Source organism: Moschus berezovskii, chromosome 24 (assembly GCF_049115385.1).
Source record: "Moschus berezovskii isolate FMDL1 chromosome 24, NW_MosBer_1.0, whole genome shotgun sequence".
Classification (NCBI taxonomy): Eukaryota; Metazoa; Chordata; class Mammalia; order Artiodactyla; family Moschidae; genus Moschus; species Moschus berezovskii.
In genome coordinates this window covers 38085992-38230170 of record NC_142483.1, presented here as the reverse complement: position 1 = coordinate 38230170, position 144179 = coordinate 38085992, and the positions used below count along the sequence as shown (strand labels likewise).

The 144179-nt window shown below is 42.8% G+C and overlaps 1 long non-coding RNA gene across 3 annotated transcripts; it reads right to left on the bottom strand.

The window, feature by feature from the left end:
* Positions 1 to 63310: 63310 nt before the first annotated feature.
* On the bottom strand, positions 63311 to 135957 carry LOC148774034 (uncharacterized). 3 transcript variants are annotated; one of them, XR_016036156.1, is made up of 3 exons: positions 135820 to 135957; positions 100414 to 100571; positions 63311 to 63352 (listed from the first exon to the last, which is right to left on the bottom strand). It is a non-coding gene; the product is annotated as an uncharacterized LOC148774034 (long non-coding RNA). The 3 variants fall into 3 exon arrangements; XR_016036154.1 differs by lacking the exon at positions 63311 to 63352 and adding an exon at positions 98010 to 98097; XR_016036155.1 differs by lacking the exon at positions 63311 to 63352 and adding an exon at positions 99909 to 99999.
* Positions 135958 to 144179: the final 8222 nt, after the last annotated feature.

The window sequence follows — 144179 nt, the reverse complement described above, 5'->3', positions numbered from 1 at the left end:
GTAATGGCTCTCTGTGTACTTCATGTTTAGAAGTGTTCAAGGGTGGTCAACAGTCTGGCTCTCCCAGGTTAGTCATTACCTCTGCTGTTACTAACTTTTCAAATCAACCCAGTCAAATGAGTCATTTTTATCTCAATCCCTCCGCCATGGATGATTGATTCCGCTCCCGTATTGTCTCTAATTTCATGTAATGTCAGATTACAATAAAGAAGTATTCAATGCAAGTCTCATGTAAGAGTCATTACAAATAGGTTTATTCCTCAGCTCTAAATACGAATGGGTGAAGGGTTTTATATCATTTTATTGAAATAAATGTCTCACCAGAAGTAAAATGCTTTATCACTCCCCAAATTGACAGAATAATATGAAAATCCCAAAGAAGTCAATACGAGGACCTAATCATCTTTAAATATGCTAACAATGCACATTTATGATTTGCTTTCATTTACGGTACACAAATTAGAGCATCAGTTCACTGGAAAGCACCCTAAGTATTAGATATAATTCCTCTCACTAGAATTCTTGGACTGTGTCTGTTGGATTTCTGTGGTATTTGCTCTTATTTGAAAATAATATCAAGAGTTCCCTACTGATCTTGGGGACACACCTTGACAGATATAAAGTAGTGCAAAAGGAATGGGCTTTTAGACTAGTGAGTATGTGAATCCCTGGCAATAAATTAGGCCTGTGGATGGCAATCCCCTTACTCGGCTTCCTTGGGGTCCTCCCACTTACTGTGTGCCAGGAGAGCAGTGGGGAACTGGAACGCTGCCTTTCTCATCGTGTGATTCCCCTGCAGCATGACTGTCATGAGCTAGTTAGGGAGAGACAGTGGTAGCGCTTGGGCGAGTCAGGGGTGGGCGAGGCGGTGAGGAGACCGTTGACTGCACTACCAGGTGGCGTCCAGCTCCAGGGACAGGGATCTGAGTTCTCTTCAAGATCAGAAATGCTCTTTCCCAGAAACTGTGCATTGGTTTTAAGGGCTGAACCAAAGGTTAAGCACTAGGATTCACTATGTTGAAAAAGCCGTGATGAGGTGTTTTTCTTAGTCACTGTGTGGCCACAGTCTTCACCTGGCACAATTACACGGTCATGTAGAGCGTGGATTCTGTAACCAGACTGTATTGGTTCAAATCCTGGTTCTGCCTCATACTGGCTTGTCATTTGGGCCAGTTACTTAACTTCTCTGTGCTTTAATTTCTCCCTCTGAGAAAAAGAGGTAAGGTAATAAAACTTTCCTCAGGTTTTGTAAGGATTAGATCAAATTGTGTCATTTGTCTAAAATCGAGCCTCGTAAATGTTATGTGATGTTGACAGGAATATCCGTAATCTCTGTTTTTTTTTTAAAAAAGGTAAGCTTCCACTAAGATCCTTCTAAATAGAGTTTCCAGATTCAATCAATGAAAATGCAGGATGCTCTGGTGAATTTTAATTTCAGTGCCCTAAACTATAATCTTTTACTGTAAGTTTGTTCCATGCAATATTTGAGTGTACTTTCACTAAAAAAAAACAAACAAGCAACTACTACTGCTGTTGTTTGTGAGGCAGTAATAAACTGTGGAAAATTCTGAAAGAAATGGGAATACCAGACCACCTGACCTGCCTCTTGAGAAACCTATATGCAGGTCAGGAAGCAACAGTTAGAACTGGACATGGAACAACAGACTGGTTCCAAATAGGAAAAGGAATACGTCAAGGCTGTATATTGTCATCCTGCTTATTTAACTTATATGCAAATGTACTTCATGAGAAATGCTGGGCTGGAAGAAACACAAGCTTGGAATCAAGACTGCTGGGAGAAATATCAATAATCTCAGATATGCAGATAACACCACCCTTATGGCAGAAAGTGAAGAGGAACTAAAAAGCATCTTGATGAAAGTGAAAGAGGAGAGTGAAAAAGTTGACTTAAGGCTTAAAGGTCAACATTCAGAAAACTAAGATCATGGCATCTGGTCCCATCACTTCATGGGAAATAGAGGGAGAAACAGTGGAAACAGTGTCAGACTTTATTTTGGGGGCTCCAAAATCGCTGCGGATGCTGATTGCAGCCATGAAATTAAAAGACGCTTACTCCTTGGAAGGAAAGTTATGACCAACCTAGATAGCATATTAAAAAGCAGAGACATTACTTTGCCAACAAAGGTCCATCTAGTCAAGGCTATGGTTTGATGTATGGATGGATGTGAGAGTTGGACTGTGAAGAAAGCTGATCGCCGAAGAATTGATGCTTTTGAACTGTGGTGCTGGAGAAGACTCTTGAGAGTCCCTTGGACTGCAAGGAGATCCAAACAGTCCATTCTAAAGGAGATCAATCCTGGGTGTTCACTGGAAGGACTGATGCTGAAGTTGAAACTCCAATTCTTTGGCCACCTCATGCAAAGAGTTGACTCACTGGAAAAGACTCTGATGCTGGGAGGGATTGGGGACAGGAGGAGACAGGGACGACAGAGAATGAGATGGCTGGATGGCATCACTGACTCGATGGACATGAGTTTGAGTGAACTCCAGGAGTTGATAATGGACAGGGAGGCCTGGCGTGCTGTGTTTCATGGGGTCGCAAAGAATCAGACACAACTGAGCGACTGAACTGAACTGAACTGAATCCTTAAGAGAGTGTTCTAGTCACTTCATTGGTACTTTGGATGGTGTAAAATGATATGTTCTTCAGTCATGTCTCATAATACTTTTTTCTGGCCCTCATTTATAAACAGCTTCCTTCCATCCTTACTAAAAAAATATGCAATTCTTCAAATACTGCCAAATACAGACATAGTTCCTACCTTCTAGAAAATCTCATGGTAAAGCTCAGTTCTTCAAATAAGCTTTTTCTTGTTAATTCCGTCTAGCTCATTTTCTCTCTGCAATTTTTATTCTGTTTTATCAATTAGCAGACAGTTAAATGTTTTCTTGAAAAGTTTTCTTATATCTCCCATGGACTTCTAATGTTTTGTTTTACAACTTGAAGCAGGAACTGTCCCATAAATATACATGTGAATATTTCCCAATTGCACAGACACTGTGTGTTCAAAGGGCTAGTGAATAGGGCACATGCATATGATGACACAAATTCCCATCAGTCCAGTGCCTCCTGACTTGTTCACGTTTGAGTTATATTGGCCTGAAAGGCTTTGAATAAAGTGGCAGAGTGCAGATTATCAGTCAAATTGCAACCCTTTAAGAAGGAAGGATTGAGATGAATTTTTTTCACGTAAACTTATATTTCATGGCTGCAGTCAGCATCTGCAGTGATTTTGGAGCCCAAAAAAACAAAGTCTGACACTGTTTCCACTGTTTTTCCATCTATTTCCCATGAAGTGATGGGACCAGATGCCATGAAGAATTGACGCTTTTGAACTGTGGTGTTGGAGAAGACTCTTGAGAGTCCCTTGTACCGCAAGGAGATCCAACCAGTCCATTCTAAGGGAGATCGATCCTGGGTGTTCATTGGAAGGACTGATGCTAAAGCTGAAACTGCAATACTTTGGCCACCTCATGCGACGAGTTGACTCACTGGAAAAGACTCTGATGCTGGGAAAGGTTGGGGGCGGGAGGAGAAGGGGACGACAGAGAATGAGATGGCTGGATGGCATCACCGACTCTGTGGACATGAGTTTGAGTGAACTCCGGGAGTTGGTGATGGACAGGGAGGCCTGGCGTGCTGTGATTCATGGGGTCGCGGAGAGTCGGACACAACTGAGCGACTGAACTGAACTGAACTGAACTGAAACTTATATTTCACAGAGTCAGATTTGTTTTTGGAAACCAGAAAGATATCTACAGTCCATAGCTTGACTCCTGGGCACATTATACTGACTTATGCCCCACCGTTTATGGTAAAATTGCAGTGTCATTTCCCTAGAGAAGCTGGCAGTGAAATGAGTATGTGGATCTCTTAACGCTGTTTCAGTTCATCTTCTGCTTCTTTTCGATAAAGGATCTGTTGAGAAGCATGAAGTGATTTTTCTGTGCTTGTCAAGTGACATTGAAAGATTCTCGTATGAAGGAGAATGAATTCTCTCCCACCCTATTTGTAGACAATGGTATTCAATATCAACATTTTATTTTGGAAAACTGTGCAGTCAAGATACTCATGATTTCACATTATGCCTCCCAGTCTCATTAATGTCAGGTCTCAGACTCCTGCCTCATGTTTCTCCCTCTGTTTTAACACTTTGGAAAATGGTTTCTCTGAGGTGTGGGATGACTGCCCAGGGTTCGCACAGCTTGGGAGGAGTATCTGTTTTCCTTCCTCCTTATTGGAACAGGGTGAAGAGAACAGAAACATATGCTAGATTCTTTGGCATCTTTAAAGAAAGCTCCGTAGAAATGGAGGCCTGGTTATTAATAACATTTTCTGTACTGTGCTTGCGGTAGTGTGTGGGCTCAAGATTCACAGAAGCTTCAGTGCAGTGTTGTGGGTGGCTCTAACTGCCTCTGAGCTAGGTGTTGACAGAAAGAGAGCGCAGCGCAGCAGGAAGACTCGGGGAGTAGTCTCATACGGAATGTGGGACACGCTGGATCCCTCAGCAGCCTTTCAGTTGTGACAGTGTATGTTTCAAATACGCTTAAGTGAGAAACCCAAGTGTCAGATTCCGCACACTTAGATCCGTGGGCTAAACCCACGTCATCCAGGCCGTGTGTCTCTATGTCTAGACTTTGCTTTCTTCTCAGATGGATTCTCTCCATACAGTGACCACGTGGTCACCAAAGCGCCCAAGCTCACATCCTTCTCACGATTGCATTTGTTACTTAATCGCTAAGTAGTGTCTGACTCTTTGCGACCCCCATGAACTGTAGCTCCCCAGGCTCCTCTGTTCATGGGATTTCCCTGGCAAGAATACTGGAGTGGGTTGCCATTTCCTTCTCCAGGGGATCTTCCTGACTCAGGGATCGAACCTGACTCTCCTGCATCGGCAGGTGGATTCTTTACCACCAAGCCACCCCAGAGGCCCCCATAAATCTTGAGGGAGGCTATTCACTGGTACCACCAGGAGAATTCATAGAGGAGTCTCTCAATGACCTAGCATGGTACAGTCTCATATCTCTTGGTCAATTACAAAAGAGACGAATGGAGTAATCTGATTGGCTAGACTTGGGTCCTAGCCCTGGAGATATGAAATCATTGCCAAGAGTCACACATACAATGAAGAAAAGATTGGAGTTTTCCCTAAAAGATGGGACAGTATACAAACCACAGATGTTTTGTCTATTGATTTTCTTACACACAGACTCCTATCGCTACTACACTTGTTCTTGATTGTAGCTTAATCCAATCCATGGATTCAGTAGCAGAGTCTAAGGTATTTATGGATGGTGCTTAGAGTCAATTTCCCATCTCTCTCAAGATTCTTTAGCTCCATAAGGGTCTGTTTTCCTCCTGTAGTAAAATAGTGAGGCTATTTTCTGTGGCTCTTGGTTGAGGTATTCTTTACATACCATTTGTTTCCAACTGTACAGCTGCAAGATTCCCTTGGTCTTATGTAGTTGTGTCTGCAAAAGGAAAGGAGGATATAGGGTTCATGGAATTAGTCCTCAGAGTCAGAAAGCCTGAGACCTAGAATCCCAGCTGGATTATCATTTTTTTTCCAGCTGGGTTATTAAAACCTGAAGGGTAGTGTTGTTCTTAACAGAGTCTAGGAGACTCCTTCATTTATTTATGAAATATTTCTGAGTACACTATGCACCAGGCATGGTTTTGGGCATCAAGTTCAGCGAAGGAAATAAGGCAGACAACAGCCTGGTTCTCATTGAGCTTGCATTTTAGTGAAAGGAGGAGAATATTATCAAATAAAACAAATAGGAAAATCAGAGTGAGAGAATATGAGAGTCCCTGAGAGGGTGGCTCTTAAGAGGAAGGTCAGGGAAGAACTCTGGGGAGACCAGTCTTGAGCCCACATTTGAATGACAAGGAGGAGCCACAGGCTCAAAGATTTGGGGAAGGAACATTCCTGGTCAAAGACTCTGAGTTGGGAAGAAGGCTGAGTGATGAGCAATGGAAAGAAGTCTCTGTGAACCAGGAGGAAATTAGTCGGCGCATCCGAAGCCGTGTCCAAAAGACATCAGTCCAGTGTGAGGGATCAGGTTTTTGTAATGAGTGTAAATGAGAAGGTAGCTTATTTGCACGGGTGCTTCTTGGTCTGATTTGAGTACAGAAAAGACCATTTCAGCTGTTATAGGAAAACCAGATCATGTATAGCAGTGGTTCTCAAAGTATGGTCCCTAGACCAACAGCAGCAGCATACCTAGGCACTTGTTCCAGATACAAATTCCCAGACCTGTTCCATCTGGGGTGGACCCTGAAGTCTGTGCTCTAATAAGGCCTCAGAGGACACTGACACACTATCAGGTTGACAACCCCTGGTGTTTAATTGAGAGCCACAGGAGAAAGACTCCTTGGGAAGGATTGCAGCCATCCAGGCAGGGACAAAATAGTTTATCTTAGACCTGGGTGTCAGCTGTGTAGATCAAGAAAGACAAATCCAATGCAAATTTGATAGGAAAAATTGAGAGGACCTGCTAATGGATTGGAGGCAAAGAGATGAGAGAGAGATTAATTCCTGAGTTTATGGTTTGAATTGCTGCTGGACATAACCTTCGCTTCCCACATACCTTGGGAGTACAGGCAAAACCACAAGGGCATGGATGCCCACACTGGGAAGGGTGACAGGAGCCACACAGCTCAGTTACATCCTGGCTCTGCACTTGGTACTTCTGTTTCCACAGTAAAGTCACCTCCACTGAGTCTTAGTTTTCTAAACTGTGAAATAGGGTTATTGATAACCAGCTTCAAAAGCTGAACATTAGAGTAAGCAAGGACTTTGTGATCAATTAACCACCCTATTCGTGGAAATTGTTGCCATTAACATTGTTCATCCTGGAAGGTGCAGGTGTTAAGGCAGGACCGTGGAGCCACACACTGTTTTGTGAAACTCTACTACACAGCCCCCTTTAATGATATCTGTTCATCATCATGGTGAATTCCAGTTTATAGATAGCTTGTAATTCTAGCAAAATGTCTTCTTTACCTGAGGGGTATGTGTGATTAATTTTCTGTATTTAGAAGTTCTTCCACACACAGAAACACACACACATAAGACCCCATGCTAAATGTTCCATGGTGGTGGTGGTTTAGTTGTTCAGTCGTGTCCAACTCTTGAGACCCCATGGACTGTAGCCTGCCAGGCTCCTCTGTCCATGGAATTTCCCAGGCAAGAATACTGCAGTCAGTTGCCATTTCCTTCTCCGGGGGATCTTCTAGACCCATGGATCGAACCCAGGTCTCTTGCATTGCAGGCGGATTATTTACTGACTGAGCCACCTGGTTAGCTCCGAACATTGGTAGAACACAAAAATACATAAAAAATATCTGCTATTCTTGGAGAGCTTACACTCTAATAAAAGATTAAGTGTATATGGAATAACAGAAAGAACATAATCACATTCTACACAAGTTCAGAAAGATAAAGACTTCCAAAAGCCACCTCATTCTCCTTAAAACTTGCTTAGAATTTGTAATGTGTTACCAATGCACCAGAAGTCCTAGTTGGAGTCCATACCCTAACTTCCATTTGAGAAAGAGAATCTGAAACATCACAAGTCTCAAAAGAGAATAAACAATGTGGAACTTCTTTCAAAACCTAAAGATGAGCAGATCTAGCTGTGAATTTTGAAAGAGAAGTAGAAAAGTGCCTTCTGTGCACCCCAGACCATTGTGTTAATTATAATCTCAGGCAGTTTTCTAGACCATAATATCAAAAGAAAGCTAAGGCAGGTCTGAAACCCTGCTCTACAGAAGGAGTCCATGCTTGAGAAATTTATCTTAAATTTACCCTAACCTGGCAGTGAACACTGAACTGTGCTGGTCCTGCTTTCTATTAATTAATTGCACCTGGTGAGTAGGTGGCTTATGTCCAAAATCTTAAGGCCAGTTGGAAGGCAAGGAGGATATAACGACCTTTGAGAAATGAGATTGTGCAGCCTTCTTACTTGTGGAGGACGCAACACTGCATGAATTACGTAGCAGCTGTAGTTTCTGTGGAGAATCCAGGGACCCCTGGCAAGCCAAGAGCATGCTCATTACCTCCTACTTTGAACATCAACTTAAAATGGGTATATAAATGTCATTGTCCTTTGCGATGAAAGAAACCTTGCAGCTTTTTGCTCTGTCTGTTGTTATCTTTCCATGAATCATGTCCATTGCAACAAGCACATAGATGGCTTTGGAGCTGTTGTCAATGGAAGGAGTTAGCAGCAACCAACCACTAGGCCTGACCAAACGCATTTTCCTTTGTTAAAGGGCTGCCAGAACAGAAGACAAATAAACATAGAGGTAGCACTGTATTGAAGTTCTAGAAAAGCATTGACTAGTTATTTCATCATGCGAATAACTGTCCATCACCTGTCCATCACCAACTCCTGGAGCCTACTCAAACTCATGTCCATTACGTCAGTGATGCCATCCAACCATCTCATCCTCTGTTGTCCCCTTTTCCTCCCACCTTCAATCTTTCCCAGCATTAGGGTCTTTCCAATGAGTCAGTTCTTTGAACATTCAGGACTGATTTCCTTTAGGATGGACTGGTGGGATCTCTTTGCAGTCCAAGGGATTCTCAAGAGTCTTCTCTAACACCACAGTTCAAAAGCATCAATTCTTTGGCACTCAGCTTTCATTATAGTCAAACTCTCATATCCATACATGACTACTGGATAAACCATAGCCTTGACTAGACAGACCTTTGTTGACAAAGTAATATCTCTGCTTTTAATATTCTGTTTAGGTTGGTCATAAGATTTCTTCCAAGGAGCAAACGTCTTTTAATTTCATGGCTGCAGTCAGTCACCTTCTGCAGTGATTTTGGAGCCCCCCAAAATAAAGTCGGTCACTCTTTCCATTGTTTCCCCAACTATTTGCCATGAAGTGATGGGACCAGATGCCATGATCTTAATTTTCTGAATGTTGAGTTTTAAGACAACTTTTTCAGACTCCTTTTTCACTTTCCTCAAGAGGCTCTTTAGTTTTTCACTTTCTGCCATAAGGCTGGTGTCATCTGCATATCTGAGGTTATTGATATTTCTCCTGGCAATCTTGATTCCAGCTTGTGCTTCATCTAGCCTGGCATTTCTCATGATGTACTCTGCATATAAGTTAAATAAGCAGATTGACAATATACAGCCTTTATGTACTCTTTTCCCTATTTGGAACCAATCTGTTGTTTCATGTCCAGTTCTAACGATTGCTTCCTGACCTGCATACAGATTTCTCAGGAGGCAGGTCAGGTGGTCTGGTATTCCCATATTTTTAAGAATGTTCCACAGTTTGTTGTGATCCACACAGTCAAAGACTTTGGTGTAGTCAATAAAGTGAAAATAGATGTTTTTCTGGAACTCTCTTGCTTTTTCAATGATTCAGCAGATGTTGGCAATTTGATCTCTGGTTCCTCTGCTTCTTCTAAATCCAGCTTGAACATCTAGAAGCTCACAGTTCACGTACTATTGAAGCCTGGCTTGGAGAATTTTGAGCATTACTTTGCTAGCGTGTGAGATGAGTACAATTGGGCAATAGTTTGATCTTTCTTTGGCATTGCCTTTCTTTGGGACTGCAATGAGAATTGACCATTTCTAGTCCTGTGGCCACTGCTGAGTTTTCCAAATTGGCTGGCATATTGAGTGTAGCACTTTCACAGCATCATCTTTTAGGATTTGAAATAGCTCCACTGGAATTCCATCACCTCCACTAGCTTTGTTCGTAGTGATGCTTTCTAAGGCCCTATAACTTCGCATTCCAGAATGCCTGGCTCTAGGTGAATGATCACACCATCCATCATGGTTATCTGGGTCATGAAAATCTTTTTTGTATAGTTCTTCTGTATATTCTTGCCACCTCTTCTTAATATCTTCTGCTTCTATTAGGCCCATACAATTTCTGTCCTATATTGGGCCCATCTTTGCATGAAATGTTCCCTTGGTATGTCTAATTTTCTTGAAGAGATCTCTAGTCTTTCCCAGTCTATTGTTTTCTGTTTTTTGCATTGATCACTGAGGAAGGCTTTCATATCTCTCCTTGCTATTCTTTGGAACTCTGCATTCAGATGGGTATATATTTCCTTTTCTCCTTTGCCTTCTCCACACATACTCACAAAATCAAAATGCAAATATAGACAGAGACAAAAAGCTTGCATTAGAGAACAGAACACATTGAGAGCTTCATGAAGTTATTGAAAAGCCAGTACGTTTGGGTGCAGATGAATGGACTTTCCCTCATTCCAAGCCCGTGCTTGTGGCTTTGTACAGGATGATTTTTCCAGTGTCATATGACAGGAGGGAGGCAGTCTCAGGAGACATGCCAACTCAACACCAAGTAAGCAAAAATTACCGTTAGTTTGGTTCTGTGAAATGGGAGGTAGCATCTTGCATAGGTAGTTTTACAAGTGAGGAGTCAAATAAGATACACTGTGAGGTACTCCAAGCTAGTTCACAGGGAGCCTAAGTCTAAAGACCAAGGGTGCAGCATCAAATGTACACAAATTGACAGAAATGAAGCAAGGTTTGATCAAACAGTTGGTCAAAAAATAGACCCAAACACATTTCTTGGTGCCCCAGACAACTTTTAAATCTGTCTTTTTTTAATTTATTTTTATTGCAGTATAGCTGAATTCCAATGTTGTGTTAATTACTGCTGTGCAGCAAAGTCACTCTTATACACATATATATGCAGGCAGCTTTTACCTGGCCTCTCTCATGTGGCAAGTCTTTCCAGGGGCACCTTAAAGGTGCTTTAACTGGGGAGCGGAAGTCCTGAAGGGAGAAACCAGTAGAGGAGTAGAGTGACTAGTCCTCTCAGGTTGTCTGACATTGAGAGACCTTCCCAGGATGTGGACTTTCACTTTCAAAACCAGGATAAGTTGGTCACCCTAATAATAAAGGGACTCAAAACCATGTCACATGAAGACATATTGCAAAGTTTTTCGTCAGAATCATAGTCATAATGTCAGTAATAATAGCTCGCAGTTACTGATCACTTGTCATTTTGGCAAGCTCTCTGTTAAGCACTGGGGCTTCCCTGGTGGCTCAGAGGTTAAAGCGTCTGCCTGAAATGCGGGAGACCTGGGTTGGATCCCTGGGTTGGGAAGTTCCCCTGGAGAAGGAAATGGCAACCCACTCCAGTATTTGCCTGGAGAATCCCATGGATGGAGGAGCCTGTATAGTCCATGGGGTCGCAAAGAGTCAGACAAGACTGTGCGACTTCACTTCACTTCACTTCTGTTAAGCGCTTAGGTGAGAGTTCTCACTTTAATCTTCACAACTTTGTTCATTAAGGAGTTAAGTGAGGCTTGTATGTGTACTGTGTGCTCAATTGTGCCTAACTCTTTATGACCCCATGAACTGTAGCCCGCCAGGCTCATCTGTCCATGGGATTTCCCAGGCAAGAATACTGGAGTGGGTTGCCATTTCCTTCTTCAGGGGATCTTCTTGACCAGGGATTGAACCTGTGTCTCCTGCTTCTTCTGCATTGACAGTTGGATTGTTTACCACTGTGTCACCTGGAAAAACCAACTGAAGCTTAGAGTGTCTAAATAATTGCACAACGATGCTTCTGGTAAGTGACAGAAGCCTGACTGGAACCTGAGTAGTTGAATTCCAGAGCCTGCAGTCTTGAACCTTTCAGAAAACTGTAAAGGATTCCAATAGCTGCTTCATTATTTGCAGGGATACAATGGGAGAAGGACTGGGCTTATATTATGAAACTGCATTGTCAGCGTGTATATAGTCAGGGAGTGAAAGAGTTCTAAATGCCTGAACTTTCCAGATTGAACAAGCTTCTCAGAGGAAAGAATGCCCTGCATTTGGTGGGACTGCTTAGAGAAAGCTCAAACATTGCATAACTGGCTTCATCTTTAAACTCCCTTTAATGATGGGATGTTGTTTTTTTCAATTTATATTTCTAGCAAGGTCAAAATCAAGAAAGGACTCCTCCACACATAATCACAAAATCAACTTTAAGAACACAATAAAAAGGCAACTTATTTTACAACAAAACTTATGATTTATCATAAATCCCCATGCTTTGTTAATAAACGCTGATGTGCCATATGCCCCCTTGCGTTCAAGTTTGAGTGTAAATCATAAAAAGTCCATAATATCCAAAACACTTTATGTGTTTTTATGATCACAGAAGGCTGCCTTGCCTTCTATTCATGATTAATTTTTTTTGATGGCTCCCTCTAGATCTTAGAAAATAATTACAACTAATGAACGATCTGCAGTTGCAATAAAGCGATGAGCATATTGTTTCCTGTCTGGGCTCCAAGCTTGATCAAAGGGAAGGCTCCCTGAGAAGCAACTCACTGATGTTTTGTTCTTCACTTCCTGACCACCCACTGAGACCATGTGACAGCACTGAGGGAAATCATGAATTAAGATTTTTTTAACACTCAAAAATACAATTAGTCAGTATAAGCGCTGATTCCCCAACAGAGAAGGATTCTAAGAGCTGCACTTTTTATTTTCTCTTACTAATCTTCCTGTATCAATGAGATCCTGTTTTCATTAAACCAGATCTGCTAATTACAAATATCATATAAAGCAGAGCCACTGATGTGCCAAGGCCTTCCTTGGTGGTACAGTGGTTAGCATCACTGTCTTCAGAGTGACCCATGTTTAAAAAACAAGAAAGAGAGGCACTCATAAATTCTATTGTATCATATTTTTTCCAAGATAAATGATGTGTTTTAACAGATATTATATTGAATATTTTATTCAGGGCTTATCTAGTCAAAGAAAAGAAGAAAAGCAGACTTCAGGTTAAATAAATCCTTTGGAGACTAGAAGGTTGAATTGTGAGGCGTTTCTGCAGAAAGTGAAAATCTTGGAGAGAATCAAATTCATTCTCTTTTGTGTATTCTGTGTCTACATCAACGAAAAAGTTCTTGACATTTTTGGCTGGCTTAATAACTTAACTCTGTTTAATTTGACCCAGTCAAGCAATTAAGAAATCATAGTCAATCAAAATAGAAGCTTTGTCTTCTTTTGCTTTTCTTCTGCAAATGACTTTTAAAAAATAAATCCCATACATTAAAGATACAGCCAGAACGAATTAGCTTTTAGCATCAACCTCAGTGGGGATTTAGATGATAATAAAAATACAGTCAATTCTTAATTGCTCTGAAGCTGATTACATTTGGGGCCTTCTAAAGAGTTTCTTCCTTCCTTCATTTCCTGTTTTTCTGTTTATTGGCTCCAAGTGGGAAGGAAGAAACCACAGATGCTCTAGAAGCACTTTTAAAAAGACTTTCATGTAGAAGAGTTACTGAGAGTTGGTTAGATTTCGATCATCCAAGTTTGCTCCACCGGTTCATTGGTCCAGCAAATTAAAAGTTGACAATACACTTCCAGAAACTAAAGTTAGGAAGCTTCTGTGTATTTGCTGTCAGTATTGACTTCTCCGATGGCTCAATGATATAGAATCTGCCTGCAATGCAGGAGACAAGGGTTCAATCTCTGGGTCAGGAAGATCCCCTGGAGGAAGAAATGGCAATCCACTCCAGTATTCTTGCCTGGGAAATCCCATGGACAGAGGAGCCTGGTGGGCTATAGTCCAAAGTGTTGCAAAGATTCGGACCAACTCAGCACACATACAATAAGGTAGTGAGAGAGCTGAGTTCTGCCTTCAGAATGCACTCAATGCACACACCTTCTGTCTTTATTATAGAATCTTACAACCTCAAAGATGGAAAAGTTCAGCTGTGTCCTCCCTAGCCCCTCAGGTCAAAACATGCTCTCAGAAAAGGATCCCACACCTTTTAAAGATAGTTTTTAAAATCTTATTTATTATGTAATAAAAATGGTTATGGATTGAAAAGGGCAGGAAATATCTGCGAGTGGATTGAGGAAGAATCTTATGGGTTGGCAGGCATTCAGAGTTTGAAACCACCTCAGGAGCTAAGTCATATTTTATAAATAAAACACTCACTTAGCATGTATTCAAGATGTCTTTGTCCCTTATACATGAGGGCAGAGTTCCTTTTTTCTCCACTGTATTTTCTATTTTATTTTTTATGTCTCATATTTTTTAATTGAAGTATACTTAATTGACACTGTTGTCCCAATCTCTGCCACTGCAAAGTGACTCTCTTATCCACATATATACATTCTTTTTTTTTACACCCTTTTCCATTATGGTTTATCACAGTTACTGAATATAGTCTCAGTGCTATGCATTAGGACCTTGTTGTCTATCCATTCTAAATGTAATAGTTTTCATTTACTAAACCCAGATTCTCAGTCCATCCCTCTCCCTCTCCCCTTCAGCAACCATGAGTCTGTTCTCTATGTCTGTTAACCTGTTTCTGTTTCAGAGATCTGTGCCATATTTTAGATTTCACATATAAGTGATGCCATATGGTATTTGTCTTTCTCCTTTTGACTTACTTCACTTGGTATGATCATCTGTAATATGATATTCTCAAATGGCATTGATTCATTCTTTTTTTATGGTTCAGTTCAGTTCAGTTCAGTCGCTCAGTCGTGTCCGACTCTCCGCGACCCCATGAATCACAGCACGCCAGGCCCCCCTGTCCATCACCAACTCCCGGAGTTAAGTGGTATTTATTGTGTATATGTACCACATCTTTATCCATTCATCTGTAGATGGATGTTTAGGTTATTTCTGTTTTGGCCACTGTGAAGAGTGCCGCTATGGACATAGGGGTGCATGTATCTTTTAAATCATACTTTTGTCCAGGTATATTCCCTGGAATAAGTTTGTTGAATCATATGGTAATTCTGTTTTCAGTTTTCTGGGGAATCTGTATACTGTTCTCCACAGTAGCTGTATCAGTTTACATTCCCTCCAGCAGTGCAAGAGGGTTCGCTTTTCTCTGCACCCTCTCCAGCATTTGTTATTTGTAGACTTTAATGATGGCCATTCTGACCTGTGTGAGGTGGTACCTCATTGTAGTTTTGATTTGCATTTCTCTAATAATTAGTGATGTTGAGCATCTTTTCATATGCCCGCTGGCCAACTCTGTGTCTTCTTTGGAACCGGGCTGACAATACAAACAGAGGCTTGAAAAGTTCTTACACAGTTGGGCTCATCCTCTCTGCCATCTCTGCCGTTGACTTGAGAAAGTCATGACCCAGTTGACCTGATGGTTCCAGAGGAAGATGATAATTATGGACAGCATAGCCAGCCTCGACCCAGCCATCCTAAAAGGACCACTCCAGTCAGCCTGCAGACTGATGAGAAACCAGATGTGACTGGTGTCTTATGTCTTCAGGTTTTAGATCGTTTGTTACACAGTATAAATCATTTTAGGGAGAAAAATAGCTAATTAAATCCAAATAACCCTACTCAAGTATGTTTATACAACATTTTTCACTGAATTCAAGATTTTTTTTTCAAGTAAGTTATTCAGAATTCCTAACTCCAAATTTCCAAATTTTTCTCTCCTTCCACTCACTCTTCTGACTTTAAATCTTCTTAAGCCATTTTTCCTGTAAGCTCCACAAGCTTCTCTATTGGATAGAAACAAGATATTGTGCCTTGCCAGTGAAAATTCTCTTTGGGATTCTCTTAAAACTCATCTGCCGTCAAAGGGCACCACATGTGGTTTGCATAGCCATGGAAGCTGAAATCAATTTCCAGACGTCCAACTCAGTGGGCGTCTACAGAGAAACGGAATGGAGGAGCACTCTGAGTTCTACAGTATTTGTGAGCTGGAGATGTTTTCCTTCAGGGGAGAAACAGAATGAAACAGATATAGGCACTCATATATAAACAAAGTTTCTCTTCAAAGGGAAAGCTTTTTTATAGAAATCCATATATTAAAGCTGAGAGTAGACATATAGGATTGAAATAGTGTATGTAATTGCAAGTCAAGATGTTTAGCCTTTGATCCCAGATGGCTTTGGTTTCTAAATGGGCTCGGCAGTCTGGGATCAGGCTGCAGTTTACAGCCAACTGAAGATCATATGAAGAACTGTCTTCTGAGAAGGGGTACTGACCAGCATCTACTCTTCTACCCTGCCTTCTAGGTGGCCCTTGGGGTTTTATTGCCCCATGTCTCTGAAGCAGCAGTATGGAACAGTGGTTAATAGCACTCACCCTGGAGCCAGGTTGCCTTGTTCAAATCCTTGTTCTACTAGTAGTTAGTGTATAACTTTAGTTATACTAAGATTGAGGTGATACTGAGGACTAGATTAGTTAAAATGCCTAGAAGAGTTCTGAGCACATATTAAGGAGACTTTATTTTTTGGGGCTCCAAAATCACTGCAGATGCTGATTGCAGCCATGAAATTAAAAGACGCTTGCTCCTTGGAAGGAAAGTTATGATCAACCTTGATAGTGTATTAAAAAGCAGAGACATTACTTTGCCAACCAAGGTCCGTCTAGTCAAGGCAATGGTTTTTCCCGTGGTCATGTATGGATGTGAGAGTTGGGAAGAAGACTGATAGCCGAAGAATCGATGCTTTTGAACTGTGGTGTTGGAGAAGACTCTTGAGAGTCCCTTATACTGCAAGGAGATCCAATCAGTCCATTCTAAAGGAGATCAATCCTGGGTGTTCATTGGAGGGACTGATGCTAAAGCTGAAACTGCAATACTTTGGCCACCTCATGCGACGAGTTGACTCACTGGAAAAGACTCTGATGCTGGGAAAGGTTGGGGGCAGGAGGAGAAGGGGACGATGGAGAATGAGATGGCTGGATGGCATCACCAACTCTGTGGACATGAGTTTGAGTGTACTCCGGGAGTTGGTGATGGACAGGGAGGTCTGGCGTGCTGTGATTCATGGGGTCGCGGAGAGTCGGACACGACTGAGCGACTGAACTGAACTGAACTGAACTGAAATGTCTATTGTTGCTATCATCCTTGTGATACACCTATAACTATTAATACTATTTTGGTGCAAACCCTGATTGTCTTCTAACAACCCACCCCTTCCTTTTCTTGAGTTTATAGTCTACAAATGGTGGCTCCGCCCTCCTTGGTCCAGTTAAGAGTCGTCATTACCTGGCACAGTGATGCAATGAGGTTTGAGTAAGTGACTCCGTCTAACCAGGGAGTTAAAAACTTTATTTTTTTTTTTGAGGTGGGGGTACTGTTATTTATTTATTCATTTTTGGTTGTGCTGGGTCTTCATTGCTACCTGCAGACTTTCTCTAGTTGTGGCAAGTGGGGGCTACTCTTCATTGTGATGCTCAGGCTTCTCGTTGTTATGACTTCTCTTATTGCAGAGCACAGGCTGTAAGTGTGGGGACTTCAGTGGTTACAGCAGCCGGGCTCAGTAGTTATGATGCATGGGCTTGGTTGCTCCAGGGCATGTGGGATCTTCCTGGATCAGGGACCAAACCTGTGTCCTCTGCACTGGCAGGAAAATTCTTATCCATTGCACCACCAGGGAAGTCCCAAGCTGAAAACTTGAGGTTTGGCGAGGTTGTGAGACAGAAGCATGCTTTCTGTTCCACTGGAAATCAACTTATAAGAAAAAATATTAGTTTGGAGCCCATTACAAAGAGCAGAGCCAACAAATGGAGCAACAGCAGGTCCTGATGACAATGTTTAGACCCCTAGACTATGCCCTTCCTCCTGTCCATGGGGTTTTTTTCTTTAATGTGAGGCTATGAATTTCCTTTTTGTTTAAATGAGTTCAAGTTGAGTTTAACAGAAAGAGACCTTACACTCCTTAAAATTATTTTTTTCAGGAAGTTTTATTGAAACTTTGGTTCCTTCTTTGAAGTTTTTCTTATAGATTCAAGGTCATTTCCGGCTTCCTAGGTGGCTTGGTTATAATGAACCCACCTGCCAGTGAAGGAGACACAAGAGACACACATTTGACCCCTGGGTCAGGAAGATCCCATGCAGGAAGAGATGGAAGCCCACTCCAGTATTCTTGCCTTGAAAATTCCATGGACAGAGGAGCCTGGTGGGCTATAGTCAATGGAGTTCAAAAGAGTCAGACACAACTCAGCCACTGAGCATGCATGGACTTACAAGGCCATTTCAGGTCAAACTTGAATGAGCAAACATAAATTAATCAAAATATGGCAATCTCATTCAGATTGAACTATGAGGAAGTCATTTTAGGGTAGTTTTATAGGGTTTGGGGGTATAGCAGCTTATAGTGGAAATCACTGCCTTGTAGCTCTGCCTTTAGTTCAGTTCAGTTCAGTCGCTCAGTCGTGTCCGACTCTTTGCGACCCCATGAATCACAGTACGCCAGGCCTCCCTGTCCATCACCAACTCCCGGAGTTCACCCAAACTTATGTCCATCGAGTCGGTGATGCCATCCAGCCATCCCATTCTCTGTCGTCCCCGTCTCCTCCTGCCCCCAACCTTTCCCAGCATCAGACTCTTTTCCAGTGAGTCAACTCGTCGCATGAGGTGGCCAAAGTATTGGAGTTTCAGCTTTAGCATCAGTCCTTCCAATGAACACCCAGGACTGATCTCCTTTAGAATGGACTAAGTTGTGTATTAAACTTTGTCAAATCTAAGAATTCATGGAATATAAAACTGGCAAATAAAACAAAGAAGCTGGGATCTCCCCCCACCCCCATCTTTCATGAGATACATTCTGACAGTTTGCAACTAGATAAAATAGTGGAAGTCCCTTGTCAGTATAACTCAGTTTAAATGTATTGTCAGATTAATAGACTTAGTTATCTACTTTACCGAAGGACCATAAAAGGCAAGGCTTGACATCATTCCTTCTCATTAACATGGAAAGGGATTAAAAAGTCTTTCTTTCTTTTATTAATTTTTATCACATTATAGTTGCTTTACAGTATTGTTTTAGCTTCTACTGCATAGTAGCATGGATGAGTCATACATATACATATATCCTCTCCCTTTCAGATTTCCCTCCAAGTTAGCTCACCACAGAGATTAAGCAGAGTTCCCTGAGGTATACAGTAGTTTCTCACTAGTTACCTGTTTTATACATAGCAGTGTATATACGTCAATGCCAGTCTCCAATTCCTCCCACCCCACCCCTTTCCCCTTTGATATCTGTGTTTGTTCTCTATGTCCGTGTCTCATTTCTGCTTCACAAATACGGTCATCTATACCATTTTTCTAGAGTCCACATGTATATGTGTTAATATATAATATTTGTTTTCCTCTTTCCAAGTTACTTCACTCTTACGATTTTATTTAGGTCCATCCATAACTCTACAGATGACCCAGGTTCATTCCTTTTTATGACCATGTAATATTTCATCATCTATGTGTACCACATCTTTATCCATTCCTCTGTTGGTGGATATTTAGCTTGCTTATGTGTCCTAGCTTTTGTAAATAGTGATGCCATGAACATTGGGGTGCATATTTCTTTTTGAATTATGGCTTTCTCGGGTATATCCTCAGTTGTGGGATTGCTGAGTTGTATGGTAGTTCTTTTTTGAGTTTTTTTAAGGAAACTCCAGTGTTGTTTTCCATAGTGGCCAACAACAGTATAAGAGAGTTTCCTAAAAAGAATTTCTAAGGAGGGTGGGATTCCTAAGTATATGAGATTGTGAAGTGGCAAAGTTTGCTTTCAGTGAGCTATTTCCTACTGCCCCTTCTTAGGCATGGATTATTTTTCCTCTTTATTCTACATCCTCCCTCCTGAAATGCTTGTGTTTATACCTTTAAAGAATTTCTGTTGCCTTTTCTACTAATGGTCCCGTTTACATGGTCCAAGGATTGGGGGCGTGAAGAGAAGGGGACGACAGAGAATGAGATGGCTGGATGGCATCACCAACTCAATGGACATGAGTTTGAGTGAACTCCAGGAGTTGGTGATGGACAGGGAGGCCTGGTGTGCTGTGATTCGTGGGGTCGCAAAGAGCTGGACATGACTGAGCGACTGAACTGAACTGAACTGAACTGAGGGTGCATACATAGTCCAGGCTGGAGTAATTCCAGTCCTTTGCCTCCACAGCCGTAATGACTGGTTCAAGGTGTGGGCATGTGAAACAATGTTAGCTAATCACAATCCTTTGGCAGATTTTCTCTTTAATTGAAGCTGAAGAGGAAGATTCTTTGCTTGTGTGGTAACATCTATTTAGGGTGTGAGTCCATAGATACCTGTAGCCATGGAGAAAACAGATTAGCAATCAGCAATAGTAACAAGTTAGTCTTGGAAACATTCAAGGCCTCAGTCCTGTTTACTCCTGAGGGAAGCTTTATCTCTATCCTGCCCATGAATTTGTTACATAAGTAAATAAATATGTCTTCATTTCTTGAGACAGAGACTTTGGGTCTCAGTTCTGACATGTAAAGAGCTGGGAGACATCTTCTCATCCTTAAAATAAGAAAACAACTCAACAAAATGAAAATCAATTAATTTTCTTTGGCTTTTATTCCCAAGAACCAATAGGCTTTGGAGAACCCACTCTTTCATGAGCATAACTCCCAGGAACCCCACTAGATTCTCTCATGGCTCTGGAAGAGGCAGGGGGAAATTAATCACAGTAAAATTCACCCAGAACTTGTATGTAACAAAGATGTCCTCTCCAGGAAAAAAGATTTTGCCAGAGCATTATCCTAGTAGGGGGAGAAACATTCCTGTACCTGCAGACCCTCAAGCCTTCCTGTTTCTCCTCTGGGGAACTGTGGGGGCTGGAGCAAGTGGCACATTGAACAGGGGTCAAGATTTCAAGGAAATTGATAGCAAATGCTATAGGCAAGGAAGGAAGTAAGAAGAAGAAAATTTTATCCCCCTGGAAAAACTAGTGAAGGTGACAAGCCTGAGTTTCAGGCTTCTAAAACATTGTGGTTGATCAGATACTCCCCTCTCTAACAGCTGATCTTGCCATAGAAACTCTTCAGGCCAGAAGGGAATGGCAGGGTATATGTAAGTGATGAAAGATAAAAACCTACAACCCAGATTACTATACCCAACAAGGATCTCATTCAAATATGAAGGAGAAATCAAAAGCTTTACAGACAAACAAAAGCTGAGAGAATTCAGCACCACCAAACCAGCTCTTCAACAAACGCTAAAGGATCTTCTCTAGACAGGAAACACAGAAAAGTTTTATAAACTCGAACCCAAAACAACAAAATAAATGGCAGTGGGATCATACTTATCAATAATTCTCTTAAATGTAAGGGGTTGAATGCCCCAACCAAAAGACGAAGACTGGCTGAATGGATACAAAAACAAGACCCCTGTATTTGCTGTCTGCAAGAGACCCACCTCAAAACAAGGGACACACACAGACTAAAAGTGAAGGGCTGGAAAAAGATATTTCATGCAAATGGAGACCAAAAGAAAGCAGGAGTAGCAATATTCTATCAGATAAAATAGACTTTGAAATAAAGGCTGTGAAAAAGGACACTGTGTAATGATCAAAGGATCAATCCAAGAAGAAGATATAACAATTATAAATAATATGCACCTAACATAGGAGCACCACAATACATAAGGCAAATGCTAACAAGTATGAAAGAGGAAATTAACATTAGCACAATAATAGTGGGAGACTTTAATACTGCACTCACACCTATGGATAGATCAACCAAACATAAAATTAGCAAGGAAGCACAAATGTTAAATGATATAATGGACCAGTTAGACCTAATTGCTATCTATAGGACATTTCACCCCAAAACAATGCATTCCACCTTTTTCTGAAGTGCACACTGAACATTCTCCAGGACAGATCACATCCTGGGTCATAAATATAGCCTTGGTAAATTCAAAAAAATTGAAATCATTTCAAGCATCTTTTCTGACCACAATGTGTTAAGAGTAGATGTCAACTACAGGAAAAAAAAACTATTAAAAATGCAAACTATATAAAAATGGAGGCTAAACAGCATGCTTCTGAATAAACAACAAATCACAGAAGAAATCAAAAAGGAAATTAAAATATGCATAAAAACAAATGAAAATGAAAACACAACTATCCAAAAAGTATAGGATTCAGTAAAAGCAGTGCTAGGGGGAAGATTCATAGCAAAGAAACAAGACAAAAATCAAACGAATAACCGAACTTTACACCTAAAGCAACTAGAAAAAGAAGAAATGAAGAACCCCAGGGTTAGTAGAAGGAAAGAAATCATAAAAATTAGGGCAGAAATAAATGAAAAAGAAACAAAGGAGATGATAGTGAAAATTAACAAAACTAAAAGCTGATTCTTTGAGAAGATAAAATAGAGAAACCATTAGCCAGACTCATCAAGGAAACAAAAGGGAGAAGAATCAAATCAACTAAATTAGAAATGAAAATGGAGAAATCACAACAGACAACACAGAAATACAAAGGATCATAAGAGACTACTATCAGCAATTATATGCCAAGAAAATGGACAACTTGGAAGAAATAGATAAATTCTTAGAAAAGTATAACCTTCCCAAACTGAACCAGAAAGAAGTAGAAAACCTTAACAGACCCATCACAAGCACAGAAATAGAAACTGTAGTCAAAAATCTTCCAACAAATAAAAGCCCAGGACCAGATGGCTTCACAGGTGAATTCTACCAAAAATTTAGAGAAGAGCTAACACCTATCCTACTCAAACTCTTCCAAAAAATTTCAGAGGAAGGTAAACTCCAAAACTCATTCTATAAGGCCACGATCACCCTACCACCAAAACCAGACAAAGATGCCACAAAAAAGAAAACTACAGGCAAATATCACTGATGCACATAGATGCAAAAATCCTCAACAAAATTCTAGCAAACAGAATCCAACAGCATATTAAAATGATCATACATCATGACCAAGTGGGCTTTATCCCAGGGATGCAAAGATTCTTCAGTATTCATAAATCAATCAATGTGATACACCACATTAACAAATTGAAAGATAAAGCCATATGATTATCTCAACAGATGCAGAGAAAGCCTTTGACAAAATGCAACATCCATTTATGATAAAAACTCTCCAAAAAGCAGGCATAGAAGGAACATACCTCAACATAATAAAAGTCATATATGACAAACCCACAGCAAACATTATCCTCAATGGTGAAAAATTGAAAGCATTTCCCTTAAAGTCAGGAATAAGACAAGGGTGCCCAGTCTTCACCACTACTATTCAACATAGTTTTGGAAGTTTTGGCCACAGCAATCAGAGAAGAAAAAGAAAAGGAATTCAGATTGGAAAAGAAGGAGTAAAACTCTCACTGTTTGCGGATTACTTGATCCTCCATATAGAAAACCCTAAAGACACCACCAGAAAATTACTAGAGCTAATCAATGAATATAGTAAAGTTGCAGTATATAAAATTAATACACAGAAATCCCTTGCATTCCTATAAACTGACAATGAGAACACAGAAAGGGAAATTAAGGAAACAATCCCATTCACCATTGCAACAAAAAGAATAAAATACTTAGGGATATCTACCTAAAGAAACAAAAGACCTATATATAGAAAACTATAAAACACTGATGAAAGAAATCAAAGATGACACAAATATATGGAGAAATATACCATGTTGGTGGATGAGAAGAGTCAATATAGTGACAAAGAGTGTACTACCCAACACAATCTATAGATTCAGTGCTACCAACAGTATTTTTCACAAAACTAAATAATTTCACAATTTGTATGGAAATACAAAAAACCTCGAATAGCCAAAGCAGTCTTGAGAAAGAAAAATGGAACTGGAGTAATCAACCTGCCTGACTTCAGACTATACTACAAAGCTATGGTCATCAAAACAGTATGGTACTGGCAAAAAGAAATATAGATCAATGGAATAAAATAGGAAGTCCAGAGATAAATCTGTGTACCTATGGACACCTTATCTTTGACAAAGGAGGCAAAAATATTCAATGGAGAAAAGACAATCTCTTTAACAAGTGGTGCTGGGGAAACTGGTCTACCACCTGTAAAAGAATGACACTTTCTAACACTATACACAAACATAAACTCAAAATGGTTAGAGATCTAAACTGAAGACCAGAAACTATAAAACTTATAGAAAAAAGCATAGGCAAAACACTCTCTGATGTAAATCACAGCAAGATCCTCTATGACCCACCTCCCAGAATAATGGAAATTGAAAGCAAAACTAAACAAATGGGACCTAATTAAACTTAAAAGTTTTTGCACAATGAAGGAAAATGTAAGCAAGGTGAAAAGATAGCCTTCAGAGTGGGAGGAAATAATAGCAAATGAAGCAACTAACAAATAATTAATCTCAAAAATATACAAGCAGCTCATGCAGCTCAATACTAGAAAAATTAATGACCCGATCAAAAAAATGAGTCAAAGAACTAAACAGACATTTCTCCAAAGAAGACATACAGTTGGCTAATAAACACATGAAAAAATGTTCAACATAACACATTATCAGAGAAATGCAAATTAAAACCACGATGAGGTACCATTCTCACGCTGGTCGGAATGGCTGCTATCAAAATGTCTACAAACAATAAATGCTGGAGAGGATGTGGAGAAAAGGGAACCCTCCTACACTATTGGTGGGAATGCAAACTAGTACAGCCGCTATGGAGGATAGTGTGGAGATTCCTTCAAAAATTGAAAATATAACTTCCGTACAACCCAGCAATCCCACTTCTGGGCATACACACTGAGGAAACCAGAATTGAAAGAGACATGTGTACCCCAATGTTCATTGCAGCACTGTTTATAATAGCCGGGACATAGAAGCAACCTAGATGTCCATTGGCAGATGAATGGATGAGAAAGTTGTAAATATTCACCATGGAATATTACTCAGCTATTGAACACATTTGAATCAGTTCTAGTGAGGTGGATGAACCTGGAACCTATTGTACACAGTGAAGTAAGTCAGAAAGAAAAACACCAATACAGTATATTAAGGCACATATATGGAATTTAGAAAGATGGTAATGATGACCTTATATGCCAGACAGCAAAAGAGACACAGATTTAAAGAACAGACTTTTGAACTCTGTGGGAGAAGGCAAGGGTGGGATGATTTGAGAGAATAGCATTCAAACATATATATTACCATATGTGAAATAGATCACCATCCAAGTTCAGTGCATGAAACACAAACTCAAAGCTGGTGCACTGGGATGACCCTGAAGGATGGGGTGGGGAGGGAGGTAGGGAGGGGGTTTGGGATGGGGGGGATACATGTGTACCCATGGCTGATTCATGTCAATGTATGGCAAAAACCACAACAGTATTGTAAAGTAATTAGTCTCCAATTAAAATAAATTAATTAATTAAAAAATAATACTCCCTTCTCCCTAATGTAGTATCACAACAACAGGGCCTCAGTATAAAAACAGTAGATTATAGCTGACAGTGGTACAAGATGCAGACTCTGAGGAAGTATACTTCAGTTCAGTTCAGTTCAGTTCAGTCGCTCAGTCGTGTCCGACTCTCCGCGACCCCATGAATCACAGCACGCCAGACCTCCCTGTCCATCACCAACTCCCGGAGTTCACTCAAACTCATGTCCACAGAGTTGGTGATGCCATCCAGCCATCTCATTCTCCATCGTCCCCTTCTCCTCCTGCCCCCAACCTTTCCCAGCATCAGAGTCTTTTCCAGTGAGTCAACTCGTCGCATGAGGTGGCCAAAGTATTGCAGTTTCAGCTTTAGCATCAGTCCCTCCAATGAACACCCAGGATTGATCTCCTTTAGAATGGACTGATTGGATCTCCTTGCAGTATAAGGGACTCTCAAGAGTCTTCTCCAACACCACAGTTCAAAAGCATCAATTCTTCGGCGATCAGCTTTCTTCACAGTCCAACTCTCACATCCATACATGACCACGGGAAAAACCATAGCCTTGACTAGACGGACCTTTGTTGGCAAAGTAATGTCTCTGCTTTTTAATATACTATCAAAGTTGCTCATAACTTTCCTTCCAAGGAGTAAGTGTCTTTTAATTTCATGGCTGCAATCAGCATCTGCAGTGATTTTGGAGCCCAAAAAAATAAATCTTGGGGAAGCCCCAAATCTATAGATTAAATAAAAACATGTTCAATAAATACTGATTTCAACAGGAACCCCTGGAAGCGATCAGATCATCTTTCATGCTGCTGCTGCTAAGTCACTTCAGTCGTGTCCGACTCTGTGTGACCCCATAGATGGCAGCCCATCAGGCTCCCCTGTCCCTGGGATTCTCCAGGCAAGAACACTGGAGTGGGCCGCCATTTCTTTCTCCTAGGTATTTGGAAACATCTGGGTGTAAACTGGGGACGCTTATTGTGACAGGTGTTCTTCATTTCAGATGAGACCAGCTCTCATCCAAAGTTCAGTTCACAGGTTCATCTTCATGGTTAATCTTTGCCCTTTCTCTCTAGCTCCAAGCTGGAGACAAACTTAACATCAGTGGCAGTGAGCCAATGGATAATCTTCTTGCCAATTAAGTCTATTCAAGCCCAGGGTTGTATGTATGGGACAGTGGTCTATTTCACATATGGTTGTATGTAAGCAAGTACAAGTTTAGCCTTTACCCACCTAGCATAGCCCCACAAACAGGAAAAGGTCTGTTAACAGACAAGTCATGCCCTTTATAGTATCAGACAATTTTAGTATGAAATTTTACAAACTAGTGAAGGGATTTGGGGGCTTCCCTGGTGGCTCAGATGGTAAAGAATCTACCTGCAATGCAGGAGACCTGGGTTCAATCCTTGGGTTGGAACGATCCCCCTGGAGAAGGGAACAGCTACCCACTCCAGTATTCTGGCCTGGAGAAGTTCATGGACAGAGGAGCCTGGCAGTCTGCAGTCCATGTGGTCACAAAGAGTTGGACATGACTGAGCAACTTTCACTTTCACACTTAGGGATTTTCAGTCTCTGCAAAACGGATATGTTCCATCACTAAATTAGAATAATTGCTGGGTTTTTGCAATTTTCAGAAAATATAACTTACTGGATAAAATTTTCTCAATTTTAAGCTTTTCTTTGGTAAATTTTTTCAGCCTTTTTGCACCTGCTACTGCTCATCTGCTGGTGAGTGCTAGCTGGTATCAAATCAAATGAATAAGTAGAAAGCAAACATTAATGCAAACAGCCAATCACTCTTAATTCAACAGCATGTTTTTTATGGATGTGTGTTTGTGGTTATGATTTTATATTGTAACATACAATACAGTCGTATTTTCTGTGTGAAGTTGTTCCTGAAATTAAAAGTATCAATATTTCATGGTGTTCTATGAAGAACATAATAAGCTCCAAGTGTTCAGTTATTATGAGCACTTTTTAAAAGAACAAGAAAGTATTATTTTTGTAGGTCATATGCCAGATATGGAAATCACATCTTTGGACATATATGGCTGGTAATCACAAATCTCAGCTCAGTGAAATAGCCAGAAGAGGGAGCACTACAGCAGGGCCCCTCATCTTACATTTTCAGTTATCCATAGGGCAAAATCATGAGGAAATGCTAAGAGGAGGAAGCCAGCAAGGGAGGAACGTTTATGTGGTGTGTTCATGCAGCCGTTTTTTATTAGTAGCAGCTGTCTTAGCCTGCTTGAGCTGCTGTAACAAAATACCATAGGCCTGTGGCCTACTCAGCAGGCATTGATTGATGTTCCCCCAGTTCTGGAGGCTAGGAGGCCTAAGATCAAAGTGCTGGCTGATACAGCTCCTGGTAAGAGCTCTCTTCCTGGCTGGCAGATGTCTGTCTTGCTGTGCCCTCACATGACAGAGGGCAAAAGAGAAAGTAGGCTCTCTACTCTATTTTTTTTTCCATGTGAATTAGAAACCACTCATTTTTTTTTTTTTATTGAATATATCTGACATAAAACATTCTGTCTACTCTTTTCTTATAAGGATATTAATCCAATGATAAGGGCCCCACCATCATCTAACCGAAATTATTTCCCATAGGCCCATTTCCAAAAACTGCCACACTAAGGAGTTAGGACTTCAACAGATGAATTTCAGAGAACACATTCAGTCCACAGCAGCAGATATCTGTGCCTTGCCAGAAATACAGCCACTCTCCATTTTCTCCAGAATTCCTATCCCAGTTGTGTGAGAACATTCTGCCCATCACCTTTTTTTTCCTATTTCTTTTGTTTGTTTAATTAATTTATTTTAATTGGAGGATTATTACTTTACAGTATTGTGATGGTTAAATATCTGCTTCTGTACAAGGAGATAAGAAGCTTAAGTCCAAGGACCAGGTCAGATGTTCAGATTCATGCTGCAGTTTGTGTTTATCAAAGATGCCACAACTTGGGATTCCGTATTTGCCAAGTGACTACTAAAGTTATGCTTCATTCCCCATTCTGTGAATTATTCTTCCTTGGATGTAAACTTCTTGCCTGAACAACCCTGGTGGAGAAGAGGTATCAAGGCAGGACTCAGTTCCCCAAGTTCTTAGCATCAACTGTTTATTTTTTTTTAATCAGAGGATATTATATAATTTATGTACCAAATCATGGCCTCCAACTTTAATTCAGCCATTTCTTTGTTCTGTGTTCTAGTAAATGTTACTGGTGACCTCCTGATTACTCAATCAATAGACTCCTTGCTGCTGCTGCTGCTAAGTCACTTCAGTCGTGTCCGACTCTGTGTGACCCCTTAATCGCTTATATTATTTGAACTTTCTAGGTCACTTAGTATTATGGGCTACTCCCTTTACTAAACCTTTTCCTTCTCCGTTCATTTGCAGCACAGCACTATCTTTAGTATCTTCCTGATTTATGACCACTTAGCTTACTGGTTCGGAGAAGGCAATGGCAAGCCACTCCAGTACTATTGCCTAGAAAATCCCATGGATGGAGGAGCCTGGTAGGCTGCAGTCCGTGGGGTCGCTAAGGGTCGGACACGAATGAGCAACTTCACTTTCACTTTTCACTTTCACACATTGGAGAAGGAAATGGCAACCCACTCCAGTGTTCTTGCCTGGAGAATCCCAGGGACGGGGTAGCCTGGTAGGATTCCATCTATGGGGTCACACAGAGTCAGACACGACTGAAGTGACTTAGCAGCAGCAGCAGCTTACTTGTTCCCCTTCTTTTGTATTCTCTTTTAAGGTTCTGCCTTTCATTCCCTTTCTCTTCTCACTCCACCATGCTGTGCATTCATCTGTCACCTGCATACACGTGGTCCCAGAACAACGTCGGCAGCTCCTGGCCAGTTTCTCCGAGTATGCCTAACTAGATGACCCACAGGGGCCCCAGAGGAGATAGCCCAAGTGGAATTTGTCTCCAATTGCATTAACTTGCCCTGAATTCTTGCTCTTGCTCCATGCTCAACTATGGTGATGGTGGTATTAACAAAGGTGAAGGAGAAGGTGGAAAGAAGAGGAAAGCAAATGATTATGAACATTCTCTGCCAGTGCAGTTCTGAGTGCTTCATGTATGTTAAGTCATTTCGTCCTTACATTATTTCTATGAGGAATGTGCTCTTACTGTCCTCATTTTACAAATAAAGAAATGGAGGCAAAGACATGGGGAGTAACTTGCCCAAAGACACATAGTGAGTAGTGTCAGTGTCAGAGTTCAAACCCAGAAGGACTGGCTGTCAGTGCCACCTTGCATACCTCTTTTCCCTGTCTCTAAAGATAGCACTGATGCCCATCTGGTCCCCTGAAAATGAACCTAGATACTCCTTCTTCCTCAGTATCCAGTCAGCCACCAGCAGGGAACTTGGTTTGAACGCTCAAGATGGAGGGTTGTAGAGAAGGGAGAGGAAAGGCCCTTCCATTTATCTGGAGTTCTGCAACATGGTAAATAGATGCTGCTGCTGCTGCTGCTAAGTCACTTCAGTTGTGTCCGACTCTGTGCGACCCCATAGACGGCAGCCCACCAGGCTCCCCTGTCCCTGGGATTCTCCAGGCAAGAACACTGGAGTGGGTTGCCATTTCATTCTCCAATGCATGAAAGTGAAAAATGAAAGTGAAGTCGCTCAGTTGTGTCCAACTCTTAGCGACCCCATGGACTGCAGCCTACCAGGCTCCTCCGTCCATGGGATTTTCCAGGCAAGAGTATTGGAGTGGGTTGCCATTGACTTTTCTGGTAAATAGATGAACAGGCACTAAAAATCACTCATAATTTTGAAAATTCCTCATAATGCAGTGTGGAATGTCATGTCCTTTTTCTGGCAATTTTTTCACACATTTATTCTACACACACATGACTAATATAAGAAATGACTTGAAAACGATGCTTCAGTGGCAAAGTGAAATTCAGAACTTGTGCCTTTGTAAGATGAGATGTGTTAGTCTCATTCCAAAAGCGATTTTTGCTTAATATGAAATCAAAACAAAGGGTGGAGACTTTGGGTGTCTAAATTCCATCACTGGTGGGCTCGGTATGGAAGGATTATAACATAGATAACATGCCCTTATTAATAAAATCCTTTTGGTCCAGAAATCAGGACCAAAAGGAGAAGCCTGTCTTCACCTGAACTTTTCTCTGGGTGGAGAACATGAGCAGACTGTGCGGTATTCTTCATGATTTCCGAGTTGAACATTGGGAACACTCTAAACATTTTGATTCTTCTAAGTGTTACAAGAGAGAGATAGGAGTGAGCTTATCTGAAAGTCATTTAGTAGAGACTATTTTGTGAAGTTTTCCCCAATGTTTGAGGAAGGTAAACTAACCTAACTACTTTATCTTTTAATATGAGCTATTTTCCTTTAAAGACATATTTGATCTAAGGCACTATGTCAGGCAACAAAGTAGGTGCTAAGAATACAGCAGTGATAAGACAGATGTGGACTTTGCCCTCAAAAAGCTGAGAGGCAGTTATAAATAAATACATAAATAAGTAAAAGCAGAGGAGTGAAATAATTATGCTCTAAGAGTGTTATGAAGAAAACAAAAATAGGTCTAATATGAAACATAGTTCACAAGATCTCTCTCGAAAAGCTATCAAGGAAGACATCTCCAAGGAGGTGATACGCAGACTGAAACCTGCCCTCTCCACCCAACTCACCCCTTGCTCCAGGATAAGGATAGAAATGCTTGATTTCTCCTGGGCCTCTCCCCTTCCATTTATCTTCCTGGTAATGTTTATCATGCAGAGTGCGTTTCCCAGCAGTACGTAGTAGCTCCAAAACCCAAGGCCACATTTTGTTCACCAAAGGGCTCTTGGCACTGCTATTGAAGTGATACCACTCAGTTTAAAAATGGGCTAATGATATGAATAGACATTTTTCTGAAGAAGTGAAAAATATGGTTACCAAACACATGAAAGGGTACTCAACTTAATTAGCCATCAGGGAAATGCAAATCAACATCACAAGGAGATACCACTTCACATCCACTAGGATGGCAATAATCAAAAAGAGACATAAATATTGGCAGGGATATGGGGAAACTGGAAGCTTTGCACCCTGCTGATGGGAATGCACAATGGTGCAGCCACTTTGGAAATAGTACAATAGCTCCTCAAAAAGTTAAAAAGAGAATTACTATATGATCCAGCATTTCTATTCCTTGGAACATACCTTAGACCAACAAGAACATGTGTCCACACAAACACTGTACATGAATGTTCGTAGCAGCTTATTCATAGTAGCGCCAAGGTGGAAACAACCCAGATGCCCATCAGCAAATGAATCAGTAAATGAACATGGTATATCTATACAATAGACTGTTATTCTACCATAGAAAGGAATGAATACCTAAGTGGATGAACCTTGAAAACATGATGCTAAGTGAAAGAAGTCAGTCAGAAAAGAACATGTAATGTAGGTTCCATTTAAATGAAATTTCAGACTAGGCAAATCCGTATACACAGGAAGCAAATGAGTGGGTGCCTAGGACTGAGGAGAGGGGAGAACTGGAGGATACCTGCTAAAGGGTCTTTTGGGGGTGATTAAAATAGTCTAAGATTGATTGTAGTGAAGGTTGCACAACTCTGTAAATATGCTAAAAACCATTGGATTATACACTTAAACTGTATGGATTACACAGTGTATGAAAACATATCTTAATAAAGCCATTACTTTAGAAAAAAATAAGGTGACAGGAAATGGAGACTTGAAATGGAGGGCGGGATACAAGTGTAGAAAAGGATTATTTTCTCCATGACATCTCATCACCTTTAAAGACACCTCTTTCTGCCTTTGTCCAAGAAGAAATTGCTGTATACACAGAGTCTGTTATGGCGGTGATAGATGGTGACATCCTAGCTCTAACACTGAGAAACAATGTCCTTCCACACATGGGGGAAAAAATGGCCTCTTGGCTAACTTCACCCTAAGGTAATTTTTATCTCTCTTGCAAAAAAAAAAGGAAATGTGCTAGGAGTAATCATTTTATATACTCTGGAATCAGAAATCTAGCATGAGTCGTGCCTAGGTATGGGTCACAGTACAGTGAGACATGGAGATGTTTAATTGACCCCTTCATTGAAATTGCATTTGTTTAACAACTGTATTAGAACTCTGTAATGCAACAGAAACCCAACCCAAACCAGCTGCCTGAAGGAATGGCGGGAATGAAATATACTAGCATGTGCACCTGGGGAGTCCCAGTGTGCGTTTAGCTCCCGGCCTCGGGAACGTGGAGTAGGAATGTTCGCTGACGCTGTCCGTGTCATGTTCCTCATGTGTCTCTGAGAGCCCGAGCCTGTGTGTTCACAGCTTACGAGCTAAAACTGAGAGCATGCTATCTGTCTGACTCATTTGATCAAGTTTGAACATGAACTCTAATTGATCTGACTTTGATCACAGGCCTGTTCCTGAGCCAGTCACCACCTCCAGAGGGGAAGTGTACTGTCTGGCCCAGCTTGGTCTTGTGCCCAGTCCAGTCCATAGTGTTGAGGAGGAATAGGGCATGATGCTTGACACTCTCAAAATGACCACCTGTGGTGATGGAGTTTCTCAAAGGAAAAGGGGGTTCTGTTACCAGAAGGGAGATGGGTATACACACTAAGCAGATAGAAACCACCACCCACTGCAGTGCACATCACATGTAGAAGGTTTTACTGCTAAGCTGTGGAGCACAGTGAGGCAGAAACTCCAGGATCATCTACCTGCCCCAGGTGGCACATTCAAGGTGGCAGCTCCCGTCTCCACTGTATTTTACCCTGTATCCTCCCTTTCCCTTTGGAAGTCCTCTCTCATCACAGGGGAATGGCAGACATTTGATGAACTGCAAGCACAAATGAGGTGCATCATCTATGCTGCCACCTGAGTACAACTAAATTAGGTATCACAATACACTCTATCAAACATTTTAAATGGCGCAATCAGATGAGAGGTTTATGGTTCCAAAAGCACTCATGATACATCTATACTTGCTGCAAATTGTTGTTTTATGCAATGAGTTTGTCATACCAGCTGCTGTGTTGTATGAACTGCTCCTTTTTATCTTTGACCTAAAGGTACTTCAATCAAAGGTTCATTGTACTATAAATGATGACTTGCCACCCACCAAGATTGGCCATGGCTTAGAAAGTACATGTAAGAAGAATTGCTTGAGTCGGGTTTCTTTTGGTCCCCAAAAGTCTTTGTCAATCTGGTTGAAGAGAGGATTTTTTAAAAAAATTATTTCCAAGATCCAGATGTGTAGGAAAATGGCAAGTATTACTGCAAGTCAGACTTAAATATCTAAGTTGTATTAGTTAAATGTAGAGGTGGTTCTGTTTTTGCTTTTGTTTTTAATGAACTCAATGTCTTGATCATTAACTGTCAAATATAGTACAGTGAGCCCAGCTGGTATCAGAAATAAAGGAAAAGAACTGCATTATTCACATGTTATATGATAGTAGGAGCTACAGAGCAAATGTTTATTATGATCCAAGTGTGTTTCTACCCTGTGCTCACAAAGAGGTCTTATACAAATTAATTCAGGGAAGGAAAGGCCATTCTCTATTGTCCAACTCTGTAAAGGCCTTGGTGCCTTTGGTGGAAATGATGAGACTTCAGAACACTGATCTCCATGGATCTCCATCATGGAGAACATCTTATTGCTATTAGTAACCAGAAGACTGAGATGGAAGTAGTAGTTCAAAGAAGCTACAGAGGCATGGAGCCAGGGGCTGTGCTGGAAGACAGGATAACTTCAAAGACATCAAGGCATGCAATGTTTCCAAATGCCACTTAGTGAAGGAAAGATGAGGCAACCTGAAACATTTATAACTAAGCTTGAGGGAAATGGTGGGCTCATAGGGGGAGGCACCATTGTGCAGTCCTTGTGAGGTTGATCCACCAGAGCAGAAAGTGATCCTTCTCCATGTGGACCCTCTGAAATTCCATCTGTAAATGGCCTTACCAGTACTCCAATCCTTAGATTGCTGAGGCAAAGAAAATTGGACTGTGGTTATGTAGATTCTCTCTCTAGGTGAACGCCTTTCCTTTATAAAGCTCTGCAGAGTTATAAAACACTTCCACAGGCAGGGTCTCGTTATTTTGTTGTATAGATAAGATTTTATTTCATTGTTAAATTTTTAGAGTATAATTGCTTTGCAGTGTTGTATTAGTTTATGCGGTTGCTGCTGCTGCTGCTAAGTCACTTCAGTCGTGTCCGACTCTGTGCAACCCCACAGACGGCAGCCCACCAGGCTCCCCCGTCCCTGGGATTCTCCAGGCAAGAACACTGGAATGGGTTGTCATTTCCTTCTCCAATGCATGAAAGTGAAAAGTGCAAGTGAAGTCACTCAGTCGTGTCCGACTCTTAGCGACCCCATGGACTGCAGCCCACCAGGCTCCTCTGTCCATGCGGTACAATGAAGTAAATCAGGGGTACGTATACATACATCCCCTCCCTCTGGACCTCCCTCTCTCTCACCCACCCCTCTCGGCCATCAGAGAGCATAGAGCTGAGCTCCCTGTGTTTTATAGCAGGTTCCAGTAGCCATCTCTTTTACACATGGTAGTGTATATACGTCAATCTGAGTTTTACCATCCAGTTTACAGGTAAAACTAAACCTGCAGAGATAAAAACCACACACCAACCTAACAGCAAAACCAGGGTTGGCAACATTATCATGTGTTCAGAGTCCTCTGCCCCTTCTACTATCATATCAACATTGGTCTCTGACTGTAGCTCTGTGTATTCTTATCTAGTCACCATTCATCCTGTCTCTTCTCTCTCTTCCCATTGCCTCTTCGTCAGTTTGGACGACTGTCCCTGCATATCAGCATTAGAATATTGCCTATGCATTAACCACCCTGTTTTCATCTTGCTCCCTTCATCCTTCAGAGAGCAGTCAGAATTATCTTTGAAAAATCCAAATCAGATTACTACCATTATCTTGCCCTTTGAATCAAGTTTAAACTCCTTCAGGATCTAGACCTTGCAGTTTCCTCTTCCTTCCGCCTGAATTTCATTCTCTACTCCAGTCACAGCTGGCCACAGTCAGCCAGTCCCTCCTCACTGTCTCCTCCAGGACTTGGCATGTTTTTCCCCCTCTGCTTGAAACGCTTACCTTCCACCACCCACTTTCTGCATTCCCTTTCGCCTTCCTTGGGCCCTTCACCTTGGTATCCACTCATCACTGAGGTGTTGCTGGATGCCTTGTCCCGGTTGAGATGCTTCCCGAATCTTTCTTACTCCTTTTCTAGTGTCTCATTCCATTTAACACTTCTCTGTTGACCTTGGCTTTTGTATCACAAGTCAGTCTTACCTTCTGTGATATACAAACACAAAAATGTCAGTGGCCATTAGGATATGTGTTTATTTTTTACTGAAACCACATTCTGTTGAATCTTAACAGAGCAGGTTTCAACAAAGCAGCCTTTCCTGGGGATTCGGGAACCCAGGCTCCTTCTGTCTAGTAGCTTTGCCATCTTCCACAGTTATTGCCGGAGAGAAAAAAGACCTATTTTTTTTATTGTTTTTTTATTTTTTGGACCTCCTTCTTGACTTAGCTTAAAAATGATACACATCACATCATTTCCATTTTATTGGCAAAAACTCATCATGAGGCTGCACTTGGAAGCAAGAGGGGTTGTGAAGCATTGCTGGCAGGACAGCTGCTCCCTCGCAGCAGTGCTGCTCTGTGGGAAAGGAGCGTGAGTCTTTGGTTAACTGACTGTCGATGTCATTCTTTGGTTGTTTGTCTTCCTTGATAGCTTGAAAGTAGGAGCTGTGTCCCTTCACTGTCACCTAGGCAATATTTGTGAAATTAATGTCATGTATCTATTTATAATATAGACAAATATTAGTATTTTGTGGGTCACAGACACCATTGTTTATATATCATATAGTCATGTACATGTTCACCTGAAACTATCAAAACATTGTTAAACAGCTATATCCCAATACAAAATTTAAATAGTTCAAAAGAAAAATTAGTCATGTACATTTTCTCCAGGAAAAAAAAATATGCAGATTCATGACATTTTACCTATAATTTCGTATCTTCCATGTCACAGGATAGGTAAACTCATCACCTATTCTCAGGTAGAATGAAGCAGGCCCAGTAGAAAACCAAGCCCACTCATGAAATCTGTAGGGGGTCGCTGGACTCCATGTAAAGAACTATAGTGTGGGATACATAGTGTATTTGAACAGGTTATTTGCATCTGGCTCAAACATAGATTTTTATTTCTGGGAAATGACATATAAGGTGGCTGTCTTGCTCTCATGATTAGGCACTCTTTCTTCAGTGTTCCTGTTTTCTGTATCCCTGTATCAGTGCCCAGTGTATTTAGAAGTTGGTCTCCCATCAAAGTTGATTAACTCTGTCTTTGTCACCTCAGGGCCCTAGCGCACAGTAGGGCACACTAAGCATGTCTTGAATAGAGTGAACTGAATCAGTTGAGCACCAACCCTCTATAAAGCATGTCTCAAGGAAAGTCAGCGTAAGGTCTGCCCTTAGAGAGTAAACACCAAGCAGAGCCCAAGTAGCAACTGAAAGGACAGTTACACACCAGAGTGACTCATCCCCAACTACAGGGGAAGGCGGGATCCATCTGGAAAACAGATGGACTGCTCCCTTTTAGCTGCACATAAATTAAATCTCACTATCTGCCAAAACAGAAAGTTAACATTGATTTTTGTGGGGTTTTTTTCTCCTTAAAGAAAAAAATCCATTTGTTTATGAGTTAAAACTTCATGACAAATTTTTGTTCCATATTGTGATTATAACACCTAATTTCCTAATTAAGAATGCTAATTGCAAGTTACCTCACACAACTACAGAACACAGAAGTATAATTATGTAATAAAAAGCTTTTATGAAACTTTCGAGGGGAAGAGGGCTGCATGCAGAGGCAGCTGCTTAGCAAGAACTAGAATGGTGTGACCTATGGGCCCCCTGTGTCTGAATTACCCATGGGTAACAATTACAGATTGGCTCCTTGCTTGTATTTCTCAAGTTTTAAGTCTGAGAAAACCTCTTTCTATAATGGAGGGCATGGCAACAAAGCTGCTGTGTGATGAGAAAGGAGAAACCTCTTCATGGAAAAAAGGGATTCTTTCACTTCCAGGTTGATTCTGGAATAAGCCACAACCTTCTCTGTGGTGTTTTAGGAACATGGGATTGTTCCCTGTGCCCCCTCCCCAAACGTACACATGCAGCTTCCTCTATCATCTATACCCACTTAGAGAGTCTTAATGACTCCTGTTTCCTGATCTTTTATGAGACAGAATCACAAGCAAGAAGAAGATCAGGGTAGGGGCAAGCAGAAGGGTCAAAATGGTAGAGTGTGAAGACCCTGAGCTCATCTTCTCCCAGGGAAACATGAAAATCACAAGAAGCAGATCAGAGGCAAGAGGACAGCTAGTAGAATGGACCTACATGATAAAGAACTGGGGAAAAAGGAATAAGAATAGAGGAAGAAAACCCCTTGAGCTTAGGCTTAAGAGTGTTTGGTGATTTGATATAATATAGGAAGGACGTTTGGAGAAGTGTTGCTGATCAGTGTGCATGGGATTCCTTTACTGTTTTCAGAAGGCACAAGTAAGGAGTGGGGTTTCATTTAATACCCTACAGTGCCAAGACCATGATTTTTAGGGTGCACCTTTGCATAGATACCAGACCATGTGAGGCCCACAAATATATTTAGACTCCTCATTATCGTCTGATCCATATTCATTCCTCAAGAACGAATATCTTTTACTTCTGTTCTTTTTCCCTCCTATATACCCTATTCACCTTCAGTGCGTATGTGTGTGTGTGTATATACACACACCCACATATATATACACACACCCACATATATATACACACACCCACATATATATACACACATTCTAGCTGCCTTTTTCTTTTTAGGTTGTCATGTTTTAAATTTTTTAGTTGTATACATGTGTAAGGGTTACTTTCCATATATAGTTACTACAAAATATTGTCTGTATTCCCTGTGCTGTATCATACACCCTTGAGCCCAGTAGTTTCTGCCTCCCATTCCCAACCCCTACTCTGCCTCCTCCCGACAGTGGTAACCACTAGTTTGTCCTCTAAATATACAACTAACTGGTGACTGTTTTAAAAAATTAGAAGTAGATCCACAGATATAGCTGCTTTTTAAAAGAAATCCTTATTATTATCATAATTGTTGCCTCCACAATTATTTCCAAATCCTGTAAGATCTTACATTCTTCCTGTTCTCTTGGCTCTTGGGGTTTTTGTTTGGTTGTTTTGTTATTTCATAGCTCATTGCCATCAGATCTGTCAAGTGGGCCTTAATTTTTCTCATCAGCAGTCCAAAGTTCAAGGCAAGTAAACACTTGAGCTGAAGCACTGAAAAGAAACTTAGAGAAAGGTTGAAACTATGTCATGTCAACTGAGTGGGCTGCAGCCACTGTAAGATCCCATAATTGTGTTCCTGTTACTCACTGCAAGATGCTGTGTAATCCTCTCATCAAATCGTGCATTAGGGATATTATCCGTGAGCACAATTATCAAGTTAGATTGATTTTCCCATCCCATGTTATGTACATAATTGCAGCTATAGTCTGGCATCCATAAATCAAGTCACATCACATTGAAGTGACCTAATTCATGGTGCGATGTAGGAGACACACTTTGATGGCACCTTGTCAAGATTCTGCTCCTAGTTCTTCTCTCCTGTGATGTGAGAGACCAGCTAAGCTTAACCTTTCCCAGGCTGAGCGTTGGGATAGCATGTTCTTATTTATTTACCGAGGAAACATACAGGCACTAAAATTTATTGTTCCAGAGTAGAATATAGTGAAAATTTCCTGAGCCCTCACATAACCTGTGGCATCAGGATAACACTTGGAAATAGAACCACCAGCAGCCACCTAGGGCATCTTTTGGTGGCACAAGTTGACCAGAAACAGTTTCTCCAGAAAAAAATAGATAGGCTTATGTCTAGAAAATTCTACTTCATACCACAGAGAGATTTTAAAATGAAGGTCATACATATATAAAAGACAAAAATATATTTTGTGATAGCATATTACCTAGCTCATTGTAGGAGATCAATAAAGATTTGTTGAGTAAATGTTTTTAAGTTAACACATGTTGGTGGTTTAATTTTTCTTTAACTTTTTGTGTTTATTTTGGTCAGTTCCATACACAATTCCATTAAGTTTCATGAAAGGGGGAAAATGTTTTCTTTACATGCCATAATGTAGAAAACTCTACTAGGCTTTGATTCCAAAAGTTCATTATTTAAAACTTTTATTTTGAGATAATTTTATACTTAGACAAAAATCATGCAGAGTTCCCACATTCCCAGCTTCCCCTTGGGCTAACCCCTTACATATCATAAAACAACGATCAAATCTAAGAAGCAACCTTCTCAGTTCAGTTCAGTTCAGTTGCTCAGTCATGTCCGACTCTTTGCAACCCCATGAATCACAGCACGCCAGGCCTCCCTGTCCATTACCAACTCCCGGAGTTCACTCAAACTCATGTCCATCGAGTCAGTGATGCCATCCAGCCATCTCATTCTCTGTCGTCCCCTTCTCCTCCTGCCCCCAATCCCTCCCAGCATCAGGGTCTTTTCAGTCAACTCTTTGCATGAGGTGGCCAAAGTTCTGGAGCTTCAGCTTTAACATCAGTCCTTCCAATGAACACCCAGGACTGATATCCTTTAGAATGGACTGGTTGGATCTCCTTGCAGTCCAAGGGACTCTCAAGAGTCTTCTCCAACACCACAGTTCAAAAGTAACCTTCTACACTATTATTAACTAAACTATGGAATTTTTTCAGATCTCAATAGTTTTCTACAACTGATTATTTTTTTTCTGTTCCAGGATCCAATTAGGATCCCAAATTGCATTTAATTGTCACATTTCCTTCAGTTCAGTTCAGTTCAGTCACTCAGTCGTGTCCGACTCTCCGCGACCCCATGAATCACAGCACGCCAGGCCTCCCTGTCCATCACCACATTTCCTTAGTCTCCTGTTATCTATGACAACTTCTTTATCTTTGTCTTCATGACTTGGTTTCTTTTTAAGAGTACTGGACCTTTGTTTTAAAGACAGCCCCTTCCTTTGTATTTGTCTGATGTCTCTTCACTGTTCAAGTGGGGATGCACAAGTGAAAAGGATACCACACAGGTGATGTACTTTCCTCTGTGTGTTAAATCAGGGGGTACATGATCCTTGCTAAGTATCAGGGGTGATAACTTGGTCACTTATCTAAGATGGTTTTCTAGATTTCTTGAATATAAAGTTACTTTTTTCCCTGTGTGTTATTACTAAATATTTGAAGGAGAACCTTTGAAACTATCCGAACACTCTCTTTCTACTTAAAATTTCATCCATCCGTGTTAGCATCCATCAGTGTGTCTTCCCAGTGGCATTGGTTACTGTGGTGTGCTTAAGATGAGTTTCTATTTCACTCTGTTTACATTTATTAATTGAAATTCTCCTTAAAGAGGAGTCATTGATTCTCCCTCACTTTTTTGTTCATTCATTTATATCACTGTGAGCTCCTGGGTATTTATTTTCTTCTTTGGGTTATAATCTGTCACTTATTTGATGCTCACATTGTTCCACCTTTAGCCATTCAGAACTCTTTCGGTATGTGCCCTTGTAATATGCCCAACTCCTCTGGTTTTGTTTTGTTTTGGGGGGCCCTCCCTTACTATCTTACACTCCACAATGCTCCAGGTTCATCTGTTTTCACTGCCCTTGCCCTAGAATCAGTCAGTTCACCAAAGAGCCCTTAGTTGCTTTTGTTGGAGAATGGTGTTTAAAATGGTGTTATCCTCTCCGACATAAATCACAGCAGGATCCTCCATGACCCACCTCCCAGAATATTGGAAATAAAAGCAAAAATAAACAAATGGGACCTAATTAAAATCAAAAGCTTCTGCACAGCAAAGGAAACTATAAGCAAGGTGAAAAGACAGCCTTCAGAATGGGAGAAAATAATAGCAAATGAAGCAACTGATAAAGGATTAATCTCCAAAATATACAAGCAGCTCCTGCAGCTCAATTCCAGAAAAATAAATGACCCAATCAAAAAATGGGCCAAAGAACTAAACAGACATTTCTCCAAAGACATACAGATGGCTAACAAACACATGAAAAAATGCTCAACATCCCTCATAATCAGAGAGATGCAAATCAAAACCACAATGAGATACCATTTCACACCTGTCAGAATGGCTGCTATCCAAAAGTCTACATGCAATAAATGCTGGAGAGGATGTGGAGAGAAAGGAACCCTCTTACACTGTTGGTGGGAATGCAAACTAGTACAGCCACTATGGAGAACAGTGTGGAGATTCCTCAAAAAACTGGAAATAGAACTGCCATATGATCCAGCAATCGCACTCCTGGGCATACACACCGAGGAAACCAGAATTGAAAGAGACACATGTACTCCAATGTTCATCGCAGCACTGTTTATAATAGCCAGGACATGGAAGCAACCTAGATGTCCATCTGCAGACGAATGGATAAGAAAGCTTTGGTACATATACACAATGGAGTATTATTCAGCCATTAAAAAGAATACATTTGAATCAGTTCTAATGAGGTGGATGAAACTGGAGCCTATGATACAGAGTGAAGTAAGCCAGAAAGAAAAACACCAATACAGCATACTAACGCATATATATGGAATTTAGAAAGATGCAAATGATAACCCTGTATACGGGACAGCAAAAGAGACACAGATGTATAGATCAGTCTTTGGGACTCTGTGGGAAAGGGTGAGGGTGGGATGATTTGGGAGAATGGCATTGAAACATGTATGTTGTCATATGTGAAATGAATCACTAGTTCAGGGTCAATGCATGTTATAGGATGCTCGGGGCTGGCATGCGGGGATGACCCAGAGGGAGGATAAAGGGAGGAGGGAGGTGGGAGGGGGGTTCAGGAGGGGGAACTTATGTAAACCCGGGGCGAATTCATGTCAATGTATGGCAAAACCAACCAATATAATATTGTAAAATAATTTGCCTCCAATAAAAAATAATTACAAAAAAAAAATAAAATGGTGTTATCGCAGTGTCACCAACTCATTGTTTTTAACATTGATTTGACAGGTCAGTGCTTCAGAAAGCCTCTGTTACAGACTGAAAGTGTCCCTCCAAATTCATATGTTGAAATCCTAACCCCGCAGTGTGATGGTCATAGGCGGTGGGGTCTTTGGATGGTACTGCGTTCTGAATGTTTGTGTCTTCCTCAAAATTCACGGGTTTAAATCTTAATGCCATTGTGATGTTATTAGTAGGTGGGGTCTTTGGGAGGTACTTAACTCATGAGGGTGGGGCCTCTTGAATAAGGTTAGTACTTTTATAAAGTACTCCCTCATCCTCTCTGCCAGGAGAGAACACATGAGAAAGCTATGAATCAGGAATAGAGCCTTCACCTAAAACCAAATCTGCCAGCACCATGACTTTGGAGTTCCCAGACTCCAGAACCTTGAGAAATGAATGTTGTTTAAACCACTCAATCCATGGTATTTTCATTATAGCAGCCCAAACAGACTAATACAGTCTCCTAGCCCATCCACTTAGAAAATAAAGACACAGACCCTCAGCCTTCAACGTGTATAATACACTGACACACAATCCTGTTGACCAAGAGTAATATTTGTTTTTAAATTTGTTAGAGTCCGGAGTCGCCCTTCCCTCAAAGGAACAGAGGACACTCACGATAATGCAAGACACACAGCGAGGTTTATTTCCAGCTAGCTGGGGTCCAAATGTCTGCCCGACGCAGCGGGTTTCAACAAGGACCCCAGCTAGCTGGAAATAAACCTCGCTGTGTGTCTTGCATTATCGTGAGTGTCCTCTGTTCCTTTGAGGGAAGGGCGACTCCGGACTCTAACATTTGGGGGCTCGTCCGGGATCCCAAGACCCCTCCTCAAAGAGACAGACAACCTCCGATACCGAGGTTTGCACAAAAGCCGCGGCAGGAGGTTTGGCCACCTCTAGAGGGGAAGACTGAAACAGGTCCTCGACCAGAGAGTCTGAAACAGGTCTCTGCCCGGTCCCAACTGAGAATTCTCGTGGAAGGGAAGGAGCGGGTTACGACCCTGGAGGCTCCATTACTGGAAGTCGTGGGAGACGTCCCCGACGAAGGGGTGCCTGAACGACGTCCACAGTGGACGCCGTTTGGAACCCTAGGTAAGGGTCCTGAGTGTTGTGTGAATGAGACGGTGCCTGTCAATGTGGTGTGGCAAACCGGCCAGTGGGTGTTAAAAAGCTCGGTTCGAACTTGTGTGTTTGCTGGCATTGTGTCCCTTGTCTTTTTCTGTCTTCTTTTTGTAACAATAATGGGACAGACTCAGGTAACGCCTAAGACCCTGCTCCTGAACCACTTCCCTGAAATCCGCGCCATGGCTCGCAATTATGGCGGAGTGGAAATAAAAAAAGGTAAGTTTGGTACCCTCTGCTCGGCAGAATGGCCTACTTTTAACGTGGGCTGGCCACCCCAGGGGACCTTTTCCCTGGACGTTATTAAGAAGGTCCGAGACGTAATCAACCGGCCCGGATTACAGGGCCACTCGGACCAATATCCCTATATTTTGATATGGCAAACTTTGGCAGAAAATCCTCCCTCCTGGCTGAAACCCTTTGTCCCCGAGAAGCTAGAGGATCCTCCCAGGGTATTGACCGTCTCTCGGGCCTCCTATCAACCGCCCGCCCCTACATCCTGCCAAAAACCCCCAGGGGACCCATCCAAGAAACCAGTCCTACAAGAAGAATCAAGCCTGTACCCTTCCCTGCTAGACCTAGATTTTGAAAGAAACCCCCCTCCATACGCACCTGTGGCACCACTCCAACTTGAGGAGGCTGCCTCCCCTGAGCACCCTCATTCGTCCACCTCCCCGCCAGCTCCCCCAGCCCCAGCCCAAGGTCCAACAAGGGGGTTAAGGCCCCGCAGGCACCGGGAGGAGACCCCAGAAGAGGAACCATCCTCCTCCACCTCAGCCAGGGCGCCCATTCTCCCTGTGCGGGGCCTAGGAGGTACCGGCCCAAATGGGGAACAATCTTACCAATATTGGCCTCTTTCAAGCAGTGATCTGTATAACTGGAAGGTTCAAAATCCCCCTTTCTCTGAAGACCCAAGGGGTCTGACTGATCTAATTGAGTCCATCATGAATACTCATAGCCTCACCTGGGACGATTGTCAGCAGCTCCTTAAGACCTTGTTTACCACCGAAGAGCGAGAACGAATCCTCACCGAGGCTAGAAAGAATGTCCCCGGTGACTCCGGACTCTAACATTTGGGGGCTATGCTAACCTATTCTTACAAAATTCACAATCATTGTGGCAAGGATAGCAACAAATCAAATTCTATGCTAGCCTTAACCCTGGGGGAGGGTCCAGGCCTGCCCCCCATGACGAGTATTTACAACCCATTGCTTCTAGATCTTGAGGCTATACCACAAAGTAGAGAGTGTAAGGGGGGCCCAAAGGAGGAGCCCTGGCAGCTAAGACCAAGCAGTAGGCACACAGGGGACGTGGCAGTGACAGTTTCCCACGTGTTGGATGGTCTCTGTAGTTTAAATGTAGGTAGAGCCATCATGATATTCTGATTCATAATGAGAAATATATATTTGGTTTTCATCTCCATTTCTGGCACACAGTTCCTAAAACCTTTCAAATTTCATAAGTTTGAGAGTGATAGAGGAGTCTCTTTCTTATTATGAGTTGAGTTTGGAAAAGCACCCGAGACTGCTGGTTGGCAGGGGACCCAACCTTGTGAGTAGAGGGTTCAAGCTTTCAGTCCCACCCACTCCCAACCTCTTCCTCCTGGGAAGGGGAAAGGGACTGGTGATTGAATCAGTCACCATTAGTGAATTATGTAATGAAGCCTCTATTAAAAACTCATAGGATGGGGTTCCAAGAGCTTCCAGGTTGGAGATTCTAGGAGAGCAGTGCGTCTCAAGGGCATGACAGCTCCATGCCCTTTCCCCCTACTTGCCCTGTGCATGTTTGCCAGTTGGCTATTTCTGAGTTATATCCTTTATCCTTTCTGAGTTATATCTGAGTATGTATATCCTTTACTATATAATAAACTACTAATCTAGCAAGCAAAATATTTTTCTGAGTTCTGAGTCACTCTAGCAAATTAATTAAATCCAAGGAGGAAGGCATGGGAACATCAAGTGTATACTACCCAATTGGTCAGAAGCCCTGGTGGCAACCTGAACTTGTGACTGGCATCTGAAGTGTGGAGGGGCAGTCTTGCAGGACTGAGCCCCTAATCTGTGGAATCTGATGCTGTCTTCAGGTAGATTGTGTCCCAATTGAATTGAATTATAGGCCACCCAGCTGGTATCCAAGAATTGCGAAACATACACAGACAAATGAGAATGGGGTGACATAATTTTTAGCCATTCATGTATATAGCAGCTAAATATCAGGCTCTCTGTTGACACCTTACGGGGCCAGTCCTCTACAAACTGGATGCTAATCCTGACTGGCTATACTGCGTATGAGTCGCTTTAACCTCTTTGCTGAGGGCCAGGGCTCTGGAGTCAGCTCAAACTGCATTTGAATCCTATTTCTACTACACATGAGCTGTGTAATCCTAAGCAAGTTACTTGTCCATTCTGAGCCTCTGCTTCCTCAGTAGAAACAGATAATGAGAATACCTATCTCACAGCATTGTATACATGATATAACTGACATGGAACATGGCATAGTGCCCAGAACAGAGTATTTGCCTGACAAACAAGAACATTGTACTGCTACTGCTATTATTATAAATAATAATGTTAGTCATTATTTGATCTATAATTGAGTTTACTTTTTTCTACTCTCCGTAGAGCCTGTGAACATTGCAAAATATTCTCTGCACAAGGGGAGGGACTGTGCAATTTTGTCAACAATGAGATGGAGCATCCCACCTCCCATTGTTAATTACCTGGCATAGTTCACAGAGCTGATCAACTTTGCATGGTGTGGTAAGATAATGAATTTTTGCATCACTTTGTCTTTACGAAGCCAGAAATGGTAATTACATAGAAATTTGATCTCTGTTGGCATGATTAGGTAGATTTAATTAGTCTTAATGCTATAAATATCTTGGACACAATTTTAAGGATTGCACCACCTGTAATTATACTCATAGAGCACTAGAGGCAAAAGTATTCTTAATGAAATTTTAGTTTGATAAAATCACTGTGTGTAAAAGAAAATTGAAAACCAGAACAGTAAAGTGACTTTCCCAAGGTCACACAGCAAGAAAATGTGTTTACCTCAGATTCCAATGCCTTCTTTCAGATACAAAATACCATTCTGCAGATAATTAATTAGCACGCACTGCTTGGAGGTGAAAATTGTGCCCTGGTGAGTCTAGTACTTAACTGGCTTGTGTTGTGTCCCATGGCTTTAAGCTGGAAGCATCTAAAGAGGTGAGCAGAGAAAGTTTCAGATACTGATAGCAGTGTCGTTTCAGATTCCACAAACATTACCTCAGTTTATGGTCAGAACATCCCTGTGATCACAGTAGTATAGATAGGGAAACTTATGCTCCTGGATCTCAGATTTGGAATAATGCACTCCTCTCATGCATTCAAGGAAGACTTTGTAGAAGAGGTTGTGTGGTAGTGAGTTTGGGCTGCTAAAACAGAATACCATACACTGGGTGGTGCAAGTCTCACAACGCTGGAGGCTGAAAGCACAAGTTCGGGGTGAAAACATGGCTGAATTCTTGGTGAAGGCCCTTTTCCTGGTTTACAAACGCCTGTCTTCTCATTCTATCCCCACATGGTAGAGAACAGAGAGAGAGGAAGCAAGTGCTCATCTTTTCTTATTAAGGGCACTAATCCCATTCATGAGGGCTCCACCCTCATGACCTGATTACCTCCCACCTACCTACTAATTAGGTCTACCTACTAATACCATCATATTGGAAGTTAGAGTTGCAGCATATGAATTTCGGGGCGACACAAACTCATTCCATAACAGATGGCATTTAATCTGAAACTTGAAAGATAAAGTAGAATTTTACTCATTGAATCATAAAAAAAGGGAGGGAGACATTCTAGGCAGAGAAAATACAGTGAGCAAAAACAAGTGGTATAGTGCTCCCCTGGTGGCTCAGTGGTAAAGAATCCAGCTGCCAAGACAGGAAACACACATTTGATTCCTAGTCCAGGAAGATCCCACATTGCCACGAAGCAACTAAGCCTGTGTGCCACAACTACTGAACCTGTGCTCTAGAACCCATACTCTGCAACAGGAGAAGCCACTGCAATGAGAAACCCATGCATTGCAACTAGAGAAGGCTTGTGCACAGCAACTAAGCCCCAGCACACCCAAAATAAATAAATAAAAATTATTTTTAAAAAGCAGATATACAGTGGTATATCAGGGTGTTTGTTAATGAACTCCCTCTTATGCCTTGATTTAATGTATTAAATCCTACATGGTAGGTACCAAATGAAAGAGATATTTTTATTGGTTGTAGAATTTCACGGGCTTATCAGTTAATGAGCAAGAATTGTGTATATTTCGTGGCTACAACTTTAACTAATAGGCAGAAGGGGAATTTGAATTTTATCTTCCAGTGTCCATAAAATAGCATCGTGGCACTGTAATTATTAACATAATCATTAAAAAACAGTTTAGTTAAATTTAAGAAAACCTAGAGACACGAAGACATAGTGTCTTCATCAAAGCAGCTCCAGTCCAGATAAAGCAAGCCTTCTAAATTGACTTTGATGCTTTGAAATAAAATCCTTGGAGCAGCAATTATAGTGGGTTCTGAAAAGCAATTATTATCAGCTGCCACAGCTTTCTGCCACGACTTCTAATTTAATTACATCTCCTCTGTTTAAAATGTGCTGTACTTTGAGGTACAGCAATGGGAAAGGAGTTTAAGTTACTTAAAAAAATAATAATAGAGGTATTTTTTACACCTAAGGTAATTAGTCTTGGACATAAATGCTTCCAAGAGAGACACAGGATTATGAACTCATTAATTTCAAGTGGTCATTCCTACAAAGGGATGTTCATCTTCAGAGGTGGGAAAATAGCTATCCTGGATGAGACGAGTATAGAGGGAAAGAGACAGACCTTGTTCATCTATTCACCCTACCAGCTGCTCAGTGCCTTCCAGAGATCTCTTTCAGCCAGGTTTCCTTATTCCAAGAGAAATGAAGTTTGCAAGTTTGTTTTATTGATTGTGAATATTTAACAATTGTGTTTGGCTTCCAACTCCTGTTGATGAAACAGATTTTGCACAACTTGTGAATTCACTTTTCTCATTTGTGATGTTGAGAACAAAAGTGACTGTGCACTTCTCTGGCAGAAAACCATATTGACTTTTTACAGAAAAGTTTTTTCCCATCATTTTTACAACACATTGCTTATCTGGTTGCATGAAAATTCCGCCTGTTTCTAAATTCACCATCTCCCTGGATGGTGGCAAAGAACCATTGCTTTTTGTGGGTGGGAAGAGTTCTTTTGATCACAGGCTCACTGATTTATTATACAGATGATGTGATGGAGAGCTATGGGCTTTAAATGGACTCTTCAAGGTCCCCAAAATGCCAGGCAGAGCAGGGACTAGATGACAGGTCACCAGTCCTTCAATTTCATTGAGGTAGATAATAATATTCTATGGGAATGAAATTGGCATTTGACCGTGACCTATAGAATGAAGTTCATCTCCACCTTACCCCGCATTTTTTTAACCTATGATTAATCACTGCTTCTCACAGTCTTCCTAACAGTGTTTTAAATCCCCTGTATGAACATTCCTTTACAACAAATTTTAATTGCATATGTCTGAGTTCTATGACAGACCTATTCAATCAGAACATATCACAGAGAAGTTTTAAAATATTGCTCTTCCCCAGTAGCTCTTAATCTGGGATTCCCTGGTGACTCAGTGGTAAAGAATTTGCCTGCCAATGCAGGAGTCGTGGGTTCAATCTTTGGGTCCAGAAGATCCCCTGGAGAAGAAAATGGCAAACCACTCCAATAATCTTGCTTGGAAAATCTCACGGACAGAGGAGCCTGGGAGGCTGCAGTCCATGGGTTCACAAATGAGTTGGACATGACTAAACAGCTACTGGGTGGAGGAGCTTGATATAAAATTCAAGAAACTTCTATTGAAGCATGCATAGCAAGCATTCCCTTTATTACTGTCCCTGGTAATATACCTAAGAATGGACTCTGAAAAAGAATATTCCCCTGTATGAAAACCATTACTCTGAAGAGCACTGGCAACAAAACTATCCATCTGGCATTAGAATGAATGCTTTCTGTGTACTTATTTCTCACTGCTTATAATGAAAGACACAAATAGAATGACTAAAATCAAAGAAGAAAAAGAAAAATCAATGAAATAAAAATGTCTTGGGAGAGAAAAACTGTGCAGAAAATGGAGGTTAATGGAACTAACTAATACAGAGCTCATAGCAACTTCTGAGCGTCCTGGCAGCCAGTGCAAAAAGGAAAATACAAAATGCTCCTGTGCTGTCATAATCTTACAGCTGTCCAAGGGAGTACTAAGTTTTTTCTAAGCATGAAATTCTGAGAGAATTTAATGAAATAACATTGAATATCTCAGGAGCAATGTTTGTCCCTTTGCATGCTTATTCTAGCACCTTCTGAGTACTGTGAGCCAAAGTAATAAGACTCTGACTCCTATATATCCCTTGGTCTCATCTCATTGCACACCGTGGGAAAACAAGAGAAGAAGAGGACATTGTGGAGGAGTGATAACAGCATACCTGGCTTTGCCTGCATCACGCAGATGCAGACTTTCCACATTAAACTTTTGCCAGGCACAGGGAATTGGGCAGCTGCCACATCAGCCTCAAGCTAATGACTCCTGTAGAGACCCATACAGGGCAGCTCTGCATTAGATGCAGCCCTGCAACTCACAAATGCTCCAGCCCCAAGAACGCAGCCTTAAAGGCTCAGACATCCAACCAATCATATACTTTGGAGAATTGGAGAATTTGAGCTCTGGTTCACTCTAGGAGCTCACTGCAGCACCCCTTAAATTACCACCTCCAGTGTGTCAGCATGAAAACCCAGCTGCCGTTCCCTGTGGCTGAAAACTCTATGACTTGAGGGGTGTTGTGTCAAAATATTTCTCAGACCATTTCTTGAGGCTATAAAAGAAAACTGAGCCAAAGAGCTTATCTACAGGTCAGTCACTCTGCGGAGAGCCATAAAGGTAATTTTTATTTATGTAAAGGGGGAAAAATGATTAAAAACAAGACCACAAAACCTGGCCTACAGGTTTTATCTGACTCCTTTTGAATGCTCTGATGGAACTCTAAAAGATAGTAAGTTTGCCCTCCAGAGGAAGAGACTATCAAAAGTACTGCAAGTAGTCTATTTTAGTCACATTTTCTTGAACAAGTAGGACTCATGTGATTTCATTCTTCTCATAGTGAGGTGCTATATTTTTAAAAAACCTTGTTTTTAAGCATTCAGCCTATCACACCAGGAGGAGGAGGCAGCAGGCAGCTTTGTTTGAGGTGCCAAGTGCTCTGGAAAAGAGAAAAGTCACCCCCTTACCAGGGGAATTTCACTCTGGACCGTGACTCATTGCTAATTGCTCGTGTGCCTGATTCTCAGGTCATGCTTGAAATCATCCAGTTCAAAGTGGAGCTCCTTGGAGATTATTTTTGTTTTGCAGATTTGACACTCAAAGAACAGAAGTTGCAGGTCTCCAGGCTTCTCCTTTCTTTACCCATCTTTGTGAAGACTATACTCCTCCCCTATTCCGTCTCAGCCAGAGAAGACCGAGATCCGATATTCGTCTCGAAACACTGAAGGTCCACCCCCCCACACACACCTGGAAATTTGTATACCTGAAAGCTAGGCCTGAATTCTGCATCTTCACTCAGGGTTTGACTGAATGAAGAGCTAAATGGTTGTCAGAACTTTTGGGAGTAGAAGGAGATGGTTTCTGAGTAATGCTGAAGCCTGGATCTTGTAATCTAGTCTCCACTCCCCAAATCATCTGGGGCTTCCAGGTAGCATTAGTGGTAAAGAACCTGCCTGCCTGCCAATGCAGGAGACATAAGAGATGCGGGTTCAATCACTGGGTCTGGAAGATCCCCTGGAGGAGGGCACGGCAACCCATTCCAGTATTCTTGCCTGGAAAATCCTACCAGGAGCCTGGTGGTCTACAGTCCATGGGGTTGCAAAGAGTCAGACACTACTGAAGCAACTTAGCATGCACCTCAAATCATAGAATCACTGACTATGCCACTGATTGTCTCAGATAAGAACATTGTACTCTCTGATGACCCACGTCACCTGCCAGAGACACAGAGATTGTCTCAGATAAGAACATTGTACTCTCTGATGACCCACGTCACCTGTCAGAGACATAGAGAATTTCTAGAGAGGATTCTAATGATTCTTAGCATCATTAGATGCTGGAGAGGGCCCCATCTAAATACACTGCCCCCATGCTTCACCTTGGACTGGAAATGCAACTTCCTGCATTCATTTTGAAATGTAAATAAGTTCCTATTCCTTCCTGAGAGCAGGCTTGTGTCAGAGGACAAAGGACATCATGACAATAGACCAGAAAAGGGGAGGTCCTGTACCCAAAATTTGGCTTTTGTATCTCAGTACCGAGTTGAATCTCTTGGATGAAGTATTGTAGAAAAGAATGCTTTATTGCTTTGCTAGGGAAAGGTGGCCACAGTGGGCTGATGTCCTCAAAACTGTGTGTTGCAACCTGGAGAGAGAAGTAAGGAGCTTCATAGTAATGGTTCAACCAGGAAGGAGTGATCAGATTGTGAACCATTTTTCTGATTGGCTCATGGTGAGGTAATCAGGAGTCAGCATCATCAACTTTCTGGTTTCAACCTATCTGGGGCCTGCGTTGCTTATAAGCAGCTTGCAGTTACCATCTCCCACCTGGTGGGGGTTTCACTATCTGCAGAACAGCTCATTGCTATGTATATCTCTTGAGGGGGAACCAGGAGCCTGCCCCAAGGCTGCCTTCTCCCTTGTCATCCCCTCTCTTCCTGGATTCAGTTCAATTCAGTTACTCAGTTGTGTCTGACTGTTTGCAACCCCATGAATTGTAGCACGCCACGCCTCCCTGTCTATCACTAACTCCTGGAGTTCACTCAAACTCATATCCATCCAGTCGGTGATGCCATCCAACCATCTCATCCTCTTTTGTCCCCTTCTCCTCCTGTCCGCAATCCCTCCCAGCATCAGGGTCTTTTCCAATGAGTCAGCTCTTCACTTGAGGTGGCCAAAGTATTGGAGTTTCAGCTTCAGCATCAGTCCTTCCAATGAACACCCAGGATTGATCTTCTTTAGAATGGACTGGTTGGATCTCCTTGCAGTCCAAGGGACTCTCAAGAGTCTTCTCCAGCACCACAGCTCAAAAGCATCAATGCTTTGGCGATCAGCTTTCTTCACAGTCCAACTCTCACATCCATACATGACCACGGGAAAAACCATTGCCTTGACTAGATGGACCTTTGTTGGCAAAGTAATGTCTCTGATTTTTAATATGCTATCTAGGTTGGTCATAACTTTCCTTCCAAGGAGTAAGTGTCTTTTAATTTCAAGGCTGCAAGCAGCATCTGCAGTGATTTTGGAGCCCCAAAAAATAAAGTCTGATAATGTTTCCCCATCTATTTCCCATGAAGTGATAGGACCAGATGCCATGATCTTAGTTTTCTGAATGTTAAGCTTCAAGTCAACTTTTTCACTCTCCTCTTTCACTTTCATCAAGAGGCTTTTGAGTTCCTCTTCACTTTCTGCCATAAGTGTGGTGTCATCTGCATATCTGAGGTTATTGATATTTCTCCCAGCAATCTTGATTCCAGCTTGTGCTTCTTCCAGCCCAGTGTTCCCCATGATGTACTGTGCATATAAGTTAAATAAGCAGGGTGACAATATACTTATACTTTTCCTATTTGGAACCAGTCTGTTGTTCCACATCCAGTTCTAACTGTTGCTTCCTGACCTGCATACAGGTTTCTCAGGAGGCAGGTCAGGTGGTCTGGTATCCCCATCTCTTTCAGAATTGTCCACAGTTTGTTGTGATCCACACAGTCAAAGGCTTTGGCATAGTCAATAAAGCAGAAATAGATGTTTTTCTGGAACTCTCTTGCTTTTTCAATGATCCAGCGGATATTGGCAATTTGATCTCTGGTTCCTCTGCCTATTCTAAAACCAGCTTGAACATCTGGAAGTTTACAGTTCACATATTTCTGAAGCCTGGCTTGGAGAATTTTGAGCATGACTTTACTAGCATGTGAGATGAGTGCAGTTGTGCAGTAGTTTGAACGTTCTTTGGTATTGCCTTTCTTTGGGATTAGAATGAAAACTGACCTTTTCCAGTCCTATGGCCACTGCTGAGTTTTCCAAATTTGCTGGCCTATTGAGTGCAACACTTTCACAGCATCATCTTTCAGGATTTGTAATAGCTCAGCTGGAATTCCATCACCTCCACTATCTTTGTTCATAGTGATGCTTCCTAAGGCCCACTTGACTTCCCGTTCCAGGATGTCTGGCTCTAGGTGAGTGATCACACCATCGTGATTATCTTGGTCATGAAGATCTTTTTTGTACAGTTCTTCTGTGTATTCTTGCCACCTCTTCTTAATATCTTCTGCTTCAGTTGCGCTTAGAGACCATACACACACACACACACATATATATCTATACATCTAGTATTCAGAATAGCTAAATGTCATCCTCTTATTATACATTTTACTAAGGATTTCTAAGGGCAATAATTTATTTGAGTTTCCCAGTAATAAGACTAGTCAATATTATTATCTTCTTTTTTTATGAGAGTGCTGGCATAATTTTCACTTCATTCCTTTATGGATACTGGAAGAAAAAAAAATCATCAAGCCAATATTAATGGAAAATGTTCAAGTTATAACATGATGGAAGAAAACTGAAATTTATTGATATTAGGGGAATGGAAGAAGAAGCTAAGACACTCAGAGAATAAGAAAAAGGATGTCATAAATGGGATAACCTCTGAGCACCTTACTGCCCTCAGCATTCCAGATCAACATTATCCAAAGTGGTGTCCTATAGATACAAGTGTTCCATGGTCAAACATGTTTGGGCAACTATCAAAATAAAACAGAATTCGTCAGTGAAGGTCTTCCTTAGGGTTATTGACATGTATAAAGTGCCTCCTAAAGGTGGATGGATAGTAGGCCTAGCTTACCCACCACTTTTCATGTTTTCGTAGGCCACTTCCTTGCTGCTTTTTGTTGGGTTAGTTAAAAAGTTTGTTCGGGTTTTTCTGTAAAATATTAGGGAAAACCTAAAGGAACATTTTGGCCAACTCAATGCATCAGGAATCCAAGATCTATGGCTCTGAGCTACTTCCATATGATGATGGCATCATCAACTCAATGGACATGAGTTTGAGCAAACTCCAGGAGATAGTGAAAGACAGGGAAGCCTGACGTGCTGTAATCAATGGAGTAGCAAAGAGTCGAACAAGCCTGAGTGACTGAAAAACAACACTTCCGTATAGTTGATGAAGTATCTCAAAGCACTAACACTGGGTTATTGCGTCCTTGCTAGTGTCTGCTCTGAAGGACTGGGGGTAAGTGACACCTGTAAATAATACAGGAAAGAAGAGCCAGCTGCAAATATGTGGGCTAAGTCAATGTTCATCAGTTCAGTCAGTTCAGTTCAGTCGCTCAGTCGTGTCCGACTCTCCGCGACCCCATGAATCACAGCACGCCAGGCCTCCCTGTCCATCACCAACTCCCGGAGTACACTCAAACTCATGTCCACAGAATCGGTGACGCCATCCAGCCATCTCATTCTCCGTCGTCCCCTTCTCCTCCCGCCCCCAACCTTTCCATAGCCATCCCTAAAAACACAACTTCAATCTAATTCAAAGGCTTTGTGAACTCATGTTCAAAACAGAAGAAAAATCCACGGTCTGTATCAGCCAGTGATATTTGGGTCTGAGGCATCGTCACTGGAAATTGCACTTTACCATAAGGAGCCAGTGATTCCAAATTAGTAGGCATTGGAAATCTTCCCTCCAACCCACTCCACACAGAACTTGAATATCATAAAAAACAAATGCCAGAATTGCATTGCAAACACACAGATGTGATTTTAAGAAGCTGTTCTGTAGATCTCCCATACTTTATTCTTGGCTTAACTAACTTCCCCTAAGTCACTGAGAATCAGCTCTCAAAACCAAACATGGAACTCCAAGGTTTCTGTGCCAGGAAGTCACCAGGGTGATATGAAGTAGTAATCAAGACAGGTGGGAAGGGATTAGTGAGATGTTTTCAAACTTTCTAGGTGAGCTTCAGTAGTGATCATCAATGCAATGTTACTGAGCAAAATTATATCAGGCAGACCAAATGGAACAATCCTTTAAACAAGAAGAAATTGTTTGCAGGTGCAAATAAGCATGAAATAGAATTCTGCTAATGAGTTTCCATTACTAGTTAAATACATAATCAAATTATATAGGCTCAACTCATGACAGTGAGAAATCAATTATTCATCATAAATCTGGTGCTGTGTATTGACCATCTTGGTATGTGTCTAATCTGGTCTGTAATGAACAAATGTTTCAGTTTCAGGAGTATGTTGTCATTAGTACATAGGTAATGAAAAATCAAAACCAGTTGAAAAGTTCTGAAGTGATAAAAAATCAAAATAACTAAAGTGTTTTCCTTCAAGGTCTTTTAAGTAATAAATATATAAGGATAAAAATTGCATTTCTTCTTTTCAAGAAATGGTCCTAGAACAATTGGCTATCTATGTTCAAAAAAAATAAGCCTGAACCCAGATTTGTTAAACACAAACTTAGCACAAAATGGTTTATACATCAAAATGTAATACATAAACCTACAGAATTTGTAGAAGAAAACACTGGAGAAAATATTTGTGACCTTGAGTTAAGCAAAGATTTATTAGGACACAAAAAATTAGTTTTATTAAAGAAAGACAGTGATAAATTAGATATCATTACAATTGAAATCTTATTTTCAAAAATACTGCTAAAGAAGGTGAAAATAAAAGCCATATGCTGAAGGAAAGTATTTCCTAAATGCCTATCTGATTAAAGACTACTATCAAGAATATATAAAGAATTCTCAAACTCAGTAAGAAGAAAATAAACAACTCAATTTTTTAAATAGGGAAATTTTCAAACATCTCACAAAAGAAGGCATATGATGGTCAAAAAAACCCCCGAAAAGATGTTCAACATTATTAGTCATTAGGGAAATATGATTTAAAACTATAATGAACTGTGACTGTATAGCCATTAGAATGACTTAACTTTTGAACTGACAATAGTATATGCCTATGAGGTTGCAGACCATGACTGGCAGAATAATACCTCACCCCCACAACCAAAGAAGTGCATGTCCTAATTCCCCATGCTTGTGAATATGCAATGTCACATCAGTTCAGTTCAGTTCAGTTCAGTCGCTCAGTCGTGTCCGACTCTCCGCGACCCCATGAATCACAGCACGCCAGGCCTCCCTGTCCATCACCAACTCCCGGAGTACACTCAAACTCATGTCCACAGAGTCGGTGATGCCATCCAGCCATCTCATTCTCCGTCGTCCCCTTCTCCTCCCGCCCCCAACCTTTCCCAGCATCAGAGTCTTTTCCAGTGAGTCAGCTCGTCTCATGAGGTGGCCAAAGTATTGGAGTTTCAGCTTTAGCATCAGTCCCTCCAATGAACATCCAGGATTGATCTCCTCTAGAATGGACTGGTTGGATCTCCTTGCAGTATAAGGGACTCTCAAGAGTCTTCTCCAACACCACAGTTCAAAAGCATCGATTCTTCGGCGATCAGCTTTCTTCACAGTCCAACTCTCACATCCATACATGACCACGGGAAAAACCATTGCCTTGACTAGACGGACCTTGGTCGGCAAAGTAATGTCTCTGCTTTTTAATATACTATCAAGGTTGGTCATAACTTTCCTTCCAAGGAGCAAGCGTCTTTTGTCACATGGTGACAGGCAATTTCATTTGCAAATAGAAATAAGTTTGTTAATCACCTGACTCTAAAGTAAAGAGATTATTATCCTGGGCTAGCTGAGATTATTATCCTGGACTACACTGGATAGTGTAGTCACAAGAATCCTTTAAATGTGGAAGATGAAGGTGAAGCATGTGTCAGACTAAAGCATAGTGAGAAAAACTCCACCAGCTATTGTACCGAAGATGGAAGGCGCCACAGGCCAGAGAACTCTGACAGCCAAGAGGAGCTGGAGAAGGCCGGGACTCACCCTGCCAAGAGCCTCCAGAAAGAAGCTCAGCTGGCCACACACCTGAGTTTTAGCCCAGTGAGATGTTTTGTGTATCTGATCTCCAGAACTACAAAGTTATAAGTGCATGAAGGTTAAAGCCACCAAGTTTGTGGCAATTTGTTATAAGAGCCATAGAAAACTAATATGGAAACTAATCAGAACTCTCCTAAATGTCTGAAGATTGCAAAATAAGTACAAAAATTGTTTTGATTGGAAACAAAATGTGGCAGTATCTAATAAAGTTAAAAATACACCTTCCATGTGACCCACCAGTCTCATTCCTAGATACTTAAACATTTATCCACTCAAATGTTTATTGCTGTTTTTTTTTTTTTCATAAGCCATCACTGGTTAGCAGATAAACAATTCACAGTGGAATGCTCAGCAATCAAAAGGGGTGAACTCACTAATGAAAAGGGATACAGACGAGAGTGAGGATGACTCTCAAATGTAACAGGGTGAAAGAAAGCAGACTCAAGTCTGTGTGTGCTCTGTGACTATGTTTATATGACTTTCTGGAAAACACAGAACTATTGGGACAGGAAACAGAGACTGGTTTCCAGGGACTGGATGGGTGAGGAGAGTGATGGCAAAGGGGGTGATGGAACTGTATGTGATTCTGGTGGTGAGTCCATGGTTATGTGTTTGTTGAAACTTACGGAGTTGTGTCCCAAAAAGAGAAAGCCTCACTGCTTGTAAATTTCACCTCAGTAAGCTTAAATATCGCAGAGTCAGACACGACTGAGCGACTGAACTGAACTGAAGCTTAAATATATGTATAAACAAGCTGCCTCTGAAGTCAAGGAATCTAAGAAACTCTGGTTTTTTAATGTGTTCTTTATAGTTGTTTTGTTTTTCCTATAGTTGATATCTAATCTTACAGTGTTGTGGTCAGAAAAGATGTTTGAAATGATTTCTTTATTTTTTTTTTTAATTTGCCAAGGCCCAGAATGTGATCTACCCTGGGGAATGTTCCACATGCACTTGACAAAAAAGTGAAATCTATTGTTTTTGGATGAAATGCCCTGTAGATAGGTATCAGTTAGGTCCAACTGGTCCAGCATATTATTTAAAGCTTGTGTTTCCCTAGTAATAATCCCTGTCTGTTGAGTCCCGTTTCTGTAGTCTCATAAGAGTTACTTTTTAGAAAAAGGAATTTTAGAACTAGAAATAATTTTAAAGATCATTATTCAAATTCCTTTTTGTTTCAGAATCTTTTCCCCAAATAGTAGTATTAAGTGGATACTGTATGCCATACACTATAGCTAGTGCTTTACCTCTTTTAACTCATAAGACAGTCCTATAAAAAGAGTGTTTTTAATAATAAAAAATGTTAACAATAATTATAGAGGTGTGCAAGTGGAAGGGGTTATTTAGCTTCACACAGCTGCCAGTGGTAGAGGGGACATTCAAGCTCTGTCATTTGGATTCTAGAGGACACTCTTGTAACCATTACATTGCACAGTCATATTTTTAAATGAAATCCTTAAGAAACAACTACATGTGGAGCTGCTCTGGCTGCTTAATGTGTTTGTGTGTTTGTAGTGGGTATAGGGGGTCTGGATCTTGGTAGTAATTTCACAGTAACAGTATAACTTGAACACTACAGATCTGGTCCAATGATATGATTATATAAGAAGGAATTTGCAGCCCAGAAAGGTCAAGTGACTTGCTCTAGGTCGCACAGCTGGTTAGTGACCATGCTGAGTCACTCTCCTCACACTTGGTCAAGTATTCCTGCCTCAGTTCACAACAGAGTCTCCATTCTTAATACAAACATCTATGCTTTTAACCCATGCAAGACCAAGTCCAACAGAAAATTTATCAAGTTGGATTTCCCCTCTTAATGCTATATTTTTCCATTGAAAAAATAAATAAAAGCACATTCAAAGGAGAAACATTGCTCCCAAAGAGATGAGTCAGAGGAAGGTAAATAAAGACCCACCTGATTCTAAAATCTGGGCTTTGCAACCCTCCATTCTTCTCTTTCTTTTGGATGATCTTTACTACATGTTTTACAAGCCCAGTAACCTATATTAGATTTTATAAAGGAGGACTGAATTGAATTTGCATTTCAGAGGCAGCACTTGCTTGCATTCTCCCTTCTGTTCAAAGCCTCTTTCTGTCCCCTTGAAGTCTGCACTGCATTGGAACCCCACATGCACATGATTTCCACTGAGAACTGCACGGCAGACCCAACTAGGGACAAAGACCCAGCTGCTCTTCCTCCAAGTAAATCCCAGGAAAATACTACAGCAGTTGATAAAGAAACACAGACCAATTAGGAGCTCAATATAGTAAGGTGCTAAAAAAAAAAGAAGAATGTCAATTTCACTGTACATATTCTCACATTACAGAAAAAAAAAATGGATTTCTAAATTATTTCATTACACAGGGCAAAAATAAGGATCGGTGGCTTTAAGTCCCTTTCAACAGAAGGTGGGTACAGTGTGGGTTCAGTTAATTATGTGAGTCTGAATTCCGTTGGTTCCACTGACCTTCTGGGATCTAGTCCAGAATATCCAGTCAGCACATCTTTTGTCAGTGATGTGTAGTGGAGGTATACTTGCTTCCTTCATTCAGTATTTTATTGAGCGCCTACTATGTGCAGAACCAGGCTTAATGTTTTCCTTCCATTATCTCACTGAGTCCTGTGTAATGTTCCTCGATGCAATCGTTGTTATTCTTGGTTTTGCTGTTTTATCTTTTCATTTTGACTCTATTATGATTTTAAAGATGCTGAAGAGATTAAGTATATTGCTCAAGCTCACATGTTTATTAAGGAGTGAAATCAGAATTAAGCATGTCCTTAGTCACTCACTTGTGTCCAACTCTTTGAGACCCCATTGGACTGTAGCCTGCTAATAAGCTCCTCTGTCCATGGGATTTTTCAGGCAAGAATACTGGAGTGACTTGCCATTTCCTTCTCCAGGGGATCTTCCAGACCCAGGGATCGTACCTGCATCTCCTGTGTCTCCCTCATTGCAGGAGGATTCTTTACCTGCTGAGCCATTGGAGAATTAAACAAGGACTCACTGATTCTAAAAATGAAGGCTTTTTTTTCTGTGGATTACATTATCTTCAGAAGTAGGTGTGATGGCAGAATAGCAAAATCAAGCTAAGCTGACCAGGAATATCAACTTTGCCACCCAAACCTGAACTTGTCTTACTCCTTAGTCATGTCTAATATGTATATTTGGCTTGGCTAAGACATTAAAAAATTATTAATATCCAAATAATGCTAGCATCAGCAAACTCTGAAACCATCCATCTAACTCTCTTATTTTGTAAACTAATTCTTTATTCCACACATGTTTACTGAGAATCTGTTATCAGATGCACAGTGCTGAGGGTACGTAATCTCCAAGCCCTTGAGCAGATTGCAGTGTAATGGAAGCAAACAACAGGAATGCAGATCATTTAGAGTCCTGGCAGGTTGAGAGGTGACTGGTAGGGGGTTTAGTAGAACACAAAGAATATAACCACGTGGTATAGATTTGGGGGGTCTAGGAGAAGGTTATGTCTTTGCTGGGAAGGACACAAAAGAAAAGAAGATAGCAACTCAGAAGGATTGGCATTAAGGCCTCAGGGAAAAGGGGCTTGAATTAAGCGTCTAGGAACTATACTGTCTGAATTTAACCTCTCCCTCTTCCCAGTCCCACAGAGGAAGAGAGGATGGTGGCATTAGACACATGCAGCCAGAACTCTGGGCCAGGGCTCTAGGAATCTAGCCAACCACAAGGGCCAGGTGAGAAGGATAAACATATATTCACACAAGCAGTGTTCGGTGGGAGAAGCTGTGGTTTGTGTGGTATAGTTTACACCTGTCATAAAAATCCAAGGGAGGGAAGCCTCCTACACTATTGGTGGGAATGTAAACAGTTATAGTCAGCATGGAGAACAGTATTTGTTGTTACTGATTTTTAGCTGCTGAGTCTTGTGAGATTCTTAGTGACCCCATGGAGTAGTCTGCCAGGCTCTATGAGATTTCCCAGGCAAAAATACTGAGTTGCCATTTCCTTCTCCAGGGGATCTTCCCGAGCCAGGGATTGAACACACGTCTCTGCACTGGCAGGCAAATTCTTTACCATTCAGCTATCACGGAAGCCTTGGAGAACAGTATTGAGGTTGCTTAAAAAGCAAGCAAAAAGAGTTATCGTATGATCCAGCAATCCCATTCCTGGGCATATATCTAGTGAAAACCATAGTTGGAAAGGATACATATACCTCAGTGTTCATTGCAGCACTATTTACAGTAGCCAGGACATGGCATCCGAAATGTCCTATCAACAAAGGAATGGAAGGAGATATGGTACATGTATGTGGTGGAATATTACTCAGCTGTCAAAAGGAAGGATGAAACGATGCCATTTACAGCAACCTAGAGTTTGTCATACTGAGTGAAGTAAGTTAGAGAAAGACAAATATATGATATTGTTTATAGTGGAATCTAAAAAACACTACAAATTAATTTCTCTATGAAACAGAAAGAATTACAGATATAGAAAATAAACTTATGGTTACTGGATGGGTAAAGGATTAGAGGAGGAATAAATTAGAATTTTAGGATTAACCCACATACCCTACTATATAAAATAATGGATAATTACTTCCCAGGTGACTCAGACAGTGAAGTGTCTGTCTACAGTGCAAGAGACCTGGGTTCGATCCCTGGGTCAGGAAGATCCCCTGGCTAAGGAAAAGGCAACCCATTCCAGTACTATTGCCTGGAAAATCCCATGGATGGAGGAGCCTGGTAGGCTACAGTCCATGGGGTCACAAACAGTCGGACACAACTGAGTGACTTCACTTTCACTTTCCCTGTATAGCCCCGGGAACTCTACTGAATACTCTATAATGGCCAATATGGGAAATCGAAAAAAAAAAAAAAGAGTGGATATGTTATATATATGTTATACATATCTGTATATGTATAACATGAAATTAAAAGGTGCTTGCTCCTTGGAAGGAAAACATTGGAAAATCTAAACAATGTATGAAAAAGCAGAGATATCACTTTGCCAACAAAAGTCTGCATAGTCAAAGCTGTGGTTTTTCCAGTAGTCATGTACAGATGTCAGAGTTGGACCATAAAAGAAGGCTGAGCATTGAAGATTTGATGCATGTGGATTGTGTGCTGGAGAAGAGTCAAACCAGTCAATCCTAAAGAAAATCAGCCCTAAATATTCACTGGAAAGACTGATGCTGAAGCTGAAGCTCCAGTACTTTGACCACCTGATGTCAAGAGCTGACTCATTGGAAAAGACCCTGATGGAAAGATTGAAGGCAAAAGGAGAAGGGGGCGGCAGAGAAAGAAGATGGTTAGATAGCATCACTGAATCAATGGGCAAGAGTTTGAGCAAACTCCGGGAGACAGTCAAGGACAGGGAAGCCTGGTCTGCTGCAGTCCGTGGAGCTGCAAAGAGTCGGACACGACTTAGCGACTGAACAACGATGGCAGCGACATAACTGATTCGCTTTGCTGTCACTTGAAACTAACACAACATTGTAAATCAACTTAGCCCAATAAATTAAAAATAAACAACTTAATAAATAGGCAAATGGGCAAGGACACTTGACAATTATTGTAGGTTACCTGATACATTTGTCCTCCATCAAACTTACTGGGGTAACAGAATCTAACTCTTGACACAAGGATAGGTGCTGGACTCCAACATCGTCAGTTGCAGTACTTGGTTGTCCTGGACACAACTATTGACTCAAGCAGAACCAACCAGAGGACTTCTCTGGGACTGATACACAGAAATTGAAAAGAGACCTTGTCTTATCAGTGAGGTTTCTAAACCGGAAGGAAGTGAATCTCCGGTTAATAATAGTCATTCATTTGTCTTACCTTACAGCAAGCCTGCCTTCAATCTGGATCCAAGCAGAGACCTGGAGGAAGAAGACGTGGAGTCTTAGCAACATGAATTTCCTGATCCAGCCCAAAAAGCTAGGTTCCTACAGTTCTTCCTCCAGTTTTCTGAGGCACTCTGAGTCTCTCCCAGCTGGTGAGTCAGTACATTGCTTTCCTGTTGATTGACACGTTTTAGACTAATTTGAGATGGATACCTTGTAACTGAGAGTCCTGAAAAATAGAAATGACTAAAGAAGAAATTCAAATGTCATTGTATGTATGTGAAGTTCTTTATTATGCTAAGAATTTAAAAATTTAATTGAAACAGTTAATATCATCAGTTCTCTATCAAAGAAAAGAAGACCAAAAGGTACAATGATACCTGGGACCAGTTAGGGTACAGGAGGTGAACTCTCATAAAGTCATGGTGGGGGTCTATCTTGAAAAGCCATCTGAACATATGGATCAGTGTGTGTGACAAGTACCTTCCTTTTAATCTACAATTCCTCCTCTGGTAATGGATTCTGAGAAAGTAATTGTATAAACTTACAAAGTTGTATGTACAGGAATGTTTATTGCAGAATTGCTCCTAATAGCCAAAAATTAGAATAAATCAAAATGTCCTTGTTTGGGTTTTGCTTTTTTTTTTTGAGGTAGCATTTGATTTGTAACGTATGTTTTATGTATGCACCATTATATTTTTACTGCTGTATACCCTAGAATATGCTCACCACCAAAAATTTTTTCTCTGTCAGCTGCCATACAGTGGTTCCTCACTCCCCCAGCCCCTTCACCTTTGGTAAGCACTACTCTGTCCTCTATATCTACTTGTATGTTTTTGCTTGGTTTGGTTTGTTTTTTATCAGTCGTTTATTTTGTTTTCTTTATTAACTCTTTACTGCCACTAATAAGTGAGATAATACAGTATTTGTCTTTCTCCATTTGACTTATTTCACTTAGCCTAATGCCTTTAAGGTCCATCCCGTTGTCACAGATGGCAGGCTTTTGTCTTTTTATGGCTGAGTACTACTCCATTGTGTCTAAGTATGTATATATATTTATCACAGCTTTATCCACACACACTTTGATGGACACTTAGGTTGTTTCAAAATTTTGGCCTTTGTGGATACCTTTTCAGATTAGTGTTTTCTTATGATTTGAATAAAGACCCAGTAGTGGGACAGCGGGGTCATGTGATAGTTCTGTTCTTATTTTTTGAGGAATCTCCATATTGTCTTTCATAGTGGCTGCACCGGTTTACATTCCCACCTACAGTGCATGAGGGTTCCCTTTTCTCTACATCCTTTTCAAAATTTGTTATTTCATTTTTGTTTTTTGAAATAACCTTTCTCTTAGGTATGAAGCGACATCTCATTGTGATTTTGATTTGCATTTCCCTCATCATCAGTGATGTTGAACATCTTTTCATGGACTTCTTGGCTATCTGTGGGTATTTGTTGAAAAACAAAATAGTTCATCTGTTCATTTTTTTTCCCCCTATTGAGTTAGTTTGATTTTTTTGCTGTTGAATTGTATGAGCCCTTTATATATTTTGGGTATTAACTCCTTATCTGATATATCCTCTGCCATTCAGTAGGTTGTCTCTTTATTGATGGTTTCCTTGCTGAGCAGAAGTTTTTTAGTTTGATGTAATCCCTATTGTTTATTTGCTTTTGTTTCCCTTGCTTGAAGAAACACATCTAGAAAGATATTGTCAAGACCAATGCCAAAGAACATATTATGTATGTCTTCTTCTGGAACTTTTATGGTTTCAGGTCTTATATTCAAGTTTTAAACCATTTTGAGTTAATACCTGTGTGTGGTGTGAGGTAGTTGTCGCGTTTCATCTTTCTGCCTTTGGCTGTCCAATTTGGGGGAGGGGGGATTGACTTTTTAAATGATGATGTGGTGATAGAGTGGAATGCTATTCAATGATTTTAAGCATTAAGGCAGATCCTCCTGTAGTGACACTGGAAGATGTCTTCAATGTGCTGTGATGTGATCAAAGCACAATATAGAATAGGAAATACAGTGTGACCCATTTTCATTTAAGATGTATATGTTTATACATATGCATAAAAAATCTGGAAGGTCTGATGACTGAGGATAAGGAAGGAAATTTTACATCTGAGTTGTTTAAATATTTCATTAAAAAATACACTATTTAAAATAGAAAAATATGTTCCCATATTCATATGGGAGGAAGGGATATAGGAAAAGGATTAGACCAGTAGCCTTAGGAATAATCACATCATGGAAAAAGTGAGCTACTTAGGCTTTAGTTAAGCCTTCCTGCAAATACAGAGTTGCTACAGACTGACAGACAAGATTTGGAAGTAACCTGTCAAATTTTCATATGATCCAAAAAATAGGGGCTAATCTGGAGCTGGGTTAAATCTCCACACCTTTTCCCCCTTCTGTGCCAAGCATACCATCATTAGGAGTAGACCCGTAGGCCCAGCCCCTACTCCATAAACAGCAGCTTTGATTTACCAAATTCAGTTAGCAACTCCATCATTGGGATTTTGAGAACACTGCTGTCTTTGCTTAGAGGACAGAGAGGGTTTAGGTTTCCCCACTTTTAGGTTGAACCATTTGAAATTGCCACCACTGAGCCACTTCGATTTATAGAAAGGTCAACCTATAGGAGCCTGGTGGGCTGCTATCCATAGGGTCACACAGAGTCGGACACGACTGAAGCAACTTAGCGGACATGCGTGCATTGGAGAAGGAAATGGCAACCCACTCCAGTATTCTTGCCTGGAGAATCCCAGGGATAGAGGAACCTGGTGGGCTACCATCTATGAGGTTGCACAGAGTCGCACACTACTGAAGCGACTTAGCATCAGCAGCAGCAACCTATAGTTCATCAAAACACACTCTAATACAGAAGTTTATAGTTTATACAGTCTGTATGAAATGATGTCTTCAGTAGCTCATAGCTACTAATCAAGAGTATATCTGGGCTGAGCGGGTATCTAGTCTTCCAAATTTGGCTGATGTGAACAGTCATGGTTGCACGATCTGAACTGTGTACGTATGTTAATGTTATTTCGGAATGATTGATTGAAACTCATTTAAAAGCTCTGCTCCAGCCACCGCTGCCACCCTCCATCCCCTCCCTTACCTCCACACCACTCCAGGTCCTATCCCAGCTCTCTTTTTCACACTTAGCAAAAGAAGCTTTAAGAGTATCTTTTTGTTTTTACTTCAAAGGACTATTAAATACAGAGGCAAGGCATAGAAATCAAACTGTGGAGGTTCTCAGAAGCTAAAGTATGCTCTGTCAAAGATGTGAGAGCAAAGCTAAATCAAATAATAACTTGTACATTTTAGGTGGCCTAAAGTTATAAATTGCAAGGCAGCAAAGATAATTAAGAATAATGTTCAAAAAGGTAGAATCAACATAAATCATATAAAAAGGATAACAAGTTTTATCAACCAAACCGATTTTGAGGCAGGTTTTAAGTTGGATGTGTTTGGAAGGCACCAAAGCGGATGATTAGATACAATATTCAGCTTAATGTGCAGGAAAAGCAATTGGGATGAAGCAAATCAGCTTCCTGACTCTAATGCAGGGAATGTGGAGGGGTTTATTAAACATAAAATTAAATTTAGATTTATAGCCACTGTTGATTCACTAGAAAGAAACTGACATTATCATATCATTATTTTTTAATTTCTAGCTTCAGATGCCTTATTAAACAAACAAAAAATAGACTGAAAGACAAAAGTTGGCATGAGTTTCAGAATAATTTTTGCCTTTTTCCCCATAATTATTTCAATCTATATTCATTTATTCCCTGCATCGGTGTCACAGAGAGCACACTGCAAATACAGAACATTCTGTTAAGGTGTAGATGAGACACAGGGGGATGACATTTTCAAATATTAACCTTTTTATATAAATGAACCAAGCTATTAACATTTTAAAAGATCTTTCCATGACCGATGATGTTAGAAGCAATAGAATATGTCTAGAGAGAGTAGTGCCGGGTGTTAGTTTCCTAGGGGGAGGTTCCTAAGCAAATCGAGATGCACTGAGGCACAGGATGAGCAGAGAGGACAGACGTGGGCATTATCCAGCGGGTTGTCGTTGCCGGATACCGGGGTGACTAGAACTCAGCTGCTTCATCCTGGAAGATGCTGCTGCATCCTGGTGTGACAAGGCAGTGTCCCCTTTCAGAGGGCTTCCCCTTTCAGAGGGCTTCCCCTTTCTGCTCCTTTCTGCTCCTGTCAGCCTAGAAGACCCAGCACAGAGTGCAGATGAAATCAGTGTAAGGTAGAACCCTAGAGAGGAATTCTCCCTGGGTTTCGCCATGTAATAAGAGGTGGAAAAAGCAGCTTAAAAACCTGAAAGGTGATTAGGTCATGAATGTGGAACCAGCTGGAGAAACTGAGGAGAAAAGAAGAGCTGTGCCCTATACTAGAATAAGCCAGCTGCTGAGTTTCCATGAATGGTGAGTTTAGTTTCCAGAGTCATCTACCAGGAACCCCTCGCCATGGCTCAGGGCTGTCAGAAGTCCCAGATACTCCATTCCCACCACTGTATGGGGGTAGACCCATCTGTCGCCTCTAATCGAGCCCTAAACCCGCGATCACCAGGTGTGAATATTGTTACCCTGGTGCCATCCCCACCTGACTGAGCTGACAAGGCGTCATGCCTTGGCCCCCGGTCTCAAGAGTCTCTGCAGATGCCCTCAGGTTAGCACATGGCTAGCCATTGCCGTCTCAAGGCCACCTTGTTTCACCACCTCTGTCCTGTCAGGGAAACAGCTCCGTCCTCCCCTGCTCTGGGGTTCACAAGAGAGCCTCTTTCTTCCCTAGAGAGGTTGGAAGGAGAATGGTTTGAGGCAGATGGGCGGGGATTGGTCTTTTATCTCGACCATTTGCTAAGATTGTTAGCACTAAGGAGAACAGGAGTTTCGGGTCCCGTTCGGACACCTCAGCCCCAGCTGAGGCCGCCTCCCTGGCTCCAGTGAGCCCCAGGCCACGTGTACATAATGGCAGCAGTTGCTGCATAGTGTGTGTGTGATGCACTGTGATAAATTGACAAGTGAAGATACCCAGTATAGTTTTCAGTGGGATAAATATATATGTGATGACTGTTTGAGTAACATAACTATCGTATTGCATCAAACTCATGAATTTATGGATTGTGTAGGATGAGGCTGTGGTAGAAGTGATGAGTTTATTTGAAGAGTGAAAGTACAGGAGTTATGTGTGTGCGCCTGTGCTCCGTCACTGAGTCGTGTCTGACCCTTTGTGACCCCATGGATTGTAGCCCACCAGGCTCCCTCTGCCCATGGGATTCTCCAGGCAAGAATACTGGAGTGGGTTGCCATTTCCTTCTCTAGAAGCTCTTCCTGACCCAGGGATCGAACCTCCATCTCCTGCATTGCAGGCGGATTCTTTACCAATGAGCCACTGGGGAAGCCCCTACAAGAGGTACAGAGATATTGAAAAATACTGAAGGGCTACACTAATGACTCCTGGAGAAAGAAATGGCAACCCACTCCAGTATTCTGGCCTGGGGAATCCCATGGACAGAGGAGCCTGGTGGGCTACAGTCCATGGGGTCCCCAGGAGTCACACACGACTGAGCGACTGAGCACCCTCATGGCTGGAGGTCAAGAATGCTCACAGCGAAGGATTTAATGAGCATAGGTGAGACACAACTGGCCTGAATGGTTTCACAAGGAGCCTTCTGTGCAGTGGAGTCCTTGATTTTATACACTGCCCTAGAGATTGACGTGATTCTGGGTTGAGGCAAACTTTCCTTTGTCCAAAGCACTCAGCACATCCTACTTCATGAGCCAGCACTAGAATGCAGGATAGAGATGAGTTCCAGTTGTCTTTGCCAACTTGGGACCCAAGTTCAAGCTTCTCCCTGGGCCCCACAAACATGAAAGGCTTGAGGATGCTTCTCCCAATATCACAGTGCCTTGGGGCCCCTCATTCTAGGGATGGCTCCGTGGACTGCTGCTGCAGAACCTGGTAGGGGAGGGATGCACTGAAGGACTCAAAGGTGGGTTCTCCCACACACTCCAGTGGGGGATCAAAGCAGTCTGGGAGTATTGTCTTCTGTGGGTCCAGAGGAGGGAAATTTTTTTGCAGTGGTAGCATTTGGTATCAATGGACATGAACTTGAGCAAACTCTGGGGGACAGTGGAGGACAGGGAAGCCTGGTATGATGTAGTCCATGGGGTTGCAAAGAGGTGGAACAGCTTAGCAACTGAACAGCAACGACTATCTGTAATATTAATACTAGGTGTCAACATTTAGAGTCATCTTCGGACTGAGGGTCTGTGGAGTGATGTGTGAAAACATTCACGGATAAACATCGATACAGATACTCAGAAGGTTTACTTGTTTTCTTCTTGGCTTTGGACTTTGTCGATGTTTTATGTCTAGTCAGTGAGGAGATACTGAGTACTAGTAGGCAATACCTGTGTCTTAAGTGTATTAGTTTCCAAGTGCTGCTGTAACACATGGCCACAGAGCTGGTGGCTTAGAATAATAGGAACAGAGACTTCTCCGGTGGTCCAGAGGCTAAGACACTGCACACCCAATGCAGAAGGTCTGGGTTTGATCTCCAGTCAGGGAACTAGATCCCATAGCTGCAACTGAGGATACCGAATGTGCTACAGCTAAATAAATAAAAAATAATAGGAACACAATCTCTCACAGTTCTGCAAGTTCAAAATCAGTGTTTCATTGGGACTGTATTTCCTCTGGGGAGAACCCATGTCTTGCCTTCTCTAGTTTTCTGAGTAATTTTTGGCATTCCTCAGCATTCCTTGACTTGTGAGAAACACAGTCAACAGGATATGTGTGTGTGTGTGTGTGTGTGTGTGTGTGTGTGTGTGTACACGGAGATGCGTATGCCCACACACAAAGGAAAAAGACACATAGAAGAGAAACCTTCAGTAAACTGTAGTAGTAACATCAGAGATCACTAATAACAGATTGCCATGACAGATATAATAATATTGAAAATGTTAGAAATATTGTTAGGGTTACCAAAACATGACACAGAGACATAAAATAAGCAAATGCTGCTGGAAAAATAGTGCCAATAGACTTGCTTGATGTACAGTTGCCACCAACCTTCAATTTGGGGGAGGAAAATGCAGTATTTGCAAAGCTCAGTAAAGCAAAATGCAATAAAATGAGTTATGGTGTGTCTGTGTATAGATATATTCATATGTGTGTGTGTGTGTGTGTGTGTATATATATAGAGAGAGAGAGAGAGAGATTGACTGAGAGATTTATTTTAAGCAATTGACTGATGCTATACTGTGGGATGCTTGGTGAGTCCAGAATCTGCAGGGTGGGCCAACAGGCTATAGACTTAGGAAGAAGTTGTAGTTCAAGTCCAAAAGTAGTCTGTAGGCAGAATTCCTTCTTGTTTGGAGAAGATCAGTCTTTGTCAATTAAGACCTTTAATTTGCCTGGATAAGACTCACCCACATTATGGAAGGTAATCTGCTTTATTCAAAGTCTACTTAGTTAAACGTAAACTCATCCAAAAACACTTCCTAGAAATATCTGGAATAATGTTTAACCAGATATTGGGCACCATGGTCCAGCCAAGTTGACACATAAAATTAACTGCTAATTTCACACACGGATTCAGATGTGGATATACCTTTGGGAGCCATTATAAGCCTACCACAGTCAATAATAAATTCTAGGCACTGTGCTAAGCTTTTATATATATTAAACTCTATATTTACAACAACTTCTGAGGTAGAATTGATTTATTATCTCACCTTACAAATAAACTGAATCAAAGAAAATAAGGAATTTGATGAAAATCACACAGTTTGTAAGTAATAGAGTCAGGATTTGGACTCAGAAAGTCGATTTAATCTGTCCAGTTTGGATTAAGGGGTCATCTTTCTGGTAAATCCCCGTCTTTGCTGTGTCAGGGGTCTTCGAATGACCTTTGGTATTGCGCACTTCTGCTGGATTTATTTCTAACTGGCTACTTCACTGCGTGAGAATGAGAAATACTACGGGTAGGACAGTAGTGACTTCTCCTTTCTTCTCTTCTTTGTCTTCCTCCTACTGCAATGACTGCCTTGCACCCTGTTTGGCTTTTTACACCTACCTTGATAGTGGCTCTGCCTTCCTTTGACATTTGATGAACACGTCCCAGGTCTTGTCTCACGTCAGGTGCTGGGGGCACAGTGAGAACTCTGTGTTTCATGTCAGTGCTCGTAGCCTCCTCCACATGCCACTCCGTCATCCCTCCACCCCCTCCACCAGCAGAAGCCGAAAATTGACTCAGAGGAGCCAAGAAGAAGCCTGTCCTCTGATTGAGTTCAGACCTGAAGGGGTCAGTGAGATGCTTTGAGTATCTACTGATCTTGGGAGAAGAGAGCTAGGGTGTTAAAGTATTTATAATCATCCAGGCCTTTCCTTATCTCAAAGCCTGGGTATGGCCTGGAAATCTAGCACGTGACAAGTATCAGCCGGACAATGCAAGTCAAGATTCAGGGAGAGCTTATTCAGCTTTATGCTGCCCCTCCTTAGGCTTCCAGCAGCAGAAAGAGAAGCTCCGTCTTCTTACACTGAAACTTCATGAAGTTAAGGAGTTTTCAGTATCTGTTTCTCTTTTCCTAAAACCTTCTTTTGAAAGATTGAGATTTTAATAGCGAAGTGTTTTGGACTTTCTGTTAGAATTAAAGTTTAATGAGAATCCTTTTTTATTTCAGTAGGGCTTCTGTTTTACCAGGTGTCTTCACACATGTGATCTAGTTCAGCCTCACAACAAACCCACTGGACGGATAAGACAGGAAGGTGTCTCATTTTATGGATGAGGACATTCAGACTGAGGAGTGAAGTGCCCAGTAAAATCTGAACAGTCACAGCAGGCACCTCTATTTTAGAAAGATAAGAATTGCCATGGTCCCTTAGCATCTCTCCACCATCTAAATGATTTTCTAGAGCTGAGTAAGTCCAAGCAGTTCATTGAATAAAGTCAGATTATTGAATATGACCTGACACATTCTATGCAAAAAATTAAGTATATAATTTCAGTTCATTATAATCTATTATAATACAATGAGGGAAACTTAATTTTTATTGCACTTATTTTACATAGTGCAATCTGATGACAGGAGGTCAGCCACTTGGGTAAAACTGCTGCAACCTGACCTGAGTTATTGGTCAATCTTTAAGCCATAGCTACAGATGAATATAAAATGTGCCCTTTTTGCCTGGGAAAGTGTGAATACATATTCTAAAGGGAGTGTTTTAGAGTGGTGTTTTTACTATCATATTATTTATGCTAACAGTTTTTTGCATCAATTTTTCCCAGAGCTTCTAGAGCGTGTGTACCCCACATGTGGAGATTCTTACATACCTACAGTCTACACAGCTAAAAGTATAAACTGGTATTATACCACTTGCATATATCAGCAATAAACTCTGTGACTGTAGGTAAATTACTTCATCTCTCTAAAACTTGTCTTCATTTCCAGAGATAGGAAATTAATCATTTGATCTGTCTCCTGGACTTGTTTTGAAGATTAAATGATACAAGAACTGGAAAATGATAGGGATAATCACTTGCCCATGGTTAAGGCACAGCACATACTACCTCTTATTGTTATCATTCACAGGACAGTCTCATCTACCCAAAGTGGCCTAGATAGCAATACAAACAATATAAAAGAGAACCAGAGGGAAAAAATCAAAAGGCCTGTGTATTCCTTCCCTACTGTTGCTGTAACAAATTACCACAGATCAAGACACAGAAAACTGCATAAATTAACTTACAGTTCTAGAGATCAGAAACCTAAAATCAGTCTCACTGAGTTCAGATCAAGGCGCCAGCAGGCCTGCATGCCTTCTGGAGGCTCTAGGAGAGAATCTGATCCCTTGTCCTTTCCAACTTCTAGGCTGATCCTTCTTCCATTCCTTGACCAATAATGCCTGGTCAAGTTTCACCCTGACACTCCTGTTCTGTGGTCAAGTATCTTTCTGCCTCCCTCTTATGATTACATTGGGCCCACCCAAATAATCCAGGATAATCTCAAGATTCTTAATCATATTTGCAAAGTCCCTGTGTAAGGCAGCTCATAAGTTCTAAGGTTTAGGATATGGACATCTTTGGTGGAAGGGGGCATTATTCAGCCTCCCAAAGTTAATTTCAAGAATATACCATAATAGCCATATGTTAAAAGTTCACGGACTCCATTTATTGGAGAGTTCTAACTCAGAGCCTTCTTTCTCTTAATTTTGGTGCTGTTCTAATAAACTTGGGGCTTGAGTTCCTAGTAGCCCATAGCCAATTAGAAACAGTCAGTCAGGGAAACAAGGCTTCCCTGGTAACTCAGTCAGTAAAGAATCTGCCTGCAATATAGGAGACTGGTTTCAATCCCTGGGTCGGGAAGATCCCCTGGAGAAGGAAATGGCAACCCACTCCAGTATTCTTACTTGGAGAATCCCATGGACACAGGAGCCTGGCAGGCTACAGTCCATGGGGGCCACAAAAGAGTCAGACATGACTTAGTAACTAAACCCCCAATCATCCTGTACCTGGAAAAGACCTGGAATTAGGACCTGCCTTTGCCCACCTTCCAGTGACCAGATCACACTCACATGCCTGCCCTCCTTAGCAAACTCAAAGGGACATATTGGCTGATGCCCAAGAGAAAAAATAAAATAAAGAGTTTCATCCATTTATACCAGCATCTGTCACATTCTCCAGCTGTTGTAATAATCCAGTTTAGAAATGAGGACAGAGGAGGGTCCAAGAGGGTAATAAACGCTGAAAAGCAATCGAGACACAGTTAAGATAAGCTCCCACTTTATAGTCTGCCAAAGATCCACAGAGAAGAGTAGGGAAGACCTGAGCGTCTGACCATCAGTGACTCAGACTGACTTAGACAGAGAGCCTAGGAGGCCAAGTCAGACTGTCTCCTGGAAGAACTCACAGTGACTGTGGAAATCCCAGAGAACTAAGCTACGCTGAGTATGTGTAGAACTGTTCCCTCTGAGACAGCTCTCTCTGATGCAGTCTCTCAAACGTACACTTTTGAAAAAATAAAAAGAATACTATTTTTTTGGCCTGGACACACAGCTTTTGGGACCTTAGTTCCCTGACCTGGGATCTAACCCATCCTCCTTGCAGTGAAAGCACAGAATCCTTTGGACTGCCAGGGAAGTACCAAAAGGAATACTTTTTAAGTGAAGGAAAACCTTTCCATTTTGCTTTTCTGTAGCCAATTAGCAGATATCAAAAGCAGAAAGAAACTAGAAATCTGGGAATTGGCCTCAAAGGACAGATTCAGTCTAGGGAGCTCCTAGGCAGACTGACTCATCTTGGCACGTTTCCTAGCACCTCTCTTTTCTCATCACAAAACATCCCTGCTACTTTTAGAGGCAACCTCTTTCCTTCCATACTTTTAAGATTCGTTTCAGGTAGGATTTGGAGTATCACATTGCTTTATCTCTAGGTTTGGGCAATAGGAAAATGAAACTTAAAAGCAAAGTTGCCTCCAAGTTACCAAGTGTAAAGTAAAACAGTGGTGAGCAAAGAAGGAAACCAGCACTCATGTAGAACATCAGGGTAGGGTATGGATTTTAAAGCCTTCAGCATGTCTGAGTAATTTGAATAAGAATATTAGAACCCATTATTTTCTATAGTATTAAAATAGCCATGAAAGTATTTACTAGTCCACAGCCCAAGAGAAAAGTACCAGGTGGAAATCACAGATTATGTTTGATGAAACGTGTATACTTAGGAGACATCTACATTTTTTAAAAAATTCGGCTTTCATGGAATTTTAAGACTCGAAAAGCATGAGCTTGTCTCAGTTTGAGAATTAAGTCAGTACTAAATGAAACAGTGATACAAATAAACACCTCTCCCAGCCTTGGCACTGCAGCTTCAACTTTGAAAAGACCAAAGAACACACATTTAAATTGAAATGACCCCCTATTGCCAAAGTAAATTAACTGGATGAGCTTAATATCTGTGAATCTCTGTGTAAGGTATAAGTCGTCACCCTCTGCAATCAACGAGTTGCTTTTCTGCGAAATGGGGGTTTGTAAATACAAATGAAATACCAGCTGTGACAATCTTTTGAAAGGTCTAAAATACTGCGCAAATGCAGACTGTTAACATTTTCAGTAGATTTGTTCGTATTCCACAGAGGCCCGTTTGCTACCAATGAGGTATAACATGCCCGTTAGAATCAGATGTGGATTCAAATCTACCAGTTACTAAACATCACAGCTTGGGCAAGTTCCCTGAGCTTTCCGTTCATCATTTTGGGCGGGGGGGTGGGGAGGATGATAGGAACTTCACAGTTAAGAAGATTAAGCAAGGAGGGTCTAGCAAAGTGCTTCAGCTGTTGTTAGTTTTATTCACTTACTGCCTCCCAGCATGAGGGTTGGCCGCATCCCTCTGTAAAGTCCTCGGTGCAGGATTCTACACGTGACTACCAAATGGCTCACGAGATAATGAATCTATCTGCAACGCAGGAGATGCTTGCCAACGGTGATAGATGTCAAACCTTACCAGAGGGACTGTTTGCCTATCTAGCAGGCAAGCCCCTGACTGAACCTCACAAAGCTCCTGAGTCCAAGAAGAAATTAGAAATGTTGAGGGCAGAGATCTCCTGTGACTGTTCTACACTGTGATAATTCAGAGAGAGCTAATTGGAGAGAGAAAAGGGGCAGGGAGGGAGGGAAAGAGTTTTTACTTCCAGAAGATACTGACTGGCCCTGGAGACCCAGCATCAAAGACAGGCTTTGTTTTTGAGAATGAGAATTGGCACTTCTCAAAAGCATTGTGTGCCAACAACATTCCAAGCATGCTGGCTACTCCACGTCGATGAGCTCATGGAACTCTCAAATGACAACTCTATGAGGAGGTACAATTATCCCTGGTTCTGGGTCAGCAGGTCATCCAGGTTTGAAGTCCTTGGCAATGACCTTGTGTTACACCCTGTCCTCAGGAACAGCTCCTTCAGATAAGTCCACAGATAGACAAAGAACATGTTCCTCAGAGTGTGGGATGGTTGTTTGAGGATAATTTTAAGTTGTTCATGATATCAGGTAGCATTGATTAACATAGTAAGAAAATTACTTCTCTTTTTTTCTACCACAGGTGGAAGGAATCTGTCAGCCTGGTGTTCACATCTCAGCTCTTCTAACACTTGTTAATCCCCCAGAGGGTGGACCTCAGGCTGCTGAGATTCCTGTTGTCAATGCCATCTTGCTAGAAATTAATAGGTGTTCTGGCTTTCAGTACACATTTTTAATTAATTTCCAGTTACTGCTGCACTTCTGTTTATGGGAGTGGGATACATGTTTCCTTTTTAAATAAATGTATTCATTTATTATAAATGCATTGTCATTAAAAATAGCTTTAAAGTGTACACCTAAAAGTAACACGTCGTCTGCCAATTATAAATAAAGAAATAGAAGGAGGAGGAAGGGGATTCCTACCAGGCAAATGCGAAGTAGAGCTTACTGCAGCTCTATTTGTGTGAGGCTCTGCCCATGTGAAGTCAGGGTGAGAAACAGTTAAGAGGACAGCTGATTAGAGGAGTGCGGGAGATGGAGCTGACTGGGGTGGCTGCCAGGTTTTAGATTAGGTTCACCTTTTCTCAGCAGAGATTCCTGGAAGCATCAAAAGCTCTGATGTACAGAGGTGTCTACTGTATGTAGTAAATGAATTCACTACCCTCCGAAGCATCTAGAATGGTTCTATGTGCAAAGAAAAAAACAGCTTTAAGAAATATTACTGAGTAATGGTACATAGGAGAAGGAAATGGCAACCCACTCCAGTGTTCTTGCCTGGAGAATCCCAGGGACGGGGGAGCCTGGTGGGCTCCTGTCTATGGGGTCACACAGAGTCGGACACGACTGAAGTGACTTAGCAGCAGTAGCAGCAATGGTACAGGTGGCTTAAAAATGATCAAAAATGGTCCCAACAACAATGCTCAGAAACCTAAATGTGGTATATTCTGGACCAAAAGTTGAGACATTATCCAGTGAGATACAATAGGGACACCAGACAGGAAGCTGGGCTTTCCTGTTGGCTCAGGGAGTAAAGAATCTGCCTGCAATGCCAGAGAAACTGGGTTTGATCCCTGGGTTGGGAAGATCCCCTGGAGAAGGGAAAGGCTACCCATTCCAGTATTCTGGCCTGGAGAATTCCTGCGGAGAAGGCAATGGCAATACACTCCAGTGTTCTTGCCTGGAAAGTCCCATGGACGGAGGAGCCTGGTAGGCTACAGTCCATGGGGTCGCGAAGAGTCGGACACGACTGAGTGACTTCACTTTCACTTTTCCCTTTCATGCATTGGAGAAGGAAATGGCAACCCACTGCAGTGTTCTTGCCTGGAGAATCCCAGGGACGGGGGAGCCTGCTGGGTTGCCATCTATGGGGTCGCACAGAGTCAGACACGACTGAAGCGACTTAGCAGCAGTAGCAGCATACACTCCATGGGGTCGCAAAGAGTCAGACGTGACTGAGCAGCTTTCACTTTCACTTTTTTTAAAAAAAAGAGAAGTTGCTGTAAAAACCGTGAGTCCTACCATCAAATAAGAGCCACAGCTCCAGTGGTTTTCCATCAAGAGCAGTTGTGGCCCCTGGGAGCATTTGGCCGTGTGTGGACACACTTGGTTGCTGCAGTCTGGAGGATGGAGATGGGTGTGGCGCTCCTGGCATCCGGTGGGTAGAGATGCTCACCATCCCAGCGCACGGGAATGCTCACCACTAGTTTCCCTGTAGTGTGAGGGGAGAAACCCTGCTCTGTGCTGCCTGCAAGTGCTGGAAGTGATTCAGCTGCTTACCTGATCTGAAGGTCAAGTTCTCTTTGATAAAGTTGATGTATCACCTTATAGTTGACCATTCTTGTTGGGTGATTTGACCTTTGGCTGCAATTTTCTTTTTGTTCTGAACATATTATTTAATTATAAAGTGTCTTGATTTTAACCGTTAATTCGGAGGGTGGCCCAGCAGTGAGCTGCAGTTTGCCCGTGGTTGTGTTATACTTAGACGTGATAGTTAGAACACTGCTAACTATTTTTTAATCATTTCAACTTCAAAAAGAAACCTTCCATGGGTGGTTCTGATCAAAGGGGTGTAATAGTTTTTATTTCGGCTGTTTGGACATTTCTTTGCAGATTTTCCGACAATTTTTATCTTTTAGCTTATTTTTACCCTTTTACTTGTAATCTGTATTTTACTTTTTAAAATCTATAATGATACATAATTCACAGCATTCAATTAAACAGGTGTCATGTTAGCATTCTAAACCTCAGTTTCTATTATTGAAGAATGCATAGGAGCCTGGTCTGAAACTGTACCAACCTTGGTCCATACCCAGAAATTGGATTTTTAGACTCATTACATGAGCTCATTTTCTTGTCTATATCTCCTCAATATAAACTTCAGAGAATAACAATTGGTTCATTTATGATTTCTATCACTGAAGAGATAAAGAAAAAAATCAGAATTTTTCTATAATGACATTATCCTGTGTTCAGTGAAAAATACTAGTTTCATTCACTAAAATGGAAGAGGATCATGTAAAAGGCTATAAATTCATTTTTTGAAAAGAATGAAAGAATATTTAATTGCTCACTTTTTATCCTAAAATTGCTTGAGGGTGAGGAATCTTATAAGTACAAAAATATTTACTGATAATTAACCCTTTGTAAAGGAGAAGGAAATGGCAACCCACTCCAGTATTCTTGCCTAGAGAATTCCGTGGACAGGGGAGCCTGGTGGGCTGCTGTCCATGGGGTCGCACAGAGTCAGAGGTGACTGAAGCGACTTAGCACGCATGCATGCATCGGAGAAGGAAATGGCCACCCACTCCCGTATTCCTGCCTCGAGAATCTCAGGGACGGAGGAGCCTGGTGGGCTGCCATCTATGGGATCACACAGAGTCAGACATGACTGAAGCGACTTAGCAGCGGCAGGAGCAGCAACCCTCTGTAAAGTTAGTCCCACCCCCAAACACAGACTATTTGTCCATGTTGGGTGGTACCTTATTGACTGAATATTTGTCAATTCTGTGTTTCAGCAATGCAAAGCAACTACAAAATAAAGTTGCACGTTCGACAGATCTTGTCCCCAAAGTGTGGGATTTCAGAAAGCCTATGAAAGAGAAGGAAAGCTCTTCTAATTGAACACAAAGCCATTGACACGTAAGGGTCTAGGAGAGTTAGACAGCTAGCAATTAAGAGAAAATCGACAAGAATGATTACAAGATAAATGCTTCAGAAAGATTTAAATATCAAAGATAAAGAGAGACCCCTGGGAAAACTGATGAAACCTTCAAACACTTTTACAGAAGTGACTCTCTTGATTATCACACTGTGAAAGTCAAACATGAAATAAAGGGTATTGTTTCACTCTACTGTTCAAATTGGTCAGAAAAAAATTATTACCCCCAAGTAATCAGTGTTTGCTTCCAGTTGTGTTCATTCTGATGGTTTATACACAGCTGCATTTATAACTTAAAAGTTAACATTGCAAAAAATTTTATAATTTGATTTCATTTTTCATATCATTCCAATCAAATATTTCACTGTTTGCTGTGGAGTTTTGGTTCACATTTTAATTGCATTCATTTGAATGACCTTTTGACAGTACCAGTTATCCTTGGACAACTATCACCTTTTGTAATAGAATCTCCTAAAATAGTAAAGTTGAAAGAACTTTCAGAAGCTATCAAGTTCGACACCCTTTTTCAAATAAAGAAAATAAGACTGAATGATAATGTCACCTGTCCCAAGGTTACAAATTATACAGAACATTTTTAACAAAGCAAAAAAATTACCATAGGCCAAAGCATTGATTCCAGACAAAAGGATCACTCTTTTGAAGACCCTTTGATGATACTTCTGAATTTGAAATTGTTTGTTCATGTGAGAATAATAACTATTTTTCCCATTTTTTTCAGTCCCTTTATGTTTTCAATAAATGGGTAAGAGAATAGAAATGATTTGTTATCTACCACTTTCCCTGGGTTAGTCTTTCTCTGCTCCTCCTGAAAAATCGATTCCAGCTCAGTGTTTATTTTTATTTTCTCCTTCATTTAGTGTAATCTGTGATGGATCACTGTGCAATTAATTCATATTACCACCACATCATTATGATAATCTTTTCATCTACCTTGAATTGAATATGGTCCTGATTTGACAAGTGCAATGGCAAGCCACTCCAGTACTCTTGCCTAGAAAATCCCATGGATGGAGGAGCCTGGTAGGCTGCCGTCCGTGGGGTTGCTAAGGGTCGGACACAACTGAGCGACTTCACTTTCAATTTTCACTTTCACACATTGGAGAAGGAAATGGCAACCCACTCCAGTGTTCTTGCCTGGAGAATCCCTGGGACGGGGGAGCCTGGTGGGCTTCTGTCTATGGGGTCACACAGAGTCGGACACGACTGAAGTGACTTAGCAGCAGCAGCAGCATGTTTTCTCATAAAAGGTCAAATGAATGCATCTGCTTTTCTCAGCCTCTGAGGGTGATGAAGTTACCATGTTCTTTCAGGGTTGTTTTTCTCCCCACTTCCACCCGCATTCCATTTAGCCTAGGTGTCTACAGCTAGTGATCTATGAGCCAGAGATGGCCCAAACATGTTTATCCCTAAATGTATGTCATTTAAAAAAAATTTTGTATTAGTGGCCAGCTTCAAAAACTGGATTGTTTACATAAATCCAAATGTCTTGTTCCTCTTTTTAAAAAGGGCAGATCTTGAAGTATCGCTTTGCCATCTACACAAGTCAGCCAAAGCTTGGTAACAACTGGCCTCTGTTTACAGAACACCTGGTTTGCAGTGTCCTGCGCTACCGTCAAGTCCTATAGCCTCTGTCAAGTCAAAATGTCAGTTTCTATTTTGTATTTGCACGAAATTTGCATTTCTATTTTGTATTTGTTTTGTGTTTGTATTTTCTTCCACTGAAGCTGAGATGAACTTCTTCATGTATCTGCATCCCTAGAGAATGAGGGAGAATGGAAAAGGCAGAGAGAGCTGGATGTCTCAGCGAAAATGGCAGGGAGGCTTCTTACCCTCAATTGTTTCCCCAGGACTCCTGTCGACACTTGAGTTGGCACTCTCTGATGTAACCTATTGTTCCACCTTTTTTAAAGTTTGTATTACGGTTCTCAAGAGAAGCAGTATCTTTACTATATATTTGAGTATATATACACACACACATATACATATGCATGCGTGCTAAGTCGCATCAGTTGTGTCAGACTCTGTGCAGCCTTTTGGACTGCAGTCCTTCAGGCATCTCTGTCCATGGGATTCTCTAGGCAAGAATACTGGAGTGGGTTGCCATGCCCTCCTCCAGGGGATCCTCCCGTCCCCAGGATCGAACCCACATCTCTTGAGTCTCACACACTGGCAGGTGAGTTCTTTACCACTGTCACCACGTACGTGTATATACATATATGTATGTGTCCATATGTGTGTATATGATTTGTTATAAGGCAGTTCCTGTGATTATGGAGGCTGCCATCTGTAACGTGGAGACCCGGGAAACCTGGTGTTGACCAAGAGATGGGGACTGGTGGTGTATTTTCCAGTCCAGCTCTGAAGACTTGAGAATTGGGAGCATGAAGGGCAGGAGAAGATTAATGTTACAGCTCAAGCAGTCAGGCAGAGCTAATTCAAACTTCTTCTGCCTTTTTGTTCTATTCAGTCCCTTAACAGACTGCCCCCTGCCCCCACCCCCACAGTGGGGAGAGCCATATGGTTTACTCAGGACATCAATTCAAATGCTAATCTCACCGGGAACGCCCTCACAGACACACACAGAAATTGTGTTTAACCAACTATCTGGACATCCTGTGGCCCAGTCAAGTAGACAAATAAAGTTAAACATCACAGTGTTCATGTTGTGGGCATGAAAAGTATGAATGAACACACAAAATCAATGCAGAGGAAGAGCAGGTGTATGTTTTACGGACCAAGGACACTTGTCCCTGGAGATACTCCACTGATGTTTGAAAATGTATACTGCAGATCTTAAAACCGAAAGTTTTTTTGGATACTGGATATATGACTATGAGATTTTTTATGCCCAGTCCCATTCCTTTTCCAGACAAGTTTGATTTCTACCAGAAATTGACATCAAAAGAGGATGAGAAGGCCTAAGTATCTCTGGATTTTTCAGATCATCCTGGATTTAATTTTTTTTTTTTTTTACTTCCTTTACACTTTTTTTTTTACTTCCTTCCCTCCTCTTTTTATAAGATGATCTTAAAGAAGACTTGTGCTATCTTAAACTGATTTCAACTTAAATGGAAACATTTGCTTGCTTACCTTTTTTCTTAACTGAACTATAATTGACATACAATATTGTATTAGTTTTAAATATACAATATAATCATTGGACTTTTGTATACCTAGTAAAAGTATTACCACAGTAAGTCTGGTTACCAGTCAATCACCATATGAAGTTAGAAAATTTTTGCTTTCAAATTTAGAAGGCAGTATTACTGACTGCAGTCACCATGCTGTCTGTAATTACATCCCCATTACTTACTTTTTACGTGACTGGGAGTTTGTACCTTTCATCCCCTTCACTCATCTCACCCACCCCGCAACCCTTCTCCCCTCTGGCAGCCCCCACTCTGCTCTCCACATCTGTGAATTTTGCTTTGCTTGTTCATTTGTTTTGTTTTTTAGAGTCTGTATAAAAGTGAAACCGCACAATTTTTGTATTTCTCTGACACACTGCATTTCGCTTAGAAAATATTCAGAAAAAGGCGCATTCTTACACTCTTATATTCACCCATTCTTATACTCAACATATGAGTATGTTCTTAAACTCTCTGTTATGGCTGAGTGATAGTCCATTATGTATATGATGGAATACGGTTGATTGACAATATCATATCTCTTTTGGATGTGCAGCGACCTGATTCCATTGTACAGGTATACATATCTATTTTTCTTTGGATTCTTTCCCCTTATAGATTATTACCTATAGGAAATAATAGGAAATAGGAAAGGGAGTGCGTCAAGGCTGTATATTGTCACCTTGCTTATTTAACTTATATGCAGAGTACATCATGAAGAACGCTGGGCTGGAAGAAGCACAAGCTGGAATCAAGATTGCTGGGAGAAATATCAATAACCTCAGATATGCAGATGACACTACCCTTATGGCAGAAAGTGAAGAGGAACTCAAAAGCCTCTTGATGAAAGTGAAAGAGGAGAGTGAAAAGGTTGACTTGAAGCTCAACATTCAGAAAACAAAGATCATGGCATCTGGTCCCATCACTTTATGGGAAATAGATGGGGAAACAGTGGAAACAGTGTCAGACTTTATTTTTTTGGGCTCCAAAATCACTGCAGATGCTGATTGCAGCCATGAAATTAAAAGACGCTTACTCCTTGGAAGGAAAGTTATGATCAACCTTGATAATATATTAAAAAGCAGAGACATTACTTTGCCAACAAAGGTCCGTCTAGTCAAGGCTATGGTTTATCCCATGGTCATGTATGGATGTGAGAGTTGGACTGTGAAGAAAGCTGATCGCCGAAGAATTGATGCTTTTGAACTGTGGTGTTGGAGAAGAGTCTTGAGAGTCCCTTGTACCGCAAGGAGATCCAACCAGTCCATTCTAAGGGAGATCGATCCTGGGTGTTCATTGGAAGGACTGATGCTAAAGCTGAAACTGCAATACTTTGGCCACCTCATGCGACGAGTTGACTCACTGGAAAAGACTCTGATGCTGGGAAGGGTTAGGGGCGGGAGGAGAAGGGGACAACCGAGAATTAGATGGCTGGATGACATCACCGACTCTGTGGACATGAGTTTGAGTGAACTCCGGGAGTTGGTGCTGGACAGGGAGGCCTGGCGTGCTGTGATTCATGGGGTCGCGGAGAGTCGGGCACGACTGAGCGACTGAACTGAACTGAACTGAGTAGGGTTACCTGTGCTCTGTAGTAGTTGCTTGTTGATTACCTGTTTTGTGTGTATTACCATGTATGTTAATGTTATTCAGTCTCTAAGTCATGTCCACCTCTGTGTGACCCCATAGACTGCAGCATGCCAGGCTTCCCTGTCCTTCACTGTCTCCTGGCGTTTGCGCAGACCCACGTCCATGGAGCTGATGATGCCATCCCACCGTCCCCTCCTCTGTTGCCCCCTTGTTCTCCTGCCCTCAGTCTTTCCCACCATCAGGGTCTTTTCCAGTGAGCCAGCTCTTTGCATCAGGTGGCCAAAGTATTGGAGCTTCAGTTTCAGCCTCAGTCCTTCCAATGACTATCTAGGGTTGATTTCTTTTAGGACTGACTGGTTTGATCTCCTTGCTGTCCAAGGGACTCTCAGGAGTCTTCCCCAGCACCACAATTTGAAACCATCAATTCTTCGGACCCCAGCCTTCTTTATGGTCTAACTCCCCAACGGTCTAATTTCTCTCTCCCTCCTCCTACCCCGCCCCACCATTCCCAGTTAGTTTTCTATGTCTCTGAATCTGCTTCTATTTTGTAAATGAGTTCATTTGTGTCAATTTGATTTTTAGATTCAACCCGTAGGTGATATCATAGGCTTTTTGTCCTTCTTTGTCTGACTTCACTCCCTCACTGCGGTTATCACCATGCCATCTATGTTGCTGGAAAAGGCATGGTTTCATTCTTCTATATGGCTGAGTCACACTCCATTGTGTGTGTGTGTGTATGTATAAATATACCACATTTTCTCTTTCTGTTTGCCTACAAAAGCTTATTATCATTATTTACATGCAATATGCAGGTAGAGGAAATTGAGAACATGGCCATTCACTATCCTTGTATTTTTGACCCAGGTCACCTCAGCATTCACTTCCATCCCTGGGTAACTGAGTGTTTTGGGGCCATTGCTGTGCAGGGCATGCGTAGCAGGCTCTCAGTGGGTAACGGTTTGGAGAACGTGTGAATGAATGGCGTCTTGTTTGACTTCCAGTGTAGCCCGTGACTTGAAAGGAGGGGCACTTCTTATTGGTTATTGCTTCCCAAGCATCTGGAGTAATGCTTGTGCCTAGTAGTTGCTAAGTATTTTCGGGAAGAAAGAAACAGGAAGAACAGAAGGGAAAATAATAAATGTTCTTATCTAGATGCCTCAGTTAAAAGAAATGCTTGGTAAGTATGGGCAGTTCAACTTTTGACCTTATTTAAAGCCATTCAATGCTTATTTTTAATGAGAGAAGTCAAAAGAGAGTCTCATGATAGTGGTTACCAGTCTATCCATCCATCCGATGATGAACCCTGTGGTTATTTCCATGTCTTGGGAGGGTAAATAGGGCCACAGAGGGCATTGGGCGCGTGTGTAGTTTTGATCTATGGTTTCTCTCTACAGCCAGACTCAGGAATGAGATGGGTGGATTGTGTGATAGTTCTATTTTTAGTGTAATAAGGAACCTCCATACTGGCTGTTACCAGTTTACATTCCCAGAAACAGAAAAGGAGGGTCCCCTCTTCTCCATCCCTCTCCCACATTCACAGCTTGTAGGGTTTCTGAGGATGCCCCTTATGAGTGGTCTAGTGTAGTTTTCACTTGAGATTCATGAATAAACACAAATTAGGAGCATCTTTCCAAATGCTTTCCAAAAAAAGAGAAATTGAGAGAGAAACAGAGACTAAGAGCCTATCTGTTGAGGTTGTACTCTTGAAGATTCACCCAGGTTAAATTGCTTTTTGATTGCCCACCCTAGGAGACTGCTTGAGGGCAGGTGTCTCTAGAACTCCGGTTCCCTGTGAATTTGAAGCACCCTTCTGCAGAGGTTTTCAAGGTGTTGTTACAGAAAATGTCCACAAGGCGGCAGCACTGCTTTATGCCCCACTCAGGTTCCTCAGGTAACCAGAGTAAGTCCTGCTGCTGACTTGTAGCATAAAATGTAATGTGCCAGAGCTGGTGTCTAGTTTCTTCTTCCCCATTACTCTGCACCCCAAAGACAAATCCCAAGCCCTGGCCAAACTGGGATGCTGACGGTGCTATAGTGCTTAGCTGGGGCAACAAGGAGGAAGCAGACAGTGGGTGGGAACCTCAACACTGGGAGAGTAGGAGACCAGGTGACTTTTCAGAGCTTTTATCCCAGAGGGTCACCTTCTTCTGAGTGCCCGAGGATCAGTTGTCATCTATGAAGTACCACCTGCACCCAGAGATCGGGGCCCATCCACAGTGGCCTGGGTCCTCCAGGTCCAGGGACCCGTCCTTTGCTGGCGCACCCTCGCCAGTTCCCTAGCTCCACACCACTCCAGCCTTGGGACCCAGGGCTTCACATGCACCGGCATTGTGACAGCAGCCCAGGTCACCTACGCATTTGGGGAACATTGGGATTTATTTCCTTTTCCTTTCTTTTTAAATTTAATTTTTATTGTTATACTGGAATAGCATTGATTTTCACTATCCTCTTTGTTCTGGGTATATAGCTACCTGATTCAGTAATACATATACATTTATCAGTTCTTTTTATGCTTCTTTGTGCAGATGGCTTATTACAGATTGTTGAGTAGGATTCTATGTGCTGTACATTCTGTCCTCTTTGATTACGTATTGTGCGTATATACTGTGTATATGTTAATCCAAACCTTCTAAACTATTCCTCCCACCATCCCACATTGTCCTTTCTCTAAGAAAAAAAAAAAAAAAAAAGCTTTATTTTCTAAGTCTATGAGACTGTTTTTCTTTTGTCAATGAGTTCATTTATACTGATTTGATTTACAGCTTCTATGCATATGATACCATAAATCTTATGTCTTGACCTGTCTGACTTCATGAACTTACTGTGATCCCCACCAGGTGCATCCATGTTGCTGGAAAAGGCATGATTCATCACTTTCTTGGGCTGAGTCATACTCCATTGTGTATGTAGATAATCACCTCTTCTTTATCCAGCAATCTAATGATGCACAGTTTGGTTGCTTCTGTGTCTTGGCTAGCATAAACCTTGGTGCAGAGAACATTGAGGTGCATGTGTCTTTTCAAATTACGGATTCTATCTGCAATGAGGTTTATGAGTGAGATGACGAGATCATGTGGTAGCTCTATTTTCAGTGTTTTAAGTGGCACCCATGCTGTGCTCCATCACGGCTGTGAGCAATTTCATTACCCAGGTCTCCCGCATTGTAGGCAGATGCTTTACCATCTGAGTCACCAGGGAGGTCCTAAACAGTGCAGAAGGGTTCCCATTTCTCCATGCCCTGTCCTGCATGTAGGGCATCGAGGCTTTTTGAGGATGGCCATTCTGACTGGTGTGAGGTGAATCCTGGTTGTAGTGTTAGTTTTAATTTGCAGTTCTTGAATAATTAGCGATGTGGAGTATCCTTTCATGTGCTTTCCAAAAAAGACTGAGAAACGGAGAGATACTTAGAAACAGTGCGTTTTCAACTACTTTGAGATTGTTTTTTTCCAAGATCCACCCTGGTTTAAACTGCTTTTCCACTGCCTACTCCAGGACATCGCTGGAGGGCAGATGTCCTTTACAGCCCCTCAGTTCAGTTCAGTTCAGTTCAGTCGCTCATTCGTGTCCGACTCTTTGCGACCCCATGGACTGCAGCACGCCAGGCCTCCCTGTCCATCACCAACTCCCGGAGCCCCTCAGGTCTTGCCATTTGAAGTGCCCCTAGGCCGTGGATTTCAACTTGTAGTTACAGGGAATGTCCACAAAGAGGCAGCACTGCTTCATGCCCTGGTTCCTTTGGCGACCGGAGCCCTAGCTTACGTCCTGATCCTGGGTTGTAGACTAGATGGAATATGCCAGAGGAGCTCATTACTTTATACCCATTACACTAAAGTCGACAGACAAATTCCAAGTCCTAGCCAAACTGGGATTTTGACGGTGCTCTTGTACTTACTTGGAGTGACATGGAGAAAGGAGAGAACAGGTGGGAACCTCACCTCTGGGAGAGTAGGAGACCAGGTGACTTCTCAGAGCTTTTATCCCAGAGGGTCCACCTTCTTTTTGGTGCCCAAGGATTGCTTGTCATCTATGTGGTGCCACGTGGATCTAGAGATTGGGGCCCATCCACAGTCACCCGGGCCCTCCAGGTCCAGGGACCCGTCCTTTGCTGGCACACCCTCACCAGTTCCCCAGCTCCACACCACTCCAGCCTTGGGACCCAGGGCTTCACATGCACCAGCAATGTGACAGCAGCTCAGGTCATCTACGCGTGCGGGGAATCCTGTTGAAATTTCTTTCCTCACTTTTTAAAATTAAGTTTTGTTGAATTCTGGAATAGCAATGATTTTCACTGTCCTCTTTGTTTGGGGATACAGCCACCTGATTCTGTTATACATGCACATTTATCTAGCTTTCTTTTGATTATTTTTCTGGGTTGCTTATTACAGTCTATTGAGTATAGAGCTCCAAATGCTATGCTGTTGGTCCTCGTTGACTCTGTACTGTGTGTATATACTGTGTCAATCCAAATCTCATAAACTATTCCCCCCACTGTCTCACCTTGTCCTTTTGTAAAAGCGAGTTTGTTTTCTATTTCTGGGGGTCTGTTTCTGTTTTGAATGAATGAATTCAAAAGGAATTCATTTATACAAATTTGATTTATAAATTCTACTCATAAGTGATAGCATAGGTTATATGTCTTTGTCTATCTGACCTTATGCTCTTATCCTTGCCAGATGCATTCATGTTGCTGCAAAAGGCATTATTTCATTCATTTTTATGGCTGAGTCATATTCCATTGTGTGTATAGATATACCACATCTTGTTTATCCGTTGATCTGACGATGTACATTTTGGTTGCTTCCATGTCTTGGCTCATGTAAACCGTGGTGCAGTGAACGTTGGGATCCATGTGTCTTTCAAACTGTAGTTTCTCTCTGCATGCATGTTTGAGATGAGATGACTGGATCATGTGGTAGTTCCATTTCTAGTGTTTTAAGGAGCCGCCTTGGTTTTGTTTATGGTGCATGTGTGCATGCCGTGTCTCCAGTTGTGTCCGACTCTTTGCCATGCATGGGCTGTAGCCTGCCAGACTCCTCTTTCCATGGATTCTTATCGCTGGAGGGCAGGTGTCCTTTACAACCCCTCAGGTCTTGTGAATTTGAAGTGCCCCTACGTGGTAGACTTCCCTTGGAACTTGGCTGGTAAAGAATCCGGCTGCAATGCAGGAGACCTGGGTTCTCTCCGCGAGTTGGGAAGATTCCCTGGAGAAGGGAATACCCACCCCAGTATTCTGGCCTGGAGAATTCCACAGACTGTGTAGCCCATGGGGTCGCAAAGAGTCGGGCACGACTGAGTGACTTTCACTAGGCGGTGGTTTACAAGTTGTAGTTAAAGGAAATGTCCACAAGGTGGCAGCACTGCTTCATGCCCCGCTCCAGTTCCTTCAGCAACCAGAGCCCCAGAGTTAACTCCTGTTGCTGGGTTGTAGGATAGATGGAATATGCCAGAGCCAGGCTCATTACTTCTCCCCCTTACACTGCATCTGGCAAACAAAACCCAAACCCTAGCCAAAGTGGGTTGCAGATGATCCTCTTGTACTTAGGTGGGGGACAACGAGGGGTCCAATGTGGACCCCATCTCTGGAAGAAGTTGAGACCCGGTGACTTTTCAGAACTTTTTTAGCCCAGTGGCTCCATTGTCTCTTGAGTGTCCTAGGATTGGTTGACATTTATGAGGTACCACCTGGACTTGGAGACTGGGGTCCCATCCAGAATGGACCAGGTACTCCAGTTTCAAGGGGGCAGTCATTTGCTGGCACACCCTCACATTTTGCCTAGCTCTATAGTACTCCAGCCTTCAGACCCAGGCCAGACAGGCTCCAGAAAGGTGACAGCAGCCCAGGTCACCCAGGCCTGAGGGGATTACCACTAGCAGTTCTTTTCTTTTTTTTAATTTATATCATTTATATCATTGATTTTCACTGTCTTCTTTTTTGGGTGTATGGCCACCTGATTCAGTTATTTTGATACACACACACACACATATATACATACACACAGAAGCACACACATACATATACATGTATATATATATATACACACAGACACACACACACACACACACACACACTTATTCTGATTCTTTTCCCTGATAGGTTATTACAGAGCATTGAGTAGGACTCCCGGTACTATACTGTAGGTCGTGATTAATTATCTCTTGTGTACGTACTGTGAATATACTAATCCAAACCTCCTAAATTATTCCTCTCACCTCCCCAAGCTTCCCTGTTGGTTGAAACAAGTTTTTTTTTTAAGTCTGTGCATCTGTTTCTGTTTTGTAAATGAGCTCATTTATACTTATTTGATTTATAGATTCTGCCCATAAGTAATATAGTGATATGTCTTTGTGCGATTCCATGCACTTAGTATGATCATTGCCAGGTCCTTCCATGTTGCTGGAAATGACTTTATTTCATTCTTTTTCATGACTGAGTCATATATATATTTCCTTTATCCAATAATGGGCATTTTTGTTGCTTCCATGGCATGACTAGAGTAAATACTGCTGCGATGAGAGTTGCTGTGCATGTTTCTATTTTAATTAGTGTTTCTGTTTTCTTCAGATAAGTACCCAGAACTGGAATTTTTTAGATTGTATGGTGTTTTTGTTTTTAATTTTTTTGGAACATCATTACCGTTTTCCATATTGGCTGCACCAATTTGAAGTCCCACCAACCGTGCAGAAATATTTTCTTTGCTTCCTGGGTCTTGTCTTTTAATAGCCATGACAGCGAGTCTGTGAGGTGTGAGGCCCATCTTATCGTCGTTTTTCTTGCATTTCCCAGTGAGGATCAGACGCCTTTAGGCAGAAACTCCGTCTTTGACATCTTTGTTACACCCATACCACACACAGTGCAGGTATGTTCAGTTCAGTCCCGTAGCTCAGTCAGGTCTAACTCTTTGTGACCCCATGGACTGCACCATGCCAGGCCTCCCTGTCCATCACCAACTCCCGGAGTTTACTCAAACTATGTCCATTGAGTCAGTGATGCCATCCAACCATCTCATCCTCTGTCGTCCCCTTATCCTCCCACCTTCAATCTTTCCCAGCATCAGGGTCTTTTCCAGTGAGTCAGCTCTTTGCATTAGGTGGCCAAAGTATTGGAGTTTCAGCCTCAGTATCAATCCTTCCAATGAATATTCAGGACTGATTGCCTTTAGGATGGACTGGTTGGATCTCCATGCTGTCCAAGGGACTCTCAAGAGTCTTCTCCAACACCACAGTTCAAAAGCGTCAATTCTTTGGTGCTCAGCTTTCTTCACAGTCCAACTCTCACAACCATACATGACCACTGGATAAAACATAGCTTTGAATAGGCGGACCTTTGTTGGCAAAGTAATGTCTCTGCTTTTTAATATGCTGTCTAGGTTGGCCATAGCTTTTCTCCCAAGGAGCAAGCGCCTTTTAATTTCATGGCTGCAATCACCATCTGCAGTGATTTTGGAGCCCCAAAAAATAAAGTCTGACACTGTTTCTGTTGTTTCCCCATCTGTTTGCCATGAAATGATGGGACCGGATGCTGTGGTCTTAGTTTTTTTGAAAGCTGAGTTTTAAGCCAACTTTTTCCACTCTCCTCTTTCACTTTCATCAAGAGGTTCTTTATTTCCTCTTCTCTTTCTGCCATAAGGGTGGTGTCATCTGCATATCTGAGGTTATTGCTATTTCTCCCAGCAATCTTGATTGCAGCTTTTGCTTCATCCAGCCCGGCATTTCTCATGATGTACACTGCATATAAGTTAAATAAGCAGTGTGACAATATACAGGCTTGACATACTCATTCCCCAATTTGGAACCAGTCTGTTGTTTCATGTCCAATTCTAACTGTTGTTTCTTGACCTGCATACAGATTTCTCAGGAAGCAGGTCAGGTGGTCTGGTATTCCCATCTCTTTCAGAATTTTCCAGTTTGTTGTGATCCACACAGTCAGAGGCATTGACGTAGTCAATAAAGCAGACGTAGATGTTTTTCTGGAACTCTCTTGCTTTTTTGATGATCCAACGGATGTGGCAATTTGATCTCTGGTTCCTCTGACTTTTCTAAAACCAGCTTGAACATCTGGAAGTTCACGGTTCATGTACTGTTGAAGCCTGGCTTGGAGAATTTTGAGCATTACTTTACTAGCTTGTGAGATGAGTGCAATTGTGCAGTAGTTTGAGCATTCTTTGGCATTGCCTTTCTTTGGGATTAGAATGAAAACTGACCTTTTCCAGTGGTAACTTAGGTTGAAATTAGTTTGTTAATACTCAAGTGTTTTGGGCTTCCCTGGTAGCTCAGTTGGTAAAAAGTATGCCTGCAGTACAGGAGACCTGGGTTCAATCCCTGGGTCAGGAAGATCCCCTGGAGAAGGAAATGGCAACCCACTCCAGTATTCTTGTCTGGAGAATCCTATGGACAGAGCAGCCTGGTGGCCTACAGTCCATAGAGTCACAAGAGTCGGACATGACATAGTATAGTGACTAAACCATCACCAGTGGTTAATGGTAATAACATCTTTACATTTACCTGTTGATCAAATGTTTTTCTTCGTTGGAGAAATGTGTATTTAGATACTCTGCCTATTTTAAAGTCAGACTCTTTGGTTTTTTGTTTTTCATTTTGTTAACTGAGTTGCATAAGTTATTTCTATATCAGAGGTTAACTTCTTATTGGTGTAAAGTTAACAGATGTCTCCTCCTGTGCAGTAGGTTGACTTTTCGTTTGTTGATGGTTTTCTTTGTTGTGCAAATGCTCTGTAGTTTCGTGTGTTTATTTTAGCTTTTGTTGTCATTGCCCTTTTTAGAAAACTTTTTTTTATTTTTGACTGGACCGGGGCTCCCTTGCTGCAGGCGGGCTTTCTGTAGTTGAGATATGGGTACGGGCTTCACCTTGTTGCAATGTGAGGGCTTCTCACTGAAGTGGCTTCCCTTGTTGCAGAGCGTGGGCTTTAGGCTTACAGACTTCAGGAGTCTTGGTGCACAGGCTTAGCTGCTTCATGGCATGTGAGATCTTCCTGGATCAGGGGTTGAACTCGCCCCCTGCATTGGCTGGCAGATTTTTATCCACTGTGCCACCAGCAAAGTCCTGCCATTGCCTTTGGATTCCGATCTAAGGCTGGTCAGAGAGCTTTCTGTCCGCTTTTTGTTCCAGAAGTGTCACAGTTTCAGGTTTTCCATTCACATGTTTAATCCATCTTGACTTAGTTGTTTTGTACAGTGTAAGACAGGGGTTCACTTTCATTCTTAGGCATGTGGCTGTTCCGTTTTCTCAGTACCGCTTATTGAATAAACTGTCTTTCCCCACATATATTCTTGCCTGTTTGGCTTGCTGAGAGTAGGCTAATGCCTCTTTTCTCTTCCTCAGTTCAAACAGTTCAGTTCAGTCACTCAATCATGTGACTCTTTGGAACCCCATGGACTGCAGCATGCCAGGCCTCCCCGTCCATCACCAGTTCCCAGAGCTTGCTCAAACTCATGTCCATTGAGTCGGTGATGCCATCCAAACATCTTATCCTCTGTTGTTCCCTTTTCCTCCTGCCTTCAATCTTTCCCAGCATCAGGGTCTTTTCCAGTGAGTCAGGTTTTCATATCAGGTGGCCAAAGTATTGGAGTTTCAGCTTCAGCATCAGTCCTTCCAGTAAATATTCAGGACTGATTTCTTGAAGAGATTTCTAGTCTTTCCCATTCTATTGTTTTCCTCTATTTCTTTGCATTGATCACTGAGGCCAGCTTTCTTATCTCTCCCTGCTATTCTTTGGAACTCTGCATTCAAATGAGTATATCTTTCCTTTTCTCCTTTGCCTTTAGCTTCTTCTTTCTCAGCTATTATATTTTTTTCTCTTCTTAAGTAAAGAAATTTCTAAAATGTGTGAAACTGTTGATAGCAGGTCCCAATTCCCAAGAGACAGTGTGGTCATTTATTTAACATTCTGCTTTGGGAGCTACTGTGAGGAACTTAGCAGCCAAGACCCTAATCAAAGCTCTAGTGGAATATTTTTAAATGCAGTCAGTAACCATCCAGGTAATGGCCGTACAAGAGAGGTAAAAGCTCTTTGGCATGTTTATATCTGACCTCATCTGTTAACCTTGAGGAAAGGTAATGAAACTTACACTCGAGAGATTATATTATCTACTTCAAGAGAAATCTGCTTAATGAATAAGTAATAAGCACATTTTTAAAGAAAATGAAATTCCTGGGGACTCTTCTGAAAAAGTTTAAAATCCCAATTTGAGAATGCGCTTACCATTTAACTATGTACATGATAATTAGTTCACATTTTCTGGGCCAGAAAGTTTTGTTATTACTAAGTAATGCACTAGGGAAAAAACCACTACCAAAAGGTCTGCTGTGACCAACACTGATTTAATATGTATTTCTGGGATCCTGTTGCAACTAGCTGTATTAAAATACCATGCAATACCATCAAACAGTATAACGACACTTGGAAGGAGGGTGAAATAGAGATGAAACAGCTGTGATAAAAATTACCTTTATCTTGAGTGATCTGTACAATTAAGAAAGGTACAGGAGATGGTTCGCCGTGATGAGGGAGAATAATTTGTGTTGTTTGCCTAGTTACAGGCTGTAAGACAAAGGTTAAATGAGAGAGCTTATTAATGCTTTGTTCAACCCTTTTCAGACTCTTCCCCACTCCTAACCATTACTGTCTAAGGAAATCTGAAACTCCTTCTGGCATCCAGGGTCCTTCACCATCTGGCTTTTGCGTCTGTGTTTTAAACAGATTTCCTTCTACTCCACTCGGAAGGTAGTAGACCGAGGGGTATGGGTCTGGGTTTAATTTCTGATTCTAGAAATTAGAATTTGTCCATGGGGCTTTGATGGAGATTATTCCTTTTCTGTTAGCCTCAGTCTCTCTCTGTAAAGGGGCTCATTCCTCTTAGGCTTAAATGAAGATTAAATGAAATAGTCTGTGTCGTGGACTTAACGTCGTGTTTGACATAAGGTAGGCATACCGGAAATGTTAGCTATTAGACAAAGATAAATCTACATCCTCTCTGGCCGCTAGCGGTGACCTCCCTTCCAGCTCAAAGGCTCTTCTCACCCCGTCTCCTCACGTCCAAATCCTTCCATCACATGCCTTTGCAGAAAGCTTCCTGACTCCCCTTTGACTCTCCTGCTCCCTCTCCTGTTCCCTGGGAGACACACACTCAGCAGTGGACCGCACACTCCGTGAGCACAGCGAGCAGTCCCTGGTCATCTTCATCACAGCCCCAGTGCCCGTGCCAGGGCCCAATGAATGTTAGGGACACTGCAATGAGAGAGGCAGAGAGAGAAAAAGGTGACGTGAGGGGAGAAGGGTGGGAGTCAGAGAGAGGAGGCCATGTGAGGATACAGATACAGACAAAAGAAGCCCCCGCCCCACCCCAGAGGGTGCGAGAGGAAGGGCTGAGTTGGGGAGAGGGAAAAGTGGATCAGAGGAACGTGACCACGGTTTTCCCTCTGTGGTGGCTGCTGCCAGCCAGTAAATGGCTCCTCCAGCTCTTCCGTGGGCTTGCTGCTAGCATAAAGCTGCTCTGTGTTAACAGGATCCCTGTGTGGTCATCAGAGAACGTGCAATAGGCGCTCTGTGTGCGGGGACATATAATGGACTCTCTGATGAAGCTGCCGCGTAGACCCCTTGCTCTTTCTGTACACAGCTCCGATGGAATCCCAGAATGTGTGCAAACTAGGGCCACTGGAGTTACACAGTTGTTCTGGATGGTGGGGGGACAGAGTTAGTCTCTCTGAGGCCTGTGGGCTCCAGAATGAGGACTTCCCCATCACCCCTGGGTGCAGCCAGCCTCAGCGTCCCTGGTGGTAATTCTTACCACAATGCCTGCTCACAGATCCGGGTCTACCCTCACCTACGTGCTACAGTTGCTTTGCCTGTTGCCTCAACCAGGTAGACACGGGGGATTTCTGTCTATTTTCGGCCATCCATTTAGAATTTAATCATCCTCTTCCTGGTGTGTCTCCGCCTGAGATTTTCATTACTTGTGGCCAGAGAGGTCTTGCTAGGGAAGGTGGAGGCCGGATGTCACTGGGGACAGGAGGGCGGCACTCTTGGGTTCTCCTCCCTGAAGGCCAGCTGTTCGGAGCTCAGGGCCAGTCTGGCCAGCTTCAGAGACGTGCTCATGACATGTGGTGTCGAGGGCTTCGAAAGGGGCCTTGCTCCCAAACTCTCCCACGTCGGCCTCTGTTATTTCAAGGACCGTGAAGATAGCATCCGAATACCTCGAGATCACAGAAATGGTTTGATGCCCTACTGTGTGCTCATTCTCACACTGTACACTTTACAGGTATTATGCGCTTTAAGTTAATCTCTCAATCAGTTGTATTCATTTATATATTCATGACATTTACCAAGCACATATGATGTTTTGAAATATGGAGATAAAACATTTAACAAAGCAGTCTCTGCTCTTTCTGAAAGCTTACTGAAATAAACTAATAAATATATGTCAGGTGGTTACCTGTGCTCTGATGAAGATGAACAAAGCCCAGACAGGGAGAGGGAAAGTCTGTTGTTTTACATGAAGGTATCCGGGAAGGCCTGCAGGATGAGGTCATTCTTAAGCAAAGGTTGGAAGGAAGGAAGGACTAAACATGCTGGAAAGAGTGATGCAAGCCCAGGGGCTGGAAGTGCAAAGGCCCTGAGGCAGAAGCCTGCTGAGTGTTCCCCAGGATCAGCATGGAGGGAGGCGTGCTCAGAGCGGACTGCGGGAGGAAGCAGCAGGATGCAGGCAGGAAGGGAGGGAGCAGCCTGGCCACGTGTGATGTGTCGGGGCTAGAAGTTTGCATTTCCCTGAGTGAGGCGAGGGCCACTGAGCAGGAGAGTGCCGTGAGGTGAGTTGTGTTTCACAAGATTCACTCCTCCTGTTGTGTCACAAACCACAGGAGAGAAAGTGGAGGAGGCCAGGGTCTGAAGAGCTGATGGCTTGGACTCTGGTGGTCAGAGTGGCGAGAAGTGGTTGAGGTCTCAGAATGGTTGTCAATGCAGTGAATGTGGAACATGTATAATAAGAAAGAAAGAAAAGCCAAGAAACTCTCCAGAGCTTTCAACCCAAGTAGCTGGACCAATGGAGCGGAAATGGGAAAGGCTGAGAAAGGGACAGGTTAGCCTGCATTTCTGAGCTAGAGATGGCTGCCCCATTTTACAGATGGGGAAACTGAGGCATGAAGTTGCCCAAGATCATATAACTAGAAAAGTACGGAGTGGATTTGACCCTAACCTTATTTGATTCTCTCAACTCAAATTCCACAAGGCAGATATACATTACACAATATGTATCCTGTGATACTATGTATTATATAATAAATTACATAGCCTAGGATTCTCTTAGTTACAAGTGGCAGGAATTCTAGAGTAGCTGAGGCAAAAATACAGAGTAAAGCAGAGGGTGGTCGGCTCTGCCGATTGGTGTGGTGGGTGACTCGTAGAACCAAAGGATGCGCTGTGGAGCCTGGGGTCTCAGGACCTGCACTGGGGATTCTGAGTCAGTAGGGTGACTTGATGCACCTGGCATCCCCTTCCTGCCTTCTTCTTTTGAGGGTTGAACCTAGCATCTTCCATGACTGCGCAACTGAACTGAACCTTTGACGGGCCTCGTCCACAGGGTGTCAGACATGGATGTTAGCAGTTATAGCTGTAGATTACAGACAGAATGTAACTTCTGTCCCCCAACATTTATATACCAATCAAAGGTATAACATTTATGTTATTATTCAAAATAATTATTCCCCCATCCCTCTAAGAGAATTGTACCTCCCTGACCATTGCCATGTGACTTACCAGCCCTCCCATGGGACAGGCATGCATCCCACCTAATTGGCTTTGGTTCTGTCATCTGACGTGCTTTGGTCACTGAGATGAAAGTAAACAGTGTGTGTCAGATACCAACGTAAACTTTATAGCTTCAGGAGGCACCATGGGTTTCTGCCAGCCCTCTTGCTTTTCTCCTCTATCATTAGATCAGGCGTACCTCAAGGACTCATCCATTGACCTGGGTCCAAGAATGAAAAGATACGAAGAGCCCCAAACCCAGCATTAATCTTCTGAGGTGTAATGTGAACGAAAAGATGTTTGCTGCTGTGAGGCACCACACAGCTATGGAGGATGTCTGTTATCAAAGCACAGCTGCAGGAGGGGCCACAGAGCCTCTCTTTGGTCCCGTTTATGTCACGGGCCCTCCCTTGGACCGATTGATGTGCTAGGGGAGTGGGGCACCATGTCACTAAAGGCACCCAGGCTGCACTGTGGTGCATTCCCCACAGCTTCGTGGGTCTGCCGATCAGACTTCCCCTCTAGAAGCTGTGAAGAGATACCCCACGACCAAGGTAAGAGAAACCCAAATAAGATGGAAGGTATTGCAAAAGGGCATCAGAGGGCAGACACACTGAAATCATAATCACAGAAAACTAGTCAATCTATTCACATGGACCATAGCCTTGTCTAACTCAATGAAACTAAGCCATGCTGTGTGGGGCCAGTCAAGACGGGTGGGTCATGGTGGAGAGGTCTGACAGAATATGGTCTACTGGGGAAGGGAATGGCAAACCACTTCAGTATACTTGCCTTGAGAACCCCATGAACAGTATCAAAAGGCAAAATGATAGGATACTGAATGAGGAATTCCCCAGGTCAGTAGGTGCCCAGTATGCTACTAGAGATATGAGATGGCTGGATGGCATCACCAACTTGATGGACATGAGTTTGAGTGAACTCCGGGAGTTGGTGATGGACAGGGAAGCCTGGCGTGCTGTGATTCATGGGGTCACAAGGAGTTGGACACGACTGAGCGACTGAACTGAACTGAACTAGTCATACAAATGCCAGTGTGCATCCATAGGGCGGTCCTCCATCAGAGAACTCAGCGGTCCAGACTCCCTTCTTCTTGTAACCCTTGATCTATATATCTGGCCTTCAAGGTCTTGAGTCACAGGAAGAAAGCTGAATGTTTATAAAGAGTGTCTTTAAGGGCCATCATTGGAAATGTCAATATGATTTTCATTCATATCCCACCAAGTAGCAGGAGCCCACCTAATTGCAGAGCAGGCTGGAAATTACAGTTTTCCCAGTGCCCACAAGGAAGGAAACAGAATTGAATTGGGTTAGCTTGTGGCACAGTTTCTGTCATAGAACTGTGTTTGCCCATTCTAAGGGCAAAGACCTCTGTGGTCTTTATCACCAAAGGAGAACAGGAAAAGTGAGAATTCCTGAACAGTGGTAACCACTGTCCCCTCTGTGAGATAACACTGTGGCTGGCCACTCAGTGCAGTGACTTAGAAACCAGGGACCAGCTGTGGTCCTGTACCTTTAACTTACAAAGACTAACAGTGGACCCTCTATCCATGAGTCTACTCTTATTATACATATACATATATATATATATATATATATATGACATCAAAATTAACTTTAAATATGATTATTTGGGAGCTTCTTTGAAAGTTTGACAAAAGTCAAGGACACTGAAATTGCCCAGATGCAAGAAAGATTTAATGGGTTCAACATCCTTCAAAGCTTATATGCTTCAGGCCACAATCCTTGAGAATGCTCTATCAGGCCCCGTCCAACTTTGACAGTTTATGATTCAGTTGGACAGATCTGAGGGGGGAGAGCGAAGGAAGAACAGGAGAGCTGCTGGGCAGTGGAGAGGAGACCTCACCTAGAGCCAACGTGCTCGGCAGACCTGCGCAGGGGCTGTCACCCTCCTCTTTCCATCTGCGATAAAACTTAACCCACAGACAGTTTTATCATGTCCTGCTGGAAGTGATCAAAAATATATATATCAGACAGATTTATTTTCACACATTTTCAGTGAGTTGACAGCCTCTTATCCTGAGCTGAGATATGGGTTCGGCGATATCCTCTCGTTTGCAGCGCAGCCCACTTTGCGCATCTGAATGACGAATGGCCGATCTACAGGTTGGTAAATAAGCAAACAGCCATCAGCCATGCCCTATCCACGATTGTTAGCATGAATCAGTTTTACATGATGTGTCATATATCTCAGAGCAGAGCAAAGAGCCTCGCTGGAAGGCAGAGATGCGAGGCCATCTTGAGTACACCACTAACTTCTCTGGGTATTTTGGCACTTGTACTGTCTGCTTCTTGTCTATAAGAAATATGGGTCTCTGTCCCTTTCATTAACATTGTGTTCTTAAGACATAGACATACCTTGTACCGCCACAGGACTGGAGTGCTGGGGAAAGGGAGGCCGCTAGTCTCCTGTTCTGTGGCCATAGCTGAGGTCCTTGCCTTAGAATAACCATCCTGTAAAAGTCCAAGGTGGAGTTTGTGACAAAGACTGGATGGGGCAATTTGAAGATAAACTCCTAGAATTAAAAAAAAAGAAAAAAGTTTAAAGGGCCATTCCTAAGTGTGACATCTTAACAACTGAGAGTTTGTTCATCCCCTCACTCAGAAGACAGGAGAGCATTGTTCTGTAATGACAGAGATCCCCTTTCCAAGCTCCAGAGTCCTATTCAAGTTGGGGAGATAAGACACATATCAGAGTCATCTAGTTAACAAGGAGTTTCTAAAGCCTGCACAAGAGACCCACGGTCAGCATTCTGCATAAGGCCCCATGGAATGGTGTGGGCCACGTTGAGGACCCAGGTGTCTTGCTCAATAAGCCCAACAGAGCCAGCATTTCTAGTTGGTAGGACAGATCATCAGTTCTTTGAGTAAAGTGAGGAGTTTACTTCCCACGAAGAGGAAAATCGAATCAGATTCGGTGATCCTCAGTGCTGTCTCTGCCTTGGGAACTACATCTGGTCTAGCCTAGACCATGAGCCCTGCTCTGTAGTCAAGTTTCCTATATGAGCCTCTTGGTAGACTGTATGGGACCAGTGTTCAAAAATACATGCTTGTCAAACTTACGGTTGCCAGAAGGGAAGGATGAAGGGAAAGGATAGTCAGAGAGTTTGGGGCGGACATGCACACACTGTTACACTGAAAATGGGTAAGCGACAGGGCCTTCCTGTACAGCACAGGGAACTCTGCCCAGTGTTATGTGGCAGCCTGGATGAGTGGGGAGTTTGGGGGAGAATGGACACATGCGTATGTATGGCTGAGTCCCTTTGCTGTCCACCTGAAATTGTCACGACACTGTTAATCAGCTATACCCCCATGTAAAGTAAAAAGTTAAAAAATACATGTTTGTATTACTGCACATACTGAAAGCAAATGTACAGGGACTGGGACCCAATGGTTATTCTTACCTCCTATCTTGGGCTCCTTCCAGGGCATATTACCATTAAATGGGATGACATGTAAAATAATCTACTGTATGTAAATTTAAAACACATCATTTATCATTCTTTTATCATCATTTGCTTAGTGCCTTTTTTTTTTTTTAGTTAACTTTTTAAAAAATTTTACTTTTTGCATGTAAATATATTTCAAGTTAGTGTGTGGAAACAAAGATAAGGACAATCAAATGCTACTGGTCATTTAAGCCAAAGGAGTGGTTACTTCCAGGTGACATTGAGATTGACGTCATGGAGGAGGTGGAGTTTGAACTTATTGCAAGGGATGGTGAGATTTAAATATTTAGAGGTTGGCAGTATGACATTCCAGCTAGAGTATATGATCAGAAAAAAGGCCTAGAGGCTGTTGTGCTTGCGTGTGTATCACAGAGGCAGCCATAGAGAGTGATAGAAAATAATTTGGAGCAGAAAACTGCAAGCCTTGAATGCCAGGTTTAGGGTTTTGAGGAGGATATGGGGGTCAGGAAGTTTTTCAAGTGAAAATAACATCATTTGACTAATGGTGGCAGAGCATTAAAGCATTAGAAGTGGAAAGTTTGGAGGTTTGAAGGAATGCTTAGTAGACAGGCATCAGTCCAGAGGTGTCAGCCTGAACTAGTCAGGATGTAGGAGGAGCAGGTGAAGAGGAGAACATAACATCTGAGGGCCAGCTCTATGGTTTTAGCAGTTACCTTCATAAAGGGATGAGGAGAGAATGAAGAATTAGAGATGGAGCTTCCTCTCTCTGTGTGTGTGTGTGTGTGTGTGTGTGTGTGTGTGTGTGTGTATCTCCCCAACTAGACAGTGTGGTGTCCTGGAGGAAAAGGACTCTGTGTTCACATCAGAATCTCAAGTATCCAGCATAGTCCTTTGTACAAAGTAGAAGTTCAATAAATGATTGCTGAATTTCACCTTGGTCCCCTCCCTAACATTTTTGCTATCTATTCTCAGAAACTCTGCCCCCTAGAGGGTGGAGAGTCCCTCTGATAAAGCAGACCTGGGACTTTCTGGGTCAGACTGTCATAGAAAGTCCTCTTAGGTTTAGACAGAGAATGGAATCAGCCATTGGGACTGGACTGGAAAACGGACTCTCCGTGTGGGTAATTGCTAGAAGGATATCTACCCTTTCTGTGGCTTTGTTGATTATTGCTTTTAAGTGATTTGGAATAATAGGAAACTCAGAAACAGTCCATTAGTGCAGTGCTTCTTACATCATAGAACTCCTCACCGCCCTTGCTAGACCTTCGGGCTCCTTGCTTGAAGATTTCCAGTATTAAGAGGTCAGTCGGAGAAGACTCTTGAGAGTCCCTTGGACTGCAAGGAGATCCAACCAGTCCATTCTAAAGGAGATCAATCCTGGGTGTTCATTGGAAGGACTGATGCTAAAGCTGAAACTGCAATACTTTGGCCACCTCATGCGACGAGTTGACTCACTGGAAAAGACACTGATGCTGGGAAGGATTGGGGACAGGAGGAGAAGGGGACAACAGAGAATGAGATGGCTGGATGGCATCACCGACTCGATGGACATGAGTTTGAGTGAACTCCAGGAGTTGGTGATGGACAGGGAGGCCTGGTGTGCTGTGATTCATGGGGTCGCAAAGAGTCAGACACAACTGAGCAACTGAACTGAACTGAACTGAACCCTGACGTTATCAAAAGATTCTGTATTTGTTTCCAAGTTCTAGAACTTTTAGCTTTCTACTCCATGGTTTTTATGTCACAGCTATGGACTCCTGTGTCCATGTACACACCAGCCTGCCCACTGCCATTTTTCTTATGGATCTGAACCCTTTCAGGACTTCAGTTCAGTTCAGTTCAGTCGCTCAGTCGTGTCCGACTCTCCACGACCCCATGAATTACAGCACGCCAGGCCTCCCTGTCCATCACCAACTCCTGGAGTACACTCAAACTCATGTCCACAGAGTTGGTGATGCCATCCAGCCATCTCATTCTCCGTCGTCCCCTTCTCCTCCCGCCCCCAACCGTTCCCAGCATCAGAGTCTTTTCCAGTGAGTCAACTCGTCGCATGAGGTGACCAAAGTATTGCAGTTTCAGCTTCAGCATTAGTCCTTCCAGTGAACATCCAGGATTGATCTCCTTTAGAATGGACTGGTTGGATCTCCTTGCAGTATAAGGGACTCTCAAGAGTCTTCTCCAACACCACAGTTCAAAAGCATCGATTCTTCGGTGATCAGCTTTCTTCACAGTCCAACTCTCACATCCATACATGACCACGGGAAAAACCATTGCCTTGACTAGACGGACCTTGGTTGGCAAAGTAATGTCTCTGCTTTTTAATATACTATCAAGGTTGGTCATAACTTTCCTTCCAAGGAGCAAGCGTCTTTTAATTTCATGGCTGCAATCAGCATCTGCAGTGATTTTGGAGCCCAAAAAAATAAAGTCTGACACTGTTTCCACTGTTTTTCCATCTATTTCCCATGAAGTAATGGGACCAGATGCCATGATCTTTGTTTTCTTATGGTTTCCTAAAATTAATGTAGAAGACTATTTAGAAGGATCTAGGAGTTCCAATGGAACAGAAATCATGCTGCATTCAAATTCAGGTGCAGTTGAGGAGGAAAAACTTTCACAAATATTTTTAAGCTGAAATGCTGTGTTTGCAGTAGTTTTCCTCAATTACCACAGCATCCTACGTAGCAGAAAGGATGTGGGCAGAGATTCTGACTAGGGGCCTCATCTCATTGTTGGGTTTTCTTTGAATAATAATATCAGATGAACTCACCTCCTTCTGATTTGACAATCCAAATTTTGCTTATTATTGGAGTTATCAGGGAGAGAAGGAGATAAATACTATAGAAAATAGCAGAGATGCTCTAAAGGATTTAGTTGAAGCAACAGGAAGGGAAAACACATCACAGAAGCCACTCTGTGAATGTACATCAATTCATGAAAAGCCACTTACGGTCCTTTTGCCTTGAGAAACATCACAGGTCTTTGGCAGACAATAGGTTGAAGGGAACATGATTTTTTCCACTATCTCATAGCAATAATCTGTACCCACCAGCCCTATCATTTTTCCTTCTAGAGAAAGCCAGCTGCTGCTTCCACATTACAGCTGTCACTTCTGCATTAAGTCTTTTCTTCATGTAGATCATTGTGTATGCAGTTGTTCCCAGCAACCAGCTACTTGGGATATAAAGATGACCAAAACCCAACCTCTGCCTTAGAAAGTTCACTTTCTCCAAATTGTCAGGGTTTCCAAACCCTCCTTCCCTACCTTTCCAAGAGTCTCTTGTACACACTCTGTACCTGCCTGCTGTGTCACTTCAGCTATGTCCAACTCTTTGTGATCCTGTGAACTTGTAGCCCGCCAGGCTCCTCTGTCCATGAGATTCTCCAGGCAAGAATACTGGAGTGGGTTGCCATGCCCTTCCCCAGGGTATCTTCCCAACCCAGAGATTGAAACCAACTCTCTTATGTCTCCTGAATTGGCAGGCAGTTCTTTACAACTCTACTCTATGGCTTATCATTATTCTAGGAAACATGGCATTCGGGATCAAAACCAGCTGTATTTATCTGGACCGAGCAGTTAGGAAGGTAGTGGGATAGTAACCTTCTGTGTGTGTTAAATAGCCTACGTTTGTTAATGAAACCTAAGAACTTGCCAGCTCATGATGAGCACATGGTTAACTGGAGGTCTCTGGTCCAGAGATCTGTCATGCATTTGCACAACCTGCTTCTTTGAACTTTAGTAAAAAGCTATTTGTATATATATATATGTGTGTGTGCATTCCCATCAGATTTATCCTAATGGTCTGGAGTCTTGATCTGTGGTTTCTTTTTTTTTCCCTTTTATTGTCGTTTCCTTATTTTTGGCTGTGCTGGTTCTTTGTTGCTGCATGGTTTTGTCTCTAGCTGTGGTGAGCAGGGGTTGTTCTCTAGTTGTGACATGTGGGCTTCTCATTGCAGTGGCTTCTTTTGTTGTGAAGCACAGGCTCTAGGGCATATGGATTTCAGTAGTGGTGGCATGGTGGGCTCAGTAGTTGCAGCTCCTGGGACATGTGGCTTAGGGGCTTAGTTGCCCTGTGGCACGTGGGATCTTCCTGGAGCAGGGATCGAACCCATGTGTCCTGCACTAGCAAGCAGATTCTTTACTACTGAGCCACCAGGGAAGCCCTTAATTTGTGGTTTCTTAGCTTCAAAATTCTTTTTTAGATCCCGACTCCAGGTTTCTTTCTAAGCAGAGAGTAACCCTGTAGTCTACCAAAGGTGAACTTAGGCACTGCCATTCCCAAACCCCTCGCCATGGAGTGGTCTAGAAAAGGAAACAAGAAGAGTTAAGGTTCAACACTGAAAAAATTACCTGCAGCAGTCTCTGCCTTCATAGGGAAAAATAAATAGAGCTCTGTATGAAGACTTTGAACCTTCCCATTCAGACTGTTTTAAAGACATAAATCTAAACTCATCCATAAAACGCTGAATGGTTTTCTTAATATCTGGCACACCAGCTCTCAGGCTCACTCCCCCATGCCTGCGTGTGAACATCACATCGTCTGGAAGGAAATGGTGTTTCCATGAGCTCTTTCAGGGAATTTAGTGCTCCAGAAGGAGCTGTATTTTTCAGGGGCTCTCAAACTCACCCCTGAGGTACCATAAAAGATTAAGCTTGCCTCATTCATGGGAAGTAGATTTTTGAAAATCCTGATTTATTTCAAAGTTAGGTAGTAAAGCATTCTGATCGACCCCATGTGGGTAAGAGAAACAAAGAGGATAGAAAGCATGACACAGAAAACATTTTCTGAAAACTGTTTCCTTTTCCCATCAAGATGCATTTCAACAATATGCAAATTAGGTGGTACCATTGTGCGATAATTATGTTTTCTTAATGTTTCCACAACAGCCCTGCTTTTGCCAGACTTCAATATTGTGGCAGCATAATGGTCACTTTGGAAGGGATGAACACCCATTATATCTGGCTAAGGAAGACCTTAGAAAATCAAATTCAGATAATGCAAAGAATATACTTTCCATTGCTAATTTGTTTCACAGTTATCTTAGCAAGGGTAAAAATAGTGTTCTCTCCAGAAAAAAAAAAAAAGGATAAAATGCATATGAATTAGAAATACCCTGAAGTGCACATCCCTCAAATTTTAAACATATGCTTTAAAAGCTTCCCAGGACCATCAGACACACAGGCTGGGTTGATCCCAATACAGCTGATTCATCAACGTGCAAGCCACTGGAAGAAAGTTCTGGGTAGTTAATAACCACTGTTTTTTGTTAAGTCAGTTTGCAAAATGCGCTAGATTAAACGGTTATCCAAGTTTTATTCCTATAGAAACACTCTGATATGGTAATATTGAAGAGTTATCATCCAAAGCCAGATAAAAGCATTTCCAATCTATGTGGAAATGGAACCCTGTTTTCACAGAGACTCAAGAGAACTTGGGCTACCCCAGTACCCGTTGTTAAACTAGACTTGTAGTCCAGTTGACTGAAGGCCAAACTAGAAATAAAATCTCAGATCCCCAGTTTCTCAGAACAGCTCTCTACCCCCTCTTATTCGTTCACTGTCTGCTTGTTTGGCAGAAGCTCATCTGATATTGACACATTTATAAATGCTTACTTTTTATAAGATTCTAGAATTTTTCTACAGGTAGCAATAGATCAGTAATATCCTAGTTTATTCTTACTCCTTGGAAGGAAACTTATGACCAACCTAGACAGCATATTAAAAAGCAGAGACATTACTTTGCCAACAAAGGTCTGTCTAGTCAAAGCTATGGTTTTTCCGGTAGTTGTGTATGGATGTGAGAGTTGGGCTATAAAGAGAGCTAAGTACCAAAGAACTGATGCTTTTGAACTGTGGTGTTGGAGAAGACTCTTGAGGGTCCTTTGGACACCAGTCTATCCTAAAGGAGATCAGTCCTGAATATTCATTGGAAGGATTGATGTTGAAGCTGAAACTCTAATACTTTGGCCACCTGATGTGAAGAGCTGACTCATTGGAAAAGACCCTGATGCTGGGAAAGATTGAGGGCGGGAGGAGTAGGGGACAACAGAGGAAGAGATGGTTGGATGACATCACCGACTCAATGGACATGAGTTTGGATAAACTCCAGGAGTTGGTGATGGACAGGGAGTCCTGGTGTGCTGAGGTTCATGGGGTCACAAAGAGCTGGACATGACTGAGTGACTGAAATGAACTGATGCTTTTCATATCCTAAATGAATTTAATAGTTTAAAACATGCATATCTGCCCCTGCTGCTGTTGCTAAGTCACTTCAGTCGTGTCCGACTCTGTGTGACCCCATAGACGGAAGCCCACCAGGCTCCCCCGTCCCTGGGATTCTCCAGGCAAGAACACTGGAGTGGGTTGCCATTTCCTTCTCCAATGTGTGAAAGTGAAAAGTGAAAGTGAAGTCGCTCAGTCGTGTCCAACCCTTAGCGACCCCACGGACTGCAGCCTACCAGGCTCCTCCATCCATGGGATTTGCTAGGCAAGAGTACTGGAGTGGCTTGCCATTGCCTTCTCCATATCTGCCCCTAGGTAATTGTTTAAATAGATGCAACCCTTTATAGCAGGGGTCTCAGACCTCACTGCCTCCAAGGCCAGGGAAGGAATGGATGCATGGGCAACAGCTCAGCTTTACCTGACTACTGCTTTGTGAAAATCTGAGCACTCTGTTACTAGTTTTGATTTTTTTTTTAAGGAAAAAGCCAAACATGGACCTTTTTTATGTGAAACTCATTAATGTGAAATTAATGTAATTGTAGCAAGTGGCTCAAAAAAAAAAAAGAAAATGTTGGCCAACACAATACATCTACAGGTAGAATTTGGCCTATTTTTGGCTGCCAGTTTTCCATCTCTGCTTTACATTTTGTAATTAGTCCAGTTCTCTCCCTTGAGGGGAGAGAGTTCTCTCCCTGTGGGAACAGAACAGTGGGAGAGAGACTCTGGGGGTTGGTAGGGGACACAGGCAGACAGTGAACAGGTTGGAGCTGTTACCAGCTTCTGTCCCCATAGTGACCAAGCGACACAAAAGCCAGAGACAGACGGCCAGATGGCCAGAGGTAGAGAGGAAGCAGACAGGTTGAATCCTGGGCTACTCCTTTATCTCTTTGTCTGCTTTCAGCTTTCTAAATGTATTTCAGCAGGGTTTATTTTTTAGAGCAGTTTTAGGTTCACAGTGGAATGGAGTGGAAAGTGCCGAGATCTCCTTCAGCCAGTCCCCACACAGCCTTCCCCACTGCCAACACTGCGAACCAAAGCAGCGGGTTTGTTTCAGCCAGCTCACCCGCACTGACTCATCATCAGCCCGTGGTTTACCTTAGTCAGTCTTGGTGTGGGTGTGTTCATTGTATGGGTTCAGACGCTTGTATGACATTTTCCCTCTGTGCTTTGCCCTTCATCACTCCCTCCCCAGCCCCTGGCAAGCGCTGATCTGTTTCCCTTCTCCATACTTCTACTTTCTCAAATGCTTGGACTCAGACAGTGTGTTGCCGTCTCAGATGGGCTTCTTTAGCTTAGTAATAAGGATTGGACTTTCCTGTGTGTCTTCACATGGCTTGACTGCTTATTTTTTAGTGCTGAATAACATTCCATGGCCTGGGTAAACCAGTATTTATCTATTCGCCTACCAAAGGACATCTTGGTTCCTTCCAGGGTTGGCAGTTATGAAGAAAGATGTTATTATACACATCTGCTGCAGGTTTTTGTGTGGACATGGATTTTCTGCTGCTTTGACTAAATAACAAGGAATGAGACTGCTGGATTGTAGTTATGTGCAGTTTTGTAAGAAATCACCGAAAGGTACCATTTTGCACTTGCACCATCAGTGAATGGAGTTCCTGTTGCTCCACAGCTCTTGTCTTTCTTTTAATACCCGATATAATGTATTGTTCTCAGCCTACGGATGGACATGCACTCACCGAGTGACTTGGTACATGACGTTGCTGCTTCGGGAGCCGGGTCTCGAAACACCTGAAGGAGGAGAGCCCTTCTTTGTGCCTCGTGGGTTTGGTGCATTGTGAAAGGTGGACGTCACCTGGCAAAGCAGCGTTTCACCAGGGGCTGGCCAAGGCACCAGGCCCTCACAAGCTCTCTCCCCCCGTTCTTTTTCTAAATTTTATTTATTTGTGTCTGTGCTGGGTCTTCGCTGCTGCACACAGACTTTCTTTTCTACTTGCAGCGGGTGGTGGCTGCTCCCTCATGGTGCTGTGTCGGCTTTTCTCTGTGGTAGCTTCTCTTGCTGCGGAGTGTGGACTCTGTGGTGCGAAGGTTTCAGTAGCTACAGCGTGTGGACTAAGTTGCTCCTGGTGTTGGGATCTTCCCAGACCAGGATTTGAACCCTTGTACCCTGCATTGGCAGATGGATTCTTAATCACTGGACCACCAGCAACATCCTCTCCCTACATTTTCATTGGGAGAAATCCATTTCCTCACTACTATTCCCGGAGGAAGTTGGGCAGCATAGATTGTTAAAGATTTTGCCCTCAGGATTTTAAAAATTGCCCAGCCTTTAGTCTAAGAGCTGGTAAATTGAGCTGAGTAGAGATATGGATAAAATTAGGAAGCCGATGGTAGCACACTTCGTCTTTTAACTTCTGTAATCATTTTCTTCCATAGCTGGGCTGAATACCATGCAGGCAGAAGACAACCTCATTGTCTCCCATTATATGTTCAGATTCACCACTTGGATGAAATCTTGGTGGAATCTTAGAACATTCAAGGGTCATGCTCAGCTAATTCTAAAATCTCCCTATGACTTTTAATTCTCAAAACAATCTCAAATGAAGGAATTAAAAGGTTCTTTCTGTTGTAAGAATCTAAAAGTCTAAACTGTTATCTGATAGTAAAGATTCTCAGAGCCTTGCTCAGTATTGCCTTGGCCTTTTAGTTTTGCTGAAGCTGGAGGAGATGGTGGGAGCCCGCTACTTTCCTTCTTGGTCTCCTGGTCCTCATCAGCTGGCTTACACTCCAGGCCAGGACCAGGGGTTGGCAAGCAGGCGAAAAGGGCTCAATCTCTGGGACTGATGCTGCCATGAGTTGGCATCGGACCCTCTGCACTTGGAGGATGTTTAAATCTCTTTCTCTTTGGCACATTTTTCCCCCAGTTGGTTCTTTTGTATGTTTCTTGGTGATTCTGCTCTAGGACCCTCCAGCAGCCCTGCAGGGATATTTCTCTTCATCTAGTAAGATTCCCTTCCTTCGGTTCTGGAATCAGATCACAGGAGTTTACATCACTAATAAATTACCCAGACCCCCGTGTCTCAGTTAATCTACCCTTGAAACAAGACAATAACAGAATCTACCTCATAGGGCTCTGAAAGTGATTCAATGAAGTTATTAATGTAAAGTGTTTAGAGGTTGTCCTGTGGTAAGATACAGTAATAAACATTATTGTTAATGTAATGTACTAATAATTTGAAGGCAATGTCTAGAAGATTATTACCAAGGGCACAAATTCAATGTCAAAGAGACTGGGAACTAGTTATGAGGAATTCTGGCATAGCAAAATAAGAAATAGGTTTTCAAGTCACGTGATGCAGTGGGAAAGTAGAGAGACGCCGGAGCCACTTTCAGGAGACCTAGACTTCAGTCCTAGATCTGGTATCAAATGCCGTGTGTTCTTGTAAATATATCAGAACCAGTCTGTTCTGCATCTCATGTCCCTCCCTGCATTTTGAATAAGAAACATGGTTTTCTGTTGATCTTTTCTTTTTGCTGCTTTGGTACCAGCCAAATTGTATAGTCTTCAATGTCTTCATCTTTAAACTGGAATCAGCAGCCTAGCTCATCCCAAAGTTTTGGTAAAGATCAAGAGAGATGGTCTGTAAATGAACATACCATAAACTCTAAATCCTTCATTCAGTCCCTCAGCAAACATTTATTGACCAACCTCAGTCCCAGATGCTATAAAACTGTAAACTATTGCCAACATTACCGTTAAGGAATTAGGTCAACTCCAGTGTTTCTTCTCACCCTAAAATTCTTGGAATCAAATCATATGAAAGAAGGAATCCTTCCCATTTTCCATGAGTGGTCTGCACCTGGTAGCTCAGAGTAACCCTGTCCAGTTGAAGTTACTGTGGTGATGAAAACAAGCTATGTCTGCACTGACCAGTGTGGGAGCCACTGGCCACATGTGGCCACTGAGCACTGTAAGTACAGTTAGTGCTACTGAGGAGTGGAATGTTTAATTTTATTTAATTTTAAATAACATATTTAAATAGCTGTACTTGACTAGTGGCTACTAGTGAAATACAGTTTTCAATACATATTGAAAGGTGAAAAATTCTAGCTCCCTAAGCACAGGGTTCTGCAGGAAGAAAGAAAGAAATGCAGACCAGAAATACAGTCTGATTTGGGAGATACATTTGCTGCTTGGTGGGAGTGTGTGTTTGACTGCAGATAGTTCATTTTAATATTGAACCCTGGAACTTGAATAACTGTGATGCATCAGGAAGAGAGTCCAGCTTAAATTGTAAATGTCTGATGATTACTTTGCCCTGAAAATGGAGTAGGGGAAATCCTTAAGCTTTCTGTTCTGACAGAATATAATTATGTGTGTTTCATGAACTCTGAAGAATCAGGGATTTATTAGAAATTTCCCACTCATTGGTCCTTCAAACAGGCAAAAGATTTAAGAGACACTAAAAACAAATGCTTTTCCTCTTAAGTGTCTCACTGAAAAGGATATAATAGTGAATGACTTAGAAAACATATACTAAGTGCTTCTGATTCTGTAAATCAGACACCACTAGATGGTATTTAAGACAGGTCGTCCTGCAAATTAACACCCTGAGCAGATGTTTGGCATGTCTTTTTGAAAACAGATACTCGGAGATGCCTGGTATGGCCACAGGCAGAACAGACTCCAAGTTCATTCTCATGCCAGGCCTGGCCTTTTCCCTGTTTCTGCAAAGGCGGTGGAATTCCCCAAATCTATTAAAATGAGACAGTCAGATAGAAAAACTGTTTCTCCTCTACTGTTTCCACAGAACGCTTCTGTGACCTCATGTGTCAGCTTTTCCTCACACCAAGCAGTTCTCTGACACCAGCAGGGTGGCCCGCCCTTCAGTTCGGTTGTGGCACTAACAACCTCGCTCTAGGACAGAACCCCAGGTGAAGTGTCTGCACCTCAAGACCGCCCCACTTGCGGTATCAGCTGCAAGTCTCAGGGTGTCACCTGTGCTCTGACCAACCAGCTGCAAATCCAGGTTCCCGCGACCCTTTAGTTTGATTATTTGCTAGAGAATGGCTCACGTAACTCAGAAACAGAAGTCACTGCTTTACTGTAGAGGATGTGATCAAGAACAGAGGGGAGCAGCCAGGTGGGAGGATCTATTTCCTTACCTTTTCCTCCTCCTGCATTCCCCTTGCTTTCCTTGGCCTGTGGCCTCTTTCCTCCATTTTTAAAGCACATTGGTTTAACCTCTGCTTCTGTTGTCATATCTCTTTTTTTTCTCCCTTTGACCCTCTTGCCTTCCACTTAGAAATATGCTTGTTACTAGATAAAATCCACCCAGATAATCTTGGATAACTGTCATCTTGAGATCCTTAAACCAATTACATCTGCAAAGTCTCTTTTTGCCATGTAAGGTAATATATTGATAGGCTATGAGGATCAGCCTGTAGACATGTTTGGGGGCCATTATTCCATCCCAGAGTCCTAAGCGGGTAGCAAGCAACCTGAACAGTGAGTGTGCAGCAGCTGTCTGCTCTGCTTGGACCAGTGGTTCCCTGAGTGCTTCCTGGACTTGGAGCGTCAGCAGCACCCAGGAACTTGATAGGAAAGTCTGTTCTTAAGCCCACCTCAGACTTGCAGAATCAGATACTCTAGGGAAGTGGAGTTCAGCAGTCAGTATTTTAACAGGCCTTTAGATGATACTGAGCACCGCTGGAGTTTGAGAACCACTAGCCTAGGGAATGATGTCGGGAACGGACTCATACTATTCATGCTCTTGGGAGCAACTGTCTTTCCTTTCCTCTGTTTTTTCTTTAATTTTATCATTTTTATTTTCCGTTATGCTGGGTCTTCGTTGCTGCACGGGCTTTTCTCTAGTTGTGGTGTGCAGGCCTCTCATTGTGGGGGCTTTGAGAACGGGCTCTACGGTGCTCCAGCTTCACAGTAGCTGCGGTTCCCAGGCTCGACTGCACAGGCTCAGTAGTTTGGGCACATAGGCTTAGTTGCTCCGTGGCATGTGGGATCCTCCCGGATCAGGGATCAAACCCCTGTCTCCTGCATTGACAGGCGGATTCTTTACCACTGAGCCACCAGGGAAGCCCTTCTTTACTCTTTGTCAAGGAGAGATGCCTTTAAGTTTTTTAAAGGTTAAATTTCTATCAGATTTAATGTCGTCGTGTATTTGTCACAGTTGTTCTCTGCACTGCATAGGTTTTAAGATGGCTTGTGAAATCCAGTTAAGTCCCCTTTTAAGTAGGGGAGGTTTTAGTCCAGTTTTGTTACCACTGGGGTATTTGTGCAGAGGAGACAGGAACTGGAGGAAAGGCCTGTGGAGGGCGTTGCTCCTCTCCCCCTTATTCCCTTTTCCTTTCCACCACCCCTTCCCACTCCAGCAGAGCAGGCTTGCAGGTATTAGTTACAAGTCAACAAACACCTTGTTGGAGGAGGTTGGTAAAGTATCAAGCCACTGATTTACAGAATTAGAAAATGATAGAATCAGAAGAGGTCTGCGAGAGCATGTTTCCCAGGCTCTCATTTTACAGGGGACTCTGAGGCTGAAAGAGGTCACACACAAGGTCACATGATTAATGTGTGGAAGTCAGGGCTAGCAGCCCAGATGCCTGATTTTATGCTAGTCAGGTAGCATCTCTGAGACGCATAAAAAGTATGAGCTGCTTTCACCCAAAACAAAGAAACGACTGAAACAAGGTGAATCTGACCAGCTCTCATTTTCATTAAGGCTCCACACTGTGAGGAGAATCAGTTAGCAAAACACGAGGATCGAGTTATTGGCTCTAATGCCGGAGCAGAATGAAATTGAAATTTATCCGAGGTGTGTCCAGAGCAAGAGTAGATATAAGAAATCTTTATAGTCCTATAGACATAAACGCACTTTGAAGGCAGAGATAAGAATATTAGAAAATCAATGGGGGACTGAGGTTTATGAAGCCAGTTGCTGGAGGAGGTGGAGGGGAGTGAGGGACTGCCAGAACAAAGGGAGGGGTTATTATGAGAATAATGTGAAAATCCAGACGCTGAAATATGGAGCCAACCCCGGAGTTCTTCACATTTGTTTTTAAGAATGAAAATATACAAGAGCTTGCTGAAGAATGAAGGGCAGGATTTCCTTTCCTTTAATCCAGAAGATGAAAATGATGATGACTTAAACAGGAATGTGTAGGGCAGGACAAGGAGGGGAATGGAGGTCCAGCGAAGAAGCAGGAGAAAACTGTAGAAATTTGCCACCATGCTCTAGCACATTAAAATGTGGGGCTTTAAAAATAACCAAGAGAACATTTTATTGGTTTTTATTTTCTCTTTTCTTTTTTTTTTCTCTTGTGAGAGGGAATATGGTTATTCTAGTGGTAAATACGTTTTGGAAACTGATGAATTCAAATTATTAACATCAGTATGTAGAGTCAGACTTCCTCCCAAGAGGGGCTACCAACCCACTTATTAATTTTCACAAAGCTAGGGGACATATTTTTATTTAAAAAAATTAGTTGAGCATTTTTAATGCCTTTCTTTTCCCATTTGCTTTCGTTTTATTTATTCATTATTAGAAAGAGAGAGGCTGTGTGTGTGTGAGAGAGATCCAATTTCCCTCCATGCACTCTCTGTAAATGTCAACTACACCATCTGGTGGTGATTGGATAAATGTGCACTTGGCTTAAAAAATGAAAATCAAATTCGAAAAATACCTGGGTTTCCTTGGTGGCTCAGATGGTAAAGAATCCGCCTGCAGTGCAAGAGACCTGGGTTTGATCCCTGGATTGGGAAGATCCCCTGGAGGAGGGCATGGCAACCCACTCCAGTATTCTTGCCTGGAGAATCCCCACAGACAGAGGAGCCTGGTGGGCTACAGTCCATGGGGGTCTCATAGTCAGAAACAGCTGAGCGACTAAGCATAGCACAATAGCATGATTTCTCATTACCTTCAGTCATTAAATTAAATACCAGCTCCGATGCCATGAATATTAACTAGGATTCAAAGTAAAAATTAACTAGATGCTTGTTGTGGAATATTTGTTATAAAATGAAGGGCAGTTAAAACTTAATAGATACAAAACTCTTACCCGATTCTTATTCATAAACAAAGCTTGGGAAATTTCCAAGTCCGTGATGCCAGTTGTAAAGGGTTTCATTTCATACCCACACTCGAGGGGGTTCCCTGAAACCCTTATCCTTCTCTACTTCAGCCCCTTATTAATTTTTTTCAGATTTTTAAAATAACCTTTTGTTATTTTATTTGCTTCTTTCCTCCAGCATTGCTTTTAAAATGAAGTAACTTTCACAAGAGTAGAGACTGCGTTTGTGGTTTTCCCCGTGGTGTCCCCCATGTGTATAGTAGACACTCAATATAAATATTCATCAATGAATTTAATTGAATTTAAAATACTTTATAATATGTGAAAAAAATAAAAACAGTTAATATGAACAATGAAATTAGAGTAATCTCTCTGAGTGGTATGGACGAACATTTTTTCAAGAAATTCAGTCAAACTGGTTTGGATATATCTCTGGTAGTTTTAGAAACTGCAGTTTTTGAAGCCATGCTTCTGACAGTAAAACTACTAGCATCCGTTCATTTTTCAGTGGGATGACATTAGTTTTGAAAAGCCTCCATATTGAGGCTGGGGTCTTTAGAACTAAACAGGTACCTTTCAGAATCATCGATCAGCTCAAAGAAGAACTTAGAAATTCACATTTTGACATTTGCCAGACTCCTCTGGGTTATAAATTAATGTTTATATAACTGATTTAAGTAGGCCCCACCACTGGGAGCTTCGTAAGTTGCCGAGTTTGTTGATGTCAGTACACTGGAAGCAAAGTGCTCACCTCTGCTTTCTTGGACATAAACTTAGTCACATAACAACAAGGATTCATTTTCAATCACAGTGCCACGTTTGTACTTTGACTTCTAACAAATGTCAAATGTTTCCTGACACATCTTCTAATCATGCAAAAGCTATTCAGACAGCAGAAGAAATGGTGGACAGATAACTAAATTGAACATGGATTTGAGTTGGACACTCTGCAGATTTTATGGGCAGTTGAGTTCATTCAATTTACAGAGCAATCTTGTGGGTTCCCAGAGATTCTTCTAGGGGGATTGTTCACTTTACTGAGAGATCAAGAACCTCGCAAAGGAAAATGGGGTGCAGAGGGATTAACCACCATAGTAATGAAGTCTTGGTCATATTCAGGGGAGGGGACGTGCTCTGGTTGGCTCTTTTTCCTCCCATGGTTGGTATGCAATGGACAGCTTGTAGGTGGGAATGGTGGGTGGGTGGAATGCTGGAGGGAATGCTGAAAGATTACGTAGATTCAGGAATTTAAAGACAGGGTAAACAAGAGGAGAAACGAGAATGGTGAAATTGCCAGCGTCCCCACAGATTCTCTGAATTTATCCTAAATATTCTGATACATCATATGTTGTATTCGCCCCCTGATTTTATTTGACCTTTATTTAAATATCATCTCTCTTTAGCAACAGAGTAGTTTTGTCACTTGGGATTAAAAATGATATTTTTGTAAAATGGCAAACCGTCTTGACATTTCATTACAAACTTTTTAACAAATTCCTCTTCTCATTCAAAACTCTTCTTCCAAAGAACAAAGCTTCTCATCAGTGGTTTTATTTTTATTTTAAAATGCTTCTTGTGGAGCAAAGAGGGTCTGCTGTGAGCCAGGAGGGCTGGACCCCACCGGCAGCCCCTCCGCTGTAGTCCTGTGACCTTGAGCAAGTCACACCCCTGTCTGGACTCCAGTTTCTTTGTCAGTAAAGTGAGATATTTAGCCGAATGATCTCCTGTAGGCTGTATGTGTTTTTTAGAATCACTTTGAGGCTTTAGATTTACTGCCCCCGCCCCCCTAATGCCTCATCCTTGGCAGCAAAAAAAAAGACTTTCCTGAAGGCCTCCCTTGAATATATTGAGGGAGGAAGAACAATGCCCCCCACCAAAGATGTTTGTATTTGATCCCTAGCCTGTGAATGTGCTACCTTATGTGGGGGAAAAAAAGGGTTTTGCAAATGTTATTAGATTAAGCACTTTGAGGTGGGGAGGTTAGCAGGGATTATGCAGGTGGACTTGGTCTACTCATTGGTCCTCAAAATCAAAGAACACTTCCTGACTGTGATCAGAGAGAGACGTGATGATGGAAGAGGGTCAGAGAGGTCATTGGTGGTTTGAAGATGGAGGAAGGGGACCAGGAGCCAAGGAGCATGTGCTGCCTTCACACGCTGGGAAAGGTGACCAAAGAGTCTTCTGTCAGGTGTCCAGGGAGGGCTGCGACCCTGCCAGTGTTCCTTTGGCCTCGATTTCAGCCCAGTCAGACCGAGCAGGACTTACAGAACTATAAAGTAATACATTTGTACCATTTAAACTGCTCTATTTATGTGTATAAATACACACATATATTCAGCCAGAATAACTTTTCAGCAACTCTAGGAAAACTATTGGATGGTCTAAAAACACACTGCATAGTTCATAACAAATGCCACTCAGGCTCAGCCAGCTGCATGGGTGTACGCCCAGTGTAAATAGTGAAAGAACCGTCAGAGGCAAGTGGCATCTGCCGTGTAGCTCTGGAGCATAAAGGTAATTGATCTGGTGTGAGAAACCTGGAATCAAAAGCAGCATGCAGATAGGTGTGAAATCACAGAGCAGAAGGGGACTGTCCATCTCCCAGGCCGCCTCCTTCATTCCACAGGTAACTAAACTCAAAGGAACAGGAACTGTCCCCCAAAAAAACCTGAAGTCCTTTCTGCTACAGGAGGAAGTTCTCATCATTGAGAGGAAAAAAGAAGTTCCCGTCATTGAGAAGACAGCAGGGTTGAAAAGTAAACGTCCATCACAGTATCTTAGAATCCGCATTGCCTGGGAGGGCTATGGCCCTGCCAATGTTCCTCTGGCCTCGATTTCAGCCCAGTCAGACCAAGTGGGACTGCTGACTTACAGAGATGTAAAGTAACTTGCAAATCAGCAGGTTCATCACATTCTGAGGTCTGGCTTCCCAATCCGGGAAACTGACCCCAAGTTGAGGAGTCACCGATGGAAGGGAAGGTAGCTGGCATATGAAGTGACACACAAGCAGTCAGCTCAGGCAGACACATCTCCAAATAATAAATAGAATCTCTGCTTTAACGTGGTCTACACTTTGTCCTAAATTATCTGGAAAATGTGGATATCGTCACTAGTTTGTTTGATCCCTTAACATAATGGTCACCATTGAGAATGTTAGAGGTAGTTTACCCCTGCTGCTGCTGCTGCTAAGTCACTTCAGTCGTGTCCAACTCTGTGTGACCCCATAGACGGAAGCCCACCAGGCTCCCCCATCCCTGGGATTCTCCAGGCAAGAACACTGGAGTGGGTTGCCATTTCCTTCTCCAATGTGTGAAAGTGAAAAGTGAAAGTGAAGTCGCTCAGTCGTGTCCAACCCCTAGCGACCCCATGGACTGCAGCCCACCAGGCTCCTCCATCCATGGGATTTTCCAGGCAAGAGTACTGGAGTGGCTTGTGCCATTGCCTTCTCCAAGTTTACCCCTAGAATCATATAAATGGAAATAGGCTTCAGAGGTTAGGGGCTGCATCCTGGAGGCAGAGGCAGCATTTCCACTCCATTCATCCACCCCCAGGCACTTGCCCGTGCCCTTTGCTCACTGGAACTTATGGTGCTTTCCTGTGAATGAAGACCCTTGAAGTATTATGAAAAGTGTTTTTACTTTCAGCCCAAGTATTACCCGGTCGGCCTGAAAATTGTGCCTCTTCAGGTCAGAATTCATGTACTCTGCTGCTGCTGCTGCTAAGGTGCTTCAGTCGTGTCTGAATCTGTGCGACACCATAGACGGCAGCCCACCAGGCTCCCCCGTCCCTGGGATTCTCCAGGCAAGAACACTGGAGTGGGTTGCTATTCCCTTCTCCAATGCATGAAAGTGAAAAGTGAGAGTGACGTCACTCAGTCGTGTCCGACTTTTAGCGACCCCATGGACTGCAGCCTACCAGGCTCCTCCGTCCATGGGATTTTCCAGGCAAGAGTACTGGAGTGGGGTGCCATTGCCTTCTTCTGTACTCTGGAAGAAGCACAAGCTGGAATCAAGATTGCTGGGAGAAATATCAATAACCTCAGATATGCAGATGACACTACCCTTATGGCAGAAAGTGAAGAGGAACTCAAAAGCCTCTTGATGAAAGTGCAAGAGGAGAGTGAAAAGGTTGGCTTGAAGCTCAACATTCAGAAAACAAAGATCATGGCATCTGGTCCCATCACTTCATGGAAAATAGATGGGGAAAGAATGGAAACAGTGTCAGACTTTATTTTTTTGGGCTCCAAAATCACTGCAGATGCTGATTGCAGCCATGAAATTAAAAGACGCTTACTCCTTGGAAGGAAAGTTATGACCAACCTTGATAATATATTAAAAAGCAGAGACATTACTTTGCCAACAAAGGTCCGTATGTCAAGGCTATGGTTTTTCCAGTGGTCGTGTATGGATGTGAGAGTTGGACCATGAAGAAAGCTGATCGTCGAAGAATTGATGCTTTTGAACTGTGGTGTTGGAGAAGACTCTTGAGAGTCCCTTGTACCGCCAGGAGATCCAACCAGTCCATTCTAAGGGAGATTAATCCTAGGTGTTCATTGGAAGGACTGATGCTAAAGCTGAAGCTGCAATACTTTGGCCACCTCATGCAATGAGTTGACTCACTGGAAAAGACTCTGATGCTGGGAAAGGTTGGGGGCGGGAGGAGAAGGGGACGACCGAGAGTGAGATGGCTGGATGGCATCACCGACTCTGTGGACATGAGTTTGAGTGAACCCCGGGATTTGGTGCTGGACAGGGAGGCCTGGCGTGCTGTGATTCATGGGGTCGCGGAGAGTCGGACACGACTGAGCGACTGAACTGAACTGAACTGAATCCCAACTCCTTGGTGAATTAATAAAAGACATTCCACTTCCAGAATGTCCAAGAAGCTGAGGACACAGCTTCTTGAGGGAGATTGGAAGAGAAAGCGCTCATTACTGGCCGGTGATCTCTTGCTCTAATCAGCATAGCATTTGGGAGAACCGCAGACTCCTGATACTCCTCTCATCCAAGTAGCACCATGTAGACAGGACTAGTATCCAGCAGTTACCCAGACACTCAGCCTAATATACTGAACAGTAGATGAAGACGTTCATCAAGAGCCATTAGGTAACCTGGGATTTGATGTGAAACCTAACTGGAAGATAATATTCTAATACTTCAGACCTCAGGCCTCTGCTCAGATTACTGAGATCATTATTCCTGATTTCTGTAAATTCATGCTCTAATAAAGAGGCACACAAATTGCTTACCTGTCAAGCGCTACCATTTTAGGAGAATTCACTTTATTGCTAATGCTTAAGGGGATGGATAGGGAGGCCTGGCGTGCTGTGATTCTTGTGGTCCCGGAGAATCGGACACGACTGAGCGACTGAACTGAACTGAACTGAACTGAAGGGACCAGGGGGTTTCAGATTTGGGGTATCTGCGTTCTATTTTGATACTCGATAGGTGTCCCTGTGCTAGTTTCAGATCTCATCCTAGAAATACAATGCATATGTTAGAAGAGTCATGTTCAGTGAGCCCTGGACCTGGATTCTCCATTTGCAAAGACTGATAAAATAAAATACAGTAAATAGCAGTAAAATACTCTTAACTTGGAAACTGTGAGTAATAAAATGTAATCTTTCTTTGATAGTTCTGAATGCACTTTAAAATTATGCAGTGCCTTGGAGACACTGCAGAGAATATAACTTTATAGATCATGGAACTATAGAAGTTTGGGCATCAATGGAACTTTATGTTATTCAGCAGAGGGTTAATAACTAAGTTTTAGTTGGTATGCTAACTACAGTCAATTGGTATGCCTCTGGTGTGCTATGCTGAGAAGAATTTTTTCGTTACTCAGACTCAATAGATGAGTGTAATGTGGTCGATTAGCAATGCCTGCCATGGGTGGGAAGAAAGAAAAGTCACTGGCAGAGCACATATTTTCTGTCCTTAAGAATTCCAGCCTGTTCATTTTTGGCTCAGATGATAAAGAATCTGCCTGTAATGTAGGAGACCTGGGTTCAATCCCTGGGTCAGGAAGATTCCCTGGAGAAGGGAATGGCTACCTATTCCAGTATTCTTGCCTGGAGAATCCCCATGGACAAAGGAGCCTGGTGAGCTGCAGTTTCCATGGGGTTGCAAAGAGTCGAATATGACTGAGCTACTAATACTTTCACTTTCAGCCTAAGGGCAAGCGGAGTTAATAGGACTGGCCAGAATCAACCACCTTGTCGGTGGTTGAACTGGATGGGCAACTAATATTTTTATCATAGCATACCACCTCTGTAATATCAACTCACAACTTCTAGAAAATAGAAAATCAAGTAATAGTTTCTTGGATATCTAAAAACTTCAGCAATTAAAAAGCACAACGAAGCAGAAAAGGTATTTGGATGGTGATGTACATTACCTAGGAAATTAATGACAATTCATCAAATAGTTCAGAAGAATTTGAAATTAATTTTCCAGTGAGGCATCATGTGGTTTTAACAAAGATAATTGTATTTTAAAATTCCGTTTAGACATTCAGTAAATATGTTTGGATGCCTTCCCAATGCAAGGTACTATATTGGAGTAGCAAGAACAGTAATAAGACATTCTAGGCAAAAATCCCCCAGGATCCATTCAGGAGATATTTCCTGAGCACTTGCTTGAGCCAGACAGTGTACTCAGTCCTGGAGATTCAAAAATCAAATAAAACTCTGCCTTGAAATAGTTTTTCTCAGAGTAGGCAATATCTGGTCCCATAACCAGTGGTTGTAACAGCTATGTTTTGCCTTCTAGATTTTCAGAGGATTCCAAGAAACCCAATCTAGAGATGAGGCTCTAAAGCAAGGTAGAGTGGAGTAAGGGATAAGCTGGTGATTTTTCAAAGTAAATATTCCAGTATAAATGGGAAACTTCAGGCTGTAAATATTTTAATCTTTTATTGAAGTGGATTGGATTTATTCATGTTCTGTGTATTATAGCTATGGTTTATAATTTCTGTTATTGTATGGTATCACCCTATATAAGTAGACCTCAGTGTCTTTATCCATTCTTTGGTTGGAGGATATTTCTGTTAATTTCAGATGGGAATTATCACCAAAAATATTTCTATGAACATTCCTTTTTTATTGGAGTGTAATTGCTCTACAGTATTGTGTTAGTTTTTGCTGTACAGTGAAGTGAATCAGCAATATGTATACACATATACGCTTCCTGTTGGACCTCCTTCATACCCACCACGATCCCATCCCTCTGGGTCGTCAACGTGCATCAAGCTGAGCTCTGTGCAATATGCAGCACCTTTGCACCATCTAAAATAGCTGTTTTACACATGGCGTGTATTTATGTCAAACTTAATCCCCCAGTTCATCCCGCTCTCCCCTTCCCCTGCTATGCCCATGTGTCCGTTTTCTATGTTTGAATCTCTATTCCTGCTCTGGGACTAGGTTCATTTGTACCATTTTTCTTGATTCTACATATATGCATTAATATACAGTATTTGTTTTTCTCCTTCTGACTTACTTCACTCTGTATGACAGACTCTAGGTCCACCCACATCTCTACAAATAAACCAATTTCAGTCCTTTTTATAGCCGAGTCACAGTCCATTGACATATGTGTTACATCTTCTTTATCCACTCATCTGTCGATGGACCCCTAGGTTGTTTCCATGTCCAGGCTATTATAAATAGTGCTGCAGGGAACATTGGGGTACATGGCAGAGACTTTACTTTGCCAGCCAAGGTCCATCTAGTCAAGGCTATGGTTTGTCCAGTGGTAATGTATGGATGTGAGAGTTGGAGTATAAAGAAAGCTGAGCGCTGAAGAGTTGATGCTTTTGAACTGTGGTGTTGGAAAAGACTCTTGAGAGTCCCTTGGACTGCAAGGAGATCCAACCAGTCCATCCTAAAGGAAATCAGTCCTGAGTGTTCATTGGTAGGACTGATGCTGAAGCTGAAACTCCAATACTTTGGCCACCTGATGCGAAGAGCTGACTCATTGGAAAAGACCCTGATGCTGGGAAAGATTGAGGGTGGGAGGAGATGGGGATGACAGAGGATGAGATGGTTGGATGGCATCACCAACTCAATGGACATGGCTTTGGGTGGACTCTGGGATTTGGTGCTGGACAGAGAGGCCTGGCGTGCTGCGGTTCATGGGGTTGCAAAGAATTGGACACAACTGAGTGACTGAACTGAACTGAACTAGGGTATATGTCCAGTAGTGGGATTGCTGGGTCATATGTAGTTCTATGTTTAGATTTTTAAGTAATCTCCATACTGTTTTCACAGTGGCTGTACCATTTACATTCCCACCAACAGTGAAAGAGGGTTCCCTTTTCTCCGTACCCTTTCCTGCATTTATGGTTTGTAAATTTTTTGATGATGGCTATTCTGACTGGTATGAGGTCATACCTCACTGTACTTTTGATTTGCATTTCTCTCTGGACTGCAAGGAGATCCAACCAGTCCATTCTAAAGGAGATCAATCCTGGGTGTTCATTGGAAGGACTGATGCTAAAGCTGAAACTCCAATACTTTGGCCACCTCATGTGACGAGTTGACTCACTGGAAAAGACTCTGATGCTGGGAAGGATTGGGGGCGGGAGGAGAAGGGGACGACAGAGAATGAGATGGCTGGATGGCATCACCGACTCGATGGACATGAGTTTGAGTGAACTCCGGGAGTTGGTGATGGACAGGGAGGCCTGGTGTGCTGTGATTCATGGGGTCGCAAAGAGTCGGACACGACTGAGCGACTGAACTGAACTGAACTGAATAATTAGTCATGTTGAGCATCTTTTCATGTGCCTCTTGGCCATTTGTATGGCTTCTTTGGAAAAATGTCTGTTTGGGTCTTCTCCCCATTTTGTGATTGGGTAGTTTTGTGTTTGTGTTTTGTGTTTGTGTGTGTGTTTTTTTTTTAATTAAGCTTCGTGAGCTGTCTGTGTATTTTGGAGATTAATCCTTTATCCATTGCTTCATGTGCAAATACTTTCTCCTATTCTGAAGGTTATCTTTTCATCTTGTTTATGATTTCCTTTGCTTTTAAGTTTAATTAGGTCCTATTTGTTTTTATTTTCATTACTGTAGAAGATGGATCAAAAAAGTTTTTGCTGTGATTTATGTCAGAGTGTTTTTCCTGTGTTTTCCTCTAAGAGTTTTATAGTGTCCAGGCCTGCATTTATGTCTTTAATCTTAGGCACGCATTTCTACGGGGCCTCTGCCTATGGTATAACAGCTGGGTCACCTGTGTGAACATTATGGAAGGCCTTCCAACAGTTTACAAAAGTGACTGGAACCAATTTAAATCCCTACTGGTAGTGTCGGAGAGTCCCCATGTTCCATATCCTCATCAAGATCTGCTATTTTCAGTATACTTAATATTAATCAGTCTGGTAGGTATCTTAGAGTTTTAACATGCAATTTCCTAAATTAGTAACAAAGTTGAAGGCATTCTCACATTTGGTGGGCATGTGTTCAAATGTTGCTTTGGTGAAGTATGTGTTCAAATGTTTTGTTTATTTTTCTTTGAACTTGTTTTTTTAATTTTTGCAACTTCCTTTATAAGTTGGATTATATTCAAAGTAACAATTTCTTACAAAAGACCCCACCAGTGTGCTTCCCTTGGGGTCTGGTCAAGAAACATAGAAAACCCCCCAAGTTACCTGGAAGGAGAGAGTTTAACACAAAGAATTATTACACTAAGGTCTAATATGACACTAAGGTCTCCTGGAGTAGCAGCTGTGGGAAACAGTCACCCCGACCCGCCTCCGGGGACTGGAGGGAAGAAGGGAAATGTTGAGGCTGTTAAACTCAGGAGCCCAGAGCAGGGGCCTTCGCCCAGCCTGCTGAGCAGGAATTTGGGTCTCTGAGGAGGAGACGCAGCCAGCTGGTGCGGGGTCTCTGAGAAGGGGCGAGAAGGCTACTCTCGCAAGTGCTGGAAAAGCTCCATACTGGATCTGATTGCTGGTATGAGAACACTCACCCTGTTGCAAAGAAGTGCTTGGTGTCTTAGAGACAGGAAGCCGTCCTGAAGGCTTAGCGTCTCTTCCACCAGTCTCGCAGGATCCTGCTAGCGCCCCCTATTACTGTCTGTCAAGCAGAGCCGGGTTTTCCTGCCTGGTGCCATCATCCCAAATGGGAGAAGAGTGAGGTCAGAGCTAAGAAGGGGAAGGTTGCTCAGTAGTGTATGACTCTTTGCGACCCCATGGACTGCAACCCCTCCAGGCTCCTCTGTCCATGGGGCTTCTCCAGGCAAGAATACTGGAGTGGGTAGCCGTGCACTTCATGGAATCTTCCCAAACCAGGGATCGAACCCAGGTCTCCCACATTGCAGGTAGATTCTCTACCGTCTGGGTCCCCAGGGAAGCCCTAAAGGAGCTTAGCACTTGTCAAGAGAACATAAAGCAAAGAGTGTGGAAGGTACAGCCAACGAGAGGCTTGGATTTCGGCTTGAGATGTGTAATAGTTCAGAGCAGCCAGGCTTCAGGAGTTCAAGTAGCTGACCTAAAGCGCACGCCCACTTGCCTAAGGCATCACCTATGCTGCAACACGGCTGCTGCTTCGCGAGACCGTAGTGTTTTCCTTCGGCCTGATACTTAGTTTCAGAGAGCACAGTTCCAATCCTCACACCTCATCTCACAACAGCCCCTTAGGATGAGAACTCTCACTACTCCCACCGAAAAGGTGAGACCATAAAGGCAAGAGAGTTGAAATCATCTGCCCAAGGTCGTATAGCCAGGAGATGCCAAGCAGAATAAATATGTAACTCAGATTCATCTAACTCATTTTTATCTTCATATTCAAATCCCAAAATAAAGCGGATTTACTGTAAAACTATACAGAACTATGGTAAATGAGACATGAAAATTAATAGCAGGTGTCCTGACTTCAGAGAACTTTTACAATCATCAATATTTTCTGGTCATATTAGCTCATAAAAATATGGCAGATGGCATCAATATCTTTCCCTCTTTACTTGTTTTTTTTTTAAGTCTTTATCTTATTTTAGCTGGCATTTTCAGGCATCCTTGTCACTGTGGTGAAAAACCACACATTCTATTGATGTGTTGAAATTACTTTCACTGACTGGTGCTTTGATTTCTATACCTTCCCAGGTGGGAATTGGGTGAGAACAGTCCTTCTTTCTCTTTGCTAGATTTGAAACCTAGACCCAAGCTGCTTCCGAAGCTATAACCAATAGGAAAACTCTCTGGTTTGTCCCTTGGCTGTATGTGATTGTTTGAATGCAGTTGAAGTACCTGCAGCCCAAGTGAAGGCACTTTCTTTACCTTGGACTCTGCCTCTACATGCTGATCAGCTCTAGATTTGGAAAAACTGTGAGAACTTGTTTGTTTATTCTGAGACAAAGTGTTCAGTTCAGTTCAGTTCAGTCGCTCAGTCGTGTCCGACTCTCCGCGACCCCATGAATCACAGCACGCCAGGCCTCCCTGTCCATCACCAACTCCCGGAGTACACTCAAACTCATGTCCACAGAGTCGGTGATGCCATCCAGCCATCTCATTCTCCGTCGTCCCCTTCTCCTCCCGCCCCCAACCTTTCCCAGCATCAGAGTCTTTTCCAGTGAGTCAACTCGTCGCATGAGGTGGCCAAAGTATTGCAGTTTCAGCTTTAGCATCAGTCCCTCCAATGAACACCCAGGATTGATCTCCTTTAGAATGGACTGGTTGGATCTCCTTGCAGTATAAGGGACTCTCAAGAGTCTTCTCCAACACCACAGTTCAAAAGCATCGATTCTTCGGCGATCAGCTTTCTTCACAGTCCAACTCTCACATCCATACATGACCACGGGACAAACCATTGCCTTGACTAGACGGACCTTGGTTGGCAAAGTAATGTCTCTGCTTTTTAATATATTATCAATGTTGGTCATAACTTTCCTTCCAAGGAGCAAGCAAGCGTCTTTTAATTTCATGGCTGCAGTCAGCATCTGCAGTGATTTTGGAGCCCAGAAAAATAAAGTCTGACATTGTTTCCACTGTTTTTCCATCTATTTCCCATGAAGTGATGGGACCAGATGCCATGATCTTTGTTTTCTGAATGTTGAGCTTCAAGCCAACCTTTTCACTCTCCTCTTTCACTTTCATCAAGAGGCTTTTGAGTTCCTCTTCACTTTCTGCCATAAGGGTGCTGTCATCTGCATATCTGAGGTTATTGATATTTCTCCCAGCAATCTTGATTCCAGCTTGTGCTTCTTCCAGCCCAGCGTTCCTCATGATGTACTCTGCATATAAGTTAAATAAGCAAGGTGACAATATACAACCTTGACGTACACCTTTTCCTACTTGGAACCAGTCTGTTGTTCCATGTCCAGTTCTAACTGTTGCTTCCTGACCTGAATACAGGTTTCTCAAGAGGCAGGTCAGGTGGTCTGGGATTCCCATCTCTTTCAGAATGTTCCACAGTTTATTGTGATCCACACAGTCAAAGGCTTTGGCATAGTCAATGAAGCAGAAATAGATGTTTTTCTGGAACTCTCTTGCTTTCTCCATGATCCAGCGGATGTTGGCAATTTGATCTCTGGTGCCTCTGCCTTTTCTAAAACCTGCTTGAACATCTGGGAGTTCACGGTTTACATACTGCTGAAGCCTGGCTTGGAGAATTTTGAGCATGACTTTACTAGCGTGTGAGATGAGTGCAATTGTGCGGTAGTTTGAGCATTCTTTGGCATTGCCTTTCTTTGGGATTGGAATGAAGACTGACCTCTTCCAGTCCTGTGGCCAGCGCTGAGTTTTCCAAATCTGCTGGCATATTGAGTGCAGCACTTTCACAGCATCATCTTTCAAGACTTGAAATAGCTCAACTGGAATTCCATCACCTCCACTAGCTTTGCTAGTAGTGATGCTTTCTAAGGCCCACTTGACTTCACATTCCAAGATGTCTGGCTCTAGGTCAGTGATCACGTTATCGTGACTATCTTGGTCGTGAAGATCTTTTTTGTACAGTTCTTCTGTGTATTCCTGCCACCTCTTCTTAATATCTTCTGCTTCTGTTAGGTCCATACCATTTCTGTCCTTTATCAAGCCCATCTTTGCATGAAATGTTCCCTTGGAATCTCTAATTTTCTTGAAGAGATCTCTTGTTTTTCCTATTCTGTTGTTTTCCTCTATTTCTTTGCATTGATCACTAAGGAAGACTTTCTTATCTCTCCTTGCTATTCTTTGGAACTCTGCATTCAGTTGCTTATATCTTTCCTTTTCTCCTTTGCTTTTCGCCTCTCTTCTTTTCACAGCTATTTGTAAGGCCTCCTCAGACAGCCATTTTGCTTTTTTGCATTTCTTTTCCATGGGGATGGTCTTGGTCCCTGTCTCCTGTACAATGTCATGAATCTCCGTCCATAGTTCATCAGGCACTCTATCAATCAGATCTAGTCCCTTAAATCTATTTCTCACTTCCACTGTATAATCATAAGGGATTTGATTGAGGTCATATCTGAATGGTCTAGTGGTTTTCCCTACTTTCTTCAATTTAAGTCTGAACTTCGCAATAAGGAGTTCATGATCTGAGCCACAGTCAGCTCCTGGTCTTGTTTTTGCTAACTGTATACAGCTTCTCCATCTTTGGTTGCAAAGAATATAATCAATCTGATTTCGGTGTTGACCATCTGGTGATGTCCATGTGTAGAGTCTTCTCTTGTGTTGTTGGAAGAGGGTGTTTGCTATGACCAGTGCATTCTCTTGACAAAACTCTATTAGCCTTTGCCCTGCTTCATTCCGTGCTCCAAGGCCAAATTTGCCTGTTACTCCAGGTGTTTCTTGACTTCCTACTTTTGCATTCCAGTCCCCTAGAATGAAAAGGACATCTTTTTTGGGTGTTAGTTCTAAAAGGTCTTGTAGGTCTTCATAGAACCGATTAACTTCAGCTTCTTCAGCATTACTGGTTGGGGCATAGGCTTGGATTACTGTAATATTGAATGGTTTGCCTTGGAAACGAACAGAAATCATTCTGTCATTTTTAAGATTGCATCCACGTACTGCATTTCGGACTCTCTTGTTGACCATGATGGCTACTCCATTTCTTCTAAGGGTTTCCTGCCCACAGTAGTAGATATAATGGTCATTCGAGTTAAATTCACCCATTCCAGTCCATTTTAATTCACTGATTCCTAAAATGTCGACGTTCACTCTTGCCATCTCCCGTTTGACCACTTCCAATTTGCCTTGATTCATGGACCTAACATTCCAGGTTCCTGTGCAATATTGCTCTTTACAGCACCGGACCTTACTTCTATCACTGGTCACATCCACAGCTGGGTATTGGTTTTGCTTTTGCTCCTGCTCCAACCCTCTATTCCTTCTATAGTTATTTCTCCACTGAGCTCCAGTAGTATACTGGGCACCTACCGACCTGGGGAATTCCTCATTCAGTATCCTATCATTTTGCCCTTTGTTACTGTTCATGGGGTTCTCAAGGCAAGTATACTGAAGTGGTTTGCCATTCCCTTCTCCAGTGGACCACATTCGGCTGTGGTCCATGTGATCAGATCGACTAGTTTCCTGTGATTATGATTTCAGTGTGTCTGCCCTCTGACGCCCCCTAGCAATACCTACCGTCTTATTTGGGTTTCTCTTACCTTGGTCGTGGAAAATCTCTTCACAGCCGCTCCAGCAAAGTGCAGCCGCTTTACCTTACCTTGGACGAGGGTATCTCCTCAAGGCCGCCCCCCCGACCTTGAACGCGGAGTAGCTCCTCTCGGCCCTCCTGTGCCCGCGCAGCCACCGCCTGTTGGAAGTGGGGTAGCTGCTCTCGGCTGCCGGCCCTGGCCTCAGGCGTGGGGTAGCTCCTCACGGCCGCACCTCTTTGCGTGGTTCGTTGCGCCGGGGCCGGCGTCTGTCGCGTCGCGTCTGCGCCGCCGGGGCCGGCGTCTGTCGCGTCGCGTCTGCGCCGCCGGGGCCGGCGTCTGTCGCGTCGCGTCTGCGCCGCCGGGGCCGGCGTCTGTCGCGTCGCGTCTGCGCCGCCGGGGCCGGCGTCTGTCGCGTCGCGTCTGCGCCGCCGGGGCCGGCGTCTCTCGCGTCGCGTCTGCGCCGCCGGGGCCGGCGTCTCTCGCGTCGCGTCTGCGCCGCCGGGGCCGGCGTCTCTCGCGTCGCGTGCGCGGGCCGGCGTCTCTCGAGACAAAGTGTAGGGTGTGCTAAAACTCTGACTTCTTTTAAAAGGTGAACCTGTGCAGAAGTCTTGTGGAATTAGGGGGCGTAGCTAGGACTCTCTGGACAGCCTGTGACTCTGAGGTGCTGTGCAGTCACTCCCAGCCACCTCAGCAGTGTCTCCTGGTCCCGCCCTCCCCACATCACCTGACCCTCCCCCTGGCAGCCAGATGCTGGGAGCAAGGGCAAACGTGATGGCAGGACACCGGGCTCTGGGGACGGAGGACCTTCTCAGCCTGGGCCTCACAGTGTGCTCTCCATGCAGCCTGCCCTCAAATCTCTGACTCGTCGGCAGTCCGCCCTGCATTGGTTTCCTCTCCCCACTGCAATGAACCACCACAAATTCAGTGCCTTCAAGGATACAAACTTATCACCTTACTCTTCTGAAGGTCAGACATTCAAAATCAGTCCCAGTGAGCTAAAAGCAAGGTGGTGGAAAGGGTGTGTTCCTTCTGGAGTCCCTGGGGAGACTCTGTTTTCTTTCCTTTCGCAGTTTCTAGAAGCCCCTGAGTTCACTGGCTGGTGCATCACATCTTCTCCTCTGACTCCGACCCTCCTGCATCCCTCTTATGAGGACCCTTAGTGATCATATTGAGTCCCCCAAAGAGGCTCAGGTGATTCTCCATCTCAAGATTCTTAGTTTAATACATCTGCAAAGTCTCTCTTGCCACATAATGTAATATACTCATAAGTTCCACAGTCTGGGTGTGGACGTCTTTGGAGGACCATTATGGTACCAGCCTATGCCCCAATCCCCACCCCAGTCTCTTTGCTTTCCTCCTGTTTCTCAGGACTGAATGCCCGTTGTGTTTGCTAAGGTTTTCGCCACACTGGTCTCCCTTCCACCCTGCCTGTTCTCCACACAACATGCCTCAGGTCTGGGCAGATAGCGCCTCACCCTGCCTTCAGCTGTAGTGACTAAGTTCTTTTTGGAAACAAACTGGCCTGGATTTAAATTTCCAACTCTGCTACTTCCATACTGCATAGGCTTTGTAACCAAACTTGAGTTTACCCCTTTCCTTTGTCCTAACTTGGGGTCTGGAGGCCTATACTACTTTTTAAAATATTGAAGTACAGTTGTTGTATTAATTTCAGGTGTATAGCAAAGTAATTCAGATATATATCATGGTGGTTTAGTTGCTGAGTCATATCTGACTCTCTGAAGCCCCATGAACTGTAGCTTGCCAGGCTCCTCTTGTCCATTCCAGGCAAGAATACTGGAGTGGGTTACACACACACACACACCCCCACCCACTCACACTGACACCCACACACCCCTTCCCTGCTGGCTCAGACAGTAAAGAATCTGCCTACACTGCAGGAGACCCAGGGAAGGGAATGGCTACCCACTCCAGTATTCTTGCCTGGAAAATTCCATGGACAGAGGAACCTGGCGTGCTACAGTCTGTGGGGTTTCAGAGAGTTGGATACGACTAAACGAGGAACACTTTCACATATATTTGTATATGTGTGTGTGTCTATCTATCTGTATCTCTATATCTAGATATGTAATCCATATATATCTCCAGTTTTTTCAGATTCTTTGCCCTTATAGGTCATTCAGAGTATTGAGTGGAGTCCCTTGTGCTGTACAACAGGTTCCTGTTGGTTGTCTGTATTTATATACTATATGTTAATCCCAGTTCAGTTCAGTTCAGTTCAGTTGCTCAGTCGTGTCCGACTCTCTGCGACCCCATGAATCACAGCACACCAGGCCTCCCTGTCCATCACCAACTCCCGGAGTTCACTCAAACTCATGTCCACAGAGTCGGTGATGCCATCCAGCCATCTCATTCTCTGTCGTCCCCTTCTCCTCCCGCCCCCAACCTTTCCCAGCATCAGAGTGTTTTCCAGTGAGTCAACTCGTCGCATGAGGTGGCCAAAGTATTGCAGTTTCAGCTTTAGCATCAGTCCTTCCAATGAACACCCAGGATTGATCTCCTTTAGAATGGACTGGTTGGATCTCCTTGCAGTACAAGGGACTCTCAAGAGTCTTCTCCAGCACCACAGTTCAAAAGCATCAATTCTTCGGCACTCAACTTTCTTCACAGTCCAACTCTCACATCCGTCCATGACCACGGGAAAAACCATAGCCTTGACTAGATGGACCTTTGTTGGCAAAGTAATGTCTCTGCTTTTTAATATACTATCAAGGTTGGTCATAACTTTCCTTCCAAGGAGTAAGCGTCTTTTAATTTCATGGCTGCAGTCAGCATCTGCAGTAATTTTGGAGCCCCCAAAAAGTAAAGTCTGACATTGTTTCCACTGTTTCCCCATCTATTTCCCATGAAGTGATGGGACAGATGCCATGATCTTTGTTTTCTGAATGTTGAGCTTCAAGCCAACCTTTTCACTCTCCTCTTTCACTTTCATCAAGAGGCTTTTGAGTTCCTCTTCACTTTCTGCCATAAGGGTGCTGTCATCTGCATATCTGAGGTTATTGATATTTCTCCCAGCAATCTTGATTCCAGCTTGTGCTTCTTCCAGCCCAGCGTTCCTCATGATGTACTCTGCATATAAGTTAAATAAGCAAGGTGACAATATACAGCCTCGATGTACTCCTTTTCCTATTTGGAACCAGTCTATTGTTCCATGTACAGTTCTGACTGTTGCTTCCTGACCTGCATACAGGTTTCTCAGGAGGCAGGTCAGGTGGTCTGGGATTCCCATGTCTTTCAGAATTTTCCACTGTTTATTGTGATCCACACAGTCAAAGGCTTTGGCATAGTCAATGAAGCAGAAATATATGTTTTTCTGGAACTCTCTTGCTTTCTCCATGATCCAGCGGATGTTGGCAATTTGATCTCTGGTGCCTCTGCCTTTTCTAAAACCTGCTTGAACATCTGGGAGTTCACGGTTCACATATTGCTGAAGCCTGGCTTGGAGAATTTTGAGCATGACTTTACTAGCGTGTGAGATGAGTGCAATTGTGCGATTGTTTGAGCATTCTTTGGCATTGCCTTTCTTCGGGATTGGAATGAAGACTGACCTTTTCCAGTCCTGTGGCCACTGCTGAGTTTTCCAAATTTGCTGGCATATATTAATCCCGAACTCCTCTAATTTATCCCTCTCCCCCTTCCTCTTTGATGTAACTCCAAGTTTGTTTTCTGTGTCTGTGAGTCTTTTGTTTTGTAAATAAGCTCATTTGATTCTTATCTTTTTAGATTCTACATATATGTGATAATCAAGTGGTATTTCTCTGTCTGGCTTACTTGACTTAGTATGATAATCTCTGGGTCTATCCATGTTGCTGCAAATGGCATTGGGTTCTCTCTGTGAGCCATCCCTCTCACAGAACAGACTATGACTAGATAGGCAGAGGCTGGACTTTTCTGTCTGTCACGTTCTTTTTCAAGTTGAATCCAGTCTGATAGTTGTTGATCAGCCCCATCCCAGCACAGGGCACAGAGAGGTGAGTGAGGCATGGTCCCTGACCTCAGCAGACACTGCACAGACCAAGGGGCAAATAAACACAAAATTTCAAAATAAAGTGGCAAATGCATAGTTGCTTGGCGAGATCAGGAATGATTTTTGGATTTAGGGACGCTTGAACTAAGTGAGGTAGGAAATACTGTTGCAGGAAAAGGGGTTTGACTTTTTGTATTCACTGATTACATCACCATCCAAGGCATTAGGCCAAACCATCATCAGCAGAATTTATGCTTGAGTGTTTCAGAATAATAAGAGCTTCACCACTCTGTTCTTCTAAGCCCAAGCCTGGCACAGCGAGAGCTTTTGCTGGGGGCCTGGCTAATCCCAACATGCTCTGCTTTTCCAGAGACAGACCTGACATAAATTTAAAGGAGCTCCATCACTTTGCTGCCCAAGCATCTTAGCCAACACAAGGAGACTCCTGCCAACAGGACAACAGCCATGTGATAAAGCACAAAAGATGTCAGGCTGGACTGTAGATCAGTGGCTTTCTGACATTTTCGATCTTGACTCCATATAGCAGTGTGAGAGTCCTACCTCTGTCCACCCCACGTGTTCAGGCTTTCTAGAACAAAAGATCCCCAAGATGGCTAAACCTTGGGGTGAACACAGTAACAATAAAATCTCTGAAAATGCTTCAGTCAGCCAACATAATGATCAGTAAAGGCAAATCCCAACATAATTCCTCAACTACGTTAATTCTTGCATCAGTAGGAGCAACAATCTAGGACCAAGACCGACTCAGACAGCACAGATGCGGTCTATGGAATATGGACTTCATCCCAGGCAAGTTCTGGGAACTCCTGCATCTCCTATGTGCACACTCTCAGTAGAGGCTTTGCAATACTGCCAAGGCCCTGGGTGGTTGCCAGACTTCTTGATGGAATAGAAAGTTAAAGCCTTGAGCACAGTCTAATAATGGCCTGGTATTTTAGCTTGTGTAAATCACATTTTGTTACCCTTATTTTTAAACTGTATTTATAAATAGTCCTAGTTGGGTAGCAAAATGAAAATCTGTGCGTTTGTGTCTGCTGCCTCCAAAGAAAAGACTTTGACCCTGGGATACATGTACAAAAGCCATCCAGGAAAACCCCTGCCGCGTACAGTGGACTCAAGGCCACACCCTAAGAAACACTGCTCCCGGGAAACCAGTGTCCACGCCTCACCTTCCCACCACATAGATGTGCTTCTTCTCCAGGTCCTCTGTCCTGGCCTCCCTGATGGCTCAGACAGTGAAGAATCTGCCTGCAGGGAAGCTGAGCAGTGTCTAAAGAAGCAAGAATAGTGCTCTAAACTATATGAAAAGGAGGAACCTGGAGGTATATCCAGGCAATGGATGGACAAGGTCCCAGAGGATAGGACGAAGGTTAAGGTACATCCTGTGAACTAAGAGCTGAATTCACAGAGCGATAGAAAATGAAAGCTCATTAAGACCCAGGAAATCACTCAGCCTTGACCCTCCCCCTTCACAGAGAGAGAGTGACTTGTGATCATAAAAATAGAGATGATAGCACCTACCTCTCAAGATTGCTGTAAATTTAGTGAGACGATATGCGCAAAGCATGTGTATCAGCTGGGCTCAGAGACAGCATTTAACATATGCTTTCTGGTCAGTGAGTGAACGAACGAGAACTAGGTCCTCTGACTTAGAGGAAGTGCTCTGGCTGGCTGCCAGGAAGCCCTGGCACACAGGAAACTCGTAACAAAGCATCAGCCTTCTCAAGAGTGCAGTCCTGGACCCAAGCTCTGGTCCACTCGGGGGGACTGTATGTGTGTCTGTTTGGATAGCAGTGATTCTCAGCCCAGTGTGTGACTCCATCCTCTTCTTAGGTCCTTAGTTTTGATTAAGCTTTCGGATGGCTGATATTAAGTCCGTAAGCAGTTTTCAAAACTGGATTTCTTTATTAGTTTTGGCTGTGCTGGGTCTTCACTGCTGTGCGCGGGCTTGCTCTAGCTGCGGTGTCGGGGCTACTCCTGCAGTGTGCTGTTTCTCACTGTAGCGGCTTCTGTTCAGAGCGCAGACTCTGGGGCACGTAGGCTTCAGTCATTGTAGATCGAGGGTTCAGTAGTTGCAGATTCTGGGCTTAGTTGCTCCGAGGCATGTGGGATCTTCCCCCAACAGGAACTGAACCCATGTCTCCCGCATTGGCAGGCGGATTCCTATTCACTGTACCCCCAGGGACACCCCTGTAAGTAACTTTTGTGAAGGACAGTGAGGGAGTGATACACCCCTTCAGTGCTTGCTGAAATGCGTCCCCTCCTTCCGGCAACCATCATTGTTTACATGAGAAAGACTGTGGACTGTGGCCACTGCACTGTGGACTTTGTCAGGCTGTTTATGTCCTTGGTTCTTCCACCTCTGCCTTCAAACGAGAACACAGCCAAGAGCAGATGTTACATTGCAGTCACCGTTTTGTCTCTAAGTGGCTCATTATCCTTCCGCTCCTGGTAGGATTATGCTCCCCGAGGACAGGCACTCCTGTGTGTTTTCTTGTACTGTCACTTTCCCTGGTTCCTGTAACATCACCTTGCACACGGCAGGCAAGCAGTGAACGTGCTTGTTAATCTGAGTTTGAAGAAAGACAGTGATTTAGAGTCTGGAGTCTTAGAATGCTTTCAGTCTCTAAACATATTCAAGTTCTGTTCTCAGCTCTGGCCCTGGCTTGCAAATCATCTTAGTCTTTTTCTATCTACTTGGCTTTCCAGTTATTAATAGTTTCTCTACCGAACACGTTATTAGATTCTTTTATCCACTGTTCTATTTTGCTTTCACTGAAGTTCACATTTCTTGTGCATCCATTAATAACTTTATATGACATATCTTTTCTGATTAATTTTTCTCTGCTTTTTGATGTGAATGATAAACTGAATTCAGTGGCAGCTAAGAATTTATTTACTAGAATTTGGGGACCTGAATCATCTTCACACTATTGAAGTCATATTTATTCAGACCCTCATTTGATTAGTTTTTCCTCTCTTTTCATGTCCCTCATGAATTGTTTGACTTCCTCACATAGTACAGATGCTGTTAATTGTCATTACATCTGCTTTGGTCATTGTTCTGATCTCTTATTTTTGAGCTGGTAGCTTATGGAGTTACTTGATTCCTGGCCTTGGGTCACATCACAGTGTTTTAGAACTGTCCAGGATTGTCAAACCACAGTCCCCTTTAAGTGTAGAAGAATGATGAGAGCTAAAAGCGTAAGTCTCAACTGTCCCACTTTCATTTGTTATATTTATTTATTTATGCATCTGGGCAAAGTATTCTGAAACATATATATGTGTATATTTCTGAATATGTGTGTATATATGTTTGTATGTTTCTAAACATGCGTACATTCATACATGCATACAGGGGCTTCCCAGGTGATCACAGTGGTAAAGAATCCACCTGCCAATGCAGGAGACGCAAGAGACTCAGGTTCGATCCCTGGGTTGGGAAGATCCCCTGAAAAAGGAAATGGCAACCCGCTCCAGTATTCTTGCCTAGAAAATCCTTTGGACAGAAGAGCCTGATGGGCTATAGTTCATGGGTCTGGAGAGAGTAGGACACGAGTCAGTGACTAAGCACATACAAACACGCAAACACACATCTACAGACATACATTTAAAACTTTGTTTTAGTTCCATCGTGTGGCTGATGTTCCTAACGCAACCAAAGGACAGAGTGTTTTGAAGTCACACTTGGATCCACTTTGCCAGTGAAAGGTGTGTGGCGGGGGCAGGTGTCACTGGCAGGCAGGAGCATTTGAGAGGCAGTGCTCAGTTCTTCACGCTTCTTTCTCTGCCACAGCAGTCGGCGAGTATCGACCTGTATAAGACAAAGAGGTGCCACAAGACTGAAGCAGACTAAACTGGGGACCCATCTCGGAGAAGCACCGAACCCAGAACAGACCTGATTGGGCCAGGAGCACACTGTGTGAGACCACTGAGATTTTGTTTGAATGGCCAGACTTCACACATCCTGGCCGTTACCCTTACAACTGGCAAGGCCAAGAATAGAAGGCCAAGGGAGAAGATGCTGAAATGACCCAGTCTAGACGGCAGCTGGAAACAAGGCGACGACCAGAACCTAGGACCCCATGCTCCTTGCTTTGCGTCCATCTCCCCCGATGCTCCGGGCGCCTTTAACTGTGGTGGAAACAGCACACGGCAGCGCGGAAAGCTCCTGGATGAGTCGTGAAAACAGTAAACAAGTTTAAAATCATAAATTGCCCCACATTTTACCGTCTTGCAAAATCGCCCCTCCTTTACCTGTCAAGTCAGAGATGGATGGGGTGGAAGGAAGTCTTAGTGAATTGCAGCTCTGAGTATCATCACCCATAATCATTTTTGCGAATAATCCAACACGCTTGGGACTTGAATAGGCTCTGGTGTCCCTGGAAATACTACCCTAGCAGTGAAAGATATATATAAAGGCATTTCTTCAAGTCCCAAATTATTCAACATATTACTGAAATATGAAAGTGAGTAGTTAATAAAATTGTCAACATTTTGAAGGAGCCATGAAATATCCTTACACCATCTGGTTTCATGCCTGCTCTCTCCCCTCTAGGTCTGCATAAAGCAGACAGGATCTATCTTTCATTCCCTGGTAACTCTGGGATTTACAGGATAATAGATGCCCAGCTGCACATCCTGTGATGTTGGTTGCTAGACCCAGCACCCGAAAGAGAAGGAAGGAGGGGCTGAATAGCAGGATTGAGTATTTCTTTCCCTGATACTCAAGAGTCCTCCTCAAGTGAAAAAAGATCTCTCTGCTTGGACAAGTTATGCACTCTCTTTGTGGTTAATGGAAATTAGGAACGTGAGAATTACCAGGGTTTTAATTCCAGAGATTTTTTTTTTTTTCTTAAGGTTCTCACAGCACAACTAGAATAATTAAAAAAAAAAAAAACAACTCATGAAAATTATGCCCTTTAAGACTGAATCACAGAGCTACAAAGGATTCAAGATCCCTAATTTCAACCCTTTCTTGTCAAAGGCAGCTAAACACGAATGTGAACCCTCCATGTGGGTTGTTGAAGACTGTGTAGACCCAGCACGATGCTCCAAGCTCCTCTGGGCCATATGATTCGTTGTACAGACTGGCACACTTTGGAGAGTGGAATGGGGCAGTGGGTGCACTGGTTCACTGGACACACACCACAGCCGTCCTGGGCCGGTCAGGATGTGGTGTCACGCTCCCTGCACACGCTCATATGTCAGGTTGCAAACACAGTGCTGGTGGATTCTGGCAGTTACTACACTGGCAGGCTGGGGTCTCTGGTGGGTCTGTGGGATCGCTTAGTTGTCCTGCAGGATGTGGTATCTTCCTGGACCAGGGATCGAACCCGTGTTCCCTGCATTTAGATGGGCCACCCCATGAAAAAGGGCAGTTGCCAGTTTTGGTTTAAGACAGTTGTTCCCATGCATGAATCTAACCTACAGATGCCAGATCTTCCCATTTTTAAAAGGAAATTGATAACTGTGTGTGCCAGTTCATTCAAAAGCTCTAAATACCACAAAGACCAAACACATCCGTAGAATTCTCACTTGGGGTTCAACAGTTTTTGACCTCTGTCTTAAGAACGGTAGAGGGAACTGTCATACCAGAACACTCGAAAGGCTCTGGGGGTGAGGTCCACTTTACATGTGCTTTTGCATAAAAGGTAAAGAATTGGAAGATTTATGCAGTTCCAAAAGTAATGGATTCCTCCCTACATTTTTTGTATTTATTGATGCATTTAGTTTTTTAAATTATGTATTTTTTTGAAATGTTTGGCTGTACCAGGTCTTTTTTGCTGACCACGGGGTTTCCCTAACTGCGGTGAGCGGGGTCTGCTCCTCAATGTGCTGAATAGGCTTAGTTGCCCTGTGGCACTTGGGATCTTCCTGTACCAGGAATCAAACCAGGAATTGGCAGGCAGATGCTTATCCACCGGGCCACCAGGGAGGTCCTCATCCCTTCAATTAAAAATGACAACCGAATATGCCTACAAGTAAATCTCGCTGTGCTTTTTCTGAAGTTCATGATTCTCTTTAAAATCTCCTAGGTGTTTGTACTCGCTTGGCTCACTTTATTGGGCAAACCAATATGGACCTTAATCTTCATCTCTGCAGGAGTGTCTAGGAATGCAATGCTGCTGCTACTGCTGCTAAGTCACTTCAGTCGTGTCCGACTCTGTGTGACCCCCTAGACGGAAGCCCACCAGGCTGCCCCGTCCCTGGGATTCTCCAGGCAAGAACACTGGAGTGGGTCGCCATTTCCTTCTCCAATGTGTGAAAGTAAAAAGTGAAAGTGAAGTCGCTCAGTCGTGTCAGACCCCTAGCGACCCCATGGACTACAGCCTACCAGGCTCCTCCATCCATGGGATTTTCTAGGCAATAGTACTGGAGTGGCTTGCCATTGCCTTCTCCGCAACATGAAGGGCTAGGCCTCCACATACATTTACAACCAAAAAGGGATTCAACTACTAAATGGTCTGCACCTGAACAACGGAGTCATTAAGTACCTCAAACGCAGCACATGGAAGCCAATTAGTAAACCAAGCAACTCCTCACCAGCAATAAACCAAGAGGTTTGAAAACCGGATGGGAATAACATTTGAATTTGCTTAACATCTTTTACAGACCTGGCACCATGGCAGAACCACGTCCTTTAATTCGACTCTCAAAATAGTGGAGGGAGATATTCACTTTCACCACCACCCGTTTTAGATATCAGCGCTCGGAGGATCTCGCTCTCCTCTACTTCATCCGGAGTCGGCTCACCTTACAGTTCAAGGCTAAGTTCCTGTCTCCCCTGCTCTCCACCAAGCAAAAGTTATCACATTTAATTGCACGTACAGAGCAACTTGAAGGCCCAGAGGAGTGGAAGAAAACGCCATATCCACTGCCGAAAACATTGTAAGAACACCCGAGAGCCCTCCCACTGCCAACGCCAAGCGTGACTTTCGCCTCAGCACCCACGGCTCTCGCTCGCCCTTCATTTCCTCGCTTACTCATCTCGCTGTCAACAGAGAGAAGAGAAGGTTGAAGCCGCATGGACCCAACAAGGCCCGAAGAAGAGACAGAAGGTTGGAGACCGGCCCCACAGCCCTCTCCAGGTGGAAATGACAATAAAGGATATAAGGAGACGAGGCAGGACAGACGGCAATTCCCGGCGGCATAGTTCCTCCGGCCAGCTACTTATTTCTTCCAGTGGAACCGCGCTCACCGGGACAGCGCGTTCCTGAGACATGCTTTCCTCCAGCACCAAGGCTTCAGGAATGCAATAGTTTTCTTTAATCATATAGGAACACCTTTCCCTTCTCACCATTCTCCCTGGCTGCCAGGACGACTTTCTCTGCATTACATCAGCCAGAGTTGTGTCTCGTGGCTCCCAGGAGCTGCAGAAGATCACAGGGAGGGGACTGGGGCACGCAGACTGAGAGCAGACATGACCCTATGGGGCTGGGCACACCATCGCCCCAAACCACAGGAGGGTTCTTAGGGAGAAGAGAGGAACTGGTGCTGGATCAACCACCAGTGTCTCCCATTAAGCGGGCCATGCATTTATTCACTCTGTAAACATGTTCTGAGCACTTACTAACTCTTGGGACACAGGCGTAAATACAGGAGGCACAGATCTCTGACCTCTCCCCTGAGTTTACACTCTTGCAGTGAGGAGGATTTTTTAAAAAATAATTTATGTATTCATTTAGTTTTGGCTGTGCTGGGTCTTCGTTGCTGTGTGAGCCTTCTCTAGTTGTGGCAAGTGGGCGCTACTCTGTAGCTTGAGGGCACGGGGCTACTCTCTTGTTGCAGAGCACAGGCTCCAGGGCATGGGGGCTTCAGTAGTCGCAGCTCCTGGGCTCTGGGGCGCAGGCTCAGTAGCTGCGGCGCACAGCCCTGGTCGCTCCAAGGCACGTGGGATCTTCTTGGTTAGCAATGTGATCCACGTGGTCTGCATTGGCTGGTGGAGTCTTTGCCACAGAGCCACCAGGGAAGCCCAGTGAGGAGGATATTTTTAAAAAGTAAGCTTCACAGTATTTTAGAAGTTGATCAAGCCTCTGAAAAAAAAAAAGATAAAACCGAGGAGGAGGATAGATGGTGATGAGACTAGGGGTGGGGTTGCAGTTAGATGTTGGATAATCTGGGAAAGACTCCCTAAAGATGGACACTTCATCAAAGACCTGGAAGATGTAAGGGAGCAAGTGGTGGATCTACACAAGGAAAGAGCATTCCAGGATAAGGGAAGGGCTAGTGCAAAGGCCCTGTGATGGGAGGGGCCCCCTGCTTGGTTGTAAGCAAGAGGGAGAGGCTGGAGGGTCACGGGAGGTCAGAGCAGGCCATGGGGGCCCCTGGGCAGAAGTGGCTTGCAGTGAGGTGGGGAATGGAGGCGTGGTTCTGAGCAGAGTGTCACATGGTCTGACCTGTGCTTTAAGAGGCTCACTCTGCCTGCTTTGCTGAGGATGAACTGTGGAGAACAATAGTGGAGGTCGAAAAACCATTATTCAAGCTACTGCAGTAATCCAGGCGACAGATAATTGACTGCTTAAACCAAGGTAGTAGCTTTCTTTAACACATTAAAAATATACAGTATCTGCAAATAATAATAAAAACAAAAGCAGAAAGGAACCAAAAAAATTGTCTTCCAAGTCTGCATATCCCTTTCTACTAATGTAGTGTATAGACAGCAAAAATTAAAAGTACAGTGGGGACTTTTTTGATTTGTATTTTCTCTCATCTAATATCAGCCTCAATTTTATCTTATTAAAGGTAATTCTTGAACTATAAGACAGAGATCTTATAAGTTTGTCTTATAAGACAAAGCTATAAGTTTCCTTTCCCACTGGTTTGCCGATCTTCTTATCAATGAACACATTTCACAGCAGCAAGAAGAAATGTGAGCCACTCTGTGTGATGGCTCGCTTCAGGATAAAGTTACCCAATTAAAAATAAATGGCGAATGATCATGTTTTCCTTTTTGGTTTTAATAACCAGGGCTTAATCCAAGAAAGCTGCTTGCTGAGATGTTTTTGTTCAGTAGTCGTTTGTTGTTGCCCGTATTGAAAGACGTAGCCGTGGGTGACTGCGTGGACTTGGGCCGGTGGGGGTCGGGAGGGCTGAAACGAATGCAGGAGCAGATGGTGAGCGTGAATGACGGCGAGGAAGAGGGGGCGCCCGGGGCGTGAAAGGTGCGCAGATGGCAGCGTCGGGGACCTGGGGCCGAGCACAAAAGAAGAGAGCGGCGCAAGAGCTTCTCCAGCCACATCTGCTGACCCCGCCGGGCTCACAGCTGTCCTCCCTCTCCCACGGGATTCCCGGTTGACCCAGGGTGCAGGGCCCAGCGCTGGTGCCACCTCTGGGCAGGACCCGGGAAGGTCAGAGCTTTCTTGTTTAGGGGCCAGATGTTTCCTGTGTAGAGAAACTTCTGTTGGAGGTAAGCGCAGGTCTTTGCAATTCGGTAGCTCATAGAACTCTATGATTCTACAAACCGAGACTGATCATGTGTATGCGTGTGTACTCGCAATCACCCTTCTCCTCCTCCTTCCCTCTCCCTCTCTCACACACCCCTTTCTCCCATACTCCTATCATTCTCGCTTGCATTTTCCTCTCTCATCCTTCACCTGTCTAGCGTGACCCTCTTACTTTCAATAACCCATCATGACAGTATATCCTGTGTAACTGTTATTAATCTATAACCTGGAATGGTTATATATAATCATAAAAGCCAGTGTTTTCATCAGTACTGCAGCCATTACTAGCTAGAACAAACCTGAGGCACTGCTTGGCCTACTCTCATCTGGCAAATGGATAAACTGTTCGTGTTTTATGGCGAGAAGCCATAAAAGAATTGATCAAGGTCACAGATTGGTGGCTCAGGTACAGAAGGCAGAATGACACTGAAAGGA